Source organism: Cinclus cinclus, chromosome 3 (assembly GCF_963662255.1).
Source record: "Cinclus cinclus chromosome 3, bCinCin1.1, whole genome shotgun sequence".
Classification (NCBI taxonomy): Eukaryota; Metazoa; Chordata; class Aves; order Passeriformes; family Cinclidae; genus Cinclus; species Cinclus cinclus.
Genome location: NC_085048.1, coordinates 44166127 through 44288022, shown reverse-complemented (window position 1 = coordinate 44288022; position 121896 = coordinate 44166127). Strand labels below are relative to the sequence as shown.

The 121896-nt window shown below is 40.5% G+C and overlaps 3 protein-coding genes across 7 annotated transcripts; 1 reads left to right on the top strand and 2 right to left on the bottom strand.

The window, feature by feature from the left end:
* Positions 1–224: 224 nt before the first annotated feature.
* AFG1L (AFG1 like ATPase) lies at positions 225–60152 on the bottom strand. Its single transcript, XM_062489924.1, has 13 exons — positions 60065–60152; positions 53377–53600; positions 45973–46024; positions 45286–45387; positions 43874–44004; positions 38594–38693; positions 35614–35672; positions 20094–20176; positions 16593–16663; positions 16236–16336; positions 3023–3163; positions 1208–1321; positions 225–472 (listed from the first exon to the last, which is right to left on the bottom strand). Exons 1-13 carry the CDS (start codon positions 60150–60152, stop codon positions 341–343), a joined length of 1398 nt encoding a protein of 465 aa, XP_062345908.1. The 3' UTR covers positions 225–340.
* A 6750-nt stretch (positions 60153–66902) lies between these two features.
* SNX3 (sorting nexin 3) lies at positions 66903–85227 on the top strand. Of its 5 annotated transcripts, none has more exons than XM_062489921.1 (4): positions 66903–67071; positions 80539–80634; positions 81025–81149; positions 84529–85227. In XM_062489921.1, the coding sequence occupies exons 1-4, from the start codon at positions 66976–66978 to the stop codon at positions 84632–84634; spliced, it is 423 nt and encodes a 140-aa protein (XP_062345905.1). In that variant the 5' UTR covers positions 66903–66975; the 3' UTR covers positions 84635–85227. The 5 variants fall into 5 exon arrangements, with proteins under 5 accessions (XP_062345905.1, XP_062345904.1, XP_062345903.1 ...); XM_062489920.1 differs by having other exon boundaries at positions 66903–67131; XM_062489919.1 differs by having other exon boundaries at positions 66903–67137; positions 84529–85203.
* Positions 85228–89448: 4221 nt separating this feature from the next.
* On the bottom strand, positions 89449–105541 carry NR2E1 (nuclear receptor subfamily 2 group E member 1). Its single transcript, XM_062488722.1, has 9 exons — positions 105517–105541; positions 100465–100610; positions 99681–99768; positions 99159–99394; positions 97713–97859; positions 92925–93021; positions 92390–92539; positions 92014–92119; positions 89449–89611 (listed from the first exon to the last, which is right to left on the bottom strand). Exons 1-9 carry the CDS (start codon positions 105539–105541, stop codon positions 89449–89451), a joined length of 1158 nt encoding a protein of 385 aa, XP_062344706.1.
* Positions 105542–121896: the final 16355 nt, after the last annotated feature.

The window sequence follows — 121896 nt, the reverse complement described above, 5'->3', positions numbered from 1 at the left end:
TAAAGATATTGAAGACGGCTGGCCCCAATACTGAGCCCTGGGGAACCCCTCTGGTGACCAGCCACCAGCTGGCTTTAACTCCATTCACCACCACTGTGTGGACGCAGACATCCAGACAGGTTTGAAGAAGAACAAATGAAGGCAAAATTTCACATATCCACACACTGGTGGAACAGAAAAATAAGTGAGACCTCATGTCTTAAACTCAACTGTTGATGAAAGAAAACATGGTCCAGATGATAAAGTGCAATTATTATTCAAGTTGTGCTAAAAAGCTTTCCAGTGCTTTTCTGAAGCTTTTCCAATTTTTCTTCTTGGTGATTTCATTGAACTTTTTTTTTTATGTTTTTTTGCTTCTGTCCCCATCATTCCAGTACTGTTCAGTCTGCATTTCTGTGAGCCGTGACAGAGTACGCTGAAAGGCAAAGACTTCCTCTTCTCCTGTAAACATGGAAAGTCCTTTGGCAGAATCCTACATCAACACACAAAAGCAGTACCACACACCTGTGAGACTCATGGCCGTACTGAAGTGCATCCTAACTAAGATCTAACTCCTAAGGCTCAGTGCTTTACATGTTTTGACAAAACAAGACAGCAACATGGCACCAACAAATTAAAATTAATGTCCAAAAATTAAAGAAAAGCACCTACTTCAGCTAGGTAATCCTCTGAAGGAATATAGCAAACTGGTTTCAAAACATGATAACAGGTTGACCATCTATTTTCCCTTTTTGTTCACTAACTGTGCACCGATTTAAACAAATTATTTTAAAAGTCATTAGCCATAATTGAGCTACAGGGAAAAAGAAAAACAGAATAAGCAACACGCAAAGTAGTATTGTTTGTGAGGACTTGTGAGGTTGTTCTGTTGTCTAGGAAGAGGTAGAACAAACCATCTTTCATTTCTGTATTTTAAATGTAGGCGCTAAACTTAAATCAGCATTTTCATATATGGCTGAACAGATACAATGATTAATAATCAAAATTACCCTAAAATTTACACAAAATGGTTCTACATATAGTGACATTTTCTTTGACTATGAATAAGTAGCACAACATGTAACTATCAAAGTGACAGAGACACTGCAAAAAAACCAGCAAATCATTAGTTAAATGTTTTCTTGATTCCCCCTCCTAAAATTCTGCTGCAATTATGAGACTAAACCCAATTTTGTTGCAAAAGGGAGATGATGTTAAAATCATGTACCTGGCTCAAGTCCAAATCATCCATCAACACTCTGTTGTCCTGCAGTTCACCACTGCCATGTTCCACCAGGAACAAGCTCTGGAGAGGAGCTGCCGCAGAACAGATAATGCGCACCTGAGAGGAGGAGAACAGGCAACACTTGGGCTTTACAGGAAGGGGATAAAATACATGATCTGTGCACAGCAAACTTCAAGTTAAAATGTCAGTGTTTTTCCCCCAGTGGTTTTCCTTTCTCTTATTAGTACTGCTGTTACAGATTTAACAGGATCTTACAGGATCTTATTCTCAATTACAACTGATATAACTTTCACTCAGAGAACCAAAGAACTGTGCTATCAAATACTCAGAATATCTTTTACTCAGGCAGTGAGTTCACCATGGAGTTTACTTTCTAAAGTAACAAGTGGATAGTAAGCAATGCTTACTTTTTACTCATAGTGAGCGTCCTCTCAGTGGGTAGATACATTATGCTATTTAAAGAATACTTAAATTCCAGATTTCCCAGAAGGCTGAGTGAAGCCTTTCTTGCCTTCATTTGTGCTACTACAGTCATTTGCTAGTAAAAATAATGATACTGTTTTCATGTCTGCTGGAAGGAGATACAACAAGCAGTGAGAGATGGGGGCTGCAATGAAGACAGACTGAAATAATACTGTAGGAGGAGACTCTTGTTGAGACCATGCAGGCAAAATGCATTGTGGACATGCATTTACAAATATATTCAGGTATTTTTCCCAGCTACTTTTGATGGGAGTTTAACACTTGTATTTTTCCTATGGAGGAAGTAATAGAAAGTGACTGCTTGCATTTCTTAATGATCGCATACAGAGCAGACCATCCCCCTATTTCTAACACATTAGTTTAATATTAGCATATTGTCTTAGCAAATGTCCACTTCCCAACCATAAAGCATAAAGAATCTGACTAATTTGAATGACACTGATTTGAATCTGGCTGATTTGAATGAGGTACTCATACACTGAGTTAGTTCAATACCTCGCTGAGCTGAGGCCTTTCTGATCAACAACCCATGCCAGAACATTCTTGATAAGAAGCAACCTTAACTGACACTTCCCAACTGCATAAATGTTAGTGTGCAAATATAATCACATATAGGATAGTGTTTCAAATCTTGCATCACTTTAAAAAAAAATCACCTTAAACAGGAACTTCCCTTTGTTTTAGTTATGCTGATTTTGCTTCCGTGATTGAAATCTCTTTAAATCCACATGAAGTGCTGCATTTATAATTATTATTCCATGAGCAAGTCTGCAATCTAATGTAAAGCCTACAGTGACTGTTTCCTTTAAAATTTATGATGTAATTGTGCTATTAACTCCTTCCTGATCAAAAGGGCACTGATTCCTGACCAACTGCCAGTACAGATTAAAATCTAAAAAACCCCATTTCACTCCAGCATAGTTGGCAACACAATCTTTCATTATTAAAATAATGACATGGCTTCTGTTGTTTTCCTGGGTTAGGAAAGAACATCCCCATTCAAGAAAGGCAAATGAGCTCAGGCTTATATTTATGCTCATGCTTAATACTCACAGGAACCAAAAAAAAAAAAAAAAAAAAAAAAAAAAAAAAAAAAAAAAAACCAAACAAAAAAACCAAACCAAAAAAAAAAAAAAAAAAAAAAAAAAAAAAAACAACCAAACACCTCAAGCCTGTTTATTTGCTTTACTGCAATAGTTCGTTCTGTTTATGGTTTCTAAACCATTACTACAGAAAGCCTTATTTCAATAGTAACAGTCAGTTTTAGGACTCCCAATATTATTCCTATGTATATAGGAAAGGCTTAATTCTCACCTTATGCTCATAAAAGGTATCAATAAGAGTAATGAAACGACGAGTTTGTGTCCTTTTTGCTATTGTAAGAAGTGGTATGTCACGAACAAATACTGTGTCAAAATGCTTTGATATTTCCAAATAGTCGCTGGCTCCAAGAGGCTGAAAGAGAACAAACCATAAGCAATGGAAACCCATGATAAAATGAGACATAAACACTGCATCTTGACATACTACAGTAACAGAAGAGAGTTGTAAAGTCCTGATCATATTCTTATTTTTCTTCCTTTGTATCTCACTTAAGGAATGTTCGATTGCTCTTAGGAACATGTGGGTGTTCATACTCCTGGCTTTACATGAACAGTGAGAGTTAAAAATGTGGCTCTCCTGCACCCAGACAACATTATGATCTCTCTCCAACAACCTCAAATAAAATAATCACTATAAACCATAATTCATAGAAGACATGTAATTTCAATCTAAAGCATAAATAATTTGAATAGCTATTAGGATGCTTTCCAGCAGCAAGATTTTTAAATGCAAATTCATAGGCCAGTTACTAAATTCTAAGTAGACCTGCATTTAGTTCACCCAGGACTAATTCAGACTGAATAAATAGCTCATGTTTTAGGTATAGAAAACAAGAGGAAACAGACAAAAATATAATTTTGCAGCAGTTCCTTTGTTCATGGTTTCTCATGTAATGATGAAATAAAAATCTTTAAGAAGTACTCATTAGTTTCTTTCTGTATCTAAACCATCAACAGAAAATATGCACAAATAGTAGTAGCTCATTCAAGTACATTCCTCTAAAATCACTTTTTCATTACACTGAATGTATTCTTTTCTTCAAGATCTATCCTATCAGTACCACAGGCAGTACTTTTTCATGAGCTACTAAAATTCATATTCCTGAACGCGTTCCATCGGTTTTACTTGTACAAAGTACTTCAGAATTTTGTCAGCAGCTACTGCAGAGAACAAGTTCAGCAGCATTTTGCATGGCCACAACTTCCTTCCCAGCTAATGACACGTACCATGTGCTGTACCAAGTATAATTCTGTTATAAAGCACTGCAACACTGCTATTACCTTAAAACCAGTAAAAACAAAATATTTTCTCTAACTGAAATTGTGAGACTGATTTGTTGTAGGCACACATAACTTCTTAACTAGAACCCTTCCACAAGAAGTTATTTTAAGCAATTATTAATAGCTGCCCATGAACAGGACTTTGGGTTTTGTTTAGATGCTAGAATAAAAACCTTGTAGAAATGGTCTCTACACAAGCACAGGAGAGAGAAGCCTTGATGGTATTCCAAAAGTTCATCTGAAAATTAATGGGAATAAGCTAACCTTCCAGGCAGGCATTACAGCCTCTCACTGTCCACCATCTTTCCCACTTGCAGTCTCATGAATCACCCTGCTTTCCCATTCCCAGGCATGCAACTTCTTCATAGCATCTATGGAAAATAATTATTATAAAACCTTTCAATTCTTTTGAGCAGTGTTTAAGAGTAGTATATGCTATATTCTCCCATTAGAATGATATCTAATACTTATTTTCTCCCTCCATTTCAGTTCCCTAGCTACTACTACGGAGTTAAGTCACCAGAAACCAAAAACTCATCATCAATGAGGGCCGCCAGCAAAGCTTCATGCAACAGCTCTGGAAAAAACAAAATCCTATCTGGATACACCAGAGTAGCTGAACTCAAAATGTTCTGATAAAATAAAGCAGGAAAATGTTCAAGAAAGCAGAACAAACTGATGGATGGAAACAGCACAGAGCAAACTGACTAGACACCTTGCCACCAGATATAAGTGATACATGTGGACAACCAGAGTATCAAGTGCAAAAGAAAACAATGGGAGCACTAAAAGCAACACAACCAGGATGCTGCTGAAGATTTTAAGATTAGTTTAGCAAATTGTTTCAGTAAGGGCAATTTTATTCCATACTTAGGAACTGAAGTAGTGTTAAACACAGAGGAGATCAAGTATGCCTGTGTGATAAGTACCTGTTAGGGAGAACAGCAATGATTTCATACTTCACAAGAAAGATAAGAATTTCTCATGTCTCCCCAGAGGTAAGAAATTACAGACATCACTGCTATGTTGATTCATTCTTTTATCACATGAAGAGTTGAAGCAGTCTTCTGCTGAAACCCAAAACCCTGAGGAATTATTCTGCCCTGCTCCAATGTGACACACTTTCTCACAAAAACCACACCAATACATCCCCTTAATCTCAAATTATCAGACAATAAAAGCTGATTCCTAAAATAAATAAATATATAACTAAAAACTAAAGCATCCAAACTTCTGCAAAGTGGGCAAACTGAAGTGTCCAACTAATGAGCTATACATCTAAGAACTTGGTGGGTACCTTGTTAGGTGGATTTCCAAACAGGAAAATGAAAAAACCAGGGTAGTCAGAGGAAAGAAACTGGTGGAAGACAAAAATAAGGCTAATGTATTTCAAATGGGAAGAATGGAAGATGTAATACTTATACTGCTTTTCATACAGACATGAAATCATACTTCATAGACTGTTACAATACACACCTTTATCAGTTAAACAGGAATTCAGTCTACTTCAGCAGTACGAAAAGTAAAAAATTCAAGGATTCCTCTAATACAGTGCATAAAATGCAGATCATTTCAAGCTTTAACAAGAACTTCTGAAACATCTACATCAATACTAAGTGATAATATTCTGTAAATGTTGGCAGAAACGTGCCTTTGGAGACTCCAAAATCTTACACTCATAAAGATCTGAGTCTAGCAGCATATGAATACTTTATTAGAGTAAATTTGGTACCTCCCTGACAAGACTCAAGTCTAGTGAGACACAACTGAAAAGCCAAGTCAGCCATTCTGCTGTTACATATGTCTCAGCTGATATGAGCTGTAGTCCTGTACACAGAGGAGTTCTCAAAACTCCCTGCTTTTGGAGTTTAGAGACAGTCCTGGAGATGAAAGACAAAGCTTTTAATCTTGTTCCTAACATTACTTACTCTTGTCTTGGGAAGTCCTCTAATTTCGTTCTGTGTTGTTCAGTGTAAAAAGAAGGAACCACCAGCAAATTTGCAAATGCTGTGGTTATAGATTAAAGCCCTTTTTTGTATACCTCTGACCTTGCCATTGGCCCAGTTTCCATGCTCCCTGTAATTGCTTCAAAGCTGTTCTAACCCAGCAGCTAACTCCAAATGCTCCAAATGCAAGAGACCATGATGCAGGGGCACCCTGAGAGCTTCTCAACTCACATTCTCATTGGCCTGCTGCCCCCCAAACCTGGCACGAGACTGGTGTAGGCACCCACGTACCACCTCTGCCACACAGAAACAGAGATGGGGAAACAGCTTCAAGGCCAGACTGTGCCATTGCTAGAGGCTCTGGCTGTACAGTCCAAATACAGAAGCTCCATCGAGGAGCAAATTTCTGCTGTTCCAGCAGCCCACAGCCCTCCCCTCACGTTCACAGCACTGCCTTACTGCCTTCAGGCCCTTTTTCCCTCACCTTGCAGCAAGCACTGGTTGGGTCCCGACTGCCAGCAACACCAGCGCAGACCAGGTAACAAGACTAGAGGCACATGATTTTAGACACATAGCACTGCCCTGTGTGCAACCCTCCAGGGCTGAAATTTGTTTTGTGACTCTCAAGCAATCACAGAAAATATTTCACTTTAGTTTGCAGCATACATGAAGGTATTACTTCCTCTGAAGTTGCTAATGAAGCCACAAATCCTCCTAATATTGATACATATATATGTAATCCTCTTACTAAAAGTTTAGCCTGATTAATCTCTGAATAACATTGTAAAAATACCTTCATTTGATGTGTGTTTCTGGTACTGTCTGATCTCTTTTGTTCTATCAATTATTGATCAAAACTCAACTGCCGAACAGTAAGACACTTATGTAATGACTGTAACTTACCATCTGCTACCAGCTTTTTCACATGCTATATTATTATTTAAAAACACTCAAAACATTAACAGATAAGAATCTTTCTTATGACATTACTGTTCCTGCATGTGTATATACTGTAAAACTGTTGTGGATTTTTGTTATTAGCTCTGATGCCAAGAGTCAGTATTTTACAGGCATCATACTAATGCAAAACGCATTAGCGCTAACATGTGCTACACTCCTGACAAAGTGTTTACTCCACTTCAACCCGCTTGACTGAGTTCTCACCTTCATTTGTTTTTGTTTCTCTGTCTACTTAATGCATTTTCAGCTATCATCATCTCAGTTCAAGTAGGATGTTTATTATTTGGAGCTCTCTGTGGGCTGCTTTAGAGTTAGTCATCTCCTGTTTCTATTAGATAGTCCATTTAATTATAGTATAAAGCATCTTTTTTCCTTTGTTGACTCATCAGGGACCCAGTATATCACCTTTCAGAGATTGTCTGAAGAACACAGAATATTTTACATATGATAGAAAAGGATATGTCTTCTCAAGAGAATATGTATTTTTTGTTGATGCTGCAAGATATACCAGGCCAATTTCAGCCAATCCTGAAGACTCGTGATTGACAGTAACTGTAATTTTGTGCAGACACTCTTAACACTCCAAAACTTCCCACAGACAGTTTAAGACCAGATAATATTTACAACTTAATCATTAAGTATCAACAAAAAATAAAAAAAAGAAAACAAACCAACAAAAAATACTCTGTTGTTTCCAAATGAGCAACACACGATCACTAGTGAGGCTTATAAAACAGAGCACTGAGGTAATGTGTCAAGATCATAATCCCAAGAAAGGAACAGAAAAAACAAAGGCATGACATATGATGCCAAAGCATGCTAAAGTTTAAATAAAAATGGGAAGAGGTAGGACATGGCTAACTTGGTTAAAAAAAATTAAAGCTACTGATGGCAGTGCAAATCATAGAACCATAGAACAGTTTGAGCTGGAAGAACCCTTAAAAGCATCTAGTTCCAACCTCGAGAGCAGGAATCTAAGATCTGTATCTGAGTGATATTTCAAGCACAGCCCCTTGCCATCTCAGGTTATCTCACCACAGAATCCTGTTAAAAAGTAATTTTGCTTGTTCTTGCAGCAAAAGTCTTTCAGTCACATTTCTCACAGTGGAAAACTGTTTCAGATCTTTGCTCTTCTGCTTAAGAAGATGCTTGTAATTTCCTGTTCTTTTACTTATTTATGTATGTATTTAAACAATATACTCAAAGCTGGCTGAATACTGGAAGCATAGAAAAGGCATGTTTCTACTCTAAAAGCTCTCACTGCTAAATTTCCAGTTCCAACTCCTAAGTACAGCATTATCAATGAAATGGTCTCCTAAAATAGTTAAGGCTTAAAAAATTTATAGGTCTATTTAAATATTTATACTTACTGTTAATATTTCAAAACCATGATCAAAAAAGCTTTGAAAAAAGAGAAAAAAATACATTCAAGAATCTAAGAAACAAAAAAATAAATTAAAAAGGCAGACCCTAAAAACTCCAATCAGCTTCAAAAAATCTTGTACTACCTGGTCTATAAAGTATAAGATCTAAACCCTCAAGGTTTATGCAGCTTTCACTGAAAGGCGTGCACTCTAAAAATTAAGCTCTGATACACATAAAATATAAAACAGAAAGGTAGTTTGACTAACAATATAACTAAATTGCAATATTTACACCTGAAATAAGTTTACTGAGGTAATTTTATAAAAAATACTCATGAATAAGATAAGGCAGATTTTTGGGAGTATAGAGAACCTGATTAAATCCTTAAAGCAAATGTAGCTAATAAAAGACAAGACTCTCAGTCCAGATCTTAAACTGCAAAAGCTAATCTCTCGGGAATAAAAATAAGATCACAAACCAAGGAAAACTATTATTCTAAAAGATTACTGGAAATAGTCCTTACCTGTGGTATGTTTATTTACACCTATACCTGACAATTCTACAATCCTAAAGATGACACCAAATTGTACTGTGGATACATTTAACAGCATTTAAAGAAGACGGTTTCCTCAAAATTACTCAGAATCATTAAACCACAAACGCAGCTGAGTTATTTCATCATGTAGGGCAGACATTCAGCTGACTCAAAAACAGACACTTGCATTTCCAAATCACTAGATGCATTTGAGAATGGTGAGTTTTTTCTTTTATTTTTTAAAACCTAGTCACATCTTTTCTTTTGAGGTGCAAGCTATTCAAGTTAAGAACTACATCTTCCTCCTGGTCTGTACTGTGTGCCTATTGCAATGGAACAACAACCTAAGAGAAACTGTTCACCATTTATTTGTTGTGTTAATCTACACAAAAATTCTATTTTACCAATTTCAGAAACATTGAATAACTACTAGGAAAAAAAATTCACAGCAAGATAACCTTTTACAACATGAATACTAACATTAAATTTATTTTCAGAGTTTTAACGCTATCACATTTGCTAACGGTTAGCATCATGTTAAGACACTACATTCATTGGCACGGGGCAGTTGGAGGAAAGGATATACTGGATTTCCTAACGGGAAGCCTACATGATCCATGAACCAAAGCAGCTGAGGCTCTGTGAGGAGCAGGCAGCCACGCCTGAGCGGCCACAGCCGGCGCTCCCGGCAGAGGGCAGCAGCTGCTGCGCACAAACCATGGGAGCACCGGGAGCAGACACGGATCTCCCGGCTCCCTCAGCTCCATGGAGATTACACAGAGGTATGCTGCTGGCTGCGTTATTTATACCCGATCAAACTGTCACAATTACCAGCTTTCAAGGAAAATTTTAAAAGGGAAGTGAAGAAAGGTAACTGGCAGAGAGGGATTTTTTTTTTCTAAGGCATAATGAACACTATTTTTCTTGCTGGACACACTAAAATGGGCTAACACTTGTATTTGCACAACTGTACGTATATGTGTATGTGTATGTATATGTGTATGTGTATGTATATGTGTATGTGTATGTGTATGTATGTGTGTATGTGTGTGTGTATGTGTGTGTGTGTGTATGTGTGTGTGTGTGTGTATGTGTGTGTATGTGTGTGTATGTGTGTGTATGTGTGTGTATGTGTGTGTATGTATTATGTGTATGTGTATATGTGTATGTATATGTGTATATGTGTATGTATGTGTATGTGTGTGTGTATGTATGTGTATATGTATGTGTATATGTATATGTGGATTTTTGAAACCAAGTTAATATATACACTTTATTTTTAAAGGTATCTGGTGATCTTTCATTCACACCTTTAATTCAATTAACAAAAAAAATACTAAATATGTTTTGCAAGAATCTACCACCACTGATAGTGTTTCCCTCATTGTACAGATGAAGCAACTGGAAGAAAGAAATTAAAGGCCCCAAAGAATGGGAGAAGCCAATGTTAGCATTCAAATTGGGAAACTCTATGTCCCTGTTCTGCCTGGTGCCTATCCCAGCCTCCTGTGGCTACATTTTATGTTGATGAAAACCAAGCAGAGTCTTCCTGGCTGATTACACTGGAGAAGCATTCACAGGGCTCCATTCTAGAAACTGCATTCCAGTAACGTGGGTAACTGCTTCATGCCCATGACAAAGACAACCACATGCCAATGCCACATAAACCCTGGTGTGTCAGGTCTGAAAAAGTGCTTCTCCTTTGCTTTAAAGAGACCAAAATAGATCAGTATCCTCTCATCCAGTTTTTTGCTGGTTTTCCACATGCTCACATAGTAAATAAAGAAAAAAAGCAAAGTCTGTGAATTTGGTATTAACTAAATTAGCTACTACTTGGGATTATCCTCAACTGGGAAACCAGTTGATTTACAAATTGATGCACAAAAATAGCTTAGCAAATCAACTGCATGTCATATCAGCATTGCATACAATATATTCTCTGTATTTTATTTTTTATAAACATTAATGGACAACCAGTAATTACCAGTATCTGATGCATTATTTTAGATAGAAATAACTCTTTATACTCTTGACATGAAAAAGTTTGATGCTAATGTATGAAACAAGAATGAAATACCGTTAATACCAGAAAGCTATCAACTCTTAACTCCTAAGGTCTCCAGGTATTAGTTAAAAACTAGCTATTATGAAAATTTTACTTAAGATAGGAGATGTTACAAATAGTATCAGGTTACCAACTGCCAATTTGCTATTTTCATTTATTATGTATTAGCTGACATCTCATGAAATTGTGTGATATCAAAGTGAAAAATGTTTCAATATTTCCCCTTAAAACAGAATTTTGATTTTATTTCAAAGGAAAGTTCAGTGAAATTGAAGAGGTTTTACAGGCTGTTCATACGAAATATTGTATTACAAAAATCACTAAGTAATTACCTGAGAAATTTAGAACACATCTCCTTAATCCTACACCAGCAAATGTATATTTTTAGGTCTAGATATTTATCCCCTGGAATGCACTGTAACAGTTACCCAAGACCAGACTAGAAGACAGATAGCAGCAATGAAGTGAGAGTCACTTGAGTGATAAGCTATTTTGCCAACACTCCAGAAGCATCCATCCTTTCACATGTTGATTCTTGCAAAACTTACTCCTTTTTTTCTGGAAACCTTAAGGGTAATGGATAGCCAAAGGAATCAATTAACCAAGCTTTTTGGACAAGTTGTTCATTCATGCTGCAGTGATTACCAACACCCACATGAGCAGCTGTATACAACAGTTTCAGAAAACTCAAAAAATACTACTGCAACTCCAAGATAAACTTGCAAGTACTTCCATAATGCAGACCAGGTATGTCAAATTGGAAGAATGGTTGCTTGGAATGAGGGAAATTTCCTATAAAATTTTCCAGGAAATTTTCTGTGAACCCCCCCCTGCTCAAACCCAAGGAAGTTACAAGCCTTGGAAAAACTCAGTCTGAACTGACTGCACAGATTGATTGTAGACTGAGAAGTATTGCCTACTCCCAGAAGTATGAGTGGGGTAAGAGCTGGTTATTCCCACAAGGAGGACTGGGCACATTCCCCTGCTGGCTGCTGAACTTGTTCACTGCATGTGCAGGGGCAGTGAGATCTGCCAAGCGGCAGCGAGGACCCTGACTCCCTCACATCCCTACTTTCAGGCACTTTAAAATCAGGAAAGTTCATGGGGTACTTCAGCTTCCTACATTTTACAGATGGCTAAGCCTAAAAACTAGTATGTAGCTCAAACACAAAAGCCTCCTCCTAAAATGGCATCCAGTTTCGAGCCAAAAGACAGTAAAAGGAGGCTGTGTCTGTTTAGATGTAAAACAAAACAAAACAAATTCTCAAAAAAACCCTAAAACAAAAACCCCAACCCCTTCCCCAAAATATCAGTTCTGATAAGAAATAAACTGCACACAGCATGCTTTTCTTAATTGCTCCTCCCCCCATACACACAGTACTCTGTATTTATAGGAAGTTTGTATCAGCATTTATGTTATATTCAAAACTCCTGGGGAAAAAAAGACTGTTATATTTCGCATAGTATAAAAATGTGCTCATTAGAAATGCTACAAACAACAAACCTTCAGCAAGATTTCCTTTTATAGGTTAGTTAACTAACTTAGCAATGCATTTAACAAATACTTTCTTGAGACTGCATAATGCCACTTTCCTAATAAGATCAGCATCTTCTAAACTCAAACGTTCCTATAAAGTCACGGAGACTGGAGAATTAATTTCATTTCCGTTCTTTAGTCATCCACTGTGTGCATCCAGAATCAGTTTCTCCACTATCCTTCCTGGACTAAAATCTCACCAACAGCCTGCTGTTCCACCCATTATCATAAGCATGTGTGAATTTTACTTGTTTGGTTTTTAATACTGACAGAGAATTCTTCTAGCGACGTGGAATTTCTCTTGCACTTTATCAAAAATGAAAAGCTAGTCAGAGATCTCAGCCTAGTTTTCCAGGACTCCAATGAAACAAAATGTATTTGCAGGCTATTTTTAACATATGTTAACTATTTACAGACTGAAAATTATTTCACTGTCCTTTAGTAAAATGAATATTTCACTCTGCTTCACCTAGAACACTTGTTTTTTGCCAAACCTTTTCCTTTTTCCACATCATTATTGAAAGTTCATCCATCTCTAGCTAAGAACAAGCCAGTAACATCCAGATAATATAAAACATCAAAACTCCAAATTTACCTAAGTTTTTTATCTGAAGGGACATATTTACCCATGACCTTTATTTTATGATTTTCCTGCACTTCATAACTAGTTGCCATCCATTCCATATTATTTGATTCTGTCTCAACAGTGACACAGGAAATACTTCTACTATCTTCCTCCTCAGAGAGTCGTTCTTGGGTTTGTGTTGCTTTTTTGTTGTTGTTGTTGTTTACACTTCCCTTCTGCTTTTGAAAATTACTCTTCCTGAACACTCAGATATGCAACTTCACTGTTTGGAATATCTTTTGGTTTCATTAAATGTTGGAAAATTAAGATTGCTGCTACTCAACACAGATTTCTAGATTAATTCATCACTGTAAGCTCTAGCCAAATGACCTTTTATTGGACGTAGTACATTTTATAATTTGGAATTTTCTGGCTAATTACGTTTCACCTTTTCCCGTGTTTCATCTACAGCATGACATACAACGGTGTATATTCTTTATATGCTTTTTATAGCCAAGTGCTCAAGGGGCAATCCACCTCATGCTCCACTTTCAACAGATCCCTGTGAGTACCTTCCTTCTGGGTTTGTTAATTAGTAGACTGATATGTACTCAAGAACCTTGTATTAATTAACTTTAAGGCAGGTACCCTTACCTTCAATGTTGCACACTGTTCTCCACCTCTCTTAGCCACTCTGTCTTTCAGTAGGCTGTAAGCACCCATTCTGTATTATTTTATGAATTTTCCCACAAGGTTTCAATAATAGCAATTATCTCTCATTTTCCCCATTAATGAGAATTTCCCATTTATCATGCTTGTCACCACATCTTAAAACTGTTACAAAACCAACTGCAAATCTTGTTTTCAATTCTGTTAGAAGTTTAATGAGCTCCTACAACACCAACTTCAGATTTCATTTATCTACCTGGAGGCTTTGCTTGAGCTGTCAATTAAGCTTCACTCTGGTTGCAACAGGCTCCAGTGAGGAAGACTTCCTGCCCCATGTCCCTTTGTACAATCCACCTTCCCATGGGATTTTGTCCCCATGTCCTGCACAAAGTTTGCTCCATGCAAATCCAAAAAGTTCCCCTCCAGTATTTTCTTTTGTCAATCTTTATTTTCATTACATCTTTTTCAGCTTTCTACTTCCTTTTTTTAATAGTAGCACTTATACCTATCAACTTACCTACCATTTGGTTTCACGAGAAGTAGCAAATACCTTGTTGCCATGTCCCCTACAGATTTCTACAGATCCCTCCACAAATCACTCCCACTATTAGCAAGCTTACTGGAATATATAAAAATTACTTTATACTTCCTGTCATGTTGAATGACTCCTCATTTTGGGTTATTTTTTGCTATAAACCACCAGTGCACTCTTCTGCATTTTTCCTGTGTCTTCTGTGACATGAGTGGGAGCAATTTCCCCCTCTGTTTAAAAAAGACACTACATGTCTAAGTTTTTCCATCAAAAGTTAAAAGAATTCATGAAAAAAAAAAAGAGGGATTTCATGGCTTGACAGCTGCATTTGTCCTTTTTTGAATTTTTCCCTTTAGCAGATTTTAATGGCAGCAGGTCAGGTAAACAGAGCAATGGGGCAGGCAATGTCCTAAATGCAGCTTATACTGAGGGAAATTTTCTACCATTGCTATGAATCATTGCAAAAGTTGACAGCAATGAAAAAAAAAATCACAGTGGAGGCACATTCACCTAAATTTATTAGACAATTCTGAAGTTCATGACTATACTTTTCTACCCATGAAGAGAGAACACTGATACCCCTTACCAACATACTAATGTAATATTTTTGAAGATTCATCAGTGATCTGAAGTGAAAAATCAGCAATGACCAAAGAAGTTGTTAAAAGAAAACCATTTACTGTCTGCCATGTTGTTTTAGTTTTAAGCATGTGATTTTGCTATAAGAGACTACCATAACACATCTGCAGAAGGCATCTGAATTGAGACAGCGAGATTTCCTAAGTCCTGGGTGATCCATGTAAGAGTACTGTTAAACAAGATTAACATTTCATAAGGGTGCTCTCTATTTGCTCTGAGTGCAAACCAAGACCCCCAGTTCCATTACGCCAAGATGATCTGAACCCCAAATAATTCCTGAACAGGATGAGAACCTTCAGACCACTGACATGTGAGCTAATCAGAGCACTTCTACTTAGAACTTATTATCCCACTTAAGTACATAAGGCATTAACTGGACTAAAGAATTGTACTAGTATTTGCTGACAGCATAGCTTCCCCATATTTTCAGACGCACAAGGCACAAAAAATCTCAAAACCTTTAGTGAAAAGCAAGCTATTCTACCCATGACACACCTCCGCTCTTAGGAATGGTTTATTGGTTTTGTCTGAAACTGAAAACCAACAGTCTAAAACCTAAAGTCTGAAACAAAACCAGTGAAATTTCTGTCCAAACAGTTACCAACTCCGTAGCTGCAAGGAAGTGAAAGCATGTTATCAACAAAAGACTGATCACCATCCTGAATCAAAAGTGCTATTGGCCCAGTTTAGGGCTGTGATCATTTCACAGCAATTTCAGACATCAGTACTGATCACTGAAGTACAGTACAGTTCCTGGAGAACTGTCTTCCAACCCACTGGAGGTCAAATACAAGGAGAACTTTTCAAGATTCACATCAAACATGTTTAAGCAGAAAATGTGGCAGTATTTAGCAAAATCTGGCGTATTTTGAGAAGGCCTGGGATTAAACATTCCTTGGACATGCAGCTGAAACCAAAGCATGGAACAGCAGTGTTACTTTAGTGGTGCCAGGATCACAACTCCTTTGCTTGACTATCAGAATGAAACCCCAGATTACAAAACCAGCATTTGACTGCTTTTTACATATTGAGATGTTACCACCACCATCATATACCAGTAGTGATGTTAGTCCAGGCACATATTGTAGTAGGATTTTTGAAGATAATCTGTGATACACCTAAGAGTGAGTTTACTATATCATTTAAAAGAAAATTAGTACGGTTCTGTTGAAGAAAGGGGCTTTTTCCTGTCAAATTAAAAATATTCCTGTTGATCACGTTTTTTAAATTTAGTGCAACTTGGGAAAATAGCAAGTTTGTGTGGTTTGAATTTTTTTTTAACTGTGAGAAGTCTGAGCATTAACTGATCTAGATTGGACTGGGTACTCACTCTGTCACACAGCTCTTCAAACGTGAAGTCTGCAATGGTTCCACACGCTTTATTCAGCCTCAGCTCTCTGCCTTGCACTTTCAGAATCCTTGGTCTAGTTACTATGGGAACATGAACAAAGACTCAATCTTCTCTGGATAATTACTATAAAATTCATCTCTTACAGATAGGAAATGCATAGCTTCATGAATAATAGCACATGATTCAACACATAAATTAGACAAAATGCTGATACAATGACTGCCACTTGAGTGTGGCATCAACCCATATACAGCAATGGAACTTATTAATTGGTCAGTGGAGATTGGGCATTGTGTTCCAAATGTATTCTCTTTCAAGAGAAATTAACTTACGTACAATCATTTTGTTTCTGAGCCAGCTCATCAAACAACTTATCCATGACAGCCTCCACATCAGCTTCACTTGTGCTACAGTGAAAAGAATAATAGAATATGAAATTAATAACACTTGAAGCCAACATCAAACAGCTGCCTAAGCCTGCTTAGCTTTTTGCCCATAAAAAAAGAGAACAGGATGTTATGTTCTAAATACAAACATTACATTTAGAATACACCTAAAAGTAGAGAATATTAACTCTCAGGTAGATGATTCTGCCTTATTTGCATACACTGAAAGACTTCTGTGTTTTGAGCTGTTTCCAGTAATGAGGAAATACAGGCAGAGCAGATCCATTAACACTATGTGTACACAATGAGAAAAAAGGCTTCTAGCTCTATCTTGCATACAAAATAAGAGCAAATAGACAAGGCAAGGCAAAGCAGTCAAGCACCTAAAGAAGTATCCTTTGAAATTTCTAAGAGGGGACTTTGTGAAATTAAATGTTGATGCAGATTTTTCTTTTTTTGGTGGGGGGATGCTGTGTCAAGTCAACTGATTGTATTGACCAAACAATTTGCAAAATTAAACTGTGAAATTAAAAATACCACTATGATCTCTACATTAGGAGTTTTAGCAGTTTCCCAACCTCTGTTCCTAATACTGCTTGGGAAAAAATCAACCACAGATAGAGAAATGCAAAATATCTGTGCTGACAGGTGAAGTAAAGTTTACATTCATCTTTAGGGCTACAAGATTTTAAAAATCAGTCCAATCAGCGAACTTTATTTTAGTCCCTCAATAGGTTAGAGAGCCAACTTTTCCATGCTTTATTCTTAAAGATGGATGGATGGATGGATGGATGGATGGATGGATGGATGGATGGATGGATAAGACTTCTAGCTGAGAACAGTAAATTAACGTTACGATAGACAACAAACTAGAACTAGGATATGTAATATTTCACTGAAGTTTGTGTAAACTCTTTTGGTGTGAAGTCTTGTTTTATAGATCTTGATGTACTCAAGTCACACTGCTTCACACAGTTCTAGACATCCTCTTAACTTACAAATTAATATCGCCTTGTTAAACATATACTCTCCTGCTCATTAGGCCTTAAGCACCTTAAAAATGCTATCAGCAGAACTGAAGTGACTACTTTTTAGCTAAAGCTTAACGATAGCAAACCTTGTAGATACAAAGAATTTGGGAAAAAAATTTAAAACACAAAAACTTATAAAAATCCCATTTCGAAGACTTGAAAAACCTTTTCTGGCTAGGAGGTTACATAAAATTCTAGAAGTTTCTCTCAACATTGATATTGGTGCGATGCATTCTTCTGACAAGATGATAAATGAACTAGTACAGAAAACACCAGGAAAAAAAAAGGCTATAAAAGGAGGTAAAGAATGTGTGCATGTGTGTTTAAATATATATATATTATATATATTTCTGTCTTTGAGAGTTTGTGCATGCATATAAGTGACAGAAATTTCAATTGAAAGGCTACCAGAAGAAACAGGTGAATATGATGCTAAGGTAGATATTTGTGCCTAATTGCCAAGAACGTTTGTTTTGACAATTGACACCTAAGACTGAGATGGATGAGGTTGCTTTGATCGGGCATCTTGTAAGCATGTTACACTGATTGCTCTCAGATGAGTATGAAACAGCTTTTAGTAAACCTCAGGTACACATTTTAAATGGAGACACGACTACACAACCTATGAAGAGGATTCTTAAAAAAATGTGATGATACTATAGCCATTAATAGAAGAACATACATACTGAACAAGAATGTTTTCTTTGGAGTACAAGACTGCTAGTTAAATTTCAGAAATCGGTACCAAAATACTGTACAGTACCTAATTTTAAAACCAACAAAAGGAATCCCCACATACTAAGCTAGTTCTACAGGGTTGAAAGCTCCAAAGAACCAGTTTGAATAGTAAAATGAATGAGATTCCCTCAGAAGAAAGGGCAAAGAAGTACCTAATTCCACTGGTGGGTATGGGGGGGGTTTTAATAATTTTTCTCCTCACTGCTTCCTAATGATTTACACATCTAATTCTGAAGGCAACCAACATCTTTCCAGTAAGAGAACATAAGACAGAATTATTGCCAATCTCTGCCATTCACTTGATCACAAGTTTTACAGCAGAACACGATGAAATATTTTGGCTGGGTGCTAATCCTGGCACTTGTTTGTATTGCTTCTCCTCTGAGAGCTGATGCCACAGGCACCATGTTTGGCCTATTAGCTGCTAGAAACCACAAACATTCTTCTCCTTTCTTCAGAGCATGGATAGTTAGAAAAGAATGTGGCAGGTGCTCTCCACAAATGTCCAACAGAAAGGCACAGGGAGCAGCACCACAGGCAGGGACAGCAGCACTCAGAACAAAGGCCATGATGAGCAACACACAGGTATCAGTGATGGCTTCAAAAAGTACTTCTGAGCAGGCACAACTAAGCACACAGAGCAAGTGGAGCCAGGCATGAATATAAAACAAGAGCTACTTTTCTCAAGCTCATACAGCCATAGCTTAAGGATACAGAATTTGCATTGGACCTGTTTACATATATGAAATTCTGTCACTTCCTTTCAAAAGCAGGAAGAGTTACCAGTTATAGTTCTACCAAGCAGTATTCCTCCTTCCAAACAAACAACTACAACATCTAACTTCATCAAAAAGTAGCATGGACATACTTGGTTTCAAATGCCCATCACAGTGATGAAAATACCCCCCCCACCTTTCTTAATGGAAACATGATTTTTAAATCAGTATTTTAAAGGTATAACCATTATAAATCTAATATTAAGCAACAGTAGTCTGCTTTGCTCAGCTTATCATTGATTAAATAATATTACAAGAGAAAAATACAAGACAGAAAAATGTTTGCATTGCAAAGGTTTCAAAGTATTAAAGAGGATGTTCCTATTAGGCAGATTTATGCTGCAATCAGAAACACAACTGTGAATATATTTTAAAATATATTTATTTGCAAATATGAAGTGCTAAAGAAATTTTGTCATCATAAACAAAAACAATCTGTCAAAACAGAAGGGTGTTGGATTTTTTAATCCACAGCATTGGAAACACCCAAAATTAAATGAATCCTTGTCATTGGATTTCTATAAATACTTAATTACTTAAATACAATAAGGATGTTCTTCTATAATAGAGAATTGTGCAATCTCTTACAAGAGGATATTCATTACTTTCTAACCATCTGTCACTTCAGTTCTGCAAACGCCACACCTCCCCAAAAAAATCTAATTAGTTTTTATTCAGTCACACATTATAAATGATGCTAGTGTGGATACCAAAAATGTAGTTTAATGAAGTTAATATCAAGGCATAATGGAAGGCAGTTTGCTAAACAAAATGGACCAGAAGGCAAAGAAAGGAAAAGTCACACCCTGCTAATTCTGCTAAACATTTTTCATTTCCCATTGAATAGGAAATTATTGGCTAATAAGAAGGAAAAGAGAGCAAATACATTATCATAGATAAACTTACAGGTAGTAAAGTTTTCCAGCAGCTGGAAGCACTCGTTTCCTGTAGTCTATTCCAGAATCAAGCTGGATTGTGCTGCAGTATTTCTACAGAGACAAAAAAAAAAAAAAAAAAAAAAAAAAAAAAAAAAAGAGAGAGAGAAAAAGAGAATAGCTTTCCTCAAGCCAAAGAGCTGTATTTACTATTGTCTGTGATAGAGAGAAGATACACTGCTGTGATAAACTGCCAGCATGAATATCATCTGCAAAACTGAAATTCAAGATCTAAAAGTTTAAGTCTCATTTGCAACTATCAAAGCAACTAAATAAGCTGAAAATCACTGACATATACAAAACAAAAAGGTCTATCACAAGTCCGTCAACTAAAAAATTAATACAGATTAGAAGCACATGGGATGAAATGAGGGTGGCTATTACTCATTCTCTCCAGGCACTGCTTTGTTGCAAAAATAATTTTCACAGTAAAATATATGCATTTTGAAATACAAAATTAGAAGCACTAGAAGTTTAACAGAACACAAACAAATTCCAGCAACAAGTGAAACAATTTCTATTTTATAAGATAAAAATAGTTTATCTTTTCCTTCTACTAAGAAGAGTAAAGAATTTGTAATACAATGATCACCTGTATCAACTACACCAAGTTTTGCTGCAAAATGGACAAAGGGGGAATAAACAAAGCTCTGCATCTAAAAGATTTTATTTCATTTTTGCAATGTCTGAATTAACTCAAAAATGATCTTTTTTGCTCCCCTTTAAACAACCTGTAAGATTCTAAGTGTGATACAGATGTCCCTGAGTAGTTACAGTAATGCCTTCTGAAATGGCTTAGAAAACTCAAACCCAGCTGTACTGAAGGGTATTTTTTTTGATTCAAGGCCTGAGGCTGAGAGCAAAATTCTCACTAATATCAGTAAGATCTAGATTTTAACCCCCCTCAGCAAAGGGAACAGCTCTGCTTCTCTGTTATGACTACTTCTAACACACACAAGTTCTATGTGTTGTATATAGCAAGAAGCAAAAGAAGCTATAGAAGAAAGAGAGGAAATGTTTTAGTATTTTGGAAAATATAGCTCTATCAACAATTTAATTAAAGCAATAAAACTTTTTTAAATGTAATTTAACACCAGTAAATTTTTTCCATTTCCTAGAATTCACTAAGCCATTCTACTTCTTCACTGCACCAAACTATTGGTGTATCTTTAATATTCTTGTTAAGCATTTCATATTCTGCATGTTCGAATTTTTCAAGGCCTCCTTGAGGCCATTCAAATAATAAAATTGGAAATGTCAAACCTCATTCATAGCAACTACATTGCAGGGAAAACATTTAGAAGAACTATCATCAGTGACTTAAGGAACAATGGCCCTTTTGAACAAATGCATTGCATAGGACACAGATCACAAATATCTGCAGGAATTACTGTGATGACTCACTGCACTAATTTTTTGCCCTTGGCTATTAGTGAAGACCCTATACCTACTTTAAACCTCCAACATCTCTGCAAAAAGATACAGCTGAAGAAAGAAAAATTTTAAAAATCATCCTGAAAGCACAGAATCCCAAGAAAATCCATGTATCTTTAATTCCAGTAAGTGAAAAAGCCATGCTAATCAAATCATTATCTTGGACTAAGGCTACTGCAAACACAATAGCATTGGTGCTACAATATTATTATAATCTATTCCCTTTCTTTTCGTGAGAGCTCACAAAGAAAGAGAATAACAGAGCAGAAGAAAAAAGTTCCAGAGGCATGTAATAATATGCACAGGGGAAGGAGGATGTTTCAGCTTTTCTTCAGCATCAGTCTGGCAGCCAATGCCAGAAGGAAGATTACTGAAATTTCACAGCAAAGCTAGTTCACTTAGCTTTGCTTTGCCAGCATCTTTCCACCTAATGGTTTATTTTTCCAAAGTAGTAGATTAACTTAAGTACTATTTTCTCTGTGTTAGTAGGCGAAAAACCCCACAGATTACTACTACTACTACTACTTTTGAGGACTAAGAGATAACTTAGATTAACTTTAGATACTTGCATATTTAGTAATGCTGTTAATAATTAGGGTCTGTTTTTTTCCTGGAAAAAAAGAGATGGGAATTTTACATTAATTCAGCCTCATCTCTTTAGCCTTCAAGTCAGATTTCTAAACTCTACTGCTGCCTCAGGGTGTTGTGCTGCACTTAGTGAAAACTGAACACAGACCCACATATACTTCAGATTATTCCATGGTTATGGTAGGCTGAGAGAAAAAAAAGCACACCTGAACACTGTAGCTGGTGTAAATTTGTTCCCTGATATTTGCAGTGGTCAATGACAAGCACGTGTCCTGTGCACTCACATTCAGACTTGTACTGGGCTATATTATGCAGGTCAGTGCAGCTTGATGAAACAGAAGTGGATGGTCAGTGGTACACTGTTTTATTCCTCTTGTGTTCCATTTATAAACTTGTCACTCCTTACATCCACCAACAGCTTTTATGACTCCATGGTTTAACACTATACTGCATGAGTTTTGGTGGCAAGAACCATGGAACTGAAAATGTAAACACTACCAATATAGCTAAAGAAAAGATGCCGGGGGTTTTTTGGTTTTTTTTAATCATTCTTCAGGAAAAACCACTATCATTAGTGGCTCTAGTTAAAAAGAACTTGTGTGTTCAAAAAATCATTTATATTTTTGGACCCTTTTTAAGGTACAAACATTGCCCAGCAGAGATATTTCCTTCCCTATAAGCTTTGCTTGTATGTTTGTAATGATGTACCATTTTTGATTCTAATATGCTACAACATGATATAGTTAATTTTTTTGAAAAACTGTTAGATACAAAACCTTTAAGCCAAAAATGCAATAGCAGAATCCTGTTCAGAGATCTATAAAATGAAGTTAATATAGTCCTAGTGATTTTTTGCTTCCTTAGGAGGTAAAAGTCAACTGAACCAAATACAGACAAAATGAAAAAAACAGAATGATGATGTACAGCAGTTTTCTGTAATATACAGTGTAAGCATAAAAGCAGAGGACAGATAACAGGAACTGAGAAATACTTAGTACTTTTGAAAATATCTGGCATTTTACTCCTTGGAAGCTCCTAATTAATTGATGTGTTTGGTCTCTCCAGACTGATGATCAGTTCAGGAAGGTACTCTGGCCATTTAGAGATCATATTCTAAACACAAATAAAAGAGCCACAGGAATTTCCTAACTCTTCTACAGGTTCAGGTGTATATCCATGCTCTTTGCTAATTATTTTCACTGAGACACTTCAAAGCTCACCCACACCTATTGTGTTAAGACACTGGATGAATATACATAAAATAAATGGCTCATGCTGTTAAAACTCCAACATGATAATCTGAATCACAACATGCTCTCAGAAAACAGCCCTTTAAGACATGATTCCTGCAGTTAGATTATAAGCTTTGCAGGGTAGGAACTACCTTTCCTTATATGAATATATGACAAGTACAGATCCATATGTGCTGATGGAAAATAACATAACAAAAAAAAAACCCCAAACCACCAAACAGAAGTGGGAAATGTTATTTACACAAACTGAGCTCTGCATAGTAGAGGAGAGAAAAGGTGGGACAGCAGCAGCAGCAAACCAAAGGGCAGTGGTAGGAGGATTGCTTGCACTGCCAGACAATAACACCACCATCTCCTGTCCGAGTTAAGAATGTTCCCTTGGAGATATTTCTAAAGGGACATGCAGCACATGGTCACCTTTGCTCAGTCAGAAAGGTCGCAGAGAAGTTATGCACTGAGTACATTTCCAAAAGTTTTTCCTTTTGGGGTTTCCTGTGTCAACAAGGGTATCTTTGTTTCTGCACAAACACTGACTTATCTGTTTCACAGGAAGGCAGAAGGAAAAATATTAATTTTTTTTTAGGATACATGCTTTAAATGTTAAAAAGACAATGTATAATCAGAACATATAGCAAAAGAAAATAAAGCACACCAAAATAATGTAAATGTCCACGCAAAACACTTAAAATACTAGATTTGCAAAAAAGGAAAACCAGATGCATGGTTGCATAGTATGGAAAAATAAATCCTGCTCAAAAGTGTAAGAATGAAATACTGAACATCAGAGAGGGTGCCTATGTGAGTGCCTATCACCATGCATCTTATCTGCCCTTCGCAGGTACCAGCAACATTATTCTCCTGTATCATGATGATATTACAAAATCAGTACTATAATTTAAAAATCCTGGAAGTTTGGACAGGGATGAAAAGATAGGCTTCTCTACTTTTTACCCTCCAGCTTCTTACAGCATGGGGAAAACCCCTACTAGGATTACATACAGAAGTTCTACTTTCTCCATCTTTGGACTGATTAAACCTTACAGATTTGATTGCATTCTCACACTCGCTAATCACCGTGGAATCCTAATCAACAGCCAAAGAACTAATTGGAGTGCTCAGGCTGTTAGACTTAATTGTCAAACCCATAACTATAACAATTGGTTTCCATTTCTTAAGATGGAGTTTTAAATTTTTAGATTTCATTTTGAGCTAAACTTATTTTAAAATAAATACTTAATATTGAAGCTACAGTCAGTCTAGTGGAACCATCCACAGTTTCCAAGAGATTTTCTATTCTATTGAGATATTTAAAGTCTGACTTACCCTATTCAATTCAAATGCATAAAATTAATTAGTTACACAATTTATTTTGAAGTCATTTATGTATTTATGTATACAAAGAGCAAATACAATTACAGAATTGAAAATACAATTAGTAAGTTAAAAATACAGTGTAAGCATGCACTCATTCCACTGAGTGGCACAAAAACCTTATATTCCAAAAGGAAAAAAAAAAGGTAAAGCCTCATAGCTCAACTCAAGACACAACACTTAAAACAAGTGTTAACACCTTTAGACAGAATAGACAAAATTAGATTGTCATTAGACCTACTCTAGAAAATTATTAAATACAGAATAACAAATATGTTTTTTTTTCCAGTAAGCACCTCTGATATTCCTTTATTGCTGCAATCAAGAATATTAGCTATTAAAATGTTTAACTGCTCAAGAAATTAAATCACATGACAGGATAGATTATTATGAAGAAAGAAATTTCAGGAAATCTCAAAAGGTAGTCCAAGTTAGCTGGAAGACCTGCAAATTCTCAAGACATGTGTGACACGTGTCTCCCCTGTGTCACAAAAAGCCCTGAAATCCTACAGAGGGCCTCATGGTCCACAATAAACACTGTACTAAATATCATGTGCCCTCTGAGCTCACATACTGTGATCAGCTGGTAACACTTGATAATGCAGGTGAGTAGATATTTCTTAACCTTGAAGATCACCATAAGTCAACCCAATTACCATTCTCTGCTCTGAATTTTAATGGTATTAAAACAAAAAACCAAAAAAACCAACATCTAAATCATCCTTATTAGACCACAAGAATAGACAAACTAATCACCCCACAATCCTAATCAACAGCTGAAGAACTAACTGGAGTGCTCAGATTAGCACTTAGCTGTCAAACCCACCCATCTGAGGACCTCCAGAGAAGGTGCAGGGGAACAGAGACACAAGAGTGCTTCAATTTAGGAGGATTGTCACCTTAATTCCCACACCTGCTGAGTTTCCACAACCTTTCACACTTGGGTCAACCAGACACTTGGAAAATGCAGCGGCAGCACTGCACCTGCCATATCAAATGTTCATTTTCCATATGAGCAAAGCAGAGTATAGTTGTATCCCCAAGCAGGCAAAGCTGCACAATTAATACACCTGGCCTCCGAACAAGCCCATTAGAACACCTACAGCTAGTAAGCATGCCTATCTTAGAAGTGCAACTTCCAGCCACTCTTTCTGAGGAAAAGGAATCACAATTTTCATATAGGTCTCATCCTCCTTTTCAAATGCATCCTCTGATTTGGTCTCCATTAACAATACACAGGATCACTAATATTCCTTTCCTCCAGCAAATCAGAAAATAATTGGATTGTTCATTTGCAATCATTCTTCTCATACATTTACATTCAACCTATGATGTTCTCCCACATGACACAACATATAGACATGTGGTAAGAGTCACCAGCTAACAGAGAAAGAGTTCCTCAGGCAAACAAAGCTCACTAGACTTAAAATTTTTTATTTTTCATTATTTGAGTCCATACAGTGTTAAATTATCGATTAGAATATTATTTCTTCTTTCTTAAAATTCTTCCTTAAGCAATTTCAAGAAAAGGTTTCTCCATCCAAAGGACACCATTACAACTGGAATTTTCCATAACTATGGTAGAACAAGAATCATCTTAAGCAAAAATGTTGTATGCAATGAAAAAAGCACTGCTGATACACAAAGTATACCCACAGGTTTTTAGTTCAGTGTACTCTCTAAGTCACCAATATGTCACCAGACCGTGAAATTTCAGAACGTGAATCTTTTAGCTGAACAGGTCTGTCCACAGCCTTCTGAGAGAAGTGTACAAGGGTAAGTGCATTTTCCTCTCTGGTACAGGTCTACAAGGAGAACAACCAGACTGTCAGTCATGAGCATGCATGGTACAGGTGAGGAACCTTCAAAGGGCTGCTCCTTTTATCCTTTTGCCTTACTTAAAAGCAGAAAAAGCACAAACAAAAAATAAAAAAGGAAATTAATCAAGTTTGCAGCACTCCTAACTTTCTGCTCCACTAATCCATGGGATTGAGATACACTCAGGGAGAGGAGAAAGGAGAAAGGGAATCATCAGGTATTTGGTGGTGGAAAAAAACTTGGTCCAAGCGTGGTTGGATGTATATATAGTTTTTGTCTTCTTGTTCAGATGTTGTTGAAACAGTAGACTTTAAAGAAAATGTCAATGAATCCTCATAAGCACTATACATGACCTCTGGGGTAATTAGCAATCATTCAAAAGCAACAAGACTAAAGTGTTCTATTCTTTATTACTGTCAGCTCTTTTCTTGATCAGCATTTTAATAAAGATGGTTCATTGCTGAGACAGTTTCATGAATCAGTCATAATTACATTCTGACATGCAGTGAATAGTAAAGCAAAACTAAATATCACTTCATCAACCTTTCTAACCTTTGTGCAAGTATTAACTGTAAATAATTTTTATACAATCTTACAACAGAAAATCTGCATATTTCTTAGCTTTGTACATACTCTACCCTAACTGAATTTCTTGTGACCTATACCTGAAAAAACCCCCAACATTACAATCAGGAATAATTACTTATCTGGCATAGTATTCAGGTATTGCCTTTCACAGACCAAATTAACTTCAAGCAGAAAAGGCTATTTGCTCTACAAAACAGTGCAATGCTTTACAGGGTTAGCTAAGGGGTTTTTTTACAGTCTTTTCCCCTATATTCTTCTGCAATAATGAAATACGGGAAAATGTTACAAGAGCCTCTTATACTTCATTCCTATCCCAACTGCAAACACTGTAACAAAACTAAACAAAAAAAAAAAAAAAAAAAAAAAGCCCACAAACCCAAAGAACCACATGAACAAATTTTGAGGAAAACTTTCTAAATGTCATCCAAGAATTCTGTACAATATCAGCAAAAGTAATCACTCATGTTGATTGGGATTACAAACATTCTGCTTGTGAACTATTTTTCTGTGGACTTAAGAGCAAAAATATCTGGGAAAAGAAATATTGCCAAATGCAACTTTTTCAATCTTTTTCTTATGCTTGTGACAAGAACATTTAAACTGAAGAGTTTAGCAGAGATAAATTGAGAGGCAAAATTCAGTCAGTGAAACTTGCACAAGTTTACATTACGACCTTCAACACTTTAACAACTAAGAAACCCCCACTATTCTTGCCAGTACAAGGAACATACGATCTATTGTACAACTTTTCAATAACTTATTTTAATGTCTAGCTACAAATCAGCTACCCCCCAAGAAGAGGAAAAATAGACAATTAACTTGTAAAATAATGGTGCATGAATAAAAAGAGAGACTCTTAAAATGTACTGTTCTTTGAATAGTATTTCAGATATTCAGACAAAAGTGAAAGAATTCAGGAGGTACATATATGGCTATGCTGGCTCGGAGACAAGTAGCCTCTCCTTTTTCCAGTCAGGGAACAGAAGAATGGCAGAGTAAACTTCCATGCACTAAGAATAACACTGAACAGTGCTTCCCATTTCACATGACTTCGGAAAAAATCTTCCTTGCAGAATAAGAACAAATTCAAAAGAAAAAAGAACCCACCTGCAAACCACAAATCACTGCATAACCCCCAGTTTTGCTAAGGACTAGTAATGATTGTAACTTTCAATCTCCTAATAAGCAAGCTGTGGCATTCTGTGAAAAACAAATGCCAAGAGTTCATGCTGAATTTATAACATGATGTTTCATAAACTAAGGGTCAAGCTCATCCCAATACATGTACTTCACTGGAATTATACCCTGGATGAAGTTATTTGTCTAGATTTCTTTTATGCTGTTGTTTTTCTTTTTAACATTTGATTTGTATTTCTTTCTCTCAGTATTAGCCTTTGCTCCTGCCAGAACTGTTGGCAGGCAGGAAAAAAAAAAAAAAGGAAAGAAAAAAAAAAGTAGTCATGATTTACAAAACTGAATTTCCCAGAATAATAATTTTTAAAAAGCGATTAAGATCTAAACAAAGGCTAAAGATGGCTTACGCTTAGCTCTGATGAGGTCCACTACCTCATTACCCACAACTGAAAACTTCTGATGCATTTTGTTTCAAGGGAATCCAAAAGTCCTTGCTGTAAAGCAGGCTGGGGGGTGCAGGGTCCATTCACTCTTTCTGTATCACAACCATTATGTAAGAAGTATAAAACACTGCCTTTATGCTGCCAAACCACAATGACTCTTCTTACATCAAAGGGTTTTTGCCACTAGGGTTTTTTCCCTCTGAAATTTATTCAAGCCAAGGGCAGGGAGACAACAATTCATACACGCTAATTACACCTAATTATCTATTCCTTTTTTTCCCCCTTTCCACCAGCTTCGGCCAGTGTTATTTGCTATCTGGGTTTCTCACAACCTCCCCATGCCCTGTCCATCCAACTCAGCAGCAAAGTCTTTGAAGAAAACAGTTGTGGCTTCTTAGAATTTTAACAATATAAGGTTCAACTCAAATTAAATTATTCTATTATTAGTTTTGACACATTTATGTGTTAAATATGAAGGCCTCTTGGTTAATTTGGCAAATTCCTCACATCTCTTTACAACTAGAATTGCTGGTAACACCCTCTCTTGTAGGAGCTTCTCCTCATGCTTTCTTTTCATGATCTAAATGAAATGTTTATTGGATTAAAGTTCTTCTCTGCAGACCTCCACGGTGGCCTGTGACAAAGAGCTTAAAAGCTTTATTAATTGGCTCGGGGTTTTTAGGGGGAGGCAGGACCTCATTTCACATTACCTCACAAGCAAACAGAACTGCCACGTGTAATTAGACTAATTTACTCTGATACAGCAGGAATCAACTATTCCATATCTATGATATGCTTCCATTTACTCATTTTAATCAAGGAGCAAACAAACTAAGCAAGAGCTCAGGAAATCCTGACAATTAAAGAAAGGGAGAAGGCAGGAAGCCTGGCACAGAGCTACAGTAGCAACTATTTCATCCCAGGATAAAGTTTTGATCTGCATCTAAATAAACTATCTAGGAGAAAGAGTCTAAGCTATAAAAGGTAAACAAACTGAACAGTCCATCCCCTGAGAACACAATAAAGCAATAGGTACATTATAAAATACTCTAACAGTTACATGCTGTGAACTACAGAATTCAAATAACCCTTGTGTTTAAATTTAACACACACACACACAGAGGGAGGCTTAGAAAGTTGAATGCAGAAAGGATTGGTAGCTTCTAATCTTACACCTTGCTTTCTATATACATTTTATTACTTGACAGTCTCACAAATTCATCAAATTAAGATTTCCCATAAATTATCCCGAGGTTCAAAAAATACTTGCAGCACAAAATACTTGCAATCATGCTGTATTTCCTATTTTTTATTTTTTTTCTATGTTTAATTAGGTACACTTCACAAAAGATGAGTACTTCTATTACTTGCATAGAGAGAGAACAAGAACAAATGCTCCTTCTACTTAGGAGTTTGCTTGGTTACATACTAAGAAGGGAAACAAAAGGTCCAACATCTTCAGTAATGAAAAAGTCAATTGATAGGCGAAGCCATCACAATATCAAAGGCCTAATCCCTGCAATTCTGACTCAGGTGACAGTTCACAGGGGTCAGAGTGGCTGACACTGACCTCAAAAGCAGGTTTTAACTATTCAACATACTGAAAGCTGCTGGGCTATCACACCATTAGACTGGAACAAACTGACAAATCAATTTCATCAAGGAGATGACTTTTTTGGGAGAGGGGGGAAGAGAGAGGCAGATCTGCCACTCAACAAATCCCTGCATTTCTCTCACAGGTGGTTGGACAAAAGCTGACTGCACCATCAAAGACATTTTATATCTACCAAATGCCTTTGTACAAAACTAACTCCCACAATTTCCTTAGGGGCAGCTCTAAATGTTTTTTTTGAAGAAGTATTTTCCACATTCTCATACTAAGCTATTGAAAACTGAAAATGCTTTTAAATTTCTCAGTTTCTTGCTTTGTAGGGAAGTGTTTACTTTGATTAAAACCACAGCCAGCAACATTCTAAATAAATAATCATTCACTGATTTCAAGAAAGACAGGGCAACACAGCATATAAATAATGCATTACTTTCTATTTGAGAGGAGTGTACAATGCTCACTTATAGTTAAAAGTCATTTTAACCAAACAGTTCTAAAATAAATAATTATTTGGTCCCTAATAGCAAATGGAAAAAAAAAAAAAGAAAAAAAAGACACTGAAAGTAATTTCATTTCCTACTGACAACAGATTTCTGGCTGATTCCTCCCCTTTACTCGAAGCAAAATACATGTAGCCAAAGCCAAACTTTATTTTCTAAAATTGGGCCTTTTAAAGGTAGGCTATGAAGGGCCATACAACTTTTTGACTTTCAGTTAAAATTTAGTGTAGTGCAAGTCTATTGCATGAAGAAAACCTGACAAGATGCAGAAGTTACATACTTGGTATTTCAACACAGCTTGACATTTTGAAACTGCATGCTACACTTCCAGGAAACCTTTGGAATCGTAAGAACTGCTCACTCAAGTTACAGAATCTACACAACAAATTATTTGAGGAGCTCTCCTTCCTGATTTTCCAGAGAATGAAACATTGAACTAGCCACTGAAGTAGAGTTAGGATTTCAGAACAGTTAAGGGTTCACATGAACATCTTCATTAAATGTCTGCAAAAATTAAAATACTGCCAAAATTACTGCCAAAACAGTAAATTAAAGCATGCTCTTTTTTCCCCACCCCCCACCCCAAGAACCTCACATAATATCTTATACCAAGTTGTTAAAGATTAGTGCAGTGTTGATCTGCTGGAGGGCAGGAAGGCTCTGCAGAGGGATCAGGACAGGCTGGGTCCATGGGCCAAGACCAGTTGTATGAGGTTCTACAAGGCCAAGTGCCAGGTCCTGAACTTGGTTCCCAATAACCCCAGGCAGTGCTACAGGCTGGGGACAGAATGGCTGGAAAGCTCCACAGCAGAAAAGGACCTGGGATTAAAATTTCTTCACCAAAAGGGTTTGTCAAGCATCAGAACAGACTGCCCAAGGAACTGAGTGAGATACCGTCTCCAGAAGAAAGACATGCAGATGTGACACCTGGGGACACGGTTTGGTGCCACTGCCAAGTGGTGGACTTGGCAGTGATAGGTTAGCAGTTCAAGGTCTTTTCCAGTCTAAACAGGTCAGTGATTCCAAGATACATAGCTTTATTTGTAAATCAGCTTTAAAACATTTAGAAACTGTGTATATTTCTTTTAGGTTGAGAGTAACATTTTTTTGGAGTATTTCTGCTCTCTGCATTTGAACAAAGTAACTGTGAACAATGAATGTTTTTCTGGAGCACTGTCTTTATAAAAAATCACATAGGAATGCCACACACTTTAAAACGCTCAGCAAGAGATCCTGTGAGATTAAAAGCTCAATCAGAAGAGACTGAATCGAATTTAAATTATAGAATTAAAAGATTTTCCTTCCTAATACTTCTTAACTCTGTAAAGCTCTATCTTTGTAAAATTTCATGGATTGAAGAAGCACTCTTCTCTGTTGCAGAAACTAAACCCTTTCATAAGGAATACTGTGTCCCAAAGAATTATAAACACAACTACGAACTGAACAATTCAGAGGTTTCCCGTTTATAAAAACTTCGAGTTACAGGATTAAAGAATCACTGAAAAAAATACATCTCTAACTATTCAATATTTCAAAAGAAGAGAACAATGGGATAAAATCAGAACTGAAGAGGAAACACACACAGGGCAGAAAATATTGCCAGTGGTGTTACTGACCTGCCCAACAACACAGACCTGGGGCTTTTATGTGGCCACCAGCTGTAGGACCTGAAGCTTTCATGTGGCTCTATGTGGAACTTTTCAGTTGCAACTTCACACAACAGTCACTTGCCCCAGTAATCTACCACCTAGAAATCTACCACCAATATGGACAAACTCTATCTTCCCTAGAGTGCTATTTCACCCTTTTGCTTACTCCACAGAAACTTGTCTGCAGTTATATTTGTAAGAAATAGGACCTCAAACACAGACACTGGAATTACACAGACTGAAGAAAATAAAAACAAAATTGAGGATGAACATGGTTAGATCTAGGGAAGAAACCATTACTTTTGATTATTTGAAGATGAGAAAAGATATCTGTATAACAGTTACCCAGGTATCTAGAAACTATGTGTTCCACTGAAAAGGAATGAAAAGAGCTTGAAACCGATTTCAAGTGAAGCATCTCTTCACAGAAATATACTGCCAATACTTTCCATTCATTCTACGTTCCCAAGAACATTTAAAGGAATTTGAAACTCCTGTGTTGAACTTGAACCATTTTTAGTGCTCAAGTCTTATTTTAAGATTTATGATCATGAAAGTTAATTACTGGAAAAAAACCCAAAAAAATCAACACACCTATTCACTCCTGCTAAACCTCAAACCAAAGTCCTCTGGGAGGCTCTGAGCCCAGGGAAAACTAAGACAGGAGTTAGTCCCAGCTGTCAAAGCCAGTACCACGGGACAGGTCAGATGAGACTAACATTGCCACAGACATGCATGGCTTGGAGCGAGGGGAAGGTTGAGAAGACAGTAAATCAAACATTTGCAAGCAACCAGTGCAGTATTTTCCTTCATATTTCACAAAAATCCTAGCAGAAATCATATTTACATTTCCTAGTCACGGAATTATGCACAGCTGAGGCAGAAGCTACTTTATCCAGTCACACCAATGCCATCCCACAAATTCTACAAACATTGGGGAGGCCTAAATCTGCATTTCTCAAACCACCAAAGGAAGAGTATCAATCCGGTTCTATCCATACCTTTGTACTGTAAAGGTAATTGGTTAAAATCTTACTCTAGAATACATCCCAATGTGATTTTTAAATGCTGATTTCTGCTGTATTTAATTTAAAATGTAGATTTTGATATTTCTTGATTAATAATTTTAATACCATGCCTTTATCCTTCCACTTTCCAACCAGGGTCAGAGAAGCGTTTTGTGAATAAGCTTCCTGTGATCCACCTTTTGGTCATTATGTCTTTGGGAAAGAATAATATTCCATTGGTAATATTTACTGAAGTGACATTGAAGCCACATATATTTAGAGTGGTGTTAAAACACAAACGTGCTGGGAAAAAGAACAATGACAGGAAATCCAGTATTTTAGAAAGGCCCTTACGAATTATGTTAGCATTTACTTCTCCCTTCATTCATTATGATGATAATATTCATCTGCCTCTAGTGTGGGTTGTGCTACTTGTTTCTTTTTGCAGTACTCCATTCTCTAGACTAAGGCACCTTTACTGCTTCTCTCAGCATTCCATCTGCTCCCTACTAAAAAATTTTGATTGCCTTCCCAGTCCTGATGAGGTGCTCTGATGTATAAACTACATTTCTCCTTTTTTGTTTTTTAATTCAGCTAGCTAAAAAGAGAAAAAAGGAAACTATAGATAAGCATACATGATAGGTATTCTTAAAGCCTGACAATCACTGAAATTAAAGAGCCTTATGTTTATCAGGGAGAAAACTAGGAGTCAAAAGAAAGATATATAGAAAAGAATGATTTGTCATGGTCGCTGCATTTCAAAAAGCAAATGCATATGAAATTATTTCCATGCTTGAAAATACTCTATGATTGGGAGCTCTCATTCAATGCAGCCAGCTACAAAATAAACCCTCTTCAAGAATCTGAAACAGAAGTGGCTGTTCATTTATTTTTATGTTCCTTACTTTTCTAAAGCCATCCAGGTAAGAACCACTCTCACTGGTAACCTCCCTGACTTCACACACAGCCAGTCTGAGATGCACAGGAGTGCCATAATCATGTCAATGGCATATTAACTTTAAACCTGGTAATTGTACAAATGTCAACATTAGATGGGTTTTTCAAATGTTCTTAGGCGATTAAGCAATCCAAGAAGGTCCACTGAAAATGCAAGGCACTGTCAGCTGCTTTAGTGCTGACCACCTGAGCAGAAACATCCAGTCAATGCATCAATTCAGCAATTCCAAAACTCCGATCACGAAGCCAAACCTACCTAAACTCTACCTTACAATTCTTTTATCCTAGATACCAATACAGCTTACATTATTTATGCATTTATTCTAGCAATACTTCTGTGAGGTAGGGAAACACTTTTACTTCCATTTTACATGTCATGTCAATCCAGGCAGAGCAGGATAACAAGAGCTGTATGTTAGCCCTCAATAACATAACAATACAACTGTAGCTTGTGAATAAAAAATATCTGCATCTCATCCAGAAATAAAAAGTTCATATTCTTTTCAACAGCAAAATAAGCACAAATTGTGCTATTCCTAAAGGAGGGATCCTCCATTTTTTAATTTAAAATGGAGTTCTATAGTTTTTGACCTCTCACAACATAACATGCAGAGTGAAGGAAGCTTGCTTCAGAGCCACTGCTTGTTGAATATTACATGAAGCCTCACAAACAGCCACTGATAAAATCTATTTACACACGAGAAAGACCCAGACACAAGGTAATTGAGGAGTACAGAACAAGCCCCACTTTCCTTACATCAAAGTAACAGCAAGCTGTTCCATCCTTATAAAAGTATGATAACCACAACACAGTACAAATGTCAGAGGGATGCTATGTTACACAGCACACATGCACCAGCAGGGAAGTCTTATCCAAACACTTTCTGCTGCCTTAGGCAAAAAGATAACTTTCTATCATGCTAAAGAAGTCCAGCTTTAAAAACATGTTAATTCCAGATGGAAAAAGGCCCTTCTTGCCTTATCTTCAGTTAGTTTTGCTCTAAATAGTTAAAGCAGATATATATATATATATATATATAATCTGGAAACTGACATCAAAGCAATCCTATACAGGTCTCCTACAAATTCATTAATATAGCAGGCAAAACTGAAAAGCATTGAACAAGTAGCTCTCCTTACCTTCAGCACAGCAATGAATGGTACAAAATTTGCCCTCTGAAGACCATTTTTATAGAGATCTGAAAGAAAGGAATTCAGTACCATTTTGCTACTTAGTCTTAATAATGTCAACTTGTCTAGTAAATAAAACTCAATGCTTCTAGAGACAGGAAGAGGAACAAAAGACAGAAAAGGAGAGTTAAAATCCATTTCTGTTCCTTTACTGTATGAAAATTCAATACAATTTTAGGGAAGAAAGGAACATCCTGAGAAAGGGTGAAACTGGCAGGGAGCAAAAAATGATTTAAATCTCTAATGACATATAACTAATTCCAGCAGAAGAAATTAAAGCAGCATCTGTCTTAAAGTAAGGGTATTAAAAAATATTTGTGATGCTGGGTATACATTGGTATACTCATACACATTGTAAGGCCAAACTAGGCAACTGCTAAACCCAAGTATTTAGCAGAGGGCAAAAACCCCACATAAACTAAATATACAGCATTTGTCTTTACTAAGTCAGCATCATTCTTGTCTGATGTACTGTGGTACACTTTATCTTTTAGCAATTCTGCCAGGTACACCCCCCCTCTTCAAAAGCAAGTAGAAGGATCACCCCTAAGGCAAAAAACCTGAAAAATTAAATTAATATGTAAACTAAGGCAAAGTTGCTAAAAACACGACTGAATAAAGAAAAAAAATAGTATGTTATGTAGCAAAATGCAGATCTGCATCATCAAACAAAATACAAATTAACAAAAACTGCAAAGTAGCATTTTTCATCTTACTTATCTCTATATATTTATACAACATAAACTTTTCTTCTCTGGGAATTATCCAACTGCCCAACAAGTTCATAATAATGACTTCTTTGAAAACACAATCACTTAAAACTGTATGATGATCTGCTCTGTTTCATTAATACTTTGAAACCTTATAAAAAGGCAGCTTAGCACCTATAACTGTCAGAAGGAACGAATAAGACAATACAGACAGCTGGTAGATAGATCACCAAAATTCCACACAAAGCACGTGCCAGGTCATTATTATCCTTTATATTCCCCATATTTAGATTTATATTCCCCAGTTAAACTAAAGCTTTTATGCTTTACCAACATCTCATGGTGGACAGAAGATGCTGCATCCATGACACACCAACAGGGCACGTACAGAATGGTTTTCACAAAATTGGCTATGTACATGGAAACATTTTGAAAAATTATCAGTAAAGACCATTACTCTAATTACTAACAAACTTCTAGGAAACCATGTATCATGCTCATTCCCAACTCAGCAAATTAGGATAGTCATGTATTTGCTAAAATATGTAGCAATCGACTGCATATTTACTTGCAAAAATTAGTGAATGTGTAACAGAAGTTATTCTAGCTAATGGGGCTGTGAGCTTTGTATCATGTCGCTGTTTCATGAGGATCAAAAAAATAAACAGTCATTTTGGTGGAGAAATGAAGCCAGGACTCCTCAAATTCCCTCACATTCCCCTAAAGCAGCAGTTCAACACATGTACGTGTATCAGTAATGGTCAGCAGCTGGGCACATCTGCTCTCTAATAAAAAAGCCACTTTCCCCCTTTGTATCCACAAGAAACAAATCTCTCCATTTAGTCTTAGTCCTTGGTGTGGCATATTACACTAACCCAACTCTCCTTCCTGCAGGGGGATGTCAGACACACCATGAGCATGCAGGAGTAGTGACCAAAGCAGAGAGAGGAATCAGCCAACATCTGGACTGTACCAGGGTTCAGCTCTGGACGTGCTGTTCTTGACATTCTCTGAGGTACTTAATACAAGTGCATGTATTTCAGGTTGATACAGTGACTTAATATATATGAAAAACACCCATACAACAATAAAGGTCACAAAATCATGTCTTGATTTAAAACACTGGCTACAATCCTCAAGTTATGATAAAAAATTCTCCTGAACTTTAAAGAGCAGTGCTTCAAAAAACCGAAGGATGGCTCTCAAGTGAGTAAAGCACCAGCACTCAGTCTATCTGTAGTCAACACAACTCCAGTAATTAAAATTTCATCTTATGTAAAAAAGGAAAATAAGCCAATAGGAAATAGTTTACTCCCCTAATAAAGAAAAACATTTGTGTGGGTTTTTTGGTTGTGGGTTTGTTTTGTTTTGGGTTTTCTGCTAGGATAAAGTTCATTGTAGAATTGCCCATCATAAGTGATTTTCTTTTACACAATTAATTTGGGTAGGAAAATTAATGGTTGTTACAGTTAATAATTGAGGTAACTCCTTCAGTATTTTAAATTGATCAATCTGAAATGTCATAAAATTTCATGCATTATGCTCTCTGCTAACGCTATAGAATACAAAGATTTTTCTCCTCTACAAAAACTGACAGTTACTGCTCAATTAAAACCCATACAGATTTGGGGACTTTGTTGAAGGATCTACTTAACTAGTCACTAGAAGTGACTAGTCGCTATAAATAAAGAAGTAGAAAGAGGTAGAAATGGAAACAACTCTCCTCTCTTCCCTCAAACCAGCTTGTAAGAATGGCATCTTGATAAGCGCTGTCCTTCAAGCTGGTGGACGACATCTGCAAGTTTCTGAGTTAGAAACTCAGAAGGAATGTGATCTCACTTCTTTTCTTTTGCAGGATCTGATCTTTTCCTATCCTTAAAAATATTCAAAACAGGCAATATCTTACTCCTCCTCAACTGCCCTGTGCCCAAACACCCTCTCACTGGTTTGGATAGAGGAGATGAGATCAGAAAACACAGAAGGTTTTGAGAGTGGTGGAGAAAGGAACACCGAGTTTGAGATAAAGGAGGGGTAAGATTAAGTGAAAAACCTTTCTTCTTTAAGAACAAGAAAAAGCAGGGGACAAGCTGGAATATCTCTGATTCTTGCAGTCTAGAGAGTTCATTAGTATTAAATACTGTATGACATAAATACAATTGTTTTGTAAGATACTGAGATTCACTGGATTTGGGTAATACTGGTAAAATGTTTGTTTTTACCTTCTGGCGGCCTGTTAGATGTTGCCACAACGACAACCCCATTTTGGAAGAGATTTTCAAAAAGCTGCTTCAGAATCATGGCATCAGCAATGTCAGTGACCTGAGAAGACAACACATTTGTTTTATCTTGCTTTCAGCTTCTGCTGCAATAGATCTGCAAGTGGCTTTGTAGCTAGGAAAATGCTTGTTAGTGAAAGCCATGGAAAAAGATTCTAATTATTGCTTGGTGAGAAAAAAAATAAAAGGGATAATTAATAAGCAGTGAATGCACCACAGTCTTTCAAAACTTGCCCACTCTTTATTGTGGAACTCCACCATTTCTTTACCAATTGCTAAATTATTCCATGTTAACTTCTATTATAAAACTACAGGTGGGAGACACAGAAAACAGACCCAAACATTTAAGAGTCTACTTAATTAGGAAAACATTAAAAAAAACCCCAGAAAAATAAAAAGAGATACACACAGGCTGTTTTACATTTCTATTACCTTTGAGGCAAAGGTTTGCAGAGGTGAATTTAAAATGGTCATGGGACTTCAGAAATAAAGACAAGTAGCCAACTATACATAATCAGCTGCTGTTGAAAATAGAATGATATGACATAGATACTATTGTGTGATTGTTGCAAAAAACAATTCAACAGATGGCCCATCACAAAAATAAGCAATTTCATTGTTCTTTTTAAGTGCCTTCTATTACTGTCCATGAATAATCAAAAGGCAGGCAGTCACTTCCAGCACAGTCAGCCTCTTCTAACCTTCAGGCACAAAACACGAATGAAAAATAAAAATGGGTAGGGACAAGTGATATTGGGGGGGATGGGGGGTAAAGAAGAAAATATTACTGTAAGATAAGCCATTAAGTAAAATTTCTTTAAGTATCTTAATTTTAGCTTAATAAATTTGCTTTATAGTACTAATAAATAAAAGCATACAGGAACAGTGCTGTAAAAAAATATAGAGTTTTTTTCTGAAAAAGCAGCAATTCATATTTTACAGGAGTTCACCATCTTAATACATAAACCACCTTTATGATCATTACACTTGATTTTCCTGCAGATCCTATGGTTATTATAAAGACACTTGTTGCATTTTGGCTTGCCAAAACAGATCCCAGTTCTGAGGAAATAAATCAGTGGTGGCATGCTGGAGTGTTTCATTCCCATCACACAAGAGATTGACAGATTGCTGTGCTTTCACCACTGTTAGATGTGTATGCTGTGATGGCAACACATGTGCAGAAATATTTTACCCAGTATTATGTTTTCTTCTACTCCACACCCCCCATTCCCCATCATTCTCCCATTCTAAATAACTTTTCTAGGCAGGAAAAAAATATATCATTCTACACTGGAGACTTAGGTAAAAGACTTATGTTACATTTCTCACAGCTAGTTTTGAAGCAATAATGTTCTCAATGAATGATATATAAACACTGGTTTCCTTCTCCCAAAGAATTTTTTTCGTTTTGTTCTACGAACACCGTAATAGGGATTTTTTTTTTCCCTTTCTAAAAAACAAACTCTTACTCATTCCGTAACACATGCCTCAGATTTGCTTATCTCTGGTCCCTAAGATCTGGTATTTTAAAAATTAGTAATTCGCTATAGTACCATATGTTTAACACACTTGCTTATGGTTTCACTTATCAATAATTTATTTCTTCTGGATACCAAAATTTAGGAACTTCTCCCATTCCTAAAAAAACAAGACACACGAGGAATCACTACAGATGCACATCTTGGGGTCACGGAATTTCTTTAACTACAAAGCCAAGTTGTAAAATTCTATTACAGAAGTAATTTTGTTATACAAACCTTTTTGTTTAATAGTACTACAAAGCATGCTACCTTTAGCAAACAGGGAATGAAAGAATATTAATGCTCACATAAATCAAAACAATAGCATTCACTTATTAATGAGAACTGTTACTAGACGCAGAATTCTGAGCTCCACTACAAAAAAGGAAAAACACAAAACAACACACAAAAAAAAAGACCCTCTTGAAAGTTCTGTCAAAAAGCAAGAGCCATTTTGAGGACCAGGATGCAAATATGAGCACTTTTTATCAAATACACTTTAGGAAAGATGAAACATTTCTATAAGGTAAAGCAGGTAGAAGACAGTAACTAAAGGATTGTAAGTTCTCCTATTTTTTACTGTATCCAGCATTTATTGTAACTGATAATAAAAGCAAAGTCTACAAATTATCAATAAGGAGAGCCTGCTAGGGGAGAGAAAAGAGAAATTTCATTAGCATTTAAGAGAAAAAAAAAGAAAAAAAAAAAAGGAAAGACACTAGACTAATAGTTAATTTACATGCCTAAGTGCCTGACACTCAGTCAGCCACTGATTGGTACAGCTCCACATAATGAATGACAAACATAAGCATGTATTATCAGCAATTAGTATTAGCACAAAAATAAGAGCCTAATTTTTATTAGAGGCTTTTAATAGAATGCAGGTCAGTAAAAACTCCCTAAATTGTTCACTTTTGTAGTCCAAATGGTACCTTTGGTACCTTAAGGTTAACACTGCATGATTGCTCAGCTTGCCAAGAAGGAGGGACTCTGGTTTCATTACCAATACTAACATAAGTTACAGTCCTGTGCCAAAATTAGAGCTTCTAATTACCTGTGTGCTTGGTCACTGTTAGCCATCCCTGGTTCTGAAATACCATCATTACAAATGGCTAAATTTTAGGATTTTTCTTCAAAATGAAGGCTTTTTTAGAATGGCTTAAGACTTCTGTGATTAAAAAAATACTACTATTTCCAGCAAACTGTATGACAAAGATCAGCAAGACATTGCAATGCTTTAAAAACCTGACAGCCTGGAGCTCAGACAACTGCTTACAAAATCCTGCTTCAATATGGACAAACACAGAAGCACAGTGCCATTACTGAGGTCCTGGCCATCACACAGTATTTCCACAAAGAAACATTAAAACTTCTTTTTTTTAATACAACATTTCAGAACACAGAAAATTACTTTTAAAAGAAGTACTAAAATATTTTTTTTAGATCAGTTGGTCAATTCTTCACTTGCTTAACAGTTCTCTGGGCTTTGCAGGAAGATTCAGTTTGGAATACTGCTGTTTTGCTTTAGCCCATTGTCAATGAGGAAAATGCAACCTCAGCAATGCTTTTGTCTTCTTAAGTTCTGCATTTGGTTTCCTCTGCAAAATGAGCATTAAAAATACGTTTTGCTGCCCCTGTTTAAGATATCACTCATCCATGTTTTCATTCTTAAGATAAATAAACAATTTCAACTTATTCTCCTATTTTTTTTTGTTCAGCAGGCATCTGAAAGCAGCTTGAAGTGTTTAAAGAAAATCTCAATAGTTTCTGATGTTGCCTCCACACACAATTATTTTGCCAAAACAACCTCACTTTTCATCTGTCAAAACAAAGAGTTGCTTTATCCACAAGTCAGAGCAGTGTATGTTCTAAGCTTGCAGTACTTTCCAGTTTCATTTTAATCTAGCAGTTCTTTAAATACGAGTAAATCAGACTGCAGGGGAAGAAATCCTTGATCTCCACTGCAGAAATGAGCTGCAAATATCCCAAATTAAATATGGCTCCTTATTATTAATGTTAACGGTGTCACCGTGTAGCTTTCTCTCCCAGCCACTGCACTACTTTATGATTATTTAAGCAGAGGGTTTCTTATCCCAAATTCAGTGCCTTCTGCAAATCTTCAGGAAGCTGGAACTCCTCTTAAACAGCCAAAACCTGTGTAGAGTTCCATGTTAGAGAAAATGGCAAGAAATCCAGTCATTCAGAAATCTGTGAATTTAGAAAAGTACTATACCCAAACCAAGTAGATTTTAAAAATTCACTTATTAATGCAAAGTCTTGGAAACACATTTTGAAGTATAGCTCTTGTATTAATTTCCCAACTGCAACAGTTCAACAGAACAAGTGACTTTTACAACTGAAGGCATTGGTGTACCACAAGCAAGTCAGCAGGGGGAGCAGGCAATCAACTTGGGAACAAAAAAAACCCAGTCTCTCCCTTTTAAATGTGTAAGTATTACAGACAGACTGTAAACACTGCAATACTGCAACATGAAAGCAGTGAGCACTTATACAGAAAAGCAGGTATTTACACTAATACATGGTACAGCCATTTTCTACCATTTGAGCATTTAATGCTGTAACAGTTAACACCTCCCTCTCCAAACCTTCCCATTTCTTCATAGTGTAAGTACAACTGTCTCTGTATTTAGATTTGGAAGCCCAGCATAATCATATTCACTGGAGTGAGCACAAATTAAATGATCAAACAGCAGCAATTGCAATGACCCCACACATTCTGAAACCACAGGTCAAAGAACCACCCCTGCTTGAAAAATGCAAGAGAAACTTAAAACAAGAACAGCTGTTACTTGACCAAAATTTCCTTCATGGGAGCTAACCATAGAACAGTTACTTCCTCAAGTGTGCAGGTTTGCCAAATAATAGCTAGGAGATATAAACTGCTCCATCCATTTCAGAAATGTACTAATTTAACAGCATAACAGACAATTCACAGTTAATAGATTATTTCACTGTTGGTGATTTGAGAACTAATGTATGTATGTTCTTATCTTGCTCTACATTTTGTCTCTGTATCAAAAAAAAAAAAAAATCTCAGCTGGTTAAAGCTGCCAAATACCTCTAGCTTTTTTATGAAACATTTTTATAAAGAATTTTACATTTAAGTTTGTGATATGCCCTTAATATTCAGAAGCTGTGTAAAACAAATGAAATAATCAAGTTAGCTTGGGCAAAGATCATTTTATACACTTATTTTTAATTTTCATGTTTAATTCAATAGAAATTTCTTAAAATCCTTTATCATATGGAGAATGTTTGTTGCATTATAGGAGCCACAAAAGCAAAGATCAGTGCCAAGCAAGCATCAGGTGGCACTGTACAGACTCAGGACAGGATGATGGTCCCTGCCCTGAAGCATTCATGAGCCTCCAGACGAACTCTAGTACCCCCTTGTATGACATCAGTGACCAGACTGGCAAACGAAACCACTATAAGCAGACTTATGCTGATAACTTGCATCTTGTCTACCATGGAAAAAATATACCAAACCCCACCATCTTCAAAACTGTAAAGTGACTTCTAGGCTTTAACTTCCAAAGGTCACTACTGGCCAGTGATCCAAATACTATATTAGCAGTAACAAGTATCATATTTTAAGATCAGAAGTAATTTTATGAAGTTTCCCTGGAAAGGAAGGAGTCATCTCACCTGAAGGAAACTTCAGAAGGAGACTTCTTACCTGAAACTCATCAAAACACAGGAGAGCAGCCTCTTGGCTTATTTCCTCTGCCACAGGTGCAATTGGGTCATACGATTTGGCCATAAATCCTGCTTTTCTCTTCGGTAAGTTCTGCTTAAGACGATGTATTCCTTAGATGATAAAACAGGAAAAATATTTGGTTTTTTTCTAAGACAGGAAGAACAAAATTATTTAGCTAACAAATAAAAAGTAAACTGGTAAACTTAATCCAGTTTCAAGAGAGTAAAACACTTTTCAACCATATCCACACAACAGTTGAAAGCTCACAGATTTTGTGATTCTCATTTTGTTTAGATAGATTTAAAACAAATGTCAAAAATGTCTTGAATGCTATGCAATTATACTTTATCTTCTATAAACTGTTACAAATTGCAGTTTTATCTTGCTCTGAAGGTATTTTTACGAGTGCATTTAGAAAAGCAAAGAAAGAAAAAAAGCAAAAGAAAGCAGATGTATCAACACAGTTATACTTCAACATGTGAAGATGATGATAATGGCACAAAGTGAGATTATTAAATCCGTAATTTACTGTCTCGTGGATTGTATTGCATCTGACTATAAACAAAGATTCAGAAAAAAAAAAGATCCTGCAGAAGCAAGCTACCTTTGTTAAGATTAGCACAAATGACAAGAAATGGAAACAGAAAATCTCAAGTGACCCAGCAATGATAGAAAAGTGGGCACTAAAAAGTGGCTCGAGTTATTTATACCAGTGAAAGCTTCCCCAGAAAAATGCAGTTGTCACAACACTTGTAAAATACAGCAATAGTTAACAATTTGACAGAATTATAAGGTCATAGAATTTAGAAACAGAAGCAAGTTTTAAAATATCTAGAACAGCATCCCTGTCAAAACAAAGCACCTTATTCAGATGATCAGAAAATTTTCCTGCAACTTACGATGCTCCTCTTTCTATTACTTTTTTCCTGTAAATTACTGACAGTTTTAATAAATTAGTCAATCAGAATAGTTCCAATTCTCCTTGGCAATTATATCTAATTTAGTTACTGCTTATTCAAAATACAGACTGAGTTTAACCTTTACATTATCAGTTTTAGCAACTGCCTTCTTCAAATTTCAGGTAAGCTAATTGGTACCTGGAAAACATTTAGTTAAGGATTTTATTCTGACCAATACACTCAAGTGACATATATGACCAGGCATGTATATTTTTCTTTCAGAAAAGATACTTGAGAAATAATATGCAATTAGTATCTATGCTGGTATGATAAACCATGCTAAAATACTTTAACTTTTCTCCTCTTTTTTTACATTTTCTTTATGCCTTAATATTTAAATAAAATTACAGTAGTTAATATGACTATGAGACAGACTTTTTAATAGATACTGTATTTTATAAAATTCTTGTCGATACCTGTGTCTGCACTTACTCTGGTGTACATCCAACATGAAGCCATGAAAATGGACTCTTTTTTTCCTTTCTACTTCTAAGTGGGAATAGAACATGTCCATCACCATTGTCTTTCCTGTGCCTTCAAATAAGAACAATAAAAAACACTCAACAGCTAGTTAATTTAAGAGCAGTATGTACTGATTACAGTAATGATTGTTTGTTAGCTTGGCCCTAATGAAACTAATTTTCCATAGGGTAAGTACAAGACCAGACTATTGTAAGGAACAGTTACATTTTCTGTTCAAATATTTGGAACAACTACGTTTTTATTTCTCTGTTTTGAAATACAGAGATGGCCCAAAGGTTGCACAAATTACTCCTCATACATCCATAAAACATGTCAGTATTTAATTTGGAAAGCAAGTATGTTTTCATGCTGAACTGTTGCAACTAGAATATATGAATTCTCTCCCACAATTACTTCCCAAATTCTAAAATTGCATTCTTAAATATTAGTGAATGGGTAATGCTGAAAACAGCTACACATAGTAATGTGGTCCAATCAAACAGCTTCCAACATTCAGAGTGTAATTATATTAAATAACATCATAATGTTACATTCTGTAAAATTCATTAAAACAATAAAGCCACATAAACATAAAGCTTCAGAATTTGAATAGACATGAATTTAGAAAAAATTCCATTGAATGCAAATGAAACTTACCAACATCTCCATAGACATAAAGCCCTTTGGGGGGTTTGGTTTTGGCAAAGAACTGCAAGTCAAGAGAAGAAGAGTAAATATAGATACGGGGTAAAATAAAAGCAAGCACATGGCTGTGATAAACTAAGAAAGTAGCAACATTAACCACAACAGTAGCACTAGGTAGTGAAGTGTAACCTTGACTAAATCATTAGCTCAGAATTCCTAAGAAATGTTATCATTGTTCAAATTCTGTATAAGAAGCAAAACACACATGCAGAGCATGGGATTTGGGGTTTTTTTTACATCATTGTGAAAATATCCCCATCCCCTGCCCTAGCACATGTGCCTTTTTATCAGAAAACATAAAATTATTTGACGTTTCCAAATCCACAATAATGAAAAAAAATCCTTTCCCTCATTAAGCCATTTGAGCAAACAGTCCTAGGAAAAAAGGATATAAAGCAGAATTCTACTATTCATAGATATAGGCACTAAATACCTATTAGAGCAGGTATTATCTGCTAAAGAGATAAACTGTTAGACTAAGGACTCAGAAAATCAGTACTGCAAAGTCCATGAACATTGTACATCCTATTTCTCACAGCTTTGAATATTAAATGCGAAATCATCCCTGGTTTAAACATGACTAAAATCAATGGAGTCACAGTAAAAATATCTATCTATATACACATGCATGTGTCTGTATATGTATAAATACATAAACATATAAAAATAAACTTTTGAAGTATGACTTTTATTAACCATTTTTTTCAAGTGAGTTACTTTCACCTGGAATGAATACTGCTAAAAAAGTTTAAATATCTTAATATTATTCAGGACATATGACACCTGATATCTATTTTACTTAAGTATATATTTCTATGGGAAAACTCAAAGTAATGCTAAGATTTTCAATTTGAAATTGTCCTCTTTTCCTTTACCCTGGTACCGTGCGCAGCCACTTCCAAGTATAATTCAAAAAAGAAACAGTTCCTAAAAAACTGGAGATCTTGACAAAATTCAATCAAATCCATGAAACTGAATTGACATCCACAAAAAACACTGCAGAGGAGTATTCACTTATTTTAAAGTGCTCCACTTTCAGAGCTCTATGGCCTGAGCCAACACAGAGGAAAATTAAAATTGCAACCCCGTGGTCTCATTTGGAGCTGGGTAATTGCTAAACAACTTGAATCTAAAGCACTTTTTCAAAATACAGTGCCATGTTAAAGAAATAGAGGAGTCTGTACAAAACACTAATTAAATATGAAAGAAAATGCATGACCAAAAAAGTAGAAGGGTAATATCTCGGTTCTATAGTACCAGCTCACTCAGAAAATATGCAAGCATGGCTCTTACACAAGAGCCCCTTTTAGATTTAATTTAGATCTCTATTAATAGAGTAATCAAAAATTTGTATCATCAATCTGTGGCTGGAAAGGGTTTCAGATGTTTGGAAACTATTCCATTAATTGACAAGGCTGCAACTATTTTCTAGTACTCTGAAAGCATTGTAAGACAATTTAATTGCTGAATACTTTTCCGTGTTTTTAAGAGCTTGTGCTCAATAAAACTACTGATGCTCAAAGTTAAAGGAGAAAAGGAGAAACAGACAAATGTCCAAATGAGACATTTTCAAAATTTCTTTGGGTTTAGTTTTAGGTTACCAACAATCATTTTAACAATATAAAAGACTATCACATCCTATTTATTATACAAGAAAGCTGTATTAACATGATTTGCAGTTTCACAAGAAGTGACACAAAGCTAGAAAAATCAGTGTGTAGAGTACAGCTTTACCTGTTTTTGCAAAGCTTATACAACCAGAACAAATAATAATGCCTACATTTTTATACCAGTATTTTCATTATAATGCTTTTCTTAATTACATTTAGCTATCTTAATATTTGTCTTTCTAGACATACTAATTTCTTGATAACATATGACAGAAAAAGAACTTTTGTTTTGACTAGAGGAAACAAATATAATGGCTTGGGTTCCATAAAAGTTGATCTAAAAAATGAAAATTAGTTTCCCTTTGAAGACAGCAATTTTTAAGCAATATCTGATTGCTGAAAAGGATAGATACTGTGGTAGATCCAAACATATTTGCTGAACCTGATCATCTCTAAAAACAAATCAAATGTCAGAAAACCTCTTGTCCTGTTTCAGCAATTAAAGAAGTTTGTAGGAAATATTTTACATATACTTCTAATGACAGCTTTAGGATAATGACTTCCTCATTCCTGTTAAATATTGTACAACTCTAAGAATTTTTTTATATTCTTTAGTTGTCTTGTTTTTTTTTTCTTAACATACATTTTATTTCAAAAAAGTAAAACTTTATCAGTAGATTTTTTTAATACTGAAAACTCAAGACATCCTACCAGTCTCAAGCTATTTTGCATGATCATAAAATTGATTTTGTTTTTGTTTTAATTATTCTAATGCATCTTCTGAAGTCTGGAAGTTGTCTAAGAAAAAGGGAAACCTCCCTTGGATTGCTGAAAAAAATCCCATCAACGTTCTTGATTCAATTTAAATCACAGCAAGCAGTCAATGGTATGTGGAGGCAAAGAAAGCAGAAGACTGCTCTTGGTTCTATGCAAACATACACTCTGCAAGAAGGAGGGGGGAAATGTAATGCAAAAGATGCTCCTAAATAAGGAGGATCCCTAAAATAAGGACAGTCTACTTTATCTCAGGCAGGAAAAGGAGAAAAGTAGGAAATGTATGAAGACAAACTAAATTAATTACTTCTCCCTGCTCATTTCCATATTATCCTGTGGTACATTTGGGATCTCAGCATAATAGTGTTAAATTTGTTGATAATATGTTTTCTTTGGCAACAATGGTAAGATTTAAGGACATTAAAGTTAATATTTAAAATGTATTAAGGTATTAACCCACAGATATTAAGTGATACACACAATTTGAGTTTGAAGGGAAGGATATATTTAGTAACATGAAACATCTTCCCACCTTCTCCCCTGCTCAGACTCCAGAAGCAAGCAACTCATTTCCTGAGAGTATTTACACCCCGATTGGAAAAACTTTTAAGTACAAATGCATGTCAATACTAAGATGGCTAATTAAAATATGCAAAATTCAATAGACAAGTCTCCCCACAGCAGATTTTTTTTTTAAATGCTAACAAAACTGCCTCTTTCTCCCACTCTTTCAGGCCTCCTTTTTGGCTGCTGTTGTAGCTGAAGACATTTTCAAGGTCTTGAATGGTGTTTACTATTGTTCATACCCCTTTTCAAAACATGACCTCACTTATAGTTGAGCTTATTTCAAGTCATTAGTACAGCAACTCAACAACTCTTAAGATGTCCCAATTGGTATTATTTTGAAAAGCTGGAGATCTGAAATGTCTATGCAAACTCTTATGGCCTTGAACTTCAATTCAGAGGACCTCAAAATATCTCAGCACACAAGGCCATGCTTTCACCAAGTTGAAGATCAAAGTCCTTATTCAAATTTGAGGAGTAATTTTGAAAAACAGAAGCCTATTTGGCTGGCAGCAAGAATAATTGTTTTTTCCCCTGAGATTCATTCTAAGCTGATGCCCCAAAAAACCTAGATCATAACAAATCATAACAAAATAGTTTTATTGCTATGAAGAAAATGGCTGGTGTCTGGTATGTGTGTGTGTGTGTGTGTGTGTGTGTGTGTGTGTGTGTGTGTGTGCCGCAGTCTACTCATTTCAGAAAGGTTTGGCCTGTGAGGTAACACAAGTGTTCTGGATAAAAAAAATCTGAAAGGCCTCTATTGTACCTGATATAAATATTTGCTCCCTACTCCTACTTTTGCCATATTGTAATGAATAAAACTATTGAGAGAAAAAGTGACAAAAGAAGAACAAAGCTAAAACCAAAGCAGACCATTCTTGTAACAGTTCAGAAGTGTAAGAAGTTTCTATTTCTGGAATAGTTTCTGCTATTTTGGAAGAGCCTTCGCCAATTTTATCACAGAAGAAATCAGGCAATAAAATAAGGAATATCAGACTACAGAAGAGGTTGGTAGACAGAGGCTACTCTTCCACAGCCTCTTTTCCTTCACTGCAACCTCTCAACCACATTCTCTTCAATGACAGAGCCAGGAAAAATGAGCACACTTGAAATGCCAAGCACCACTTTTTTTTATTTTGAAAAAGCTGCCACTAGATTAATTTTTTTCAGTACAGGAGATTTCATACTAAAAGTGGGCTATTCAAGTTGCTAGAAACCTCCTGAAAAAGCAAGAAGTCAACCTACAAAATAGTAAATATAACTGATAAAGTGTTTTATTTTTTTCAAAATATATCTTCAATTAATTTAAAATACATCGTTTCATTTCTATTAAAACTCACTTAGTACAAAACAGAAAGGAAGTCCAATGGTTTTATCATAAAAACATGACAGTATTCAAAGTTACAAAGTACCTGGCCTCCTTGAGAGGAGAATGCCAGCAAGCTATTCACAAACACAGGATTTACCTATATCATTAGTATTTCCTGGAGAAGCCTTCTACAGGTCATATGAATGAATTCCATCCATAACCCTGCACAAATCCTATCCAACCCTGGCCAACTCCAGACAACAGTACTCAGCATCAGCTCTCCTTGGCATGAAAATGAAAAACCTTAGCTCCAACTGAACCAAGTCTGCAGCAGCATCACTACACTGGAAGTCCACAACAGAAAACCAAGTACTTTGCTTACTTAGGAAGCTCCTCACCAGATGCAAACATATGATAAGCCTATGATTTTTCTAACAGCTACTTAGTCACATTTGTGACTGGGGAAACCTTCATTAAGATGTTGATTGCAACTTTGCTGAAGGAAAACCTGGCCTGCACTAGAATTTAAACTATCATCTGTTAGGCTTCATTTTATCTCATAAGGAGCTCTGTTTGAATTGGCAAATTGCTTCTTCAAAGACAGCAGAAGAGGAACAAAGCTGTTGTGACTTCTTCTCCCTGAGACATGATTTAAATACACAAGCTAGCAGACTTTGACAGATTTATACAAAAGTCACTGCTCTCCTTTTCTGGGGTTTTGATGTATGGCACAGCACTATAGTGCTCAGTCTGGTTACCAATCTTAAGATTTCCACAGAAATATCAAACTCTAAAAGAAAAACCTCAAACTGCAACAACACTTATCCCTGTAGCAAGTAGCTCTTCAGCTGTGTCCCCACTGACTCATTAGCTCCAGCAGTGAGCCATACAACAATTTTTAAAAGTTGGTTTAAAATTAAAGAAATGTTAGATTAAGAAATGGAACACTTTAAAGGAAGTAGTGAAAAACACATTCTCAAGTAAAAAATGGCATTCAAGTAAGAAAATGTCAGTCTGGCTTTACTGCAATTAGCTCAGTTACATAGGGACACAGCAGCATCATGTTTCCTAAATAGAGTAAGGTTGGTATTTTTTCTCTGTAATACAAGCTTTCTTCCCTATTCACACTTCCCAGTCAAAGAACCAGTAAATAACAAATGCACATAATGCTTGATCTACAAAGCCATGACACCTGCTCTAACAACTAACAAAGATTTGGAGCACTCCAGTTAACACAAGTCAGCTCTCAAAATTATTCTCCAGGGCAGGGCTTTTAGAACTTAATAACCAAATGTTCAAAACATCTTGCCAGAAAAGGTCAAAATGCTCTAGCCTACTGATCCTCAGGTTTGGCAGTAAGGCCAATGATTTAGCCATAATTTTTTTTCTAAAAAATGAAAATTAATAAATTCTGGCATTTATGTGTGATGCCTATATAACTTTGATCTAAGTTACAAGGTGCTTATATAGCTTGGGTTGTAAGGTATCTATATAACCTGACATCAATATAACCTAAATCATGACTTTTTATATATTTATATAACCTGATACCTATATAACCTGAATCATAGCTTTTAGTACCTATATAACCTGATATAAATAACTTTTTATACAATGTAATGGCTAGTATATGGTTAACTAGTTGCGTTGTCCTGAATAGACAAAAAAAAGAAAAAAAACTCACCAGGTGGATAGCTTTAGAGATAGATTAGTACCAAAGAAAAATTGGCAAGTGCAAAGCCAATTAGCCATAAAACGAAGAATTCAGGCCAAGGAACACTGCAACTGCGTGCTCTGAAGACAAAGTTGAAAAGGTCAGATGCGAGGAAGACCTTGGAAGCCTTCATCAAAGACCCCTTATGACCCTCCCTCAGTGGGGAGGCAGGGAGGCACAAACACAGTGCAAAATAACTATCTAACAGCCATGAGATCACGCTATGTAAATTAGTTCCCACACCTATGTAATGATGTTACAGTGACACAATGATATTAAGCAATACTTTCTGGACAAATATTCCACAGCACTTAACAAAGGTGGGTGAGTCAGGTGGAGTTATCCCCCTCACCAGTGCTGCAATTAACAAATACCTGCTCCATAGACATCAGTTTATGGGGATTTATTTGCAGCCTATCTTTCAGGTATCATGTCCAAAAAAAATGTGCACAACCATGACTGCCCAATATTTAGCAAGGAATTAAATGTCTTATCTGCTTTGCTGGGCACTACATTTGGTTTTCTGGGATATAACCTCGGATCTACAAAACAAGAGGCAAGGAAAGCTGAAGAGGGAATTCCCACACCAGTTCTAGTTGCTTCCCAGGAGAATGTGCCATACCAGTGCTATCAATATTTGCAGGTGCAAGGCCACCAGAGCAGCAATCTGAGAATAACAGCATGAAAACAAGAAACATGGAAAATACTGTCAAAGACAGTCTGGAAAACATTGCATGAAGAGCTTCGGGGAAAAGTTACGGAGTTGCAACAGCAGGCTAACAGCACCATGATTGTTAAGGCAATGTGCAACCCAGATATGTCTAAACTTTCGTAAATCCTTTGGAAAGAAACTATGATGCCCCCAAAAAACACAACAAGGTTGCAGATTATAGCTAGGTCTTCTTTCCTTACCTCACCTGGAAACTAGCAACATGGAGAAGAATTGTTTTTAAAAGTCATGTCTGGTGCATATTATAATGCAGAATTATTTGTGGAATATCTGTTAGAACACAAAATATCAGTGTTCAGTTTACTAATTCAAACACACCAGTATAATACTGATGCTTGAGAATTAAAACCTGGTTTAGGCCCCTCTCTCCTATAGCCAAATTACGTTTTGGAGAGGTAGGCAGTGGACATAATGAAAACCACTATCAGATTTTCTTACAGAATTATTTCAATAATATTTAATTTGGTTACTACTGGAGTGCCACTGGATTTTACAAACCAAAAAAGAAAGAAGAGAGATTGAAACATAAAGACTGATCTATCTGGAAAGACACATTTCCAAAAATAAAATTTGTGCTCTTGACAGAAATTTATGTGTTTTAAGCACATTTTTATGAGCAAATATAAATGTAAATTTTTGTCATTGTAAGCCTCACCTTTGAAAGAACATTTTTTGAATCAATGCTGTAGCCTTTAAGGCTCTCATGCAATTTCTGCAGGTGTTGCACAACTCTTCTTTGTTGCTCATCATTTTTCAGCTCTTCCTGCTTAATCAAAAAGTCATAATGTTCTAAAGGTCCATTGCAAACCAGTAAGGCTCTGGCATGAGCATCTGTAGGTGTACCAGGGCCTGTCTTCTCATCTGCCTGAGCTGTGTAGGCTGTAAAAATAAAAGTAGCCAATTAATAGAGAGGTTTTTAAAAGCATCTCCTTATGAACAACACATATGCCTAATAGTTCACACAAAGACATATACACACAACTTACCTATATAACAACTGGTTACCCCTTCATTTTTCTTTAACTCAATTTCTAACTTTATTCTAGCAGTATGTTTTAACATTATTTTATTAACAAGCACACATACTAGGAAATCCAGCTAGAAAGTAGGTAAAATTTTGGATGTTGCAAGGGAAGTTTTGACCTTTATTTTTTTTCCAAACTGGGGTAAAACCATTTAAAAATTCCAAAGTGTATTTCCCTAAACAGATAACCCTTCAGGTAAAACTTCAGAAAATATTTTAAATGCAACAAACAAGAGATCAAACCAGGAGTTCTGTAAGGAAGCTGAAAGACTCAAACACACACTAAGCAAGGCAGCAGCTGTGAAGCCCTGCAATGCCACAGCCTGATCTGCTGGCATTATCTTCTGCCTACAAGAGACAGGGACCAGACCAGGTAGGAACACTGTCAGAAACAAGACATTAAAAAAAAAAAAAAGGCAGCATTGCTAGACATAAAACAAGACATAACTAGGAAAGAGAAGCATGCATAAGATTACAAAGAAGGCTTGCCAAATCATTAATTCAGAAATAATGGCATACACTGGAAAGCTGTTAAATATCTTCTCTGCTTCCAGTGTCATTTAACAGGTTAAGGATAATAAAGAAAAACGTTATTTCTTAATGGGTAAAGGAAAAGCCTGATAATTGCAGTAATGTTTTTGTCATATAGCATTGCCATCTATAAAGTAGGAAAGAAAGCTGCAAGTGAAAGTACTTTTAAGCAAGTACAAAACAGCTGGAAAAAGGATATGTAATAATTACTACAGATAAACTAGGTGTATTTCCACAGCAGAGTTTCATAGAGGCCTCACGATCTCATCTTGGTGCACCCCTGAATTTCCATCCATGCCATACATGGCAAAATAAAGTAGGCAGACTGGGAACACAAATAACAGAAAATAAGGAGAGGGCTGCAGACACCCTGGAAGGCAAGTAAATTCAGACAAACTGGACAAATAATCTAATGCAAATAGGATGCAATTCAACAGGGAAAAAGCATGTTATTTACAGGAAACAACTAACTCAGGAGATGAAGAATGAGCAGCTAAAGGATACTTCTACAAAAAAAGATCTAGAACAGCTACACTGGATCACAAAAACAGCTACACTGGATCACAAAATGACAGTGAGACAATATCATAACACTATTAAAGGAAAAAATAAACTAAAATAAAATAAACACAAGTACTCCAATACAAATACACATGGGGGAAAAAAACCCTGTTCTATTCAATACTGGTATAGTCTGCCCTGGAAGACACTTCAATTTTCACAGCCTATGTTATTAGAAGTATGAATCAAATGGGAGAGCAAATGGAGATGTAAAGGACTATTTTTTAACATATGAGTCACAACCCACAAAGATGCCATAAAAATAAAAAAAAAACTTTTAAATAGTTATAAGAAAGTTAGAATATTAGAAAACAATAAAACTAGCCTAGTAGATCAAATTACATTTACTTTTTGCAAGTAACAGTTTCTCCATAAAAAGACAGACACTGTTTCTATCTGCAGCAAATAATTGCACCAAATTCTCTTGTTCATGGAGGAACTGAGCTGCTGCTTTGAATCAAGTGTAATTAGCTCATCCCTATCTAAAGAGATCACATAAAGAAAGTTGAGTTCAAAGTCTGTTATTGTAAAAATGTGAGTAAAATCTGTAGAGAAGATATAGCTGTCTCCAGATACATCCAGGGTACTGAGAAAATGAAAGGAAATTATATTTATACAGATAACTTAATAACTGTAATTAAGGTAGTAAAATAGATTAACAGTCTAGAAGTTGTAAAACTTCCAACAACGTGGGGTGAATTTTAAAAATAAGTTTGATAAAAATCTGTCAGGAACAGGTCAGCGAACAGGTCAGGTCTGGTCAGGTCTACCTCTGACCTGCCTCTGAAGGGAAGGGGAAAGGCAAAGATCACATAACTGTAGAATGGCTTGGGCTGGAAGGGATCTGAAGTATCATCAAGATCCAACACTCCTGCCATGGGCAGGGATACCTTCCACTAAACTAGCTTCCTCAAATGACCTCTCAAAATTTTTTCATCTTGTTTTCCACTATTCCACTTCCAAAAAAAGTCAACCTCAGTCCTGTGATCCATACCTTTGAACTATCTGTGCCTTTGCAATACACAGAAGTTGATGGCCCCAAGAGCTCCAGTGTTCCCCCTTATACCTGTAAATTCTTAAGTTCCTGCTGCTCACCACAGGATCGAAGAAAATAAAAATAAACTAATTTAGGGGTAAGAAAGGGTTTGTGGCTCATGCCCTTCCTGGCCATGGACAAAGCACACTGGTAGGACTGCTCAGAAGCATGGGGCCTGTCTCAGATTACATGTACTCACAGCTAACCATCCTGGGAGTGGGAGAAAATACTGTCACTGATACGTGACGGAAGTGGAGACTATGCCCAAATCGCGACAGAGGGTGTCCTGGCACCAATCACTCACTGGTCTGCCAAAATAATACTGAACACTGGAATTGAAATATTTGGAGCACACTATAGTACACTACCAGGAGACACCCAGTAACTGGTTAAGTGATAAACTCACACCTGTAACTGCAAAAGAAGGCAGACACTACTGAAGAGCACGTGGGGCTTTTAGAGATAAGACAACAAAAGGTAGGTATACAAGTGATAAAATATTCTAAGAGACAGAAAAAAATGTGCACCCTCCATCATAACCTGCATTTTGTGGAACAGACTGCAAAATCTTATCACTCAACTATAGGAATCACCTATGATTCACTGCACTAACTGTAGTCCTACAGCCCTCTTCTCCACATTACAAAATACGAGTTTTCATTCATGCCTTACTATTTCATTATCTAATCATTGTATTACAGAAACTGCAACTCAATTTGTACCAGTTCCCTTCTGAAGTCTTCAAGTGTCACACACAGTAAAAACATCACCCACACCAGTGTAGTGTTCTAGATACAACTACAAAAAAATCACAACCTCAATTCACTGTTCACTTAGTTTTACACAGAACAGTGTAAAACTAGACATATGGTTATCCATAACCTACTTTTCCCACCTTCAGGGTGCAGGATAGTGTTGGATGTTACCACATTTAACCTGACGTTCCCTGCTTCCTTAGATTTGACATCAAGGTGTGACGTTTTTCCTAAATTCCTGTTCCCAAAACATACACATGTAAGTATAATTTCACTTTATTTCATACCATATTATTAGGTCCTCGCATTTGCCTTTCTGCTTACACATTACACAGGATCACAGACACAGCTGCAGTGAAAACCTACCATGATACATCCAAAAAAGAAAGAAATCGGAGGGGAAAAAATCTCAACAAGGCAAATAAAACTTATTTTTTAAAATGCCAATCTGCAATTATAAAAACATTTCTTTCAAGTGGGGACTCAAGACATATTCAGTAAACTGACATTAATTTACCACTGCAAAGATAATTAATGCCTACATAAAAATATAAAAAAGTGTTCCTGACTCCAGGGACTTTCTGCTCTGGAAGAAAGCAGCAAATTGGAAAACTGATCAGAGTGTTGCTGAGTTTTTCTACCGCTACTTAGAATTGTTATCTGAGATGACACATAAAAAGGCATGTGAGTTTCAATGACACATCTTATGAAAGCAACAGTCACTGCTGAGGCAGGCACTAGCGTTATTTACACAAGAAGAAAAACTGAAATGGAAATTGAGTTGTGGCATACCAAAACTGATCCTGACAGCAGCCAAGAGGTTGAGAGCAAAGAAGGGTAACCAAGGTATGAGATAGAGAATTAACACTTTCCCCTTCCTTCTTTGCTGTAATGGTTAATTACTGTTTGTCTTAAAATAAAGAATATTTCCAACCAACAGTTGTATGACAACTGCATCTAAACCAAACTCATGTAGGTTAAAACTGCACCAAAATTAAGTACCCCAAAAATCACCCAAGTGCCACCTTTGCTGACAGTCATGATCAAGAAGCTGGAACAGATTCTGCTTAGTTGGTGTTAATGCAAGGTACAAGGATCACATCTGTTTCATTAATGCTCTGCCAGTGCAATCTGCCTTGAGAGCTCTTCAGAGAGAGAACCCTGGAATTTGTATGGAGAGAGGAAAAAGTAATAGAAACCAGCATTTAAAAACTGTCATGTTTTCAGTAATCCAAGCTGAAGTTCAGAATATTAGTTTGGGTCACAATGAAGCCAAACTGCTTCAAACCTTGAAACTCTTAGTGTAAAGCTGTTAAAACTGCCCAGGAAACATAATGGCCAGGACAGAAAAAGAGGACTTGGAAGTCAGAGGGTGCTTTCATCCACAGACAGATGGTGGTATCAGAGACCTTCCTAAACTCAAGATTAAGCTGGTAGCAGAACTCCTGCAAAATCTTTCCTTCTTAGCTGACACCACAGTGAGGAGGAAGGGCAAGGATACAGTCTTGTAGTTCCAAAGGTTATTTTCCTGTGTGAAAATAGGAGCAAAGGTAGCAAAAGATCAGCAAGGACTTTTTTCATGCTAGTACCTGTAAACAATAACAATGTCCTCTTGTCTCATCTTTTATTAAATATACATGCAAGTTTTGCAGAATCAGTCTCAAACAGGTATACTGCCCCATGATGTACAAGGATTTGGATAAATTAAACACGTGTTAAAAGCTAAGCACATGGATAAACCTGCAGAAGAACAAAGACTTGTCATGTAAGCTTCTTGAGAAAGAGATCATGTGCTAGGTATAAAGCTGAAAACATGTTTATAGTCCCATAATAAACAAATGCTCCTTCCAAAATAATTGCACTATGATTAATGACAGGAATGTAAGAGGAGGTGATTTGAAAAAATTATTTACTTTCCAGTGCTTAATAGAAAGCTTGAAAAATCAAAATCCAACCAACCATATTGGGGCGGGGGGGCATACATACACTAAGTTATCTGCATGAATTGAAGATGTTAGGCCAATATCATGTAAAATTCACAAAAGCCTCACACTTGCTGGAATTAGTAGCTCGAACCAGATGAAGCAGCTTGCAGCTAAAACATAAGGACAAGGATTTGCATTTTTGTCTCCCTACATGACCTTAGATGAATCACTCAAGGCCATTCATTCGGGCAGCATATGAAATAGTATTTGATCTTCTAGAGAAACATGAGTTGGAACTAGAATTTTATTTTAGGAATACAAGCCTGGTACATTATTCTGCCAGAAGATAACTTGTATTTTTTTCATGCACACTCTGTTTAACAACCTGACCCATAGATAAAAGTAGAGAAAGACAAGAGAAGCATATCGGTGAAATTGGAACTTTACCCACATAATATTTGTCATGCCTTTCCTTGATTAAGGAAAAGGTACAAAACTGTGAAAAGCAATAATAAAAACAAAGAAAATACTACACACCAGTGATCATAAAACCAAGATTATAATTCAATTCCATGATGGCAGCCCATCCCTGCAGTCTGATGTCCTCAAAGAACACATGCAAGGACTACCTTCCCTTTAACAGGAAGCTGGCAGACCGCCTAAAGCCACTGGATTGCTCTAACAACTTTTTCTAAATGCTAGAATGTTGGTTACAAAAAACAACCTGCATAGAGTCCAAGTGTTAGACAATATCAAATAAAACACATGCAACTACAGTACTATCTGCAGTGCTTGTCTATTTTGCTGAGGATGTATAAATATCCTACAATCACAACATAATGTGTGGATGTGAACATTTATCAATCATGGGATCCACCCATGGCCAGCTGAATTCTCACACTTTGGCCAGACTGGCAGAGGACGAAGAGCTCTCACTAAAGAAAAAAGGCCTCTGTTCGTAACCTAAGCTTCAAATTAACAAAACCCCGGAAATTTTTGCACTGAAGAGACTTTCAAAGCAAGGCTGCGAAGACGGAGCACAGCTGTCGTTCGTTATGCACCGCAGGGTCCTTTAGGGGGATCAGTCCCCGAGCCCGGTCAAAGCGTTGGCACCGAGAGCCCGGCGCAGCCGCAAGGCTCTCGCCAGGCAGCGCACCGAGGCCCTATTTCCCAGGGGGAAAGCGGCATCACTAAATCGGGAAACCACGGGTCCGACTCCCGCTGCCACCTCGCTTAGGCTGGTCCCAGCTCCGGGGCTGGGTCGCGGACAAGCCCGGGCCAGGGAATGCGAGGACAGCGGCAGGTCACGGGCAGAGCGGCCGGGCCTGTGTCCCGCCCGGCACCGCCACCCACCTCCCCTCCGCCGGGGAGAGACCCGCGGCACCACGAAGAGGGGAAGCACGCACCGGCTCCTGCGACCGCTTCTCGGTGCCCTTCCTGCGCGGACCCCCGGCAGCCTGTCGCCCGCCCGGGCCTAGCGAGTCCCGGAGAGCCGCGGCGGCGGCACTGACCTCTGTGCGGCGGGAGCAGGCGGGCGCGGCACCCCAGAGCCCGCAGCAGGCAGCGCGCAGCAGCCAAGGGCGACACCAGGGCTGCCATCTTCCCGGCGCGGCAGCGAGGGCGCGGGGTGCGCTGGGAAATGGAGTCCCGCGGGGCTGGGGGAAAGCCCGGGCGTGTTTGTGTTGGGCGAACCGCTCCCGCCTGAGTCACGGAATCCCAGGGTCGATTCGATTGGAAAAACCCTCTGAGATTATCGAGTCCAACCTGTGACCTAACACCACAATGTCGACTAGACCATGGCACTAGGTGCCACGTTCAGTCTTTTCTAAAGACCTCCAGGGACGGTGACTCCACCACCTCCCTGGGCAGCACATTGCGATGTCCAATCACCCTTTCTGTGGAGAAATTCCTCCTCACGTCCAACCTAAGCCTTTCCTGGCCCAGCTTGAGGCTGTGTCTTCTCATCATGTCACTGGTTGCCTGAGAGAAGAGGCCAGCCCTGACCTGGCTAAAACCTCCTTTAGGCAGTCACAGACAGCAACGAGGTCACCCCTCAGCCTCCTTTTCTCCAGGCTGAACACCCCCAGCTCCCTCAGCTGCTCCTCACAGGACCTGCGCTCCAGACCCTTCACCAGCTCCACTGCCCTTCTCTGGACTCGCTCCAGCCCCTCAACGTCCTCCTTGTAGAGAGGGGCCCAGAACTGAATACAGGATTTGAGGTGCAGCATCACCAGTGCTGAGTACAAGGTGACAATCTCTGCCCTGCTCCTGCTGGCCACACTATTGGTGATACAGGCCAGCATCCCAGTGTCCTTTTTGGCCACCTGGGCACAGCTGGCTCACGATGAACCACTGTCAACCAGCACCCCCAGGTCCTTTGCTGGTCCCTGGCTCCTTCCCCCTCTCTTTTCCCCCCAAACTGTGCTGCAGGCAGTGGGGGAGCCCCTGAGGAGCACACCTGCCTGCCTGCCCCAGGGCTGCACTCCCTACACAGCCACTGCAGCCACTCGGTACAAATCCACTTTCCAGACCCATCTGGAGTTGCACATAACACCTTACTGCCCTACCCATACACTCCAGTTTCCAAAAAACTTCCCCGTCCACCTCAACACAAGGAAGAGCTTCTTTACACTGATGGTGGCAGAGCACTGGAACAGGCTCCCCAGCAAGGTCATGGGTTCTCCCTCTCTGGAGACTTTCAAAACCCACCTGAATTTGTTCCTGTGTCACCTGCTCTAGGTGACCTTGCCATGGACTAGTTGATCTCCAGAGGTCCATTATAGCCCTAACTATTCTGTGAGTCTGTAATTTGTGTTGTGCTGCACCATGCCTGTATTGGTGCCACAGCCATCATCAGGGAGTTTTGGCAACTGAATTTGCATTTGCTGATAATTTCTATCTTGTGTTATTTGCTTTTTTCTCTAAAAAACATGAACCATAAAAATACTAAGGACAGATACCTGTAAAATAATAAGGACAAATATCCCTGACCAGAGTTACAACCTATCTGCACATCAGCAGTATAATTTTTATTTATTTTAGTTTTATGACTATCAGTATAATTTTTATGCCTGTGGACATATATTTAAAATGCAAGAAGATATGTTAACATAAAAGCAGATTTCTCTGGAGATAATTCAAACCCTAGAAGCTGATTTAGTCTCAGTGTCTGCTTAGCATACCTGATCAAGTTAACCTTGTCTTTAGTATCAGTTCAAATAGCTACATGGGATTCCTGAGAATTCCTCAAGAAAATGCTGACCACCTTCCTCCTTTGGTAGGTACCTGACTGCCTTATCCAAGCACCTCCACTGCAACTACGAAGTTCTTTTGACAGAAAGGCACAAAGCAAAAAGCCTGCACTCCATGGGTAGGGCACTGGCACTCAGGAATCACTAACCATAACTCACTCATTGGCCAGCCTCTCATTCCCATTAAAAATGCACCCAAATGTCAGGATGGGGTTTCAGGAGATGTTGTCTGCAGTGTGTTGCGCAAGAAATAGTTTACAAAGTGTCTGTTCCTGGTAAAGCACAAAGGAAGTGCTTAAAATGACTTTTGGTTTTGCAGCATCAGAATCCCTATCTCATTCTAGCATTAAATTTCTGTGCAACGTCAGAAAGTGAGCAAATAGTTTTCAAGGACTACCAATGAACTTTCTTTTTTAATAAAATATTGGAAAATGTTGCTTTAGGGAACTATAGAACAGCTTGTGAACAAAAGTTGATTATATCCTGAATAGTATTGCTAATTCTAAAAATAATGTTTATGAGCTTGAAAATATTAGCAGTGTTTGAAGTTACACTCTAACATGTTCAGCTGTTTAAAATACGTAGTTGCTCTAGACACATCTTCAGCACTACATACCTAATTAAGTAGTGAATTAAAGTGCCTATTTATCACATCCTAAAAGAGCTGTTTTTGGTGCATTTTCTTTCATCTTTCCTCTATCGGGCATTTATTGGTTTTGACTCATTCCAGCATATTATAGCTATCAACACCTGTGCCCATTTAGGAATGAATTCCAGTACAAATCATAGTGAATTGAATAGACATCTCAAAGATGCAACACAATTGTTGCAATATATTTAGAAACTCAAACAAGGAAACAAACAAATTCTGTAAAAGTGATTTAAATAACAAATAAGTTATCTTTATAAACAGCTTATCTCCTTGAGAACAAAGAATAAACAAGGCAACAAGAGCTGAGTTTTCTTCCATTATTAACTCAGATCACAATATGAATGGGTGAAATGTCAAGAATAATTGGAGAAAATGACAGTATAATCTTCAGCAAAAACATCTGATTTATTTAAATTGTCACTGTTTTTTCTTAACCTTGCTATGCAAGGCAGCATAGAAAAGCTTCTAATTTTGGATCTATTCGGACATCTTCTACCTAAAGGAATAAATCCTCTGCAATGCTATCTATACACTTGCCAACTGAAATGCCACCATGCACAAGATTGCACATCCCAGGAACTCACTGTCCTCTGGCTGTAAGTACAACCAGGCTTTGGTCTTACCTAAACTAACAGGACTTTCAAATACATTTCTGTAGATCACCATGGTTTATGTTCCGTAACAGGTACAGATCCTTCATTTCCTGTGCTTGTGCCTTTGCTCACCTTCAAAAACGTGGCATTAAAACTGTGTGGAAACTAAATTGGTACTTGTTCAACCCTGCTGCATTATTACTCTGCTCGACAGCCAAAAGTGGTCTGTAACAGGAATAAAACAGGAATAAAAATGAGGGGTAAAATCAAACCACTCCAGATGTCTCCTCTGGCCTCTAGCGGTATAACTGCACTGCTTTTATAAATTTGGATGTGCTGAACTCTATGGGGATGGATGTGTCCAAGAGTCTTCGGGTCTCTGCCAGAACCATTCTGAATTTCTGCAGCAGGAGGGCTGGTTTTATCTGCAGGGCTCCAAGATACTCCCACCATGGGAAATATCTTTGGTTCCCAAACACAAAGGCACTTTTGATGTAGAACTGACCATTCATCCTACTTTAGGGAAATGGATTTTGTGGGTAGTTTTCATCAACACAGTTTCCATCAAGTCATTTTCCTGGTATTATGTCAAAACAATTGGGGGTAGACTTGATATTAACCTCATCTATTTTGAGACAGTCAAATATGCTGTTAAAAGTCTACATTGCTTATAAAGCCTCAGGTTAATAAAGCCACAAAAATGCTCCCAAAATCATGGACTTACAGCCCTTTTCACTATCTGTTTATAGTTTGCATCTCAGTCAGCTCAAATAGTTCAATGTGTTAGAAATTCACTGCAGTGTTCAGCTACACAGGCACTACTCAGTATCCCTCAGAACAGGAGTTCATAGTACATGAATGTATATATAAATGTAGATACTACAAATTACGTTTAGAAGCTTAATATTATTATCTTGAAGGCAGGACCACAATGCAGACATTAAAACACCATGCTTCAAAGCACTGGCAGCTACTGCAGGGATCAGGAAGTAATTTTTCCACACAAGGCATTTCACAATTAGTTCAATGCCCTGTGGGTTTTGCCTTATCCTGAGTCAGCATTCCCCACAAGTTTTGACAAAATATGCCTATGCTGTCTAAAATGTGCTAACCTGGATATTTGTCAGAAAGGCTGGAGAGTCCTAACTGAATAATGGAGAGATTTGGTTTCCTTTCCTGTTAAATGTGACTCTTTCTTTAAAACAAAAACAAAAACAAAAGCAAAAACAAACAAAAAAAAAACAAATAAAAAAAACCCAAACAAACAAAAAAAAAAAAAATCACCCTACTGGAGAAGTATTACTACCCAAAATTCCAGAAGTAATCATTCATTAATACTGCTTCTACGGGTCCATGCTGTGAGACTTTGGTATCCATTTTGCCACTTGAAGTTATGCCAGAAAATCTTTGCATCATAGTTTAATAAACAAGGTGTAATAACAAATCATTGAGAACCTGATTGTTAAAGAATTTAGGTTCACTAGGATTTTCACTGATATGAAATCACATATCAGCAACACAGAAGATGCTGGCTTGGAAGGGACCCAGAAGTATTATTGAGTCCAATTCTAAATGCTTGAGCTAATCTTTGAACTTACAAACACAGATGACCTCTCTACATGCAGATTTGAAATTTGGCCCAAAGTGCATGCCAGAAACAGAATTAAAACTTTATTTTCAGAGTTTATGCACACCTTCACGCTGAGAAAAGAACCTTTCTAGCACAAAAAAAACCAACTATATATAGCATAGCTCCAGTCTCGTGATAACAAAAAAATGTCTGGAATATGATTCAAAGTAAACAAATGCATTTTCTGAGGATTGGAAGGAAACAAAGGGACTCACAGGTCTCTGCTTTTCCCCTACCTTCATTCCTTCTCCTTGCCTCATTAGACAGTGTGGCATTTATGCTTTCTCTTGATGTAAAGGAGGCGCTAGTCATGAAGATGGGCATCTTCTCCTTTGTGTCCTAGGTCACAGGAGTTGCATTTGACTTCAGTGGGAAAAACAGAGATGGGACACCTCATCAAATCACTGTAACCCCTCTATATACCAATGCTGTTGACAAGTGGGCACTAAAAGAGTCACTCCCTATAGCCCCCACAAGGCTCTCTAGCTCCAGTCATCCCTGACAAGAAAAGCAGACAGAATAGTGCTGCTGAGATGGTATGCTGTGAGAGAAGCATTCACTTAAGCCTCGCTCTTAGTATCTACCCAGCATGAGAACAAATTCTGTATTCATCACAGACTCAGCAACTTCCCAAAGGTACAGTACTGGACACTTTTTTGTTGCTTTGAACAGATCATGAAACCAGGCTTGGCCAGGAGATGGACAATGTATTATAGTTAAGACAACATCAGTGGTCTTTCTTTTTCACATTTGCAGTCAGATGTGGCAGCATAGGTTGTGTAACAAACAAAATCTTTTCCAGATGCATATGTAATCTCAGTAGAATTAATGAGTTTTTTCTTGCCTTGCTGCACAACCAGTTTAGTATAATTCAGGTAAAGCTCCCCTTCATTCCTGCTTTGTAAAACTCTTGTCAGCCTCATTTGTGTTTCTAACTATAAAGTGAATAGTTGGCAACTATTAGAGGAAAGAAAGAAAGGTGCACTAGTAAGTGGAAGAAATAATACAGAAGGAGTGACAACAAGGAAATTCACAGAAAAGTTACCAAGCAAATCACCCATGGTATACTGGTTATGGGGATGAACTATTTTTGAACTTTGGGATCATCTCTGCCTTCTGATTACCTTTGTATTAACACAGGCAACAGCTAACTAAACTTGCCAGATGTTAACTTTGTGTCTCTCGGATGTGATTTGTGGGCAGCCTGCCATTTTACCTACTGCCTACACAGATTTTTGGAAAAAAATTTCACTAGTTTTCACACAGTCTCATTCAACCTGGATAGTAAAGGAACATCACTAGAACTCTTTCATAAGAAAAGATGGAAGGAAAATTATACATGCATTTAATTATTGAAGGGGTATTTTAACAGGTATTTAAAAAGTCTGAAGACCTCCAAGATGATAGAAAAATTTGGAAATAGTAGCAGATTGATATAATTTCAGTTCACTCTTATCCTAGGTAAACATTGCACTACTTAGGGAAATACTTTATCATAACACAACACCTACTTAATCAGATAATGAGAAATAAAGACCTTATGTCTTGGCAGGGGACAATTCTGTCAGCTCTCCTTCTCCCTCTCATTCTCTTTCTTCCTCTCTCAAGCAATTTTATAAATTTGCTCTGTAAACACAATTTTCCTTTCCTATCCTTTACAAACTCCTTAACTTTGAAAGCTATGAGGACATAAAATCTGGTTCCGTTGGTCATATTACTATTAAATGTGTATCGTTTGTTAAAACTGCAGTAAGTTTTAAAAGGTTTAAGGCTACTACAAACAACACCGTTACCTCGAGTGTAGCTAGGGTCAGCGACTTAAGACTTTGTTTTCAACACAAAGCTTTTGGTGGGCATCTCCACCAGCCTACGTTTGCAGCGGGCTGATTCCTTTTGCATATACAGCATTTTCCAGCCAGTCTTTTCATTCCCCAAGGACGAGGATCTGCGGGAACAGCCGAGCCGCCCCGCCAACTCCGCCACCCCGCCACCCGGCCCCGGCCCCGGCCGAGGGGTGGTAGGGCCCGACAAACCAGCGCTCCCGGCCAGCGCGCCGCGTCCCCAGCGCCCGCCGGGACGTGTAGTTCAGAAGGCGGGCGGCCGCGCCAGGCGTGAGCAAGCAGGGCGGCCGCCGAAAACTACATTACCCAGCGTGCCTTACGGGCGAGCGCGGGCGGCGGGTGTGGGTGCGCTCTGCCGGGCAGTCAGCTGGGCGCGGGGCGGGCGGCGCGGGTGGCGGAGGCGGCGGCGCTCGGGGCTCGGTCGCTGGCTCAGGGGAGAAGGCGCCCGCTCCGCCATGGCCGAGACGATCGCGGACACCCGGCGGCTGATCAGCAAGCCCCAGAACCTGAACGACGCCTACGGGCCGCCCAGCAACTTCCTGGAGATCGACGTGGGCAACCCGCAGACGGTGGGGGTGGGCCGCGGCCGCTTCACCACCTACGAGATCCGCGTCAAGGTGAGGAGGCAGCGCCGGCCCGGCCCGGCCCGGGAGCCGGGTTGGCGGTGTCGAGCTCTCGTGTCGCCGGGGCTGGCTGGGGTGGCGGTGACGAGCTCCCGCCGCCGTGTCCTTCGGGACTCGTGTCACGGCCACTGCGGCGGGAGGCGGTGGCAGAGCCGCAGTGGACTCTTCATCCTCGGCCTGGGGTTGATAACTCTGTGACGGGCTTCTCGTAGCTAAGGCGGTACAGCTCGGTTCAGATAACCAAAGGACAAGTGCTCTTTCGGCTCTGCTGTGTACAGCTTGTCCTGAGACTGAAGTACCGCTGTACTGTGAGCAATTGCTTCTCTGTCTTCAGGTAAATAGAGGAGAGCAAATTCTCCGCTCTGAGATGGGGTAGTATGGGTGGATTTGCCCTGAGAAGGAGGTCAAGTTCAGGTTTCCAATGGCCTCTAAAAGTACATAGAGAAGGTGTAAATAAGTCGAGTGAGCACACGCGCTAGATAAGAACCGGCTGAAGTGATAAGGTGCGTGTGTATGGGGGAGACCTTCTTGTTTTCTTTCGTACCTGAAATAAAATTTTGTCTAATAGGGCTGTTTCTTGCAACGTGCTGCTGTCAAATACTTCTTAGTAACACCAGAATCCTTCCTAGCTGGAAGGGCTGTGTTCAGTGACTTGCCCCAAAGGCTAGTAGTCTTGAGCTTGAGAATAGCTATGTGAAGTCATTACTGTGTTCCCTGGCTTTTCTAGTTTCATAAATGGCCCAGAGGAATGGTCAAAAAATGCAGTGTATACATTACTTGCCTGTGGCTGGTAGGGCCTTGAGGCAGGGAATCCTTTTTGGTCTACTTTGCCAGAAACAAGCTGAGTTGAGAAAGGTGAGTGCTTATAGATGGTGGTTTTTTATAGTTTGGGGTTGAGTCTGCTACTTTGTATCCAATTGATTGAACCTGGTCAGTTGTTAGTGATAAAGGGTGAAGGAAGCTTCATTGACTCCCTGCACACATTCTCTGCAATATGAGCTCTTCACAGCAGGGAAGGAAGGATACAGCTGAGGGCTGCTGCCTTGGTCACTAAAATTCACCAGACAAGACTTAACCTTGTGTAAATTTTCTGCTTTTAAAAGTCCAAGTCCCCAGCTTAGTGTAGCCTTCCTTAAAAGAGAAAAATCAGCTGAAATCTAAAGCTACTAGGGAGTATACTTCTTTATTTTTGATGCTTATAAATTGTCATGTTCAGTAGCTATTTCTGTGTTTCAGGATGTGTCATGGGGCAGGAAGAATAAACTAACTCACTTGTAGCCTAAGTTTGGCCTCTGTGTGAGGTCAGACTAGAATTTGCAGATTTGTGTTGCATTGCACTGCCCTTATCAGAGCCCTATCAATCTACTTAGAAGAAAAATGTAATTCTACCTTGCTGGAAAGTATTTGCACCTCAGGTTCCTGATGGCGTTTCTTTCCATGAGACTGAGCATTTGGAATGGCTGGATCCAGGGAAGATGATCCAAAAGGGTCTTGGCCATGATACTGCCTTGGGAATTAGGTCAAATTTCCTGTGATTAAAAAATAACAATTTTTTTAAATACTCAACTGAAGTTCTTCATCAGAAAGGGAAGCAGAAAAACAGGTTTTGAGACAGGTTAGTCTTAGCCCACCTGGTGTTTGGGGCAGAAAATTCTGGATTCCCATTGTAACGAAGATCAGGAATGATTTGAACAAATGCACACTGTGACCTTCCTCTGTTCTTCCTCCCAGACTGACTACTATGTAAACATTGCATCCTCCACCCTCCTTGCTTGCATCTGTACATGCACTGTCTCTTTGATCATTCCCTTTCCAGTTGTGCACTGCTGTACACATAGTTCATAGCTGCCATGAACTGTAAAATTGAGTTTTATGTTTCTCTGTGCTACAGAGCAGGTTAATACAAGTCATGCAGAATTATGTTCACTGTCTAAACGTATATCAATTAGCTACTTCTCAGCAGAACATGGACCATGTCACTAATACACAAATTTCAGCATAGAGGAATAATTCAATCATGGATTGCTGTGGTATTGTATTTGTGAAAGATAGGCCTGCTACCCATAAGCTGCTTGTTGTGGCTAACAATGGTCACCAGCTGGCCTCTGTGGTTTGACAACTGCCTGTGGTTACAGAAAGTAAGAAAGTAGCAGCTGATGTGCAGTTTCCCCTCGCAGTGCTGGTAGTAGTGGCTGAGCAAACCCGAGAAGATGGTGTGAATTACCTGTATCATATCTGGAGAACTGTGTCTTCAAGTAACACCAACAGTAAAATGTTAAGTGTGCAGAAATGGATGGCTTAACTGCTGCCAAATTCTGGCGAAAGCAAAAGGACAGCAGCCTCATGTTACAGCTGGAGATCATTGTAAGCCAGAAACATTGTCAGAGAGGACGCTGAAATTCAAGTTTTCTTTGAGACAATTACACTTGTACCATTGTCATGGTGTTTACAGACTCTGTAATTCTATCTTTGTCTGAATCTCAAAGCTTCACTTTTGAGGTTTTTTGTAAAGACTGAACTTGCTGGCAGACTCTTGAACTGATATTTGATAAAAAGTATCTTGCAAAATATATGTGTGTGAAATACTGCAGAGTTTCCCCAAAGCTTTTATTGGCAAGCTTTCTGCTGGTACTGCAGTTGAAGCATATCTGTTGTCTGGAAAGCAGCAAGTGGAACAACTTCATGCTTTAGTTCTTGTAATGCTGTACTCATCAAGTTCTGGTGGAAGTCAGAAAGCCTGATGGGGAAGTCTAAAGTTTAGGGTAGACTGCTCAGCAGTAGGCTACTGTGTAAGCAAGGCAGGAGTGTTTTGGAAATTAGGAAGATTTGTCACAGTGAGTGTCTCTGTGCAGGGTGGCTGTGTGTTGGGGTAGATATGTGGTGCTTTGACAAGCATTTAAGGAGTCATAAGAGGAGCTCTGCAGGTAGACCCTGTGCAGCCCTTCTATCCAGGCAGCTTACTTCACCGATGGACAATTGGCCAAAGTACTGACTTTTCTGAACCTGAGTCTGTGCATTAAATAACAGTCTGCTCTTGGCAAGCTGGACAAGGTGATGACAAAAAGCTTTCCACTGTCGCAGCCACTATAAAGCACACAATGTGGCAGTGTGCCACTACAATGCAGCCCAGCAATGAAAGTCAAATATCTTGTTCAGAAATAAGTGATAGAAAACGCCACCCTGCTGTGCTAAAATAGCAACTTTGCGTGGGTCTTGTTTTTGACAGGGTACTTGAGAATTTGTTTTCCATCAGCAGCATCAGGCACCACATTTGTACCATTCTGTGGTGTCCTTTGTGCATGAAGGCTTAGGGTGAGCTAGACTGGGAATAATACATTTGGCTATAAAGCTCTAAGTGCTTTGTCTGGCAAAATAAATCTTGACAGAGGACTTATCTCATCTGAAGGTACCTAGATGATCAGTATATGGTGATTGTGCAGCATTTAAAACTAGCATAATCAACTAGACTGCATGCTAAAGGAATACAGTAAACTACTTCACTGCCCTTACCTCTTGAGGAAAAATGTGAACAAAAAGTCAAGTTCTCAGTGTAAATACCCCTGCATGCTGTTTCTCATAAGCCTTTATTAGCTCTTCTCTTCTTATTATTAAACCCTTTCAGGGTGGGCTTCTTCAAGTCAACCAACGCTCTTGAATGAGGGCATGGGACTACCTGTTATTATTTGTGGACTAAAAGCCAGTTCTCTCTTTGAATTCCAGGACGCAAACATAGAACAAATTACAGTTATCATATTAGCATCCTACAGCATGTTGCAGTCCTCAATCCAGTTCCAGGTGTCATTTGTCTTCTACTGTCGTTGAGACATAGTTTTCTTGATAAGTGGGTCAAAAGGAAGGTCTTTGCTCAAGCAGATTCTGTGCAATAGCTTCAGTTGTTAAATCCTTTAAGGAGACAAGACTTAAGCTTTACAAGCTGACTCTGATCCAGTGACTGGTGTCACACGTCACAGCCATTGTAAAGGCAGTGCCATAGGAGGTAAGCACTTTGGGTAGAGTACTGTCAGTAAAGCATATGGGTATCCAGGAACTTGCTATGTTTTGGGAAATATCCCTTTGGCAACACTGAGAATAGCTCAGTTGGTTAGAGCACGGTGCTAAATAGCACCAGGCTTGTGGATTCAATCCCCATATGGGCTGTTCATGTAAGGGTTGGACTTCATGATCCTCGTGGATCCCTTTGAACTCAGAATATTCCATGATCTGGAAATAAACTGTTAACACTATTTCATCTGCTTTTGTTTCTGTAGAAGTAAGAGTGACTTCTGTACTGTTCATTTTGGCTGGATTTGTCACCTAGACTGAAAGGTTAAATCAGAGAAATCATTGATATTCAAACTGACAGTTGGAAGTGTAATGAAATACCTGTTACAGGAGCTATTAGTCTAAGTAGTTAAAGAATTCCTTTTTTGCCAAACTGAAGCCAAACTAAAAGCCTTTGTCATCTTAGCTCTGTTCTTTAATGTTCAGTGACCTCTTGCCTCTAATCAGTATTATTAAATTTGGCACTAAGGTATACCTTAGCTTTTTGATATTCCGTAGTGCAGTTGCTTGTCTTGAGGTGTATAAAAGGAATGTCTTGCTGTGCTTCCATTGTAACGTACAATAGTTGGGTGGTACCAGCGCTCTTTAGGGTACCAGTCAGGTTTCCTGTATCTTCTGCAGAAAGACTTCTGTAGACCTGCGGATGTGCTTGACTGTGTAGGTCCAGTGTGGGGAAGGGAGTGAATACACAGGCTGTGAAGTGCCTGAAGTATTAAGAATAGTATTGGTTTCAAGGGATTGGGGAAGTTTATCTGAGTACTGCTGAACTTGGGTTGCTTTTGAAAGTCCTGTTCTCCACCTAACCAGTTTTTTCAAGGCCTAGTCTGGATACAATATTTACATTTCAGCATGTTTGTAGTGCTCTGACTTGTGATTATCTGATTGAAGTGTGACTGCTGTGAGAGCAAGACAAAATGAACTGAAAATGAAACTTGCTTGGAAAGCACTTGTCTTATACCATGTTTTGCAAAGTGGTGCTCTTGAATGTGTTTTTGAAAAGTTTTGTCCTTAAACAATTCCAAATGTCCTGTCCTTCATGTTTGGCAGGGTTTGAAGCTGCAGATTCTTCCCCCACCATGAAAAGAATAGAATCTGCCCTTCCTGTAGTTGACTTCAGCATTTAATAGTTGAAGCTTGTGGTGGAGTCATGACTAAACACTGACTCAGTGGGGATGTGTTTACGGATGCATAATCAGCAATAATGCTCTATTTCTCTACTACTACAGATCTTGCATAACACTGAAAGTCTGCTCTAACTGTAGTAAATGATGCTTTTAAAACCCATTCTAGATACTCCTATCAGTTAGGTATTTTCAGACTCCTCTGCAAAGAATAAAAATGCAGTGATTCTGGTGACCATTTTTCTGTTCTACAGCCTGGTTACTGCACCCTTACAAACATTAACTATCCCTTCAAGCAGTAATTCAGAAAAGGATAACTAGAAGGGTAAGAATTTCCAAGGACACTGACTAGGGACACAGAGAAATAGAATGGCTTGGATGAAAGAAACTTCCAAAGCAAGGAAAGTGGATTTACTCTTGAGCAGCTGTTTTTTTCTGTAGAGGTTTGTAATTAAACTAGGTTCAAAAGGCTGGTCCAAAGGTACTGAACTAGTTTGGTATTGATATCTGTGTAGTTTTATTTGCTGTGTAAATAAAATAACCAAGTCTCTGAATAGTGCTTCTTACTAGTATATGAGTTTAACTGGTGACTTGCATTCCTTTTATTTTAGTGCATACAGTGCAGGCCTCGATTGTCATGTTTTAAGATTGCACTCTAGTACAGTGCAGAACAAACCAAATCAAATGGAACAATGACTAATCTTTGTAGGACAGATGGCTGTGATCCAGGTAGGCATGTGATGCCAGGGAGTTTTGATACGTGCTTATTTTTAGATTGCTTGCTGAAAAAGTGTCAGCTTGAACTTTAGAGCAGTCCGGTCTCTGCTGCTTTTCATCTGGGGAAATAAATGATGCAGCCAAGGTTTATGTCTTCTAACAGTAAGGGAAGTATTTCAAGTTTTTTCACTTGGTAAAGCAATGCCAGTTACACTACTGGAGGTATTATTATTATTATTACTATTACTATTAGCAGGTACATAATGCAAGTATCTTGTGAAGCTGTAGCACTGAGTGAAGGGTCTGAAGTTGTTATTGTTGTTGTAACTTCTAACGTGAAAAGAATGGAGAAGCCCCAACCTTATAGTCAAGGTATAAAAGCAAGTGTTTTATCAACTGAAGACAGGTCCATGAAATGTTCCTTCTGTGGTTATTTGTTGAGAATCCAATTCAAAATGTGTGTTATGCCCCAGAAGATTCTCCCGTATGACAGTATAGTTTGTGTTGGCCTCAAAGCCTATTTGAAAGTATAACTATAGGCTAGTGTAGAGCAGCTTTACACCAAAATCCAGAAGAAAATGAAGCTATATAATAAGTGGTTTAAAGCCGCCTCTAGACATGGAAATAAAGCTTTAGAGATTATTTCTATAGGCCTAAGATGTAGCACCCTCTAAGTGTTAAAATATGCTGCAGATTAATGAACAGGAGTTGGAAGCCTTTCTGTAGCTTTTAGTAGCTACTTAAGAGTGTTGTGTTACTGCTCCAGTAAAACTGGAAATACGAAGAGAATTTTTTGCTACTTAGTAGACCCATTTTTAAACTAGTTAACTTACTGCTTTTTTCTTGCATATTTGAAGTATAGGGATGCTGGACAGTCTCTAGCTCACAAAGCATATCAAAAGTTTAGTTTTTCATAAAAAATTAGCAACTGCAGCAATTCCTTGACTTTTTTTATCCCCATTTGACTGTAGGTGATGGATGTCAATAATGATGCTAAAGGATCAACTTAACGTGATCCGTTTTCAGTCATTCCTAATGAGGAATGAGTAAGAACATTACGGTAGGTCAAATCAGAGTCATATGGCTGTTATACCTTGAATTGTATAAAAGTAGCAATCCCTTCTCTTTCAAATGAATATTTAGTATTTCACAGGAGGCTTTGACTTGCTAACCCTGATCTAGTTGCTAGTTATGTCTGGTGTTGTAAAATCTTTGTCCAAATGTGTCCTCAAAGCAGGCTCCAGTTTTTATCTTTGGCTTATGAGCATGGAACTTGAAGAATAATCACTAAGCAATCTCTTTTTCATGACTCACCCTATTTAGCGTATTTTGACCGTGGCACACAATAATTCAGCTGTTTATTATGTTGTTGAACTTGTTCAGATGATGATAGATGCTTTTCGGCAAAAAAAAAAAATTACAGGCATCCCTATGCTCATTTTTCAGAGAGCAGCTCTGGACTTAAAGCACTGGATTTGGCAAAGGTTATGATAGTCTCTGTCATTATGCTGCTATTAGGATTGCACTGCCTTAGTCTTTAAGGTAGAAAATATTGTGGCTCTGTAGCTCCAGTACTGCAGAGTGGGAAGCTCAGAAGTTTTTGGTGTAGTTTAAGTCAGCATTGTTTAAAGCTTGCATGGCCAGATTTTTCAGTGTTCTCTTAACTTTATATATTTTTAAATATGACATACGTGCAGTAGATCTGGAAACCAAGTGGATAAAAGGGGAGATAAAACTCTGTTTTGATATAACAAAACTCTTTTTGATAGAAAGGGAAGATAGAACTCTGATGAAAAGGACTGAAAGAAAAATGACAATCTCTAGTCTGACATTTTGCACTGGGGAGAGAAGCTTTCCTTTAGTAATGTACCCAGCAAAAATCTAAACTTCTATAAACTGAGGTGTAAAGCATGTTTTTCTTCTTTCTTGCTTTTTATAATGGTAGGAAATTGAGAGGTAGCTGCTTATGTCAAGTCGGGAAGGAAACAAACAACTGGCAAGGTTTCTGCAATAACAGTGGACTGCTGGAGCCAGTTTCTTGTACTAAAGGACGTCAGGTTCTTATGTTAAGAAAATCATAATACCTTTTTTTTGTCCACCCTAAATGCTACTCACTGTGATACTCCAGAGCTCCCTTTGCATGTAAATGTAGTCACAGGGTGTAGGCTCTTGACAGGATTACAGCTGGCATGAGACAGTTCAAGATACTTGAATTTAGCTTCTGAGAGTCAAAGCCACAAACTTTTATCAAAAGTGAGCTCTGTGCTTTCTTTCACTCTATTTTAATGGAGATAGAGTTCTCTCAAGGCTACCATAACCTTGAAAAGATGACATCAAAGTAGGTGCTGTGGCAACAGTGCAGCTTCATTCTCAGTCTGTTAGGAGTGGGAGACACGGGCAGTGCAGTGCTGCTGCTGAGTGTTATGGTGGCAGATGAAGAAATTAACCAAATTTACCTAAAATTATGCTGAACAGCAACATCTGGAGAGTTTAATATTGTGGGACTAGACTGGGCTGCAGTGTCATACAATCTTGTGGAGTTGTTAGCATGCTCTTTGAAGGAACCCAAATGCTGTTTGCATTTGATTTACATCTGGAAACAAATTTTTAGGAGCAAGTCTGACTATTTGCAAGACATTTTCCACTCAGTGGATAAGCTAGTCTAAAAACTAAGACTTAAAAATGCTTAAAATTATTTTATCAATTTAAGCTAATTATAAACTAATAAATTACTGTAGTTTTCCTCCTGCATTTAAAGCAATTTGTTTACTGGAATGGCTGCATTGGATGACTGTGTCTGAAGCTGAATGGACAGTAATGAGTAATACTCAAACTACTTGCATTTCTGCTTGTGAAGTTCTCTTCACTTGCATACAGAAACAATTTTTCACCTTTTAGCTTGGGGATAGGGCATAGCTTGGGGAGTGACTGTGTTATCTAAGAGCTGGAAGACTGTTACCTGCTTATCTAAGCTACTGTCCTAGGACTGTAATTTACTTTTGAGGTGAACTGGGAATCTCCTGAACTTAGAGTTATGCTCAGAGTTGAGTATGTTATGGTGACATAAATGAAGCTGAAGAAACATGCTTACTGTGAATACAGATTTTGCTCTGAAGTCTGTTAGCAAGGAACCACTGCTTCCATTTCTAGTTGGTTGAGCACTAGCTAAATGATTGTAGAAACTTGCTTGGCATCTGAGTGGAGAAATGCGGGTGACTTAAGTATCTGAGTTTGTCACCTGTTGTTTGATTATGTAATGTAACTTGGCACAAGTTTTGACATTATTTATTCTGGTGCACTGGATGGCCATTAACTGCCCCAGCAGAATGCAGCCTGTTTGGCAGTTGTCAGAGAAAGTCTAATGGTGTCTACATACAGTCTAATAAAGAGACAGTGCTACACAAAATCTTAGTATCTTTCTATGGCTTAGGATTTTGGGCAGTGTAGGATTCTGCAGAATCTGGTTTGTTTGTCTTTCTGCAACAGTGTTTTATCTGCAATTCTGACTAGTGACTTTCAGTTGTCTCATGATCAGTTGGGTGATGCATAATCCTTTCAGGTTGAGGGTTTGCATTCAAACTGCTAAGCAGCATGATTTTGGACTAGGAAGCTGTTGAATTTTCTTTTTTTTTTTTTAATAAGTGGTGTAATTATTACACTGTTGAAGAAAGAATTGCTGCAGAAATTACACTGAAATTATCACAGGAATGAGCTGTGCTCCAGAGGCTGTTCCAAACTGGGTCATGAGTTTTGTGATAGCAGACTTAGCAGCTCAGCAAGCCAGAAAGTTGACATTATAATGCTGAATGAGCATGGGCAGAAATGCTCACAAAAATGGAACAACTGACTTCAGGTTTTGTGCCTTACTGTCCTAGTTTCAAAAGACAGGTGTGTGCTAGGGAAGAGCAGGGCCTTCCCTTTCTCTGAATTAGTATCACTTTGGAATTAAGGGGCTCTCAGGCAAAAATATGGGGTTAGAAATAACAGTTCTTTACTAATATATCTAACAAGACAAACAAAACACCAACAGCTATGAAATTACCAACAAACAGAGCAGTACCCCAGTCCCAGTCCTTCTCGGCCGCAGGCACCCACTCCCAGTGATGCAGGTACTGTTGATGGGCAGGGGCAGGTCCCTCTGGGAGCTGCAGGAGGGCTGGGGTGATGGAGGTGTCCCAGGTGGGAAAGTGATGGAGGAGAGACTTTTGCTCACGGTGTCGGTGCCGCTCCCAGTGCTCAGCAGGATGCTTGGAGATAGCAGGCTGAAGCAAGAAGGCAGCAGTGTGGGGTCCGACAGCAGAAAAGGTGGCTCCCAGGTTGGGATGGCGGAGGCGGGGGAGCAGCAGCGATCATTCTCCTCTGACTCCATGAGCAAATGGGCCGAGCAAGTGCCTCCCCCCGCCCCTTTACTTGCTGCTGATCTCGTGGTTCCCCCCGCCCCTTTCCCTCCTTCCCCCTGTCACTAGCCGTCAGCGCTAGGGCCTAGCCATCAGGACTTTCTTGGCATGTCAGTGGGGAAAATTCCATAGAGAGGAAAGGGAAAAACCCAATCCCCAACACTTACTCTTGTCCCTCTTCTAGCAGACAACCAAAGCACTGGCAGTGCTCAGAATAGCTAGTGGCACCTTAGAGACTGAACAAAGATAACTCAACATAAAATATCAAGGAGAGAATAACATTTTTGATAGCCTGCATGTTATTGAAAGGACAATTTAATAGAAAATGAAACTTTGTTGACTCTTCAGGATTGTCTCCTTCTACCAAATTCTTGTCCAGTGAAAGCCCATGCTTCAGGAGGTGTCTGACTTGCTTAATGAAAACTGTCTATCCGTTGGAGATGGAGGTGGTAGGAGTTGCAGAAGCCCATCCTACTGAAGGAAAGGGTGGTCTGCTCAAGCAGGGCAATAATCCTTAGTGACAAAGGCCCATACAGTAACTTCAGATGTGAATATAGCCTGAATTAAAAATAGGGACCTAAGATGTACACGGGTTAAGCAATATAAAATAAGAGTCTCAAACTACATTTTTAAATAGATCCTTCCTAACAGCTGCTTATCTTAGGAACACTGCTCTATCGGTACTTACTTCTAGAGGAAGGAGAATTGGTGCAGTTTCTGGATTTAAAGAGCCATGAGGTTTAGAAATTGATCTCAGTAGATAGCCCTAGTTCATACCCAGACCAAAGGACAGTGAACATGTACTTTGTTTTAGAATATAGTAGTGAAGTTGTGACTTGCAAGACACTTAATTTGGTCGATGCCTTTTGACCTACTTTTCAATCTGAATATTTACAGTACTTATGATCAAAATCTGAGGAGATTTTTGAACTCACAAGGAAAGCAAGGAACTCTGTCCTTTTGTCCAACTCACTAGCTGGGCTAGCATGTCAAAAGTTCAATAGGGAATGTAGAAGGTAAAGTGAGCTCAATTGGCACTTCTACCCCCACATTTTACTTTGTAAGCCTGATATGTCGTTTAGAGATTAACTTTATAGACTTCATGCCTAGCTGCTTGAAAAGAGTTCCTGAAGACCTGGGAACTTACGTATTTTAGCTGCTTTTATCCACTTCTAATCCCTTTTTTAGTAACTTGAGAGGGGAAATGAATATTTTCTGCAGGTGAGAATCTATATGTTAAATATTTTAAAGGACTTTCTACCCAAGACACTGACAAAGAGTTGATGTTGTTCTGTGTAATGGTGAACTTGGTTAAAAAAACAATAGCTGAAATCAGAAGAAAATAATCCGGTACTTAACTTCTGGGAATCTCCTTCATGCACTCTGGGGAACCTAGCTATATTCACTCTTGAGTAGAGTATTCTTACCATCAAGACAAGAGTGTTTATTTATAAAGCCTGACTTCTGATGCAAGTCTTAAATGCAATTTTATTATTAGTCACTAGCACAATCAACAGTGTTTTACCTGGGAAAGAGAACTTGAATGCTTTTAAATATTTAGCAATAAGGTACCATAACAAAATATTGTTCTATACTTTATCACTTGTAAATTATGAACTAACTTGCATAATGTGAAAGTACACAGCTAACTTATCAAGTCCTTTCGTGTGATAGCCAGTATTGGCTGACAACAGTACAATGACCCATAGTCATGGACCTGCCTAGCACAGGAAAATATCTCTGCAGTTAAACCTGTTTTGAGCAGCCAGAAGTATTCCTTAGTGACAGCTTAAGCATAACATGCTACAAATTATATTGTACAGGGCTATCCACTCAAACAGTGACCAGATCCTGAGTTAAGTGGCCTACAAGATAAAAACCAAAACAACAAAAAGGAAAAGGCAATAGTTGAGAATAACTACTGTGCATGTGCCATCAGGAAAGCTGGAGGTAACTGTAGTCCCAAGTGAACATCAGCTTCCTAGGGTGCTCCTCGAGAGTCTTCTCTAAAAGTATACAAAGACTGTTAGTGAATTTGTAGTCTGACAGCAGGAGGCATTATTCTAAGACTTTTGGTTGTGTATGGCAATTACAGGCTCATGGTCTTACTTTTAGGTCATAACTCCTAGAAACAATTTTGTAGTATTCTAGCCAAGATATCATTAGGAGAGGACTCTCTCAGTGTCTACTTTTAAAATAACATGCGAGTTGGATTGCAGAAGTGGGATAACACTTAACTCCAAGAATGAACAGAAGTAATGCAGGCTCTCACACAAGTTAGTATAAGGACTTGTAGCAGGGTGCCTGTGTATTTAATGTGGTCTTGTGCAGCATTATAACCTTGCTCTTATGTGATGTCACTTTCAAGGGTGTTAGGTTTGGGTGCTGCCTCCTAGCCTTGTTCAGCAAAATTCTCCCTACTCGTGCTCTTCCTGGTTTAACTCTGTAGCCAAACCATCTTATCTCCTCTGCACTGAATGTTGTAATGTATTTCAACCTCGTTGGCTTCTTCGGCACTACCCAAACTTGGCAGCTTGTGCTGTCGAATCTTCATCATGCCTAGATGGATTTACTCTAAGAATTACAGGTTTTGCTTTTGAAGGTGTTGGAGGCCATGTTGTATCAGGTAGTAGAAAAGTACAAGAACTTTGGTTTATGTCCTATGGTGACATCTGAAACATTCCCTTGAATGCAGTAAGATAAACTTGTGTGGAATAAGACTTTCTTCTCCCTTCCCTCCCCACCTGTAATTTTGTATATATTGGGAATCCAACTCCTGAGACAGTAAGTATGGCAGATGCTTCTTCAACCTTAGAAACATCTCAAGTGGCCAGCAAATCAGATATTCTGCTTGGTGATATGATGACAAAATACGAGTAATTGGGATACTATATAAATGAGTCTCATAGCTATGCAGTTCGAGGCTCAGCTTATTCATGTGGCTTAGAGCCTTATCTCTATTTCTGTATCTTGAGTGTTTCTCAATACTGCTGCTGTTGCTTAAATGGAACTAATGTGTAACTTAACAGCTTGGTTCTTGCTTCTGCTTATCAAAACTTCTTATCTGTCTAATCAATAGCTTATGTTCTTGTTTTTAGACAAATCTACCTATCTTCAAACTGAAAGAATCTACAGTCAGAAGAAGATATAGTGACTTTGAATGGCTAAGGAATGAACTAGAAAGAGAAAGCAAGGTGAGTAAAGTGAAAAGTAAATAGAAGTCATAGACATACAAAGAGTTCATAATGTTGAAATGTTTTCATTAGTTATGAAGCATGTATCATATAAAGCAGATACTGTGGTTCAAAATGCCCAGAAATAAAACAGCATGTCTTTTTATCAACCAGTCTTTTTATCAAGCCTCAGTGCTGCAATGCCAGACGCTTTTTGTTTTAATAGTTTTGAGTTAATTCAGAGATAAACTACTTGATTTCAGCTTACTTGTGTGGGCAGATTCTGTTCTTCTCTGCTCATGTTTTATTACTTCACTAGGAATGTGACTGGTGAGTTGGGTCTTCTAGGAGGAAGAGGTGGATGAACTTGCTTACAGACTGCACTTAAGGACACTTCTGTGAATCTTTCAGGTTGTGGTACCACCTCTACCAGGAAAAGCTCTGCTCCGTCAGCTCCCCTTCCGAGGAGATGATGGTATATTTGATGATTCCTTTATAGAGGAAAGGAAGCAGGCTCTTGAACAATTCATAAACAAGTAAGTGTTGGATCTAGTTATTTAGAGTCAAACCTGGAGCTCAGTCCTGGAAAACTTGAATTGAAGCAACTTATCCTCCTAAGGATGGTAACTGCTCTAGGTTCAGGATATTAACTTTCACATAATCTTGCAGTAGGACGTACTAACATTACTTATCCCATGTTTAGTTTGGATATCTTAGTGCTTACCTGAACAGCTGAAATGACTGTTAGTGTTGTTAATTTATGCAAATTGCTACTAAAATTATAGTGTTCAAAATAATTCTACTGCATAATTTCTGAAAGGATATCTTCCAGCTGGGTGAACAGTAGAGCTTACAGTGGGCTTATAGCAGTTTACTTTGATTGCAGATGTGAGGTATTATCAGTTTGTGATGATGCATATTTTCTGTAATTGTCCTGAGAATCTTTCTGAAGATTCTGAAGTAAAAACAGTACTCAAGGTATGCACACATAGTTTGAAATAGACACTTGAGATTTTTGTGCCTGCCTTTCAAAGGGTGAGCAGAAATTATAATAACAAAGTCTTATGATTCTTTTTCCACCATCCCATACTACTACCCCCCGTCTGTACACTGACCTGAATAGCTGGTTTAATCTCTTAAACAGTGTGGATCCAAACAGTGGGTAAGGGGTATTGTGAATTAACCAGCTCTTCTGGTCCCTAGAGTTAATGCTGTTCAGACCAACTTGATTTGGGACTGCTCCCTCAGGGAGTTCAAGCCTGTTAGTTCCCCTGGCATTCTAATCTTGTTCAATAGTAATGCTTTAACAGGAGCAGAGGGTGCCTGTGAGTTATGCCAGAACTTACGAAAATGTACTTTTCAGTTACTGTTAGTTCAGGGATGTGTCTTGAAGTTCCAAGTGACTAGTTCACTGAAACTGTCTGTCCTGTACAAGTGTGACCATATGAAATCTCTGACATTTTTCTTCTCATAGTTGCTTCTTAACACATTTTAGGAGTATTGCTAATGGTTCTGAGTGGGTAAAATTCTTCAGACTGCTCTTTTTGCTGTTCAAAGACAAGTGGAATGAACTTCCAAGGCATCCAGTAGTAAGATGGAATGTGTTTGGGATTTTTAATACCATAAAATCAAGGCAGTCATGACTGTGAAGTACAGCCTTTATCCATGCTGACTTGGCACTCTATCTTAAATGGAGAAGTCCACTTACTGCAAGTTTTGTGTGCTGAGTCTAGCAATGTGCATGGAAGAGGGCTATTGGTGTTCTGAAGCAGCTGATGTGAAACAGCTATCTTATCCTGACTCTGGAAAACTCCATATGGCTGACAGAAATGAAATGACCAGTATATTGGTATCCATTTTTCAGTCCTACTGCAAGTAATAAATTGGTTTTGTGGAAGCGTAAAACTTCTTGGTTAATTATTCCTCCTTTGAAACATAAAAGGAGATTAATGTAGATATTGGTGTAGTGGCAGAGTTGAGTACATCTGGAATAAAGCTTTCCACACACAAATCATAGCAATTTAACTTATCAGTGTATTCTAATGGCATGACCAACTCATTAAGTAAATATTGCTAAGTTTTGAGCCATGTCGGAGCTCTAAGGCTTCTGCCAAGTACTCTGGACACTAGTGAACTTAAACCTCAAGGTCCTTTGCACAGTACCTCAGATAACTGATACCACTGGAACAGAAAAACCTTGGTGCACTGATGCTGGTTCTTAATATTTGGGAGTGTGAGATGGATGTTGTTGAGAAGTTTTGTCCTTCTAGATGTAAAATCTGAATCACAACAGTGCATCTTGAGTCAGCTGTCTTGGGCCAGTTTGCTGGCACCACCATCAATGCTGCATACAGTGACATTCCACAAGGGTGGTTATGTCTCAACACTCTTTGTCTGTCTCAACCTGACTTTGAGATACATGAAAATTCTTGAAGTAGCAGCTGCCATGTGTAAGGGTCACCTTGGAGAAAAATATTGAGGGAAAGCCAATGCAGAGTGAGGTATTCCTGTGAAACCAAGAGCTGAATCAGAGATCAGATCTAGTGTTGCAATTCAACCAGCAATTTTCAATCATTCCTGAAGGGAAGAAATTTGCTGCTGCCTCATCTTCTCCTATATACCTTTTCCTTGAAGTTTAACACCAGTAACTTCATTCTGATGGGGTAAGAAACTCCAACTAGTTACTCTAGACTGTCATCCTTGTGAGCTAGAGCTGGAGACTGCTGGCCTTTTACTAGAACCTGGCAAGATGAATACGTTTTATAACTGCATTTGAAATAATCCATCAATACTGAATAGAAGAGCTCAGTTTCCTCATTATAGGTGACAAGTCAGTATGTTCTGTGGTGAAATAAACACTAATAGATAAATCTGGAGAAGATGCACAGAAGTGCTTGGAAGTGGTGCTGAGCCATTGGAACTGAATATGTATTGCATGTGTTCAAACAGTTGCCTTCCATTATGGGTAGAAATGTTCTGATGGAGGCCACAAGGCTTGCACAAGCTGCCCTTAGGATGTTGGGGGATTTTCTGTCCTAAAGGAAAAAGTCAGTCTTGATTGACTAAACTGGATGTAGTTTGTTTCAAACCAAACTGAATTAGATATTTGTGTCCATAAATGAGGAACTTTTAGCTATCTGTTTGTTTTGGATTTTTACGTACACCGGAGTCTCCATGGTATTTTAAGGGCTCTAATGCAGTACCTTGTGATTATCTTCCAAGTTAGTGTCTCCTAATTCAATTTAAGCTCCTTTACTGTTAAAAGGATGGTTTTCCAGCTTAAATTAAATCTACAGTAGGGATGCTGGTGTCCCCTAGAACAGGCAGGCTCTGTCTCCTGTGCAACGTGCACATGTGCAAGGAGCAGAAGGGCCTGTTCCCCCAGGCTGTGTGTAGTACTGCCTATACAGGCCAGGACACTGACCCCAGGGAATCTCTGTCTGGAGCAGTGCCCAAGCCTTTGGAAAGCCTTCGCCCCCACCTGCTGGAGCCAGGCTTCAGCTCTGCTGGGACGAGCTGCTGCTCAGTGACACTGACAACTGAGGAGATAAGTGGCCTTTAGGCAAAGGTGTTAAGACCTTTTTCTTTTAAAAATACTCTTGTCTTTCTTAGCTCTAGATTTCCTAATGCTAGAATGAGCACTTTCTTGGATAGTCCCATCAATTGCTGGTGACAGATGATATAACGTGCTTCCAAGGGATCAGAGGTAGCTCAGGGCTCCTATGGAATGAGTTCATCTGGGGAAGCATGATAAATCTTGCTGCTATACAGCATTCTGGTTGCTAACAGTAAGGTGAAAGTGGGATCTATCCCCAAGTGCAGAACAATAGGTTATTGCTACAAAACCTTAATATGCAGGATAGCTGTGAGTAGGCTCAATTGGTTCACACTAATGCTTGTTTTTTATCTCTCCAGGGTTGCAGGCCATCCACTGGCACAGAACGAGCGTTGTCTTCACATGTTCTTACAAGATGAAGTAATAGATAAAAACTACACACCATCCAAAATAAGACATACTTGAATTTTAAAAGCATCTCCTCAAATATTAGTGGTTCTTATGCTTGGTTTTAAAAGGTTGTAGTTTGTCTTAGCATGCTGAGGATGAACAGGCACGAAGTCTCCACTAACACCAGTACACTGCTTGGTCTTTGCATATGCTTTATAGCATTTAAAAACTCACTTGTCTTCTAGCTAAATCCCTTTGAATCCTTGATTTAAGAGTATTATACTATGAAACCATCCACCCCTTGCAGTGTCTCACAAACCTTTCCACTATTATTTGCAATGACTTAACAATGTTTACTGACTTGGCCTTACTTGAACTTTCTCAACTGTAGTGTCACGTGTTCACTTGTATTTGACTGAACTGCTATGCTGTTTCTGAGGTAGTCACCTGTCTGAATGTCTGTAGAAAGACTGCTTTATTTCTGATATCCTGTATAAGAAACACTTATGCAATTGTCTTCAAGCTTGTAAAACACTTTATACTGAAGTAATGAGGGAATTATCTTTATATTCTGTAAGAGGAAAAAATTGAATTTATATACTAAAGTAACTTGTCTAAAGTTTTGAAATAAAAGTGAAAATACACTTCAAATGTTTTGTCACTCTTGACCTTGAGTGTGGAGTGTCTCATGCTTTCTGAGGAGAAGGAGCTTGACTATGCTAAGTGAACTGATGTTACAGTTTCACTGTGATGCTCTTCCACAATGTAGTTGTGTATCTAACAGCCAGCACTAAGTACCCTTAGATACTGGCGCTCCTTCTGAAGTTGTTTAAGAATGTATAGAAGGCTGTTCTGTGTTGTGGAGCCAAAGTTGGAATCCCACTCATGGTAGGCAGTGTGCAGATATGTGACTTTAGTAACTCTGTGAAAAGGGTACCTTTCTACCTGGCATGGGAAGCATCAATCTAGCTTGAACTAGCCAGTGCAAACTATGGTGTCCTATAGAGAAAGGAACGTTTACATCACCTGTATTGTAATATCATTCCTAGATTAAAGTAGCTCTGCTCTACAAATAGAATAGGAACATGAAGTCATACAAGTCTGCTGTAAGATGTGATCAGAGACCACTTCCCTGAGCACTAGAGGGGCGAGCTGTAGCATTGTGCTGGTTTGACCATTGGTGCAGTGTGTGTGCTGGATAACTGAACTGCAGTTCACAGGCAGCACTGCTGAAATTGTCTTTTATACGAGAATAAAGTGAGCTAGAAAAGCTTCTTCCAAATGGGACATGGAAGTTACCTCTCCAGACACACTTGAAAGCAGATTCCAGAACACTCTTGCATCAGTCTGCTCAAGTGCTATTTGGTAGCTACATGTTGGCTTGGACTCGGCTCTGCTGCTTCTTTCGTTTAAGTGACACTTGTCTCTTTAAAGAGCATCCTGCAAACTTGCTGGCAAAATTAGTACCTTCTTTTGACTAAGACAATCTCATTTATGGAAATCTGAATGTAAAAAACTTAACTGACAAGGCAGTGGTGGCTGGCTGGATTACACATACTACTAGTGATTAGCTACACTAAATAGATAGGTGTTTGAATAATTGCTCTGAATAATTTAAATTTAGGTGGAAACCTCATACTTAACTGAGACTGTGCTGATTCTCTCTAATTGTTCTTGGTTCTCTCTAACTCTTCTATTCACGAAACCAAGGACCAAAACCGACAGTCCATTTGCAGCCCAGGACTATCACTTTTCAAGATGTCAAGTTTTTGACAATGTAAATAATTTCCAAATTTCCCTCTCCTTGTTGAATCACCCCTAAAAGTTGAGTTATTCATGAGAAGGGGGAAAGAAGGATTAAATTTATTGAAGTTTCATTATGTACATTTAGACAGAATAAACTGTGGGGTTTTTTTCCTCAAATGTTATTTTCTGATAGAAGCTTCTTTCAGAAATCAAAGTAAATGCCACATCTTAAACCTGAAAGATGATGACATGATCTCTGTCATTTGCCATGAAAAAAATCAAAATATTTAAGCTAAAGAGGAAAAAGCTGCATGCTTGAAATCAAAGTCTTCCTCTTTCTAAAGGACTTTGGAACATTATTCTCTTAGAATGACAGGGCATTTGCATAGTACTCTGGAATCTCACCTAGCTTTCAGTCCTTCAAGGGTAGCTAGAGACCCTAATTCTAGTGTTGTGTAACTGGTTGTGCTTCAGTGCAATGTGCAGCAGTGGGAGCAAGACCTAGTCTGGGATTAGCTGTGCCTAAACCACAGGGATCTGGGCATTGTTCCCAGCTTGTGAGTCTGCTCTGCAGCTGGGCCGGGTCTTGCCGGTAAGAGGATGAGATACGGGTGTGGTCCCATTGCCCAGCCTGCTCTGCCAGTATGCTCTGTTTTGTCCTCTAGCCTGGGTGATGATGTAGGGACTGGGACTACAGCAAACTGCAGGGTGTGATTGCCTGGTTGCCAAGCAGGGTGGATGCAGTTCATGTTTATTATTGCTGCTCTGGAACAGCAGCATGAATCTTATTGAAATAAACGTTCTGTGATGGATTCTGTGCAGCACTGGGTTCTACTTCTCTAGCTCATAATGTGAATTGACACAGAATGGAGACCCACAATTGATTTTTCTGCACTATCAGGTTCTTTTTAGTGTAGAGCAGAAAATGGTTGAAGATTATTACAGGTGCAGGAAGAAAGGATTATAAACAGTTTGTTGATTTCTTTCTACAAATGTGCTGTGCCCTGTGGTAAGTGAATTTTTAAGTGCTCTAAGCTATTTTGTATAGAAGATACTTTGAGGTCCAATAGCCTGTGACTCATCTTGTGTATTTATGGTCTGTCTGTCTTGGAAAATATAGCATGTTAGACCCAGCAGACTGCAAATGGCAAGAGCTGGGGTTAAAACTTTGACCTCTGAAACATGTGAGATTTTTGAGCTTGGAAGTCAAGAGAGCTAAGATTTCACTTGTGACCTATATTCCTTGACACTGCAAACCAATGAGCCATCAATACCCGCAGTTTATTTCCACCTGTCATTTTAGCATGCGTGGTTCTTCAGTTACTCATTGCCATATGAACAATACATTTCCCTCCCACTGTTGTCAAGTTGTTCTGTTGACTGGGAGTTGTTTCTGCCTTTCTTTGATATGATTATGCAGTTAGACACCTTAATAAAACCTCAGTCTTTTTAATTGAAGCAGTGCTTTCATACTCATCACCTTTTGTTAGCTGCACAGTTCACCCACTTTGAAAGTTGTAATAACATGCAACAGAAGGCACATACTGGGGTAGACCTCTGATGCACTTAGTGTTGTGTCCTAGAAAAAGCTACATGTCACGTTCTTGAGAAAGATACCTTGCAGCTGGTATTTATTTGGATTACAGAAAATAGCTCTATGCAGGATCTCATAAGGCAGGATCACCTAAGATACTCCTTTAATGTTTGTCTTATCTGTTTTTAAAAACCTCTGATGATAGAACCCCTACAGGGTCTAGGACAATCCATTTTAGTAAAGAATATTTCTATTCTCTGGTAAGTAGGGAACAGTGAAAGAAGCTGATTAAGGACAACAGTTAAAAGATCAGTGGAAAGTAATTTAAATTCAATATATTTTTATTCTTTGTAAATACAATGAGTACAACTTTTTAACTTCACAAATCGGTTAATCCACTTTGTACAGGAAAAGTTTTACTCATTCTATGATAGTTCAAGTGCTGATCTTTCTCAGTGCTAGTTCCTAATAACAAATCAGATTTTGAAAAGTACAGCAGCTATCTTTAAATGGTTTTTTTCTACATTTTTCATACATCAAATAAGCAGCTTATAACATTTTTGTGTGTGAGAGGGTGTAGGCGAACAAGGCTTCAAAATTAGAACCTGGAGTTTTCTAAAAAGGCATTGGAGACTTTTGGAAATTGTTAGCATTGTATCAGTCAACAACCTTTATTTCTTTGAAATAAAATTCCTTCCATTGACTTTTTTATAGTCATTTCATTTCTCTGCACATCTCATCGACAAAGAGTTTGGCCACCGTTGCCTTTGGTTTCAGCACTGTGCCAACGGGACAGCCAGCAGATCACTGAAGCGGTCATCTCCATTGTATTTGGTTTTGCTGTTTTAGTCTTCCTTTCTTGTGTTGTCTCTTTTCAGGGGTGTGGGTGTGTGTGAATGTGTGTCTGTATGTGTGGAAGAAGAGGAGGGAAGGTCAGGGAGGAAATGTATAAAGCTCTTCTGTCTTTGAGATGTTAACTGAACAAATTGTGGTGACATCCGCGTCAAAGATCACCAGTTCATTCTGTAGGAAGAATGGAGCTGCCGTCATAAGCTACCTTTTAGTCAGTTCTGAAGGCCACTTCATGATGTATTATAGCAGAAGCAATGTTTTGGTAACTTGGTCTCAAATGTTGCCTATCATATTAAAAACATTTTCCCAACATAGGCTACTTTTAAAACAATTCTGAAGGCCACCACATCTTGTGTTACAACAGAAGCCAAGTTTGGTCACCCGGTTCCAAATACTGAACAAGCTAAAGTACCTTCTTTCACATTTTGTCTCAGATCTGCCAGTTAAATGAGAGAATAGCAGAGTCTTTGTTAACTATGACTGGCATCTGAATTGCCTCCATCCTGTAGTAACAGGAATAGCAGCCAAATTCCAACCACTTTCACTTTTTCTGTAGAACAAAGCATTCTCTCCATGATCTAAATCACTCTGTTCAGAACAGCAGAATCATATCTACTGGGGTATTTTTTGTCAATGAGTTTAAGGACTAAACATTCCCAGGCTTATGCTTCCTGAAGATTTTGTTAGTTGAGGCTTATTCTCCATAGATAAAAGTTCTTCTCAAACTGTCCATCCTGATTGTTTATTTTAAGGTGATTTATATGTCACTGGATTTGTACATATCTGAAAGCAGTCTTGTAATTGGTACATTCCCAATGGTCTTTTTGAAAAACACTTCTTCTATTGTAGATGGACTAATTGAACGTAAAGCTGGTAAAAGCAACAGAAGTTTTCCAAAACGACAGGGTTGTGTGGGATACCTGGGAGACAGAAAGAAAAAGAATTTCATTGAAGTTTTAAAGTATTTTTTCAAAGGAAGGACTTTGTTTTATAGAAAAAGACCAATATTTACTAAAATTGCACAGGTGGTGCTACCTGTGTATCCTGGTTTGAGACAAATTTTGGAGAAAACCCCATAACCTCAACCTAAGTGCAGTCTGCATGGTCTACAATGACTCAGAATCTAGTGGGATACTAGTGTCACCCCAGGACACTGTGCCAAAACCCTGTGTTTTGTAGTTGTGTGAACAAGAAGGTTGACTCCAAGGAAAAATCTCCATGGCAGTCAGCAGCATATAGGACAAGGTTTCTGAGTTTTGTTTAGCTCCTTTGTTTATTCCCCTAGAGCAGTAGCAATACAAAAACTCAGCCTGCTCTGATGTGTCCCTCATACAGCAATGTTCTCAATGCAGCTCAGGGAAGAGCTTGACTTGTAGTAACTATGCTGTCATTTGAAGTACAGTTTAAAACTAGCTGGATTGTCATGGTAATCACTTTACCCCATTTTGTTTAGCAGATAAATTGAATACCAATTGACATTTCTAAGGAAAGTTTTTGTTAAAGAAATTGTGTTTTCCCCCAGGTAATGTGTTTGTGTATAGGATGTTTTCCATCCTTTCTCCAAGCTTTTGAAGCCAGCACAGCATAGGATGTGCATTTCTAGCTATGCTGGCCTAACAACAGTGCTGCTCGAACTTCTGATTACATTGGTCTCCCTAAGGAAAGTGTAGATTGTTTGGAAAAACACACTACGTCTGCAGACTGCCCTCCCTTGCATCCTGTTGAAAGCAACTCCACTGGGATCAAAGGGCTGATACTGCAGTGACATTAGCAGGAGGGTAAATTCAAGCCTGAGGATGAAACCCACAGGCTGAAAAGCCCCCTCACAATGGAGTCTGAGTGAGAGTCGCGTCAGTGGACTTCACTTTTCCCTTGTAAAAGGATATTGTTTACAACATACACTGGGTAGCACAGTATTTAAATACTTCCAACAACGCAGAAATGCTGTGGAAAAGTTGTTCCCTTGGAAAGGAAGCTATAGCTCTGTCTTCCTCCTTGGCTTCTCTCTCCAACAGGCCCTGTCTCACTTAAGGTCTCCAGGGAGCAATCTTGATGGAAAAGGCCTTCCTTAAGAACAGGAAGAGACTGCTATGCAGCAGTTACTCTTTTTGCCCTGAAGCAGCCATAACTGGATGGAATTCGCATTTTTACTTCCATCCCCAGTACATGCCATTCCCTGTAGACTAAGTGCTTCAGAGACTGCTATCTCTAATCTCTGATACTGATAGGACTTCTGCCTGACAGAGCTACTGTGACAGCAAATCATAGTTTCGCAGGGAAAAAATGGTACAAAAGTTCCTCTTCCACTGCTCCATCTCCAACTGTTTTAGTCTCATGGACCTCCACTGTAACTAAAGGACTTTGCTGTGGCACCACAATGGGATTTGCACATTCTGGGGTTTTCATCTGAACCTGAGCACCAGCTCCAGGCAGCATCTTGAAAGAGGCACTTAAGTTCCTTGTGTCCTGATTTCTGTGTCTGCAAAATGGAGGAGATTATATGGGAACTGGAGATTGTGGGTGAAAGGTTCTCATTCTGGTCTGAGATGAAATGTTTCGAGCATCACTTTTAGTGGTATTTGATTGAATAAAACGTAAAGGCAAAATTAGCCCTCTGAACTGCAAAGTGTTGCACTTCCCAGTATCACTTCTCAGGGGAAGAGCTGTCCTTTTAACACTTTTCTATTTGTTTAAAAACACTGAGGTGCTGGAGCACACCTGAAGAGGAACAACAAAGCTAGTAAGGGTCTAGAACACAAGTCCTGGTTAAGGGTCTACAGCAGCAGCTAAGGGAGTTTGGGTTGTCTACTCTGAAGAAAAGGAGGCTAAGGGGAGGCTTTATCACTCTCTACCTGAAAGGAAATTGTAGTGGCGTGAATTTTGGTCACTGCTCCCAGTCACTAGGTATAGGACAAGAGGAAATGGCCTCAACTTGCATCAATGGAGGTTTAGTTTGGATATTAGGAAAAATTTCTTTCCCAAAAAGGTTTTCAAGCATTGGAATAGGCTGCACAAGGAATGGTGGAGTCATCATCCCTGAAGGTATTTAAAACACGTGTAGATGTGGCACTTGGGAACATGATTTAATTATGGGCTTGGCAGCGTTAGTGGTTGAACTAGAAGATTTTAAGGATCCTTTCCAACATTTTCTATGGTTTTATTTCGTCGGGAAATGCCAAATCCCAGCAGGCTGACAGCCAATGTATACTCTCTGTAGCAGCCTGGTCCCCATTTCAGTCAGTGCAAATGTCACCTTCCATGCAACGAGAGCAGGATTTTACCTCTACACCTGCCAGAAGCATTGACAGAAGACACCACTGACCTGGTATGAATGTAGCTGTTCAGGGTGAGCTGGGCTTCATCTTGAAGGGCTGCTATGGCGGCAGCATTTCGGAAACTCCTCAGTTCAGAACCACTGTGTGTGGGCACTGGAAAGCAGATCAGTTACTAGTTCAGCTTGACTCTTGGGTGGATCAAAACAGTTCAGCTAGTGCTATCAATGGAAATTAAATGTTCCCATTAGTTCCCCAGCACTCCACTGCCAGCCCTTTCAAAATTCAGTGATGACTATTGGAATTCAATACCAGGAAACCTACTGGGTCATACAAAGCTATGTCTGGTTTAAAGCATCATTTTCACTTTAAAGCAGCAACCTCATAGTTTTCAGACCAGACAAGTGAGAGATCCTTTCTGCTTACCAGCTTTAAAAGTGACAATGCATTTGAGACAGGCAAATTCAGTAGCATCTAGCCGAAGTTGTCTAAATCTAGCCACAACCTCCTGTAAAGCCTGTATTTCTGAAATAATTTTATTCAGCTTCTGAGAATCTGTATTGTCACCGTTCATGCCTGAAACAGGAACAGATGAAATAAATAATATTAAAGGCATTTGCTTTATTTTATATTGGTTTCTGACAAAATCCTCTGTATCAATGTCCTCTCTATTGTCACACTTGTCTATCTGGTTCCATGTAAACTGACTATATTGTATGAAAGTTAATATAAAATCTTCTCTTGGATGATAACAAACACAGTAATTTGCATTTAAATGACAATGCAAGCAGTCATGAATACAACAAAACAACATTATTTGCATTTAAATATAGATTTATAAATGACAGGTATGCTCTATTGTTCAGTAGGAATTTGTTATTCTTTACATGTTGTTCTTTTTTCAGTAATGTATTTTTATGGTAATTTTTGTAACAAAGTCATTAAATTGTGCAATTCTTACCAGATACAGCCAGTAGAGTGTTAGCATCAACTGGAATGGCCCATTGTGCTATTCCTAGAACAAACAGTTCTCTCCAAGCATCTTCCAAAAGCATCAGCTGTCATACAATAGATGTACAATATAACATAGTGTATAATTTATAGATTTATAAACAATTTAAATATGTAAATTTCTGTTATTTTAAAAACCACTTTAAATGCCTGTCATGGTATTTCCCCCACAGCATTCGTTGGTTCTTCTCTTAGCCTTTTGAGAAGGTGTCTAGAAATAAGTCTATGCATTGCAGTAAAACACTGAGGGTTGGCTTACTGTGCACTGTGTTGTGGACCAAAAGGGAAGGGAAAGAGAATGAGAACTCTTTTCCCAGAGCATTTGCTTATAACATGAACACACTTGCTTTCTCAGCATGGTATGGGTTCCCTTCTCTTCCCCCTCAGCACTTATATAGCTGTTCTAGGGCAGGCTGGGTGAGTGCTTTCCTCTTGCTCTCTGGGGATTACACTCCTTTCTCAGGAAGGCAGAATTTTGTTAAGAAAAGCCTAGATAACATCCTGCATCAGTGTAGGGAGCAGTGCTTTGGAGCACACATCCATCTTACAACCCCTTCCTTACTAAGCCAGTCTATATCTGTCAAGCATAGCATCTGGACACACAATTTCTCATGTCACCTGCTTTTCTGCTTTTTTCTTAAAATCGCTCAGAAATTCCAGGCACTAAGAGCTGTTTCCTTTCAGAGATGCAAATATCCAGGCACCTATGCTGACAGCATTGCTAGTTCTTTGCAGTTTTTGCACATTGTGTGTCTGTATGGAGGATGTGTTTTCCTCTGTTTTCTCTGAGGCAATGCTTGTGATTTCCCTGAAGAGGCAGTGGTGCATCTAAAGAGGAGACAAGACTTCTTGGAAATGCAGGCTGGCAAAACCAGACCAGACATGTTAATCTTGAGGGCATCTATGGATTGTTAGGCCAGGCCAACTCTTAAGAGAGGTTTGGAAGACCTCAGGTTTGGCTGAAGTTCATGCCCAAAGGTCATGTGGTGGTGCATACATGTTGCTGGGACTTTGTGTCACACAATAAGGTGGGAGAGATTTGAAAGGGTGAGAGCTGTAGTCGTAAAAGGTACCTTTTAGCAGCTCCATGCAGTGAAAGCAGATTGCCCAAAACTCAAGCAAAAAAAAATTGAAGCCACCAAACCAAAACCCCAAAACCTGTAATCATTAATGTTGCTATGGTCCCTGAAACTATCAACAGCTTAGCTTCTTAGGAAAAGAGGAAGGTGGGTATTTTAAGTATGTAAAGAGTCTGTAAAGAAGAAAAAAATAGAAAAACATGCTGTACCAAATTAATGATGATATCCTTGGAATCAGATATGTGAAAGTAGTAGGAGATACAGAAAGCATCAGTAAAATCAAATCCCTCATCTATGTGCAAACTCTTAACAATATTGCTGTTCAGGATAGTGTTACCTGTTGCCAGCCACTAGGACATGAGGCAATGGGCAGAAACTGCACAGGAAATTCCACCTGAATATGAGGAAAATCTTTACTGTGCACCAAGCACTGGAACAGGTTACCCAAAGTGGTTGTGGAGTCTCCCTTACTGGAGATACTCAAGAACTGCCTGGACACAATCCTGTGCCATGTACTCTGGGATGACCCTGCTTGAGCAGGGCGGCTGGATCAGATGTGATTCCTTCAAACCTTACCCTTCCTGTGATTCCACAATTACAAGTTTTAAACCACGCTGTTACAATCTGAATGGAAGGAGGAATTCTCAGAGTCTCTGCTCCTCTCAACTTGTCACTGCAGAGTTATGTCCATTTTATGCCTTTTTGCCCTGTGTGCTTTGCAAAACTTCTCCATAACCTGAGGAAATTGTGACAGGAAGGTACTCGCATGTCTGCACACAGTTGCTGTTTGAAACACTTACACTGGATTTTACAGTACCAAAACCTGCCCAGATTATTGCCTGAAATGGAGACAGGAAGGGGGTGCTGTGTCTAGAGCGTGGTGCCCATCTCAGCTTTCTTCTGAGAGCAGATGAATCTACTCTTAAGTTTCCTAACCACTGCAGCCTGCAAACCCAGTCCCTCCTCTGGATAATCCTACCTGATGGATGTGCAGGTGTCTGTGTGACATAGGAAATGATTCGCTAGCCTCTCATTTGCTTTTGTAAAACTTTTTTTGTCATTCATTCATGCAGATACAATGGTAATGAATGGTGGTTTCTGGAAGATATCAATTTCATATTTTCTTTCCCACCAAGTCTTTAAAGTCAGAAGACTTTAGAAATAAGAGACTATTCCAATAGCCAAAGCTTTCTTCGTGCCTATGCATAAGTCTGTAAAACCACCAATTAAAGTAATTCGTGCTGAAGTCATACTCAGCCCTTCTTCAAAGCAACAACAAGTACCTAGCTTTCTGAACAACTGGTTTTGCTTCTTAATCAAAACTATCCTTAGTGTGACCTTTTGTTGTTGACCTGCATTGGGCCAGCCTGTCTAATATGGGCAGGTGTGCAGGCCAGCAGAACTAGAAGCATGGCAGTTTTTGTTGTGTGCTTTCCAGTTCAAAATGGGCTTATCTGTGTGAATCTCTAGAAGGGACATAGCCTCTCTTTTACCAGAGGTAAGCAATGCAGCAATGCTCAGACCTGTGTTTTATCAGCAAATTTGTTTCTATTTATTTCCCTGCCTTCAAGATAAAACTGCTGCAGAGTCCTGAAATTAGAGTGCACTTGCCTTTTTATAAGAGCACCAAAAAATAGCAAAATTCAGGAAACTATTTTAGTCTCTCCTCAGCCAGATATCAGGGATGCCAAAAGAAAAATGCAGACATTTGCAGCTGGGCCATTGTCAAATTAAATAAAGCAATAGAAATGTTATCAGAATCAACTATATGATTATTCATTAAATAAGGTGATTAAAATCAGAATTATTTCTTTAGCTCTCCTAAGATGACAGGGGAATCATGCAGAAAGAGGCCCAAATCAAAGCTTTTGAGCTGAGCAGCTCTGAGTTTTGAGGAAGCTGATTTGCAATGAGGTACAGTGAGAGTGATGTTAAGGGAAGGGTGGGGTTTTAATGTGTTATTCACTAACATCCTGCTATGAAAGTGAAAGAGGTAATGGGTTTTTTAATGGGATATCTGTGGTAGATAAGCATGCCATGCTGTTTGAGGCATACTTGATCACCTGCCATGGAGATATACCCTGCTCCCTGATCCTACTGTCTCCTCTGCACACTAACAGAGATGCTGGTGTGGGAAATGCCTCCCTATAATGTCAGATAAACCCTTTGCCTGAGGAACCTCCTGTGGATATCACTGGTCTAGAGATGGACCCAGTCTCCTCCCGTGTTCTGGGGCTGCTGCTGGAGCAGCGCACCTGCTTCTTGTCTCTGACACTTGAGCCTGTTTCTTTGGTTGCTCACTGTAACAGACCCAGTGCTCCACAGGATTAGTGGCCACAGAAGACATGATTAGAGAGCAGCAGGATGCCACACTGGGATTGTTGTCTTCCTACTGGCATGTGTGACCTTCCAGGCCCTGTCTTATTGCTCCTCTCATCCTCACTGCATAGCAGGACTGCAGGTGGAGCTGAGCAGCATTCCTCTTTGTCTAATTTCAAAACCTGGGTTTGGTACTAGAAAATGAGCATTTTTATATATCTTAGCTTTACAACACTTTGTCGCCATCATTCTTTACCTTTAGATTGGAACCACTATTGGTTTCCTAAGAAGCTAGTTTCTTTTAGTTCAAAATTCATATTTGCATATCAACTGCACCATTTGTAATGTGCTTCTGGGGAGAAGAACTAGTTCCTCTGCCAACTGCTATGTGACATCTATGGCACAATTTTTCTAGTTACAGTTTTGGTAAATTAGCTCAATCATATCAAAATATTAGATGTCTTTTATGATTGGAGCTTTGTGTAGATTTCCACCCCTCCGTTTTACAATTATCTGATTACTTTTTAAAAAATTGGTGCATTATACAAAGCACACTGAGTCCTCATCAAGAATCAAGTCATTAAGAAATTGTTTCATCTTGTATGGTTCACCTATGATTTCCTCAAGGCAAAGGCAAATTATCATAGAGGAAAACAAAACATATTAGGGAAGATTTTAATTAATGGTAAAAAATATCAGGGGCTGGCCAAATACTGCTTCTACCATATTACATAATTGTAAGCAAAGGTGAATAAGGAAAAAATATTGGCTGTTTAAACAGTTGAGAGGAGAGGAGAATAGAAGGAGGAGGAGAAGAAGGAGGAGGGGCAGGAGGGAGGAGAAGGAAGAGGAAGAACTGATAGAGGAGGAGGAGGAGAAGAATTGGTCTTCAGAAACAACCTCAGTTATATCCCAAGACCATAAAATTAACTAAGCATTTTTCATCCCAAAATAGCAAAGTATGATGCTATTCCCCATTTTATGGAAGGAAAAGTTGTCCTACAAGTCGAGAAGCAGTTTGGGCATGCTAAGCTTGGTCTGCAGCCTGGTGATTTCTCCTCTAGCACTTGTCCTTCCATAGTATTCATTTTTTGTTAGATTTCTTTTTTTCCTCTCTTGATTTTCACTTGCTTCATGAGATAAAAGTTGGAGGAAAGCAGTTTCTAAATCACTGTCTGGTTTTCAGGGACAGACTGAAACTCTGCACTGAACTTCAGAACTGCTGAAGTCCACTAGGGATTTCAAGGTCTTAGGGCTGGAAGTTCAGGACCCAGTGTGAAGTCTGAGCCTCCTTTAACAGGCAGGCCAGGCCGATGCCACTCCCGCTGCCAGTGCCTTACCTGGTCTTGTAAGGACAAGGTGGAGAAGGCTGGGACACTTTTGGCCCACTTGATGCTCATGAACAGAAGTCTGGCTGCTGACTCACAGACGGATTCAGTGGCCACTTCGTAGAGATACATAGGGGTGCCATTGACTTCATGTGGGTACTAATGCCAAAGAGAAAATAAAGCCATTTCATACAGTGTCACCAAGGCAGCCTGCTCTTCTCTCCCCTACATTCAGTGCTCCTGCTCATGCCCAATACAGATTGTGCACTCTCCTGTTCTGCAAGCAGAGGGCATTGCTTGCAGTGGGCTCACTCCAACTGCTCCTTTCTGCTTATCCATGTGGATGAGCTGTACTAAAGAAACTGTTCAGAGCACGAGGTTGAAAGGAGAATGAAATTATTGCATGGGGGGGGGGGGGGGAGGAAAGTGTACCAAAATTATGTGTCATGTTTTACTCTGTTACACAATAGCAAACCTCTAATAGCAGAGTTAGAAGAATAAAAATGTGATTAACAACGTGTTTGTAACCTCTCTTCAGAAGCTGATTTAGCATTCCAGCCCTGCTCAGCAAAGCAGTAAATATTCATTTAGCCTAAACCTTTATCTTACTCCCTGACTGCAACAAGTTGTAAGTAGATGCATAGAGCTAAGCGTAACTATCTAGAGGCTGTGTAGTTTTTGAATGGAGTTATGTTTTCAAGTGTGTGCTACATTTTCTTGCCAAATAATTTCTGATTCAGCATTTTTCAAAATTACTACGTAAAACTATATGTTGTGACCACATTTATGATGGGTTCTGCCAAGCTACCTACCAGCTCTGAAAAGTTAAGAAGTTTCTTCTGTGATTTTCTAGATGCTGTGAAGATGCAAAATGCCATTAGAAACAGGCTAATGAAAAACATTGCATTGCAGCTAATTCCTGCAGTTGAGGCCACAGCAGTGCTTCCACTGGGCTGCTTAGGAAATGTCACAACCAACAAGTGCAGAGAGCCAGCTTAGCCAAGTTTGGGTTTTGTGTCTGTAGGGACAAGCTGCAGGCTTTGGTCAGTACACAAAGTACTTTCTGAACTACACCACTGTGGAGGTTAGCATTTCGTTGAAGAAAACTCATTCACAGGGATTGTATTCCTTGTGAAACAAGGTTTAAAACTGACTTGTGGATGGGCTCCAGGCAGGAGGAGCATTTCTGCATCCCTTAAGGTATAAGAACATATGAGAGACAGAGTTTGTATGGAGCAGGTTATCAGTTGGTCCTGCTGCATACCCCTTCTCCAGAGGGTGTTGCACCTCATATCCTCACAGCTTTTAGGGGTCCCCACAAAAGCCCCCACCACAACCCAGAAAGCTTCAAGCCTTGCTGTTTGCCATGTCTGCCCCAGAGGCAGGAAGGAGCCGACAGGTTGCGGGCACCTCGGCAGCAAAGTTTACAGCCTGCCGGGAGCCAGGGTAGTGACTGACCTTTGGGGTGGGCTGTGCCAGGCCCACCAGAGCCTGTCTCTCCGGGGTGCCAGTGACAGCGGCCAGCTCCAGGCCATGGGGCTCCAGCTGGGAGACGGCGGTGAAGAAGGCGGGTGCCGGCAGGGCGGCAGCGGGGAAATGCGGGGCTCCGCCGCTCTCCTCCTTGTGCCCGCGGAAGTAGAGGGCCACCTGTTTCCGTATCGTCGACGTCCGGGGGCCCCTCTCGTGCTGCACCGCTGTGGGGCATCAAAGAGAGGCGAGGGCGTCACCTCGGGGATCCGCACTGGGTGCTCCGCACTGCTCGACCGGGCTTCCCTCCCCCCCTGCAATTTTCTGAGGCCAGCCCTGTGCCCTCCCCTCCCGAGAGGTGTCTGGGGAGAAGTGTCTGAGGGCGGCCGCAGAATGGGAGGGTCATTAGTGGCCGGGCCAAGAAGACACCGGAGCGACACAGCACTTCTCGGTTCAGAGCAGCTCCCTCCTGCTGCCCCGCCACCCGAGCCCCGGGAGAGGGGAAGCAGGTACCATCTTTGTTCATGTTGACCTCCAAGCACTTCTTCAGCCGGCAGGCTCGGCACTGGTTCCTGTGCGTCTTGTCCACCGGGCAACCTCCCTGCAACACAGCCAGCCGTCGGGCCGGGGGCAGCAGTGCTCCCACCCCGCCGGCCCCGGGCGCGGAGGGGCCTCCCCTGCCGGGCCGTGCCGGGCCGTGCCGGGCCATGCCGGGTGCTCGGCCCCGGGACACGGCGGGCCGGGCCGGGCCGCCTTCAGCACCCGAGACAGCGACGGCGGCGCCGCCCCCTCGGGGCGCCCCGCTGCACCGCGCATCCCTCCGCGTCCCAGGCTCGCATCCCCGCGGGGATGCTCCGGGAGTGGGAGAGCGGCCGGAGCAGGAAGGGGGAAAGCGGGGCTGCCTCCTCCTGGACGCGGGCACGACACCATGTGTAAACCCGTGGCTGTCCATCGCCGGACTGTGCTGAAGCTTACCGCGAGGCTGCCCCTCTCTGTGTTCCCATAACCAGGCGGTGCGCTGGCTCTGCCCTCCCCCTGCCCGCATCCCTCCTTCTCCCTGCACATCTCCCCTATTCTCTCCGGTGGGCTGGGGCGGGGGTACGTGCCGGGGGGAGGCGGGCTGGGGTACCCAGCGCCCGGCTCGGCCCGGGACCCCTGGGAAGGAAGGGTAGGGCTGCGTGGTTGCTGCATCTTGCTGCGGGTGTCACTCTGTTAGTGAGGCAAGGGCTATGCGGGCCCCTGGGGAAATGCAGGGTAGGGGCTGCAGGCGGTGAGGGGGCTCAGCTGCAGCTGGTACCTGATTTCCTGACTTGCAAACATAGGTCCTATTCCTCCTGATGCTCCTCTTGAAAAATCCCGAGCACCCGTCGCAGGCGTAAACCCCATAGTGCTTCCCCGAGCTGCGGTCCCCACACACTTTGCAAGGGATGTCTAAAATGCGACCTGAAAGCAGAGAAAGGAAAGAAGGAGAGAGAGAACGCTCAGCAATCTGACCTCCGAAGGGATTAGCCCCAGAGCAGCAGTACAAGCAAATAATGAAGTGATTTTATAGCCAACTTTCTTTTCGTTGAGCAAGTGTCAGTTTTCTACAATGAGCATTATTCATGCCCCGCTACGTTTATTTGGATCTTCTATAATCGCCAAGACCCATTTTGGAAGGGAAGATTACAGCAGCGGGAGCAGCAGTCTTGCCTGCTAGAAGTGAGGATGAAGGGGGAGGGGAGGGAATTCGGGGGGTTTGGTGGGGGGGGGGAGTGTGTTTCCCTCGCTTTCTGCCACTCGGCAAACAGGACGGCACTTAACTTGGGCAGGAGAGCAGTCGGGAGACCGATGCACAGAATAAACCAAAACAAAACAAAATAAAATGACCGGGAAACCAAGTAACCTCCTCTCCCCGCTAGCAACCCTGGCGAAAGAAGGCTGCTTTCCGCCGCAGATAAGGCGTGCCATTTTCTTCACCCCAAAACCTGCAGCAAAACTTTCAGTCTCTGTTTTGTGCGCGGAGGATTCAGCGGTCCTGTGAGACTGGCGGGCGGGCAGTGCCCCTCCACCCCGCTCCGCTCCGCCTCGCCCGCAGCCCCTGCTCCGCCGGGCGCTGCTTTAGCACCGGCTTTGACTAGAATTGCAAATGCTGTCAGGGAGATGTAAAAACTCGTACAGGGAACTATTGCAGCCCGGTTCAAGAAACCCGCCAAAATCCCACTCAGTTTCTGCCTTTTCTCAGTTTTTTTTTCCTTTCCTTTTTCTTTTCTTTTTCTTTTCCCCTTTTTCTTCTTCCCTTTTTCTTTTACTTTAATTTTTATTTTTCCTTTATTTTTTCTTTTAATTTATTTTCATTTTAATTTTTCTTTTCTTTTTCCTTGCTTTCTTCTTATTTTCCCTTTGTTTTTTTATTTTCCTTTTCATTTTCCTTTTCCTTGTTTTCTTTTTCTCTTTCCTTAATTCTTCTCTTCTCTTCTCTTCTCTTCTCTTCTCTTCTCTTCTCTTCTCTTCTCTTCTCTTCTCTTCTCTTCTCTTCTCTTCTCTTCTCTTCTCTTCTCTTCTCTTCTCTTCTCTTCTCTTCTCTTCTCTTTCTCCCTCTGCCTCAAAGAGCCTTCTTTCCTCTTACCAGAACTTTAGTTAGAAATTCAGTCCCTCTCTCCAAACCTTGTTCTCCAAACTCTAATGGAGGGCTCTTGGGACCACTCTATTTGTTTGGAAGTCGTTTTGGGGAAGCCCCGGCTACGGGTGGGTGAGGATGAAGGCTGGAGGGGGAAAAGGGCAGCGTGTGGAGCGGTGCTGGGGAGCGGGAGGGGGGCAATGGAAACAGGCCGCAGGGGCTCCTCTTGCTCCCTAGAGAATTTAGGAGTCCGAGATACTTTCAGACATGTCTGCACTAAGGCTCTAAGACAATGCCTGCTGGCAGATAATAGGGACATTAGATAAAGTGTTAACTTAATGATTTTGCCCATTGAAACTCGTTTGACTGCCTCCAATGAGCACAAGCTGCCAGCTTCTCCCCTAAATGAAACCCGACAGCTGCTATACACAACACGGCGAGAGGGACGGGGATTAGGTTAGGGACTGCGAGAGGGAGGGGTGGCGGAGGGAGGGAAGGTGGGAGGGGGGAGAGAGGTTAAAGAATAGAAAACTTTTGCGCAATTAATAAGGAGCGCAGCTGAAGGATGCCCCCCCGCACCACCGCCTGCGAGCAAACCGCGGCTTTGGAGCTGCAGGTAGGCGCCCGTAAGGAGGGCTGAGGCCAAGGCACGGTTTCTGGGAGTGTGTAATTACAAGCCCTCCTTGCCACCTGCCTATTGGGGCACCAGTGACCCGTCAAAAAGTGTAGCATGGGAATTCGGATATCGCACAATGCGAACGGGGGAAAGCGCCCGACTTCCCTCTCCAGTCCTTAGCATCCACGGGGAGAGAGAGGATCCACACGCACGCACACAAAGGAGGAGGAGGAGGGGCGGGCTGGGGGTGGGGGAGAGACACTGAAGCGGTACGTGCAGCGGTGCTGCATCCCGGTGCCGGGCCTGGCACTGCTGCGCTGCCCCGCGCACCCCGTCCCACCGCCGCTCCCGGCGCCACGGCCCCGTCCGCTCCCCTTCCCGCCGCAGCGGGGCCCGGCTTCGGCCGCGCACCCGGGCCCGCCGTGTGACCGCCGCCCCCCGGGACACCGGGCAGCCACGGGGTCCCCGCTTCCCCGGCCGGCCTGCGGTGCGAGGCGGCCGGGTCTGCTCTGCCGGCGCGAAAGTCGGCCAGTGGAGACGGAAGAAACTTGTGTTAGTTTTCCCCACACAGATTTAAAGTTTGGAAGACGCTTTGGGGAAAAAAAAAATCATATGTATGTACATATCCGCACCATGCATGTAAACATATGCCCCGTATATTCCTTATGCGTCCCCGTATTCCTGCTATAAATCGCGAGCACCTGGATCACCTCACCAAACCCACATAACCACGTTTCCAGCTGCCGGAGCTGCGTGGCCGGCCCGCTCAGCTCCGTGGTCCCCGGTTAGGCGGTGGCCGGGGAGGGGGGCACGGCGGAGGGAGCGGCTGGAGCCCCCCGTGTTTGCGGGGCCGCCCGTCCCGCAGCCCGCCCGGCTGAGCTCTGCCCACCCCCCGAACCTCCCCGAATCCCCAGCCCTGCCCCGCGAGGGCTGTTATGATAAAACTTTCGTGCGGGGCAAAATATGAAATAAGTAGACGGGTAAGAGGCAGGGCGGGGGGTGGGAAGGGAAAAATGTAGGCTTGACACGGGGTCATGCGATAACTGATTAACTCTGTTTAAAAGCGCTCCGGTTCCCCGAGGTACCGCTTCGTCTCAGAAGTTTTAGCGCTAAGAAAATGGGATTTCTGTTCAGCAGGGAAACCGTTTTGAACATCCCACGACAGGGGGTCCTTGGGGGCTTTTTTTGTGTGTCATGATTGCTTAAAGGATATATGGCAGCCCCGATTACTGTAATTACCATCAGAGGCTGTTGAAAGAAGTTAGTCTGAGCTCGGGGGACGGAGGGATGGGGTCTTGTTACCACCCAGGCAGACATCGCAGCTGACATCGCCGGGCGCCCACCGGCGGGCAGAAAAGCCAAGACGCAGCCCCCTTGCCCGGGAGCTCCTCAGGACCCCCGGAACGAGCGCTCAGGCCTTGGGACAGCTGGTCGGGTTTTTGCGTGCGCTGCCGAGGCCGGCTGGGCTCGGGCCCCGGCGCTGAGCAGACCCAGAGTGTCCCCATCCCCGTGGGGTCTGACTGAGTCGGGCCTGGGGGTCCCTTTCGGGCGGTCCCCAGGGGTCAGGGGGTCATCAGTGAAAGCGGCGGCGGTGGCCGAGGGTCGCTCGGCACCGCGGGGCCGGAGGCGCGATCCAGCCTGGCGGGTTTTCACCTCCGCAAAATGTCTCCGGCAGGAGCTCCGCCGCCCTTTAGGGACGAGACTCCCCGCTCCTTCTGTCCCTTCCTCATTGCTCAGGAACCTGCCAGGAGCCCCGATAACGTCCCGGCGCGGCTGCCCAAGGGCCCGATCCCGCTCCGGGCTGCTTCGCACTGCCCGTGCAGCCTGGGGAGCGCAGTCGGCCGAAGCAGCCCCGGCCACCGCGGGTCTTTTAGCCCCCGTGCCCTTCCCCAGTTAACACCTTAGCACCTCGGCTACAGTTTTATTTCCTCCCTCGCGGGGCTGGGACAAAACGACACCGCTCTCAGCCCCAGGGAGGAAGAGGACAAACCAGCGAGGCCGAAGAGGCGGCAGTTCGGCCTCAGCGCCGGGGGCTCCGCGCCGCCCGCCCGCCTCCTCCGCGCCGGAGCGGCCCCCGGCTGCCCCCGGCCCCGCCGCCGCGCCCCCTCCCTCCTCCCCGGCTTCCCGGCCCCCGCGGACAAAGGGCGGACTCGGGTCAAAATAATGGAGGGCAGCGGCGAGGAGAAGGCCTCGGGGCTGGCGGGGGGCGGCCGGTGGCAGGTACCGCGGCGGGAGGGAGATTTGCCTCCCTTGGCCGCCGCTCCGCAATCCCGGGAGCCTGTCGGAGCGCAGAGGAAATAGCTGTCCGATCCATCACTTGTCAGACATTAAATTGGATTGGGTATTTTTTCCCCCTTTGTTACTGACTCCATCCATATTACAAACTCCGAAAGTCCCATTGGGATTATAGGGATTGAGCCATTCTGTAAGAGCGGTTAGTCATGCTTTAAATTCCCCAGTTATGAGGTGCATGGATTTAGGATTAAGGAAAATGTGACTTTTAAGTTGTTTCTGCTTTCCTCGTTGCAGGATTATTTGTTGTAACTGGGAACGGTGTGCAAAGCACTGCATTTAAATCCTCCTTCGACCGAGTTGCTTACGCGATTCCGTATAATTGAGTGACCGGAGTTTCAAACTCTTAAAAAGAAATTATGTCGCAGAAGATTGCATAAAGTCCGTGAGAAAACCAGCACGTTTAAACACCGAAATGCCTTTTAAACCCAAACCTTCCCCCCTCCACCCCAGGACCGGAGACCGGCATGCAGCCTCCCGCGTCCCGGCGGGACCAGCCCCCTCCTCGCCGTCGGAGGAGCCGCCTTCCCGGGGGCTCGCTGCCCACGGGCTTCTGCTCCGGTTCCCAGCACGGAAAGCCAGGGTACGCAGCTGGAAAACGGCGTTTCGTAAGCCCCAGGCCCAAACTCCATCGGGGCAACCCCGAGCCTAAATATTCATTGCCGCTCCGGTTGGAAATATACAATTCTTTTTCAATTGGGCGCGGGGGGTGGGGGGGTGCAAAACCCAAGCCACAGCCCCCCCTCCCCTTCCTCTCCCTCCCCTCCACCTCCCGCCCCCCAGGCCAGGCTGCAGCCGGCCTCGGAAAGGCTGCTCGAAGCCTCCACCGCGTTATTACCCACTTGTTGATCCCGCCGGCTTGCTCATGCTCGAAGCCCCCGCGTGTCGCTAAACTCGGGGCGAAGTGTCGGTGCCGGGGCGAGGCGGTGCGGCCCCCCCGGGGGCCCCCCTGCTCCTCGGGGCAGGTGCCTCCCTTGGGTGCTCACTGCTGGCTCCGCCGCGGGGCCCGGCACATCCTCGCCGCAGCCCCGCTCCCCTAGCGATGTCCTCCCAAGGGACGGGGACACGCTGCGGGGACGCGGAAAGGAGGGGGGGCGGGGGGGGAAGAGAAAAGTGGAGCAAAATTAAAAAAAAAAAAATTAAAAAGAGGGAAAAAGGAAAAAAAAAAAAAAGCAAAGAAGTGACCCAAAGTCGGCGGCCGCTGGCTGCCCCTCCGCGAGTAGATGCTCTCGGGACCCTGTGAGGGTGCTGGGGGTGCGACTGTGCTCGCCACCGCGCTCCTGGAAGGCAAGCGAGAGCCACAGCAGCCAGGACAACAATGAGGCGAAGGAGAAGGTAGGATAGGGAGCGGGGCTCTGCGCCGAGCGCCTCGGTGCAGCAAGCAGGGAGATCAGAGCCTGGAAAAATAATGGAAGGGGGGAAAAGGCGTCAGAGGAGGCAGTCTCTGCCTCTCAGAAACTGAATGGTATAAAAAGGGAAAGGTTTCCAGAAGTTCATTACACTGGCTGACTTCGCGCTTTGAGCTCCAGGCTTCGGCCCCTATAATATCGGCAGAGAGGCTGTGACAGGCAGCGGCGGGGAGGGGAGAGGGACGCCCCTTGCCCACTGAGCTTCCCTCGCTTTCCCCCCAACTCCTGCCGCCGCGTGACGTCACCCCGCGCTGCCAAGGGGAGGGGGCAGGGAGGGGGTTAAATGCTAATGATATTACTGAACACCCGAGCGGCTTCCACACAAAATGCAGCGGCTGCCGAGACGATTCCGCCTCCTCACTCGCCTTGTGCCCTCATAAAAAGGGACAATTCCACCCCCCCCAAAAAAAAGAAAAAAAGAAAAAAACAAAACAAAACAAAATAAAAAACAGAAGACAAAAGGAAAGCAGAAAGAACGGATCAAGATCCCGCTTCTTTTGCATTTTCCCGTGTTGAGGTGGAGCCCGCCTGCGGTTCGCCCCTGCCCTTGCCCTTGCTCCGGGCCGGGCGGCGGCTGTGCTGGCAGCCGGCGGCCCCGGGCGGGAAGCGGGCCGGGGCTGTGAGCTGGGCTGGGCTGGGCTGGGCCGGGCCGAGCCGGGCCGAACTTCCAGCCTTCCAGCCGGACCGCCGAGCAGCCGGACCGCCGTCCTGCCGCGGGAGCCGGAGGCTGGCTCGGGGGGAGCAGGGCCGGCCGGCTCCTGGGGCCGCACGGCGAGCTGCGCTCCCGCTCCCCGGCGCCGGGACTTGTTGCACGGCGCCCGTGCGAGGAGCACGCCCTTGCCCGGTGGAGGTGCTCCGATCCCCCGGCACTCGCTGCCCACAGCAGCTCGCCACCGCCGAGCGTCCCAGGAGCGCTGCCAGAGCCGCGGTGCCGGGGGGCGGCGGGGAGCCAAAAGTGGGATTCTTCCCCGACTCCGGTTTCACCAAGAGGCTGCCGAGCTCTTCCACTCCTGTTGGGAACTGAGAGGTGGGAGCTGCTAAAGTAGCCGAAGGATGGGGAGAGATACGCATCTGGAAAGGAAGGAAAGGTTAGCTCTCCTGCCCATGCAAGCTGGTGCGGGCAACGGCACCAGAGGACAGGGGTGGCAGGTGCAGTCCCTCGGTCTCTACTTTCTCGTCCCTGACACTCATGTGAGGTGTTGATGCATCACAGCTGACTTCACCCTTGTTGGTTGTGATCCTGTGGTGTTCAGCCCAGTCCCAAATACACTGTCCTCGTCCTCCTGCACTTCGTATTTCATCCTTGCTTCTTTCTGTTTCAGGGGATGGGTGATTGCTCTTGTGCTGATCCCATAACTGTGTCGCAGGATTGCATGACTCTGGGCAACGCTGGAATCCCAGCGACTTTCTGCTCTTTGGTCCCCACTAGACCAGGGCATACACACCACAGAAGGAAGCCTTGAACCAGGACAAGCCTGGTCCTGCCCAACACTGAGGGACACTGTCCAGAGGACTGGGAAGTTGCTCAGGGAGATCTCAGAAAACAAAGAAACTGGTGGATCAGGGAATGCAGACAAATTCACTCCAAGTCTTCTTCCATGGAGGCAGGGAAAAGTTCACTTCCTTAAGCAATGTGGAAAGCAACAGGGAAGGAGATGCTACATTAGCAAGGTCTGAAGGCCAAAAGAAAGAGGATTAAATGGCAGCAGGGCCTAAATCTGTCCCCAGGCATCCCCTGCTCTAGAGAGGCAGATCTCTGGCCTTATAGCAGCCACAGTTGTTCGTGTTGTAAACCCAAAGCCAACTCAAAAACACTGCAAAGGCTGATCAGACCTTGTCCACAGGTTTCAGGTGCACCTGAGAGAGGTTTCTCTGAATGAAGACAGGGCTTTCCCTCCCATGTACAGCATCAGGCTCTGCCAAGAGAAAGAAAAGAAGAGCTCAAATATCCCTCCTTTCCACCCAAAACTCCACTAAAATAATCCAGACACCCAAAGCTGCCTCCACATGTGGGCTGGGGATGCAGTTGCTGTGGAGAGAGCAAACCATCACCCCTTCCCTGTTCCCCAAGCTGTGCCTGGCATTGCTTTGTAAACCTGTACTGGTTGAGGTTTGTTCTTTGTCTCCTCAGAGCCTTTCTTGTGGTTTCTGTGGTGGGCAGAGATATCTCAGCCCTGAAAGTGAAGGCAGGATGCATCTTCCAAGAGCACAGGGAAGAGCTCTCTCCTGCCTCCAGCTTTTCACTGCAGGTTCTATCAAAGCTGTTTACAGGGCCATTTGGCGGAAAAGTATTTCAGCTTCCAAAAGGCAAGAAATTATAGTTAATATTTAGTATTTGTAATGATTACCATTATTCCCATTTAACATTTGCCATTATTGTCCTGGTTTCTGATGAAGTAGTAGCTGATTTTCTTCATAGTAGCTGGCATAGTGCTGTGTTTGGGATTTAGGGTGAGAATAATGTTGATAACACACTGATGTTTTAGTTGTTGCTGAACAGTGCTTATACAAAGTCAAGGATTTTCCAGCTTCTCATATTGCCCTGCCAGAGAGTAGGCTGGGGGTGTGCCAGAAGATGGGAGAGGATGCTGCTGGGACAACTGACCCAAACTGGTCATAGGTATGTCCCATATCATATGGCATGACACTGAACAAAAAATCTGGGGGAGACGGTGAGTGGTCTGGCTGGGCAGCAGTTAGTTGGTGGTAAGCAAATGTCCATCACTTTTACTGCATATCCTTTTATCATTGTATTATTTTCCCTTCCTTTTCTGTTTCTTTAAGCTGCCTTTATTTCAGCTCACAAGTTTTACCTTATATTCTGATTCTCTCCCTCACCCCACAGTGCTGGCAGTGAATGAATGACTATATGGTGTTTAGGTATCTGTTGGGTTAAACAGATTTTGTTTATTAAGCAGGCCTACATACACAGAAGATACTATTACAGCAATGAAATTTACTGACTCCTTGTACTGCCTTGGAAGTACAAATAGTTGTCAATCCTGCAACAGGAAATGGCATGTGTCCCCTTCCAAGAGTATCTCCTTCAGGACTCGGATTACTGTTACATCGTGACACTTCTTGAGCATAGTGCCATGGTCTCTTGCCAGGTGCCTTTTATTTTCTTGGAGTATTAGCAGCACTAAAAATTCCAATGTGTGACCCATCTTCAAGCACCACACTCCTTCTGCCTTTATCTTGCTTTTTCTCCTCTGTTCTTTGGATGGGGATCCGAAAGGTCTTCAGTGAATAAAAGAAAAAAAAAGGAAAAAGTGAAGATCAGGTGAGGAAAAAAATTTAAGAGGCCAGAGGTGTGTGGATATAGCAGCAGAAGATATGAAAGTGCATTTTTTGTCTGTTTCTCTTAACAGGAAGCAGGTGGGTAAGATCAGGCAAATCTGACACACCTGTGTAGAACACAGGACAGGTGACAAGGAGGGAAAGGATAGAGATATTTTCTCCTGGGAGGAGGAGCTGCTCTTGCTTTGGGATACTTGAGAAGCTATGTCCACTCACCTCCTTTGGTGCATGTGCCAGGTGATGTCCAGAGATGTTCCTTGGTGCCCTAGGCAGCCCTACACAGGACACTGAGTACAGCAGCACCCTTGCAGCATAAATACCTTCAGGGTTTAGCTCTTTCAAATCACCCCAGAAATCTAAGTTGCCTTCCCATCTCTCTAAGTCACTGTCTGTGTTTTTGTGACACTACCACAAATCCCTTTTCTGTATCCCCCTGCAGCCAGATGGCTGGGCAGCATCACTGTGAAAGCTGCTGAAGGGACCATGCTGCTCCTTGGCTGTCCCACCACCTGTCTGTCCTGGTCTGTGACCTGGCTGTGCTTGGTGCCCAGCTCGGGCTGCTCCCTGTGTAGAAATGCACTTAACAAGCTCTTTTGTGGGATTGAGTTTTCCTTGCAAAGGCTCTGCCCCACGGATGTGTTCCTGGGAGGGCCCTGCAGTATATAACCAGCAGTGGTGGCATTGGCCTTCCTCTTGTCCTTCCTGGGCCATCTCACTGCACTGGTTTTGGCCAAGGTAGGTCGATTCCTTCATGGGAGCTGGCATAGACCTGTGTTTTGGATTTGTGCTGAAAACAGTGCTGATAACACAGGGATGTTTTCACTAGTGCTGAGCAGCGTTTACGCAAAGTCAAGGCCTTTCCAGCCTCTCACCCCATCCCACCAGAGAGGGGGTGGGAGAGTGCGAGGAGCTGGGAGGGGACACAGCTGGCATGGCTGACCCCAACAGAATAAAGGGATATTCCAGACCATATGGCATCATATGAAGCTGGAGAGGAAGGAGAAAGAAGAGGATGTTTGGAGTGATGGCATTTGCCTTCCCAAGTCACTGTTAAGTGTGATGCAGCCCTGCTTTTCTGGGGATGGCTGAACATCTACCTGCCCATGGGGAGTAGTGAATCAATCCCTTGTTTTACTTTGCTCATGTGAGTGGCTTTTGCTTCACCTATTCAACTGTCTTTATCTCAGCCCATCAATTTTCTCAATTTTACTCTTCCCATTCCCTCCCCTGTTCCACTGTGTGGCAGTGGGCAAGTGGATGTGTGGGGCTGAGATGCTGCTGGGGCTAAACCTCACCAGGCACTCAATGTAGCTGATCCTGGTGGCTGAGGATGCTATGTGGCAGCTGTCCTGGCAGCCACCATGGGTGCCCTGGGGCCAGGTGCCTTCCAGGTCTGCCGGATCATAATGAGAGCCCCAGCTAACTAACAAAATCCTCAACAAAACTAAAATACATCACAGTTTGGTGCTGTGAATTTTATCCAGGTGAATCAAGAAAAGTCTTTTTTCCTAAAATGTGAAAATCCAAGGCACAGAAAGATGACCTGGGGAAGCCTGTCCTATGAGCACTCCCTCTCTCCTGGTGCAAGAAGGATTTCCTAGTGATGATGTACCCTCTCTAAAGCAAAACCACCTTCTGCCTGCAACTGGGGATGACTTTCGCTGAGCTGGTGGCACCATTATGTTGTAGCTCTGCACGTTTAGGTGTCCCACAGTGAATGTACCAGTTAGCTGTGGCAGGTTTGGGCTTAAACAGATCCCAGCCCATCCTCCATGTGGGGTAATTTATCCAGCAAAACTCTGGGGAAGACCCATTTTCCCTGCAGATGCCAGTGAATAAAGTAGCAAGTTTCTCTCTCGTGCGTGTGCATGCTTGGTTAAGTAAGATAATGGCTGCAAGCAACAGCGACCATACAGCTCAATTTCCACATGTGCATCTCATAAGTGCACACCAGCATTGTGCAGGATAGCAGGGAAAATTATACCTAAGAAAGATAGCCGGGGAAAGAGTATCGCTGTAAGTCGGGGCACTTCTCCTCAATACTTGTATTCAGGGGTGGAACAAGCCTGAGTTCACTTGCAGCAATGAAATGCCCCATTAATCACGTATGCCTTTGAAAGGGATATGTCAGGCTTGGCTTATACGCCTACATTGGTACCTGATCCCATCTAGACAATGCCAGACAAGCGCTTAACAAAGCGGCTCTAGTTAGTAACTTGACTTATTTGTTAGTTTGCTAGTTAGATATAAATCAAAGTGTTGTAATAAGCCAATGATGTAGCAACAGCTGCAATCTAATTTAGAGAGAAACAGCCTCATTTTAGTTTTCCTGACACGAACACAAAAGACAGTATCAATACTGAAGCTGGCAGAGATGCAGCTGTATTAAAACAAGTGAAAGGTCCAAATAAGAGAGCAAATAAATATATTATAAACCAAATAAAAGAAAACTTAAAATAAGATTAGTCTATAAGCTAACAGTTTTAATTTGTCAGCAAAAGAATCCTGACTACAAGGAATAAATGTATCTTGTAGCTCTGCTGTAACATTTAAAAATCATTTTATCAGTATAGCAAACAAATAGCTCTGGCTACATTCAAAGTACTTGTGTGTGCACAGGAAAGAGTTGTCTAAGCTATGACCCTGATTGATTGTGCTTTGAATTTATTAATTTCTGTGGTGGACTGGCCTCCCACATTTTGCTGTGGAAACCTATTAACAAGCTGACCTTTGAGGCAATTGCAAAAAATACTGTTAGTGGCAGCAAAGAATGCTCTTAGGAAGGGCTGTGTTTCTGAGTGGCAATTGTAGTGGCTCAGCTTCATTGATTTCAATTTATCTATATCTCTTGATTTTGGCTGGAGACCAGATCTGTGGTATCTATTTTGGGAAATGAATATAAAAACAACAAAAATAAATACTTCCAGATGCAGCATTGAATCAGCATATCATATTCAGTGCTGCTTGAAACTATTGAATCAGTTGGTGCAGAGAGATTTTTAAGAAGATGTGTACAGTTTAATGACTGACTAACAAATTTATGGACAGGCTTGCTTTATTACTTGCTTCATAAAATACAGGTATGCAGAAGTATCCTTGCAGGTAGAGCAATTAGTGGTAAATCCAAGAAGATGAGAGCACAATATGCATCACTCTACAATTAGCTAAATTTATTATGGGGTTGGTTGGAGTTTTGTGCCTTTTGAGATTGCAGATGTTGATGAAAGCAGCATGGTGAGCTCAAAAAACCAGTGGCCTGAGCCTGTGTAACAAAATCTAGCACTCTTACCTCTAAGAAAAGTGGAAAGCAGAAGTCTGCCACGTTCCTCTGTAAAGTGAATTAATCCTGCAGCTATTTACACTTGTCCTGCCCCAACAAAAATTTACTCCACTGAAAACATACCACTGAGGCAGATTCTGATCCCTTAGTCTTCCCTTGTAAATATGAAATAAGTAGTGTTTTAACCAGCTTCAGCAGGATTGCCGGGGTGCATGAGAGCTGAAAACGTGACGTGAACAGTCAAAGTTTAGGCAGCCTATCTGACTGCAAGAGTCCTGTCAGTCCTCAACTAAGATTTCACCATTAAAATTCAATGCATATCCTTGAAGTTGCAGTGCATTTTGATGGTTTACAAACCCTGGTGCATGGAGTGATTTCTGCGCTCTTAAAAGGGACTTCAGATATTTTTACTCATGCCCCCACATGATTTTGCCAGATACAATTTTGTTACAATTGCAATCACAAAAAACATTTTATCACCATAAATATCAGGGAGTTACAGGTGCATATATGTAGTAGATGGCATCTCTCTGGTGAGGTGTGATCCACTATCTCTATGTCCCTCTTTTTCATGAAGCATGGCTCTTTTAAAGAAATATAAATTGGAGGAACGTGTTATGAGAATCCCAGGATAGGGTTTTGCCTTGTGATTTTGTTCTTCATGCTGCGATACAGAACACAAAGTATTGAAGCGCTGAATCAAAAACTCCGATCATCATGAGGAAAAATCTCATGGATTGGCAAGGATTCCAATCCACCATGGCATGGTGTTTATGGATTAATAACAACTAGTAATGCTTGTGTTAACTGCTTTTCATGATTACTTTGTTCTATGACAGTGCTGACGCTGGTAAGCAAAGCTGTGTGGCAGATCACTTAATAAAATCAGTAGAAATCCAGTGTACAGATTATTGCTCAGCAATGTCTTTCTTCCAACTACAAGTGCAGAGATTATACTCCATAGTAAATAATGATGTTTAGGAAACCCCAAGAGTGATCCAAATACTGTAATTTGGCTGCAAACACACATGGGAAATTGTTACAAACCTACTGCATGGTTGTTCAACCAGTTTTGTACTGTCAGGAGCATTTGTTTGATTCTTATTTTAATTTTCTGTATGTTGTCATTGCAGTCAGTGTTGGCTGATGTTGCTCAAATACAGACAGCCCCTTTGCTGGCATGAGGTTGCTGCAAGATTCAGAACCTGACAGACAAACAGAGGAAATATTATCTTCTGCTCTTTTTACTATGCACATGGTAAGTACACTGTAGCTGGTAGAATATTTTCCGTCATATCCAGTAATATTTCTTTTGTTTAATTGAAAATCACAAGCAAAATTACTACTAAAGGAAGGAGAGTTTTGGTCTTGGGAGTCCCATTAATTTGATTGATAATCAGGGCCAATTATGCTAAGGGAATAAAGGGTGGGACAGCTAAGCTTCCTCAGGAGTACAATTGTCCCTGGTATCGGTGTTCCTCCCATGGCAGGAAAGAACAAATGGTGATTTACACGTGCATTTCCTCAACAGTTGAAGGATTGAGGCCTCCACTGGAGTGATGCCATATGGAGAAAGCTGCATTTGTATGTATTTGCCATTGTACTTCTTGACTTTCAACTCATCTCAGTGCATTGTGCCATTGCAAGGTGTGTCCATCCTTACTCACCTGCCCTTACGGTCTCTTAAAATTCCTCTGCAAATGAGGAAGGTGCTAGGTCCTACATCTGCCTTCTGGGACTGAGGATGCTGCTGCTCTGCAGATCTTTGTTCCCTGTGGTGAGGACCTAAAACATGTGACACCCAACGGTGTGGATGTATCTTGAAGCGTGGAGTCCAACATTTCAGTTTTAACTCAGGCTTTTAACTCAGTTCCAGTTTTAACTCAAAGCATTCTAGTTCTCTTGGAAACCAAGCCACTTGGAACAGACCTAACCTAACAGTGAACAAACCCTGCTTCAGGCTGATTTATAATTACGTTGCAGCCACTTGTACCATTTTCCCTTTCCAAGAGCAGGTGTAAGCAGGCTTAGGGGAACTTGGTGGGTAAAAAGCAGGCTGATGACATTTTTTATGTCAGTTTAAACTTGGTCTTCATACCTCTGTCTTTCAGGAAAGGCCTTGGGAAGGCCATCAAATGAACACAGTGGGCTGGGCTATACTCAAACAATGAGGTTCTTTGAGTAACGTTGATAAACCCCATTTTAGATACAGTGAGACAAAACAGTCCAACAGAAGTCCTGGGCCGCCTGTCACCCAGCAATGTATGACAGAGTTTGTTTCAAAGTTTTAGGGCTTTGTAGGTGCCTTGAATCCATTTCTCATGCCCTCGTTTTGGTCAGATGGTTGCAGCAGATCTAGATGAGCAAACTTCTTCAGCTTAGTCTGGACAGCCAAACTGCCTGAGTGGCAGTAGATAAGCACTAAGACTGCAGCAGAATCACTTGTTCTCCCATGAATTTGGATCTTTTGCCATGCAAAGGCCTCTGGGGAGGAGCAGGCTATACTTGCTGTGTAGGTGACTAAATGATGGTTTCTCATATGCAAAGGGCAATTCATGTCTGGCTGAGCAACCTTTCCCAGCTGTTCCTAGTGAAAAACAGGGATCTAGATTTCAGCACCAAGGCACTCACAGGAATGTGCTAGGCACTCACCTCCCCACCTGCCCAGTGGATGTAACAGAAGGTAGAGTCACAGGTGAGAGTAGGTATATTTTTCCATTTTTTTTTTCCAAAATTTGTGCTATTAAGACAGATTAGTCTGATAGGCTTGGGAATTTCCCAGTTGCTGCTATCCAGTGTGAGAGCAAGGCTGGAAGAATCTGTCTGTATGTGGATGTGGATCTGCTGGAATCCACACTGTGGAGAGAGTTTCCTCCACATTTTCATGTTTTGGTTTTGGAGTATGGAAGGAAGTTTTGTGGGGAAGAGCAGGTTCCATGTGCAAGCCAGGGATATTGGGCAGTGCTATGCTCTGAGGGTGGGAGCAAGAGCAGTGCCTGTGAATAGCTGCAGTTTGCAACAGAGGAGGTTTGACTCTCTGTCCATGCAAACAGACTTTGAAGTACAAAGGATGTACCCATAAGGAGCACACAAGCATCCATGCGAGAAGCACACGTGTTTGTTTCCCCTTTTCCTGCCTGGAATATGAGCCCCGCTGCACTATGCACAGAAAAAGGTACACAGGCCTGTTTGCAAAAAATTCTTGCATCGGCTTAAATGCAATTTTTGGTGGCGAGACCATAGAGAACGAGGCCTGCTCCTCTCAGGGTTGAGCTGCTGCTGGAGTATTTGAGGCTGAGAAACCTTGGCCAGCTAAGTGCATTGCTGTGTAGCAGGCATGACAATGCCATGTAAAAGAAGTTCCCTGAAAGGCTTTTAGAAGTCAGAGCTGCTATACAACAGCCTGGGAGCTTGTTAGCTCCCTTGCTGCATCTGCCTTGAGATGAACAAGAGCTCCCATCAATGCCATTTCGCCCTTCTGTACCTCAGGCTTGGCACCCACCCCACCTGCTCAGGACAGGCTTCCAGACAGACAGACAGACAGACAGGGATGGTTCTTCCCCCAACACTTCTTTTTCTCCCCTTTTTTCTCCATGGCTTTTTGCTTTTAAAGGTTGCTGCTGACAAATCTATCTATTTGGGGCAAATTGTCAGTGAGAAACTTCCGCTCGAACTCTTTGGGACAAAACTGCCTCTTTGAAAGGGTAAATCCCGTTGCATGAAGGTCTGAACAATGGCCAAATGTGTTGCTGCTACTGCTGCCGCTGCTGCTGGGGCCGGGGCTGTGACAAAGAGCGGATTAATTGGTGCCGCGGCTGACTGGTTCGAGATGGCTCCACTCAGCCCGCGCCGCGGGGAGCCCCATTGACTGGGCCCCGAGTCCCACTTTTCACAAACTCCAAACAAAAGTCAATTTCTTTTTTATAAGGCGAGGGAAGGGGGAAAAAAAAAATCAGTTCATGTTTGAGCTCGGGAAGTTGACTTGTTGGATTATAGGGCGTCATGCTCTCTCTGTCTGTCTCTACCATGCTTTAAAGTTGCTTTTCCCACTATGAGAAGAGTGAAGAGGGGGAAATGGAAGGAAAAGTGAGCTGTTCTCGTTGGTGTGAGCATGAGAGTGGCTTCTGGGAATACGAAGCTACCAAGGACCCTGAGCTATGTAACTGTGCTGGGAACCAAGGAGGAGCTCTTCTTTGGTGGGGTTAAACTTCTTCAGACATCCAATGCTGTTCTGAAAGGTGTCTGCAGGACATTCAATCCTTAGGTGGATAGTCCTGCCAGGGAATGAAACTGAGTCAACATGGTCAAAGTCAGCATATCCATGTGGGACTTCATGATCAGTGAGGTCTCCTGCCATTTTCCATCAGGGAAGGTTTTCTCATGTGGGAGTGGGCAACACAAGTAGATGGCTTGTGTCCTTCTTGAATAACCTTTGACTTCCTCTGATTCTAAGCAGGTCAAACAAGGAAATGTAGAATGAGGTTCCTGGGAGGTATATCCTATGCACTCAGAGAAACTACAATATATGTAGGAGCAATCAGAGAGCGAGAGAGAGGAAAAAATAAAGAAAACTAGGGGATTACTCTTGTGCATACAGATTTTAATAGCCACTACCAAGTTGGCACAGTTTCTGCATCTGAGGTTATACTGGAGCATTTTGGGAAGTTAATCCCTCTAATTGCTTTGATAATCTTGTGCTATTTAAGGTGTCACTTAATCAATATTTAGCTTTTCTTTTAGAAAATAGTGATCCCAGATAAAAGAGAGAGGCTATTATCAGGTGTAACTGCTGACCCTCTCCTCCTGGAGGTGGTATAGTATCAGATCTCCAGGTTACCTGCAATTTATTTGCATATATTCTGTCTTTGCAGGGGGATATTTCACACTGGATTCTATTTCTCCCTTTTCTGCAGAGTGGATCCTTTGATCTAACTCTCACTAATTGTTTTGACACACAGGGAAGGGAGTAGGGCATCCAAGAGTTAAAGTTAATTCCCTTGACTTTTTAAACACTGTTTTCTGCAACTTATTCTTAATTTAATGGAAAACACAGTGTGATTTATCGTCCACAGTTTTGCTGCAGACTGTAAGGAGGAAAACAGCTTGAAGTTAGAGTAGAAGAGTACAATAGTGCAGCAGTTTTATCTGAAGTCAGTGATAATTCTTTGGATGTTTGGATGGTCCGCATAAAGTGATTACAGGTTATATTCCATTTATGTTTTAAGTAGAGCTATCTTTTTAAAAATGGGTACAGCAAGAGCCAAATAGTAGGAGCACCTGTTCACATTATCCATATAGCTCTGCAAGTATAGCTTAACTTGAAAATAGCCTCTGGCTTCACTACTGAGCTGGAGGATTTAACACCACACCACACATCCCCCTCCCTTGAACCTTTGACTGTGACCTTCGCTATGCCACTGCATTTGCTTTTACCCTCTAGATGTTCTTTCACTTTTGGCTAACCTGACACTGGAAAGGCTCCACTATCTTGCCAGGTTTGTCCTTTTTTTGTCTGTTTTATATATATATATATCTGTATATAGTTCTGAATTAATCCATCTCTGATTTTGTCAGTGAACAGAGAGAAATGTGAATCAACAGATCTATAGAAAGGTGAAATTATTTGTTTCATTTATTCTCCTTTTTCTTCCTCCTTACAAAACTCCATCAAGGAAACTCCAAAGATATGAAAGTGAAATTTCCTTTATTATACATTAAGTCTGCCATAGAGGTCTATAGGAAGCAAAGAGATCCTATGCTAGAGTTTTCCCTACTGTTGGGTATACCCCAACAATTTTCATGGTTTCCTAAGAGAAGCTTCGTTAGTGTGCAGAAAACAATACAAAGAATTATCCTTTTCATTGTGCCCCTATTCTGACTATCAACTACCAAGTTCTAAAACGAAAGGAGGCAATTTTCAGCATGGCAGCTGAGTTGTGGGCAACTCCAAGGGAAGGAATGGTCTGATACGTCAAAGGTGTTGGAAAACTCAAAGGGAAAGGGACTGGAGAAGAGGTGGTTAGAATTGACTAGAAGGACATCATTAGTGATTTTAGAGAGAACAATTCCTGCAGAGTGAAGTGGCTGGAAACCAGACTGCTGAGTGTCAGAGAGGTGAGTCCAAGAGAATGAGAGTAAACTGGTCATTTGAAAGGATAAGAGGTAAGGAGATGAGAAAGACATTATGGTATGTAGAGGAGGGCTGTTTTTGCAGAGACTTCAGAGGCTTTTTTGAAAACAGATGAAGAGAGTGATCCATAGAAAGAGTCTGCTGGTGAGTCTGGAGAAAGAAAGTGCTAATCAAAGAGTGAGTAGCAATGGGGGAGGCTGAAGGGACCCTAGCAGAGAGTGGGTAAAGAAAGGATTTTTTTCCAAGCATAAATTCAAGGATACAGAGGATGAACACAAGCGTCTAGAGAAATTCACCAGATCACATGCCTGGATGAAGTAAGGCAGATAGAGGCTGGAAGAGTTAGCAGTTAGTGCATGGGGAAGGGGAACAATGGAAGCCAAGAGAAGAGCTGGGGTTAACTATCACCAGGAGTGACCAAAAGGAGGGAAAAAAAAGACAATCAGAGTAGCCAAAGGTAACTGGAGGATGCTCAAGGTGTAAAAGGCAGAAACAGCTACGCAGTGAGGTCAGTGACTCTCTGTTGAGCTGGCAGCTAAAACTGGAGTTCTAAATATAGAATTTAAGCTTCAAAAATCAGCAAGAGAAACCAAATCAGTGACAGTGAGGATGAAAAGGAAGGGTTACCAGGAGCACACTGTAAGGCAGCAGATAAGAGAACAGGAGAAAGGGACTGGCACCACAGATGTTGGACACAGTGGAGCTCACAGTGAGGCAAGGAGAACTGGAGGCACAGCAGTGACATTACGTACAAGGGATTTTGACATATTAATCTAGTTTGAGGCGTGGCCATAAAGGTTGCCAAAGTCCACAGTCCTGGTTCAATTGGTGCATTTGGGAAGTATAAAGGATGCTCTTAAAATGAAACAATGGCAGATAGGAAAGAATCAATGGATTCTCTTTATTTTTCATCCACATAAACCCTTGGAACTCTCAAAACTTGTCAGGTGTTTGGATTTGGATCTTGGACAGATGGATCTGTTTCCTGTATACAGAGTCTCGTGTTCAGCAATGGGTTGAAGAAAGCCCCTTCCTTTCACTCTGCATTTTCTCTTCAGTACCCAAGATCAACATACAGATGTCTATATCGATCAGGAGGCACTTAAAAAACCTTATTTTGGGGATAAAGTCTTTAGTTTTTCTACACATCTACTACTGGACAATGCTGAGCAGCTCAGTCATCCTTCCTGTGTTTCAGATTGCAAATCTAGTGCAATTGCAAGTCTTATGCACAAAGTTCTGACACTGTACAGGGGTCTGTGGAGAAATAAAAAGGGGAGTTGTGCTTTTTTCTGTCTTTAGAGCTGTATAGGTGGTTTTTGGTTTCTAAGAGAAGCAGACCTATTGTATTGTAACTTTACAAGGGTAACACATGCATGGGCATTATGTTTTCTGGCATCAGTTAGGCAGCAAGATAGAGTTGATTTTCCATACCTTTTTCAAGCCTTCTGCCTCTGAGAGCCCAGGCTGCTTCTACCAGAGCACAAAGAAGGGGAAGAAACGCTATATTTTTCCTGTAAATGAAACACATTTGGTATGAAAACCACCAAGAGGCAGCAAATGTGCAGCTTTGCTGTGCTTTGTGCAAGGTTGCTTTTCAGAGTTGAGCTCACTCTAAAATTCTGAAGGACAAGGACTGACATCTCTGTTTCTGTTGAGTCCATGGGCTTCTCACCCCCAGAAAAATTCAGAGGATGGAGAAAGCCCATACAGGCCTCCAGATCTGGGAAGCCAGCTCATTACACCCTCAGGGCTGAAAAGGTGGCAAGGTGGAATTTCCAGTCCAGGCAATAGTACTGGAGTTGGAACATTTACAGTACTCAGGTCGAACTCCAGTCTTGCCAAGGCAGTGGATTCAGTGAGCTGGGTTGGACCTCACTTCAGTTTGACCTAAAAAGGACCATGTTTCTGTTGTGACAAGACAAACTAAATGTGTTTTAGGTGCCATGGTTTACACTCTCTGTCCATAAATCCTTTTTATGTTTATTTGTACGACATTGTTATTTCTAGATGATATCTGAGCCTAGTTTAATTTAACTGCTCACTACCAGGATCTAAACTATCTGTTGAAAAGAATTGATTTCCTCTGGAATATGAACTGCAAGGAGGCATCTTTCAGAAACTGTGAAAAATTACTTTAATGTCAGAGTCAGACAGGTAATTTCAGTTCTGGGTACACACAACCCACTGTGTTGTGTCAAAAAGGTAAATAATGAGTGTCCCAGCTGTTGTGAAATATTTCCACAGGTAATTAATTTAGTTTGAAATAACAAGTTTTAAATAATGTTCATTGCTGAATGTCCTGGTTTTGGCTGTTACAGTGTTAATTTTCTTCCTAGTAGCTGGCACAGTGCTGTGTTTTGGATTCAGTTTGAGAATAATATTGATAACACACTGATGTTTTATTTGTTGTTACGTAGTGTTTACCCAAAGTCAAGGACCTTTCAGTTTCTCATGCTCTTTCTTCATGCGAAGAGGAGACGCACTAGAAGCCAGGAGGGAGAATAGCCAGGATGGGGGACTTGAACCAGCTAAAGGGATATTCCATGCCTTAGTGTCATGCTCAGTATACAAACTGGGACAAATTGTCTGGGAGAGGCTGGTGCTACTTCCAGAATGGGTTGGGATTTGGTCAACGGGAGTAAACAATTGTATTGTGCATTGCTTGTCCTTCTTAGGTTCTATTTTTCTCTCTCTTTTTATTGTCTGCAATTTTTTAACAATTATTATCATACTGTTATTATTAAATTTTATTTCAGTGATAAAACTGCTCTTACCTCTACCCATGGGTTTTAACTTCTTTCTGATTCTGCTTCCCAACCCTGCTGGTGGGAGGTGTGTGTGTGTATGTGTGTGTGTGTATGTGTGCGTGTAAGCAACTGCGTGGTTGCCAACTAGGATTAAACTATGACACTGAGAAAAATATCTTACATTTTATTCTACTAAGTATTAACTAAGTTTTTCCCAATGAAGTAATCATTGGATTATTTATGATACAAGGACAGTTAAAACAGTATTACAAGAAATCAGAACTATTTTTATCAGAGCCCTCTGTTGTGATTGGTATTGTATAAACAAACAGAGGAGATTAGTTTTACTTGAC

Coding starts and splice junctions, on each gene's coding strand:
- AFG1L (XM_062489924.1), bottom strand. CDS start 60,152: ATGGCAGCCCTGGTGTCGCCCTTGGCTGCTGCGCGCTGCCTGCTGCGG. Junction 35,673..38,593: donor ATCTAACAGGCCGCCAGAAG/GTAAAAACAAAC, acceptor CCTTTCTTTCAG/ATCTCTATAAAAATGGTCTT. Junction 16,664..20,093: donor GCTGGAAAACTTTACTACCT/GTAAGTTTATCT, acceptor TTTTCACTGTAG/CACAAGTGAAGCTGATGTGG.
- SNX3 (XM_062489919.1), top strand. CDS start 66,976: ATGGCCGAGACGATCGCGGACACCCGGCGGCTGATCAGCAAGCCCCAG. Junction 67,138..80,538: donor CCTACGAGATCCGCGTCAAG/GTGAGGAGGCAG, acceptor TCTTGTTTTTAG/ACAAATCTACCTATCTTCAA. Junction 81,150..84,528: donor CTTGAACAATTCATAAACAA/GTAAGTGTTGGA, acceptor TTATCTCTCCAG/GGTTGCAGGCCATCCACTGG.
- NR2E1 (XM_062488722.1), bottom strand. CDS start 105,541: ATGAGCAAGCCGGCGGGATCAACAA. Junction 100,611..105,516: donor CAAGCCGGCGGGATCAACAA/GTGGGTAATAAC, acceptor CTCTGCTTTCAG/GTCGCATTTTAGACATCCCT. Junction 99,395..99,680: donor GGTCAACATGAACAAAGATG/GTACCTGCTTCC, acceptor GATGCCCCACAG/CGGTGCAGCACGAGAGGGGC.